General features: G+C 48.3%; 6 protein-coding genes and 1 long non-coding RNA gene across 9 annotated transcripts; 5 read left to right on the top strand and 2 right to left on the bottom strand.

The window, feature by feature from the left end:
- Positions 1-2,106: 2,106 nt before the first annotated feature.
- On the bottom strand, positions 2,107-6,637 carry HRH2 (histamine receptor H2). Its single transcript, XM_066329275.1, has 2 exons — positions 5,323-6,637; positions 2,107-2,220 (listed from the first exon to the last, which is right to left on the bottom strand). Exons 1-2 carry the CDS (start codon positions 6,441-6,443, stop codon positions 2,202-2,204), a joined length of 1,140 nt encoding a protein of 379 aa, XP_066185372.1. The 5' UTR covers positions 6,444-6,637; the 3' UTR covers positions 2,107-2,201.
- Positions 6,638-25,680: 19,043 nt separating this feature from the next.
- Positions 25,681-26,461, top strand: LOC136367549 (uncharacterized). The gene is made up of 2 exons (XR_010744700.1): positions 25,681-26,187; positions 26,299-26,461. It is a non-coding gene; the product is annotated as an uncharacterized lncRNA (long non-coding RNA).
- Positions 26,462-43,394: 16,933 nt separating this feature from the next.
- Positions 43,395-48,449, bottom strand: LOC136367548 (pancreatic secretory trypsin inhibitor-like). Its single transcript, XM_066329274.1, has 4 exons — positions 48,320-48,449; positions 46,846-46,886; positions 46,157-46,269; positions 43,395-43,547 (listed from the first exon to the last, which is right to left on the bottom strand). Exons 1-4 carry the CDS (start codon positions 48,372-48,374, stop codon positions 43,472-43,474), a joined length of 285 nt encoding a protein of 94 aa, XP_066185371.1. The 5' UTR covers positions 48,375-48,449; the 3' UTR covers positions 43,395-43,471.
- Positions 48,450-59,313: 10,864 nt separating this feature from the next.
- On the top strand, positions 59,314-99,975 carry LOC136367547 (serine protease inhibitor Kazal-type 5-like). 2 transcript variants are annotated; one of them, XM_066329272.1, is made up of 13 exons: positions 59,314-59,442; positions 86,460-86,587; positions 87,088-87,154; positions 88,721-88,848; positions 88,936-88,987; positions 91,313-91,443; positions 92,030-92,102; positions 92,596-92,657; positions 93,465-93,537; positions 95,839-95,966; positions 96,333-96,396; positions 99,313-99,365; positions 99,751-99,975. In XM_066329272.1, the coding sequence occupies exons 2-12, from the start codon at positions 86,568-86,570 to the stop codon at positions 99,316-99,318; spliced, it is 804 nt and encodes a 267-aa protein (XP_066185369.1). In that variant the 5' UTR covers positions 59,314-59,442; positions 86,460-86,567; the 3' UTR covers positions 99,319-99,365; positions 99,751-99,975. The 2 variants fall into 2 exon arrangements, with proteins under 2 accessions (XP_066185369.1, XP_066185370.1); XM_066329273.1 differs by lacking the exons at positions 95,839-95,966; positions 96,333-96,396.
- Positions 99,976-105,789: 5,814 nt separating this feature from the next.
- Positions 105,790-116,590, top strand: LOC136367552 (ovoinhibitor-like). 2 transcript variants are annotated; one of them, XM_066329279.1, is made up of 16 exons: positions 105,791-105,916; positions 106,706-106,725; positions 107,523-107,659; positions 107,835-107,895; positions 108,381-108,514; positions 108,953-109,010; positions 109,975-110,111; positions 110,493-110,553; positions 111,306-111,442; positions 111,926-111,986; positions 113,357-113,490; positions 113,578-113,638; positions 114,937-115,073; positions 115,399-115,459; positions 115,823-115,938; positions 116,402-116,590. In XM_066329279.1, the coding sequence occupies exons 1-16, from the start codon at positions 105,862-105,864 to the stop codon at positions 116,445-116,447; spliced, it is 1,416 nt and encodes a 471-aa protein (XP_066185376.1). In that variant the 5' UTR covers positions 105,791-105,861; the 3' UTR covers positions 116,448-116,590. The 2 variants fall into 2 exon arrangements, with proteins under 2 accessions (XP_066185377.1, XP_066185376.1); XM_066329280.1 differs by lacking the exons at positions 107,835-107,895; positions 108,381-108,514 and having other exon boundaries at positions 105,790-105,916.
- Positions 116,591-124,123: 7,533 nt separating this feature from the next.
- LOC136367306 (ovomucoid-like) lies at positions 124,124-133,986 on the top strand. Its single transcript, XM_066328825.1, is given in 9 exon segments — positions 124,124-124,194; positions 128,650-128,774; positions 129,771-129,790; positions 130,553-130,689; positions 131,210-131,267; positions 131,541-131,677; positions 132,194-132,254; positions 133,250-133,359; positions 133,843-133,986. Coding segments are annotated over 9 exon segments (765 nt in total). The 3' UTR covers positions 133,889-133,986.
- A 1,694-nt stretch (positions 133,987-135,680) lies between these two features.
- On the top strand, positions 135,681-137,849 carry LOC136367544 (ovomucoid-like). The gene is made up of 4 exons (XM_066329268.1): positions 135,681-135,808; positions 136,649-136,671; positions 137,104-137,228; positions 137,667-137,849. Exons 1-4 carry the CDS (start codon positions 135,754-135,756, stop codon positions 137,710-137,712), a joined length of 249 nt encoding a protein of 82 aa, XP_066185365.1. The 5' UTR covers positions 135,681-135,753; the 3' UTR covers positions 137,713-137,849.
- Positions 137,850-139,368: the final 1,519 nt, after the last annotated feature.

The raw sequence follows: 139,368 nt of genomic DNA, 5'->3' as shown, positions 1-139,368 counted from the left end.
CTCAGCCTGCCCCGCTGCCATGGGTCTGGAGAGGGCACTCCCATCCCAGCCCTGCCAAAGGGAATTCTTCCTGAGCCAGCTCCTCAGGCATCTCCCCCTGCTGGTGTGGAGCTTGATGCTGAAAGTGTCACTGCCCGCACAGGACAGGGGAGATGTTCTTCTGCAGCTCCTCTGAGGGCTCTTCTAGCACACCACCCTTCTGGGAAGAAACCTGGGTGGGCAGAGGCCTCTCCAGCAGTGTTTGGGGATGGAGCAAATGCCACGTGCCAGAGCAGGGATCCTGCAGGGGAACACAGAGGGTGATCAGTGGCTTTACAGGATGCAGATTGGTCCATTTCCCCCCCTCTCCACTGCTCCTCAGTGTAAAGACTGCTGCATCCAGCACCTGCTGTGCCTGGGAGGGACTGTGATGTGATGCTGTGAGGATGCTCTCGGCATCCCTGATTAAATGCTGAGTGCTGGCATTTGGGCAGAGCTGAGCAGGCTTGCATCACCCCAAGACCTATCACCCAACTCCCCCCTGAGCAGTATCACTTTGCTCTGTGGCTTTCTCTGCCTGTTCTTCCTGTCCCTCGGGCCAGCCAGCAGCAGCAGGGCTGAGTTGTCAGAGTTGTAGCCTGACAAAAGTTGATGTTCTGAAGCTGGCAGTGCTCTGCTCCTGGGTGCTGCTTCTCCCACGGCCCCTCTCCTTGCTGTGGGTCAGGGAATTTTTTGGTCATGGACTCCTTGGTTGGGAGTCCTGTACAAGGTGACATTTCCTGTCCCCACCCCCATGGTGCAGAGAGGAAATCTGTGGTCACATCAAGACCTCAGATCTGCAAACCTCTCCCCCAAACCTCTGCTTCATTCTGCTGATTAGATCAGCAGCCTCTCAGGGGGTGGCTGGCATTTTGCCTTCACCTCATGGAAACTACATGTGTCTTAGAACATATCACAGAGATGGAAAGTATGAAGCAGAAGAGCTGGAATGGGTGTCCCCTCTGCCCCTGCTGCTGGGCAGTGACAGCAGCAGAGTGACTCTGCCTTGTGCCTGCACTGCCGGGGGGGTGAGCACTGTGCCTGCCCTGGGGACCTTTGCTTTGTGGTTTCCAGACTGGAAACCACACTCTGCTCCTCCTGCAGGGCAGCAGTGATGCCTCCCCAAAGAGCAGCATCTGCAGCCTCCAAACCTCTGCTCCTCCTTCTGCTGATGGGCAATGGCATTTCCAGGGTGATTCACAGGGAGTACCCCTGAGAAGTGCAGGTTTATGTTGTGCCCCAGGGCAGGGGGTCCCTGTACTCCAGCTCTGTGTGTGGACAGACTGCACCAGCTCCTGTTATTGCTGTGATCTTGGCTAAGGTTAGAAACGCTCAGGGTGCAGCAGGGACAAAGTGTGCCCAGCTTCCAGCACGTGGGTGACTGTATTCCCCCCCCAGGGCAGAGTCAATACGGAGAGCCCAGGTTATCAGCATGCAGCATGGGAGGGGAGAGCATGTGGAGGTCAGGGTGACCTTGCCTGACTCTTCCCGAGAAGGGCTGCACAAAGTGGCTCTCTGGAGGCACATTGAGAGGCATCCCCATGCATGGCAGTCGTGGCCTCCAGCCCAGCACCACTTGGAGAGAGCAGCAATGCCTGATGCAGCAGCAGCTCTTCACCTCGGGAGCCCTGCCAGCATCTCCGCCAAAGCTGCTGGCAATTTATGTGGATGTAGGCTTGCATGAAAATGAAGCGTGCTGGAAATTCTTGGTCTGAATGCAGCTGCCTCTGCAGTGCATGAGGGACAGGCAGGATGCAGCATCTTCCAGGGCATTTCAGGCTGGTTCTATAATCTCAAAACTCCAGGGCAGCCACAGAGCGGGGGCCCAGCTTTGTGCACCTCCCCTGTGCTTAGGACTTGGTTGGAGAGCAACCAGTGCTGGATAAAGAGTGAGGATGCATCTCTGATGGTATCACTCTTTGTACCAGGTACCATCAGGAAGGGATGCCTGCACCAGGAAAAGTGCAGTGGGTGTCACAGCAGGGAGAGCTGCCTCTTCCCTCATTTTCACCCAGAGAGCCTGGCCTTGTACTCACCCTGCAGCTCTCGCCTCTGCTGTTGAGTCTCATGCCGAGGAAAGCTGAGGGTTGTCCTTTCAGCCTCACACACAGGATTTTGGGAGAGGGCAGCCAGGAGTTGAAGGCTGGGAGATGTGGGTCCTAGGGCCACGGGCTGGCTGGGGCTCACAGAAAAGCTCCAGTGCTGGAAAGGTTAAATTGCACATGAAGACAGAAAAAAGAGAAATTGAACAGATCAGCTGGGTTGATCCTGGCTTTGCTCTGTAAAGCACCAGGTAGTGTCTGCCTGAGCTGGCAGCTGGGGCAGGCTTGTTGTGACCAGGATAGTGATCCTTTCCAATGGGAACTGGCCTCTCCTCTGCCCATATATTGTGGCCATGGTCCTGTCCCAAGCTGCTCTAAGCACAGATGGCGTGCAAGAATGTGATTCACAGCCACTCACTCAGCTCCAGTATTCTCTGCCCCAGTACATCCCTGTTAGTGCTGATTGCTCCCTTGCACGGGATTTTAATCTCTGAACATTAGAGTCTGGTCTCAGAGCCTGCAGTCACGAGCATGCCAAGCACCAGCTCTCTTCAGAGGCCTGTCCCTCTGCACTGAAGCAGATTCCTGAGGTCCTTTGGTTTTTCTGTACTGGTTTTATGTGAATTGCCTTCCTCTCTGATGCCTGGTGGGGAAATGGGAGCAGCTGTCTTCCCCTTGCATCTCTGTTAGCCCTCTACTCTCTGCCCTACCTGGTCCTCACTGATGGAAACAACTTCCAGCCCCCAGCTGCTGTGGAGGTCCCATGGCTTTTGATTCCCTGCCCTACTCCTGACTGAGACTCTGAGTGAGCCCTGAGACTGGAGAACTGCCTGCAGCTCTCCAGTATTTCCACTCTTGTTTGTTAGTCTTTTCCCTATGCCTCATAACTGAAAAGAACATTGTTATTAAGGGCAATGGTTCAAAATTCCGCTTTCCCTTAAATGATCCCATGGAGTTTCTCGTAGCAGAGCTCTTCTGAGCTCTGGGTGTTCTTATCTGGGGGGTTATGAGTTTTTTGGAATGATTTATGTTGGTTTTTCCCTGTTAACATATTCAGGGCAGATGACTCAGAAAACTCTGCAGATAGGAAGAGGGGAGAGGGACCAGCTCAGTTTGTGCTAGAGGTGAAATTGGCCACCAGGTTTTTGGTGAACAGGTAAATCCTGTGCTCACCTGTCTTTGTGTGGTGTTAGCTGATGCTGATCATCTGCCAACAGCAGATCTTTATGTATCTGACTATGGAAAAAAGGGCTGGAAGTGGCCACATATGATCATTGGTGCATCACTGCTGTGAGGTGAGAGGGCTACAAAGAAAAGGAGAGAAAGTAACAGCAGGTGCTTGAGGTGCTAATCTGATTGTGAGCAAAAACCACAGTGGTGATGCTGGGTAGGATGTGTAGGGAGCTCTCTGGATTCAGAAAGGTCAAGAAACATCCCCTTGCTTAAGTGTTCCCTCTGGAGAACCAGGGGAAGAGTCTTTTCTACCCGGAAAAGCTGGGAGGGCGAAAGCCAGGAAATCAGTGACCCTGCCCTCTGCCTGAGGAACAGAAACCCATTTTTCTTCCCCTTTTATCTCCCTCCAAGTCATTATTGTCCCTTTGTGGTAAGTCAGCGTTTTGAGAAGACACTGATATTTATATTCTCTTCTCTCTTGGCTGTGCAGGGAAATCCTGACAGCCTGTTCCCCATCACCAGCTCTCCTGGTTCAGCTGCAGAGCTTCAGTGCATGAGCTCCTGGTTTGCCCAGGGGCTGCACTGCTGGGGGAGTAAACAGCATAGCTCTCTTTGTCTCTCTGTGTTTGCAGAAACACCCCCACCACCTTAGACACATATGTTTTTATATACAAGCTACAATTTACCAAACGCTAAAACTTTGGGCCCTTCACTAATTCCTTGGAAACAGAAAAAGGCAGCCCCAGGACCTGCATTCTTGTGTTCACACTAATCCATCCCTCTGGATCTCTTTTTCTGCCCCCCTCCCTTGGGTAAAGTCACATTGGTGCTCTGGGGGAGGCACGATGCTGGCTTAGCCTTTTGGATGGTTCTGAACTTTGGTTCACCTCCCTGAGTTCTCCTTTTGGTGGCTTAAGACTCTTTCTGGGGCAGGATCAAGGGCACGTGCTGCAAGAGCGCACGAGCGCGGCTTCTTTGCGGGCACGCTGGGAACAGGGAATCAAAGGAATCCTTATCTGTGGATGGAAAGTTTCTGGGCTACTTATCAGGCACTGCTTAGAGGTTAGATTAGTCTCAGGAGCAGCAGATTGACAGTCTGCCTCTCCGTTCTCCTTGTGCTTGGCTGAGTGAACACCTTGGAGTGAGGCGGTGAGAGGGTGGCACAGCCCTGTGGGGATGTGGGTGCCCAGGGAGAGGGCTGGGGAGACAGCCTGGCACAGAATTTGCCCACTTTGTTCCCATCCTGCTCCCTCACTGCACCCCTTGGTGGGGCTGACCCTCGTAACATGCTTGGGACGACACTGAGGGAATTTTTGGCTCTAACTTTACATGGGTAAAGTATGTATTTACATGTATTTCTAAAAATGTCTGCCGGCCTAATTTCCAGAGAAATGGAAATTTCTCTGCCCCTTTCCAGAGATGGGAATGGAACTTTCTGTTGGCTGAATTCACTGCTGATGCAAACTGATGGCTGAGGTGCTGAGGGTGCGTGGCTCGGATGGGAAGGGAAGTGGCTGAGCTGCTCTGCAGGGAGCTGGAACCCAGCTCTTGGCTCCTGCAGGGACTCCCAGCCTGGCTGCAGGTGCTCTGACTGTGCCTCAGGACTAACTCCCATTTCCGCCTCTGTGATAGGCCGTCACCTTTCCTGGCCTCTGAAGCTCTGCTCTGTGCCCAGAATTTTCTGTCTGTTCCCCACTGGGACATGGCTGATTTTGGGGAGCAGATCCCGCTGACATCTTCACCCCATTCTGTACAACAAATTCTGATGGCAACTGTTCCCATTACCCAGCCAAGCCAGGGGACATTTTGTGCTCCCTGTGAACAGTGGCAATTCCAAGGGAGGGCCAGCCATGTGGGAAGCTGGAATACCTGGAGTTGTGTTGCCAGCATGGAGGGGATGCAATCTGGGTTCCTGTGAGTGGTGATGAATTTCTGAGTAGCTGAATTCAGGAGTTGTCTGGGCAAGGATCTCCTGCTGGGGCATCAGACTGTTGCTTAGAAGTCCACGGACAATGTGGGGTCCCCAGCTCTGCCTTCCTCTCTGGGGACAGACCTATCATCAGAGTCCCCAGTGTAGGAAGGCTCTTACCTCTTGAGGGCTTCATCAGTGAGCAGGGTCCCATTCTCATTCCTCACCTCCAGTTTCAAGGGTTTGCCCTCCTGCCTGCCCTGGCCCTGCCTGCCCCTGGGCTGGGCCTTTTGGAGGGGAGGCAGGTCAGAGTTCCTGGGCTGTCCCGCCCTCCTGCAGCGCAGCAAGTGCTGGTACGCCACTCGGAAATCCCTGTTGAGCGTCCCGTAGAGGATGGGGTTCAGGGCTGAGTTGGCATAGCCCAGCCAGAGGACAATGGACATGGGTGTCCCTTTGACCTCGCTGTCCCCCTGCACGCCCCGGTACGTGAACACGGTGAAATAGGGGAACCAGCACACGACGAAGGCTCCCAGCACCACCGCCAGCGTCACGGTGGCTTTGTGCTCTTTCACCATGGGTGGCATGGGCGTGTTTCCCCACGTGTGGTTTATCCTCTTGGCTTGCTCCCTGGCTATCTTGAGTATCCGGTAGTAGGTGACGCACATGATGACCAGAGGGATGTAGAAGGTCAGCAAGGCGACAAATAACCCGTACGGGATGTTCACCGCCAGCGTGCACTCCTCGTTGCAGGTGGCGTTTGTGTTTTGCACTCCTGTCCCGTTGGTGTTCCAGCCCAGGTGGATGGGTAGGAAGGAGACCATCAGTGAAACTGTCCAAATGACCACCAAACCCACGGCCACCCGGGAGCGAGTGACCACCTGGCAGTAGCGGAGCGGGGTGGTGACAGCGAAGTAGCGGTCCAGGCTGATCATGAAGAGGTTGAGGATGGAGGCCGTGCACAGCATGACATCCAGGCTGATGTAGATGTTGCAGAAAATGCTGCCAAGGAGCCACTTCTTGGTGAGTTCATACAAAGCAGAGAATGGCAGCACCAGAAGCCCCAGCAGCAGGTCTGTGATGGCCAAGGAGACAATGATGTAGTTGGTCAAGCTGCGGAGCCGGCGGTCGCAGGTGACGGCCAGGCAGACGATGATGTTACCACAGAGAGTGACCAGGATGAGGATGACGAGGAAGAGCCCGACCACCACCTGCAGGTGGAATTCCATCGTTTTTTGAGAGCTTGTGTGGTTGTAACATGAATCCATGGTGTCACTGCAAGGATGGAGCAGTCCTGCTCTCATCAGCTCCAAAGCTGCTTCAAGTAAGCCCGTACCAGGCAGGCCTAGACCCCTTCCCAAAGTGACCCTTGTTCTACAGTGACCTTGGAGAACATTCCAGAGTCACTTTACATGTTCAGCCTTGTGTGCTGGGAATGACATGGCCTGGGGAAGATGTGGCACTGCAACTCGTTTGTGCCTGTTGGCCCCCTCTGAGAGCTCAGCTGCTGTGGCAGCTGCTGCTTGATCTTAACTGCTTCTTTTCCTTTCTTGTCTTCTCCTTTCCCCTGAGTGACCATTGGGTCAGGTCCTGTGGGCTCTCATGCCCTCTGCATGTTTGGTTGGTGACAGTGGTCAGCAGTACTCCAGCATGGACAGAGCTTTGCCACCTCCTGAGGACAACCTGCAAAAGAAAGTGCCTGGTGAGGTCCTGGCACAGATTTCCCAGAGAAGCTGGGGCTGCCCCACTCCTGGTAGTATTCAAGACCAGGCTGGATAAGGTTCTGAGCCACCTGGTCTAGTAGAAGGTGTCCTTGCCCTTGGCAGAGGGGTGGAATGAAATTTGTAAGATCCCTTCCAAGCTATTCTGTGATTCTATAAAAGCATCAAGTCAGATCTGCAGTGAGCAAAGACCTTTTGAGCTTCCCCTCAAGCCCCTCCAGAAGCAGGGTGTCTGTACCTCCCTGGCTGCTCCAGCCCACTTAAACCCAAATCAGAAAGTCTTGTGGCAGCCAGGTTCCTGTGTCCTTGCCAGCCGGGCTCCCCCAGCCCTAAGGGTGCCCATTCAGTGTAGGGATGTCGAGAGAGGGGCAGGGATTTTGAGATCATCATGTTCCTATAGGCTTACAGCAAAAGTGAGAATGAATAGGATATGAGGAAACGATTTTCCTGAGAAAGCAGTTCACATTCAATCCAGCAAAATTAGTCACAACTACGTAATTTCTGAATCTTGGCTGTGGCTGCCAATCTCATTAAACTTTGCCCTTGTATCTGTGCTTTGCAGCAGCCCAACACCTAGGGTTGGTCCCAGCCATCACAAATCACAGCAGCTCCTGCAGCTTGCATAGGAAATCCCCACTCTCCTCTAGGTCCTGGGAGGTAAGAGGAATATCCCTTAAAGACTTACTTTTTCTGGCTGTTTTCTCTCTGGATACAAATAGCAAAAAGCCACATTTTGCAAGGGAAGAAACAACAAAGCACACCGCTCTAACTTACAACTGAGCTGCTGTTTATGGTGATCTCCAAGACCCTTACACTACCAGATTCAAAGGGACTTTGGGTGCCTGATTGGAAGCAACATCCATATTGGGAAGATGCCTAAAGGGGGATCGAGGCAGTGCAGGGTCAGGAGGGAGGGCTGGGAATGGGTCAAAGTACTGAAATGACTTGCTGACCCTCATGGAGCTGCCTGTGTCCAAGCTGTGGTCTCCCATCTTTCCAGACGAGATGAGGGGTCTCCCCATCCTCCACAATGTGCTGGTGTGGGAGAGCTGTGCTGGTCCCCATGGGTGGTACATGACCCAGCTCTGCAGGCTCTCTGCACCCCAGGGAGCAGCAGTGAAGCCTCCCTGGTGGTGCCCAGGATAGTGCAGGAAGGTAGAGCTGGTTCGCTGCAGAGATGGAGGAATCAGAAGAAACTCCAGGAAAGGAAAAGGTCCAGCCTTGTCAGAGGACAAAAGTGAGATTTTAAAGTTAACCTCCCCCTGCAACAAGAAGATAACACTGTGGTGCAGGTTGAAATACTCTTCAGATGATTTATGCCTTTGATTCAAGTCTAAAGGCATGGGGGCCACGGTAGGGAGTGTGCCAGGGAGGCTGCATGAGTAAACAACCACTGATTGCCAGGAACCATACAGGGCAGAGACTGGGACTGGACCACTGAGATTAGAGGCAATTACCACAGCCCTGCTGCATCTAAAGGCATGGAAAGCAAACAACAAGCCATGAAACAGCCCATGGGAAGCCTTTTGCTGAGCAGAGCAAACTCATCGCCAGACAGGATGCCCTCTGAGTTTGGGTGCTGGGATTGAGGCTGTTGGGAGAGGGATGGGATGCTTTCAGCCGTGGCAGCAGTGTGTGGAGCAGTTCCTCACCTCCAGCTGCAGCACAGGCTCTTGCCATGGAAAGCTCTTTGTTCACTCACAAAAGGAGTGTGGAACAAGCTGAGCGCTGCCTGCCCACTGACGGCAGCGAGGAGAACAGGTTGTTCCCACAGAAGGGTATTTCCAAGTGAAAGGGATGTGTTTTCATTGCTCCCAACATGTGGAAATGGCAGATTAAATTATAGGGGGAGTAGCACACTTAGAAAATGCTGCGGGTGGATGGCAGCCTCCTACGTGGCTGCTTCACCACACACCAACAACCTGCTCCTGCCTCTGGCTCTTGCAGCTCACATGGGCTCTGGTGGTGGGACCCAGCTCTGGGCACATCAGCTCATTCAGCTTCTGCCACAGTGCCAGGGCAGCTCTCAGTGCAGCCCTGCACTGCAGATGTGCCCAGAAGGAGTTCTGCTTCTCACTGTTTTTCAGATTAGTTCAGGGCAAGGAATGGGCACCTGCACGGGGACAGAGGTGTCCCCATCCCTGCTGAGGAGTTCAGGTAGTGCTGGGGACTCTGTGGCTCAGTGTAGGCTGAACCACACATTGTTCCTCCCTGGAATAGGACAGGACCTCCCTCCTGTCAGCTCGGATTTGTGATGCTGCACCCCTAACTGTGGTGGAAGTGCAGGAGACTTTCCTGTATCCCTCAGCCAAGTTATCTCATGGAAACTCCCCCAGGAGAGCAGAGCCTCTGGATGTGGCTTTCCAGGAAAAGCAGACTGGAGGGCTGGTACAGAGGGGGGCTGTCAGCTCACTGCCATCAGGACACAGACCCCAGGATGATGTATCCAGCTCAGAGCTCTCTCCCGGAGCACTGGCTCTCTGTGGCTCCACATGTGCCTCTGGCTTTCTGCCCAGGTCACTCGCAGCCACCTTCAATACCTGTGTCCTCTGCTCCTGTTGTGTTTTGGCAGAGTGAGCTGATTTCCTCCTCGATGTACGAGTGGAGCAGCTGTTTCCCATGGCAGTCTTTCCAGCAACAGCCAGAATAAATGATACCTTTCCAGCCCTGTCTCACCAGGCAGCTTTTACATTTACCTGATTGTCCTCATTATCACAGCCTGGACCTGCTCCTGGTTTAAAATCACCCTCCTGACATTGAAGGAACCGGAGCAGGGCGTTGCTTCTGGGTCATCTTTCTCATGCCTTTTCCAGTGGCGCTGGTGTTCTGATTGACACTATCTCTGCTGTGAACACTTGTCAGGTTGCATTGGTTGGTGCACTCATCCTAGGGTTTCCTAAAAGTCAGATATTTTTCCTATGGTGTTTTCAGCTGCTTAGAGTAGCAATTTTTCCTTTTAGACCCTAAGCATGTGAGCTTGTGTGAGCCTGGTGCGTTTCTGTTAATCTTCAGATCCTCTGGTTCTTCTCCTCTAGTGTCTTGTCCAGTGCAGGACTTTCCCCAAGCTTCTCACCAGACCATTTCTCTTAAAGAAACCCTAATTTTCTGAGCCAAGATCACTAATGAAAGCCATTAAATAAAATTTACCTCTAGGCTGATCTTTAAGGAACTCTGTTAATAGCCTTCTCTGGTGCATTAATGATCCTTCCGCAGTAATATCCCATCGTCTCCCCATTATCCTCTTTGCCATTCTCATAGTAATTTCTGCTTTCTCTTGCCTGAACAGATATTTTCTGCTCTGTTGCAGTCCATGTTGCATTTGATGCACTGGGCTCCCCTTTAAAATGGCATTTATCTCCTCTGGGGAGGGGGCTGTGATTTATTCAGGGGAAATTCCTGTTGCATTTTACCTTTTTATTCCCCCTCCCTGTCTCTCAGCATCCTTTCCTCCAACATCATTAATTCCAGCACTTGGTGCACTTTTGCAGTAAGATTAATGGGATGCAGGGCCGGCTCAGGCAGGGAATACATCGGCTGCTCTCCCTTCCTGTGCTTCTACTTCTGGCATCACAGGTTTGTTTTGAACCTGTTAAAAGCTTGGCTACCTCGGCACCATGAGCAGACACAGGGGCAGAGAGGAGCACTCAGGAAGCGCCTGGATGTGGCAGCCTCTCTTTGGGAAGTATTTCCCACTTCTGGAAAGGACAGAGACTGTTAGGGGCTCAGAAGAAGTGCCACATGGAGCCTTTTAGCTCTGTCCTAGGCACAGGAGGGTTGTGCCCTTGCAGATCTGAAATGTTCCTCTGCGTCTCATGACAGCTTCTTTCTGAGAGAAGTGCTGGCAGAAGTCATTTAGGAGCAAAGTGCATTCCCTGGCCATGCAGAGCTCGCAGCAGAGCATCATGGCTTTTCCTAAAATTATATTCCACTCCTTCCTGAGATTAAACAGCTGGGCAAGCTGGGAGAGGCGTCTCAGCATGGGCAGAAGTGTGGAGGTTTCTTCTGGTCTGAGAGAGGACGCTTTGAAGTTTGATGGTGGGAATTGAAAAAACCCCAAGTTGGGAATGGGCTTCTTGAGTCCCTGGCAGGCCCATAAGCCAGATTCACAATGGGACAAGAGCAAAATTGTCAGAGGTAGGACTTGAAGGCAATGTGAGGGGACACTGGTGTCCTGCCTGGCTGCATCTCCAGACACTTCTGACCCTGTTCTTTGGGCTTTTCCAGAGCCTGGTGCTCTCTCTGCCCTATCCCAGTGTGGTGTCTGATACAAAGCAGCGATTATTGCCTCTGGCATGAGCAGAGGGGCTGGGGGGAGGCAGGACTGAATTCCTATCAATGCCACCAGCCCACCATCATGCTTCACCAGGAGGAAAGGAGCTATGTGGATTAGAAGCTGTTCAGGACCCCTGAAATCAGGAAACATGAAGAGGAACGGGGAAATGTGGAACCCAGCAGAGCAATCAGCATTTAGAAAGTTTGCTCGGCAAACAGCGTCCAGGAAAGGTGAAACTGAAAACAGAGGAGCGGGGCTCATGGGTGTGCTTGGAGCTGCCTGAGTTCCTGGGGTTCAGCCTCCTGCCGAAGCCGATTCTGGACTGTGCACCGCTGGGGATTGCCCATCCCTCCTGTGCTACAGCCCAGCCTGAGGAATCCTGCCCCAGACCATGCCCTGGGATGGGGCAGCAGCAGATCCCCACCAGCTCCAGGGTGTGCAGGGCTGGATGGAAGGGCTGGAGGGCTCCGAGAAAAGGCTCGGGAAGGTCGGTGAAGTCAGCAGCAGCCCCCGTGGGAGGCTGCTTGGGCAGAGAGGCTGCACACCACAGATGTGTGTCCTGGGCACACTGCACCCATGTCCTTCCTGAGCCTGATCGGAACCAGCTGTCCCCACCAGCAACAGCCAAAAAAGTCCCCAAACTGGCCTCCACTCCAGCCACCAAAAGATGCTGATGGCACCGGGCTCTCACAAAGTGACACTCCTTTGCTCTGACCCAGCCCGTCCCATTGCAAGATCCCACTCAGCAGGGAGCCACCAACCCTTCTGAACCTCACTTAAAAAGTATTTTACCGCCCTAACAACTCAGCAAGAAGTAAGGCAAAAGATTTACCTGAGAAAGGTGCTGCTTTTTCACAGCCCCTGAGCGTGCGGGAGACTTCAGTGGCTGCACTGACTCCAACTTTCCCCGGAGCGTGCGGCTCGGCTCTGGAGGCAGAAGCGTGTGCTGCGAGCGGCGGCTCCTCGGTCCCTCTCCTCTCTCCTCTCCTCCTCCCTTGCTCCCTCCCTCCTCTCGAACCAACCTCCCTCCCTGCTCTCGTACCAATACCCAGGCAGCGGTGACTGCAACATGAGTCAGACCTCGAGTGGGTGGGATCAGGGCTGTGAACTCAGACACCGAGGTTATCATCCGGCAAATTTGAAATGCTGAAAGTGAGCCCAGCTCCGAGCGCACGGCGTGTCGGGCTCCGCCGAGCCGTGCCTGGCACAGAGAGGGCGGTGGGATGCCTGCTGCCTCCCGCTGCTGCTTTCTGGAGTGATACCATCAGCTTCCTCACTCACGTGAAGTTTCGGGGTCCTTGCTGCTGGTTTGCCATGTGCTAAGGTTCCTGCCCTCCCTGCCGGCTCTCTTCTGCAGGCACACGCTTGTCAGGGAGCCCTGATGCTGTCACTCATTCCCAATTTTTGCCTTTGCAATCCATGTGAACGCCCTAGGAGCAAGCTGAGCCTGGAGTGGGATATCAGAGGTGGGTCAGGGAGGATGGTGGCTCTTGTGATGAGCTGGGGACAGATAAGGACGAAGGTGAGATGGCTGTAAAGTGGATGGAGGAAGCTGGAGCCCAGCCAGCTCTGGGGGACAGATGCACTCTTTGTGGAAGTGGACGCGGCAGGAAAAGCCTCCAGTGTTCCATCTTTCCCTCGAGGCTGCACTCACCTCTCCAGAAAGTTGTCTCCTTTGCGTGCAGTAGCAGAGAGGAACCACGCGAGATGACAAACAGGCAGTGACAGCCTTTCGTGTCTCTCAGATCTTTCATCTGTGGGTTTCAAAGCACTATGCAAATATCAGCTGCTGGGCCAGCTGCATGAGAAGCTGTTTCCCCTTTTAGCTCTCCCTCCTGAGCAGAGCAGATCCCGGGCTGGCAGCAGAACTGTAGCGAAGCTTGGCCACCCCCTGGCTCCGCAGGGCCAGGCCAGAGTAGGGAGCGATGCCCTGTGAAAAACCACCAGCTGCTTCCAAGTTCCCCATGCAAATAGCCAAGGATGGACTTCTGACCGTCTGGATGTGGCCCTGGGCACACTCCCTGCTGCTCCCCCGCCGGGCTGAGCTCCCCCAGTGCCCTGCACTGGGAATGGAGAGCACATCCCAGCCTGCCTCTGCCGAACGGGGATACCGGCGACACTGGCACACAGACCAAAATGCCTTTGATCTGTTTATCTCTGCAGACCAAAGCACAAATCTATCTTTAATAAGCTCACGATCTGCTGGAACCAGAGCGTTTTCCTGCTGATCAGCAGCCCTGTCATGTGTCTGGGCTAGCTGAGCCGTGGACTGGCTGCCAGATGCTTCTCTAGGGGCTGGGGTGTGCAGAGTGTGGACTCGGACAGGTCCCTCCTCACAAACAAGATTCAAATCTGCTCAGGAATGTCTGCATCAGCCAAAGTCTCTGAGGTGTTGATTTATTACAGGGGCCCTCGCTTGGCTCTGCTCTACAAGTGATCTTTCATCATAAAGTCTCAGGATGGGAAGCGTCGTGTAGGGACAAAATGCTCTGATTATTGGGGCAGGATTCTCTCTCCAGCCCCCTTGCACTTAATCCCTGTCAATAAAAGGCCCCTGCTGTCCATGGGGCAGGCTCTGAGTTCAGCATGTTCTATCTTCCCAAAGCCTCTGGAGAAATTTGAGGGTGCATTTTGGGATGCAGTGGTGGAGCGGCTTCAGACTTGCAGGGGCTTCTGGGTCACAGGGAAACCCATCACTTCTGCAAACCCTCGAGCACAGGGAGAGCCCCAAACCCTGACCCAGCAATGGCTGGATGACTGTGGAGCCTCTGAAGGGCCAAATGGGGTCATTTCCTCCATGTGAGTTCCCTGGAAGGGATGCGGCCTGCCTGGATTGTGCAAGAAGTGTGGGAAAGCAGCTGGATCTTGAGCTGCAAGGAGCTGTGTAGGGGCATGCCACCGTTCCTGGTGACATGGACTGCTGTGCTCTGTGCATCTGCACCCTGGGAAGTGGCAGATGTGGTACCTGCAGAGCCTGTGGCTGGAAAACATCACCATCAGCAAGCTCTGGAAAGGATGGGGGCATTGGATGCTTATCAGACCTAACGGCTGACCTGCCACAGAGTCACCTCGACCAGGTTGCATGGGGCAGGCAGCAGCCAGGGACACTCAGGAACTGGAATATTCCCTGACTGGGTTGTGTGGAGCCAAAGAGACAGTAATGAGTCAGGAAATGGCAAGAGGTCTCTGACATTCTGTGTGTAAGCAGCAGTTATTAAAGGCTACAGCAATGCTGGGAGATGGGAAAGTGCAAGAGAATTCAGAGAAAGTTTGGAACTCCAGTAATGTGAGATTTGGCAAAGACAAGAGCTCCTGAAAAGCCTCAGATGGTGATGATATGCCTAGAAGGTAGCAGCCTACCTGGGAAATCATATGTGGCAGCTCAGCTCTGAGAAGGGCTCAGAGGTGCAGCTCTGTGCTGCTCTCCCCAGCATGAGCTGGGTTTGAAAAAGCCAGAGGAGGAGGGGTAAGAGAGTAGAAAATACGTCGAAAACAAAGCAGCTGGATGCAGAGCAGCTCCTTGAGCAGTGCAAATGGAGAGGAGTTGGTGATGTGTCCCACTGGGTTTTAGAGATGTTTGTGGGGAATCTGGCAGAAGATTGTGGATTAGGAAACAGATTTGTGCTGAATTGTTTCCTCTGGAAAAATCAGAAGTAAAAAGCCATGGAAAGGTACTGACTCCACAACAGGCTGCTGAACTTCCTGGCTAGTAGACAGAGGCCAGTAACTTACTCAAATCATCTGAATACTTTTATTTCCAATAGATTATATATGCAGTCCAAATAAAGGATGGAGACCTCCTCAATGTGCTAATAAGGCTTTCTCCTTTTTTAAACATAGAATTTCCAGCTAAATCATGTCCTGGACAAAAGGATAAATAATGATAGATATCTTTGATATTCCCTGGCAGGGACCGTGGAAGCCAGAGCATACTCTTGGGAAATAGATATTACAGGGAAAGGACATGTTAAACATCTGCAATGCGTTTGGGGCTGTGCAAGGACTTGCTTCTGCCTGAAGGCTGGGCGGCTCCCCAGGGTGGTGGGAGACCCTTGCTGAGGTGGCTGAGCTCCAGTGCAACATCCTGCTTGCGTATGTATTTCTGGCATGCTGTTAATCCTGGCTATTCCAGGAATATCTCTGTCCAAAAGCACCTCTCCTGTACGGAGATGCATGGAATGGAAAAGAAGAAGCTCGGGCCTTTCCCACCCTTTTGTTTTCTGCAATGCTGATCCCAAGGATGCTTAGCAGGATCCCATCTGCTGTGATATAGTGTCAGACTATAGACATAGTCTGTGACATATATATTAAGCTTCTCTGTGTGCAGAGTGAGGATGATAGAGGTTTATTTCCAGGTTGTCGGTCTGTTTGTGTTATACAAAGCTCTCCAAGATCTAACGAGTACTAGAGAGTGCTGCTGGCTCCACACTACTACAGATCTCCTTCAGGGAGTTGAAGGCTCGTGTTTTCCAGGGCGTCCAGGGTCAAGGAGGGTCCTCCTCTCACTCAAATGGAGCTGTTCCTGGATTAGGCCATGCCAGGGAGGAGTGGACACTAGGAGTGGACAGGGGTTTTCATCTCTCTGATGCACTATAAAGAGAAAAAGGATCAGCTGAGGTCCATGGGAGGAGGTGACAGTCATTCCCTCCAAACCACAAAGATGTGAGGGGAGCAGGAGCTTTGGCAGAGTGTGTCCCACCCTTGGGTGCAAGAGGCTTTGCCTGGGAGGGAGAACTGGCTCTAGCTCCCACGAGTGGATCTTCATGGGTTTTTATCACCAATCCTGCTGAATGCAATTGTGCGCATCCTTGTTTTCCAGATAAATATTTAAACCTCCTCCAAACACCACTGAGGTTGTGCCCTGGGCAATAATTGAGGGTTAATTTGGGGTTGTGCAGAGCTGTTGCTCTCTGTGTGTGGAGGCTGAGCCGTGGTCCAGGAACAGGGTGGGACAATGGAATGCTCTACACTTCACCCCTGCTCAGACCCCTCCCAGCATTTCTGGTCCTCTGAGAGGAAGATCAGCCAATTTCTGAGGGAATGAGCTGTTTGGTTCCAATTTGGAGTCAGTTAAATCCCCTCTGTGTATGTTTGGGTGGTTTAGGAGCCCTCAGGGCTGGAAGGCAGCTCCTGCCCTGGTCACTTCACAGGGAAGGATTCCTTGCTGGAGCCCCAGGTGCTTCCAAAGCCTTTCCCAGCAAAGCTGGCAGGAGGCTGTGCTGCTGGGCACGGGGCAGGAATGAAAAGGATTAGCAAAACGCTCTCCTGCAGGGGGACTGCTGTGGGGCTGGCAAGGAGCACAGGGCTCTGGGCATGGACCTGGCTGCAGGCACTGCCCAGGCAGGCTGCTGGCCACCAGCTCCCACCCTGTGCAGGGACCCTACTGTGCCCCTGCCTGAGCTGCCAGAACAAGCAGATGGGGCACAAGGAGGCCCTGCAAGGACTGAGGCTGTAGGAGGACCATGAAGCCAGAGAAGTGCTGAGGTGCTCCCAGCATGAGATGAGGAGCTGGACACTGGTGTGGCTGCACAGCTCCAACAATGTGTTTGTCTGTGCCACCTCCATCTCCTATCCCACAGCTGGCAACTTTGTCAAGACCAGGGCTGTGTCTGTGGGATGCTGATCCCTGGTGCAAGTCAGGTAGGGCTGGGTTAAAGCACTAGAATCTCTCTGCCCTGAACCACAGTGTGAATGTCCTCTGCTGCAGGTGGGAATTCTCACAGTCCCAGGCTGGATTCCACCTGGCACCAGCCTCCCCCTTGTCTCCTGAGGACCTGGGGCATCTACCAGGGTGAGCAAAGCCAGCAATGCCCATTCTCTTCATGGAGTCTGAAAAGCTCCAGGGGTGAGGAAGAGGCCTGGAGAACACGTCCCCTGAGAAAAGACTGATGGGATTTTGATGGAACAGACGTCACAACCTGCTCATATTTCTTGTTTCACCACAGAGAAAGTGAGTAAGAGCTCCATACCCCTGAGAGGAGTAGCAGCCAGGGGCTGACAGTGCAAAATTTAGACTTAATCATCATAAGAATAGTCATGCACTAGAAGGGATTTCCTAAGAAAGTGCAGGTTGGACAAAGCCCCGAAGTCATCAGGGGGCTGGAGCACCTGGTGAGAGGCATGGCTGGCACCAGCCACCCTCATGTCCTTGCACTGCTTTCACATCTTCCATCTCCACCACCCCTGTACCAAGAGCTTCTAGGAACCATCAATGTGGGAATGGCTGCCGCTGCCCAGAGCAACAAATCTGCCGTCTAATAATAATCACCTATGGATGCCCCCCACCCCCCCAAAAAAAACCCAAAAAACACCACTAAAAAAACCAAAAACTGAAAAACAAACAACCAAAACCCCCACCCACACACACACAAAAAACCCCCACAAAAACCCCCACCACCAAACCAAAAAACACCACTAAAAAAAACCCCAAATCAAAAAAAAACCTCAAACAGACAAACCAACGAAACAAAGAATTAAAGCAGGCAGTGAAATGTGCCTGGAGCCTTCCCCTGAAAACCACAAGCTGAGGCTTGTGACAGGCACTTGGTGACAGCCCTGCTATACCCAGGATGGGCTCACCTTTGGACTTGTCCTGCCTCGTGCAGGAAGTGTGAGAGCCAGCATTGTGAGGCAACAAATTCTAAACTTTTTCCTTTTCTACCCTTTACACAACCTGGAATGAGGCCAAAAGCGTAGGGCAGGAATCTCTCTCCAGATAATTAATTATTACAAAGAGACAATTTGTTAAGCAAGAGAGGCTTTTAATTTGTAAGAGCTCATCTCTTCTTATTGTATCTTTTAAACTGAAGGAAGTAGCGTTGATCAAAATAGTCTGGAAATAGAAGATTTTAATTTAGAGGCTGTGTTCAATGTGCTGACAAAAATAGGAAACAGCTCTCTCAGAAGAGCACACTCCCCCTAAAACCCGGCTGGAGTGTGCAGGGCGTGCTCTAGAACTGCTCAGAAATGTTTCAGTGGGATTTAGCTGGACTTGCTGAGGAAAGGCAGGAGTGTCTCCCCCACTGATTTCTGCCCAGGGGCTGATGCCCTGCCTGCAGGGCTCCCACGGGTGCAGTGTGGGGTGTCCGAGGGGAGGCAGAGAATGGGGTTTGAGGGAACCCAAAGTGACCTTTGCAGCCTTGCAGGGGGGTGGGAAGACCCATTTAGTTTAGGTTATGGAGGGGATGGGACAAGGGATGGGGTTATTTCAAGGGCTCCTGGCCAGGAGGTCGAGCCAAGTCTTACATCCTGGAGAATCCTGCACTCCTCCTGTCCCAGGCGGTGTGTACCCCACAGTGGGACCCCAAACTGCAAGACAGATAGTGAAGAAAATGGAAGAGAGCCCCGATGGGCCTGGGAAAGGCTGTCCTTCCACATCCAGTGGTCTTCCAGCTCTGTGCAGGGATGGGATCACCCTGTGCGGGTGAGCCGGGGCTGCTGCAGTGCAGGAACCCGCCAGGGAACAGGGAATATTTTCCATTTAGCATCTTCCCATCAGAAAACATGAATTCTTCAAAGCTGCCAGTCTGTGCCAAGGAGGATAGGTTTTGACCAGTCTCCTTATTGCACTTGTTCTTTTGAAGTGTCTATGTTTAGAAATCTTTGTGAAGTCTCGCATTGACACTTCTCAAAGGAGAATGGTTTGGTTTTTGCTTTGAAACAACTTATTTAGAAATAAGTGCTCATCTGCAGCATAACAAGTAGGTAGGGCTGTAAAAAAAAGCTGGAAATGGGAAATGACCCTTTTTATCATTGCTCTGGACACCTTGTCTGCAAAATACATTGAGATTCCCAACTTTTTATCCCAATTCAAGCTGGGAATTACTCTCTTTTAAGTTTGTACATGGATGCCATTTCTTATCTAGTGGAAAAGCTGCATGAAACAGCCAGTAACAACTGGAAATTAAATGCTGTTTTCCGTAAAAGATGAAGGACTCTCCCCAAATGAGGCATTGCTCCCTGAAGACTGCCGGTCCGCCAAGAAGCAACTTGCTGTAAGGATTGTATCAGCTGCATGGAGGAGAGGAGCCAGCCTGTGGGCAATTCAGTTGGAAGCAGAATCGACTCTGCCTCAGTTTAGAAAATAATAATCTATAATGAAGTGAAGGCAAAGGAGAAAATGGGTAGAAATTGAGTTAGAGCCGTGGTTGTTGCAGTACTCCCCTGCGGCCCTCCACAAGCTGAGCCCCCGGATCCAACCTGCTTCCCATCCATCTCCAAAGCCTGGGCAGGCACCGGGAGGTGCAGGAGGGGGGCAGTTCATGCTGGGGGGCTGCCAACTCCTTGGAAAGAGGGTGATAAATTCGAAGGTAAATCACTGCAAATAAACAAAGCAGGGCTGCTGGGCTCTGCAGCAGGAGCCGGGGAGCGCTGGGAGCTGCCTTGTGCAGGCTCTGCAGGGCAGCAGTCGATTAGCATAGCTGATTAGGCACGTCGCAGGCTCCGCTCTCCGCTCAGCAGAGCTGCGCATTTTCCTAGAAATGTCTGGAAATCAGATGGCAAAGCCTGCAGTGGGAAGGCTGAAGAGTGCTTCGGTCATGACGGGCAGGAGAATTAGTCCTCACATGTGTGCCACAGGCAGGCAGGAGCTGAAGGGAATGAGATGTTCCTGAAGTATTTTTGGCTGGGACCAAAGCTGGTCACAAGTCGTGAAGCTGGGGTGTTTTCACAGTGATGCTTCAAGACTCCTGCTTATGAATCTCCATTTCCTTGGAACATCTCAGACCCATGAGTGCTGGGATCCCAGTCCTGCTCTGGGGCAAGATCATCCATAAAAATCTGCCCCAAGCTTTGCACCAGAGGCTGCCATAGCCCTGCCAGCCCAGGAGCTGATGCTGAGCTGCCACCAAGCCCATGGATTGGTCCCTGTTCCCCCACACTGTTGGGACAAAATGCCAAGGTGCTCCTGCAAACACTTTGCTGCAGTGAGGTAGATTAGGTCTCCATTCTTCTCATTTATGGAGGCTATATCTTATCAGCAGTATCTTATCAGGCTGGCGGGCACCCTTGGGGTAATGGAAAACAGTCTGGTAGCTCCAAGCTCCAGATCCTCCTTCCCTTGGACTTTGCTCTATGTCTGACATGTGGCATGGAACACCTTAATGGTCTGTAGTTGGGAGAGTGGCATTTTTCCCTCTCCTTAGCTGAGGTGCCGTGTTTTCTATTTTCCTTTCTCCAAGCTTGGTGAATGCTTCCATGGCAGGTTTCAGTGCCAAGTGTTGAGTGCTGGGGGACAGGAACCAGCTGTACCCATGCTGTGAGCTTGCTGCCCTCTGACTTCTTTTGGAGGGTTGTGACATTTCCATGTCCATCTCCTCTCTCCCATTTTTTTGTCAGCTGCACAATGACATGGTCTTAGATAGAGGATGCATTAGTTTTGGATCACACTCAGACTAACTTTAATCTATACCCCATCCTCTGTACACCAGCTCCATTTCCCCTCTCCATTTTTTTTTTTTTTACTCTGATCTATACAGCTAAACCTTCTCTTGTTATTTTTCTTGTCATCCTCTGCAAGAGCCAATTCAACCTGACCTTTGCCAATTCTCACTTTATGTTTTGGGCATTTCAAGACATGGGGGTAGGCTGCCTCATTCCTTTTCAGCACGATCCTTTTGCCCCATCCCTTGTCAGCTCTCTCTCTGTCCTTCTAAGTAGTTATTTCCTTGGCCAACACAAAAGCCCTTTCTGGACTTGAAATTCACAAGCCAGAGATCAAAGGTACAAAACCACTAAAGAAGACTTCAAGCCATCTCTGTGTACCAGTCCCCAGACTCAGCACCCACCTGGTTTTTTACTTAGAGAGGGACACATGGCAGAGTCCATCAGGAGGGCAGCCAGCAGCACAGCACTGGGCTGGACCAAGGCGCCTAGCAGCTGCACAGAGGTGGAAGACAGTCCATAAGAATGGAAAGTCCTTGCTCTTGAGGATTAAGAAGCGAAATGGTCTCTGTAGCTTATTTTTATCCAGAGGTCTTCTGTTCCTGGGTGCATCACCATGTCCTGAGTGATGTTCAGAGCTGCAGTTTGGCAGCTGTTCTACTCTGGTCCCTCCACAAGCTCTGCCCTGACCTGACATTGAAGGGAAATCGGAAGGAAACCTCCCTTTCCCATTTTTGTGCTTCTTCATTTCCAAGCTGGGAAATTGTGAAAATCAACTGCGCCCATCTTGCAGGGCAGAAAGAGAGCATGAGAGTTAAGCAGGATTTGGGGTTTATTGTTCCCAGAAGACTCATTAGGGAAGGTTTGGTAACGCAAGGCTGAAGGCATCTGGACAGAACAAGTTTTTAAATTTGGCCACATTCCTTAAAAAAAAAAAAAAAAAAAAAAAAAAAGAGATATGTAAATAGAAATACCAAAGCTCTTGTCCAAACACCGCTATGGTTTTGGGAAGGCCAGCCTACACAGTTTGTTACAGTCCCTCCTGTCCTTGGTGTCCTGGGAGAACCAGGACTGCAGAACTCCTCCAGTTCTCTCACTCCTGTGTTGGAGGCTAAATCCATCCTCACTCCAAAGGAGAGTTCTGCATGGGATAAGCTGAATCCCAGCCAGAAGACTTTGCAAGAAGAGCAAACAGTTGCTTCTTTCCTCCCATGTGCTGTGGTCCTTCTATGGCTTTGGGCATGGCCAGGGACAATTTTATTTTGGCCTGTATCACCTGTCTTTCTGCCCTGTGTCTCTGCCTATTCTCTCAGCTCACCACGCAGCTCTTGTCCTTCAGACTCCAGGTTAAAACAGCCTCAGGGTTGCGTGGGACCAAGCTGCACCCTGAGAAACCTTTTACTGGGGCCACTGTGATGTGATGGAGAAACTGGTCTTCAGCTGGTCCTCCTGGACCTGCTCTTCCTCCACCTCTGCTAGGAGAGGTGACATTCCTTGACACCTTTGACACTGCTGCCTGTGCATAAGCTCCTGTTCCCAGCCCTCTTCATGGGAACTGCTGCCTTTGACTCTTGCCCTGTGGCCGGGGCTGGTCTGACTTGACACAAGGATCCTGGAGCCAAAATCACTGGAGTGCAGCGGGGTAGGAGATGTGCTCCATCTGTCTGGGATCAGGAAACACATCCACAGAGGCCAAAGGCTGCTCCAGCAGACAGGAGTCTTTCCTGCCAACACAACTGTTTTTCCAAGGCGTAGCTGTTGCCAGAAATCTGTGGAGTCAAGACCTGCTATTTCTTTGCTTCTAAACAAAACAAGCCCCAGTTTGCTTTCTGCTGAGTAGAAAAGCTCTTGTCTCTGAGAATAAAATCAGGCAGAAAGAGAGCACATGCTTGTTTCCTCTCTCATTCAGTAATGATAAATTCAGGGAGAGGGGAATTACATTTCAGGATGTGGAAGAGGGGTACGTGACCTGGGCATGCTTTAATCTGCAAAGGAGAAGCCCCATCCATCCTTTCAAGGTGTTTTAAACACCTTTCCAACCTGATCATCCTTGGGAAGCAGTTGGGCTCATCCTCCCTCGTGCCTTAGGCTCTGGGAGCAGCATGCAGAGCTCGCTGCCTTTGCAGCTTAGCAGAACGATCATGCATAAAATCCCCAGGTAATTTACCCTGAGTGGGATCCTGTGATTTTCTGACATCCCTCGTAAACTGAAACCAACATAAAAAAGAAATGAATTCAGAGCTGCTAATTTGGAAGCTCATTTGGAATAACTCCTCACCAATGTGGTAAATGTTAGCGGGGAGCCCTGGTGATAAATAACAGTTGCTGAAACCCTGAATTGGCCATAAATTGGCACGAAGGAGTGGAATCCCCTGCGTGTGGCTCAGCTCAGGGAGTTACTCTACGCTACGCTCAGCCGTAGGTGAGGACAGGGGAAGTTTTAGCTGTGTGAGGTCGCAGTAGCAGATGTCCTGACATACATAAACTGGAGGATCATACGCATCCTCAAATGTCAGCTCTGCTTTACATCGTTTAGTGCTTCTGGGAGCTGCAGGGCTTTACACCCGTGGATTATCCGCCTCCCTTCTCTGCCGAGCGCTCGTTCATTTTAGCTGCTTGATGTAATTGTGTATAAACTGGGAAGATCCCAAAGGGATCATTACTTTTCTGCACAAACTGCTTTCTTTATTCACATTTCACATCTTCACCTGCAGGCATCCCTGAGACTGAGCAGCGCTTCCTTGCAGGGCAGGGTGTTCACGCAGGGCTGCAGCAGGCAGAGAGCTGCTGTGCCCACAGCTGGATGGGATGATGTGGTCTGATACCCAAAGCGGTGGGGGATCAAGATTTCCTCCTGGGATACCTTGCTTTCCATCCTGGAGGCTCGCCCTCCCCAGAATCTCAGTGAAGTTTGGTCCTGGGAAGGGGAATGTGGCATTTCCCCTCCAATATGCTCAGGGGGATCAGCAGAGGGGTCACGGATCAGGAGCACGGTAGCAGCTTTTCCATCCCATGAATTTAAGGCTGACTTGGTAGGGCTGCCAAAATCCACCTTCCAGCACCATGGCCTGATGTGTAACACCTGTGAGGCTGGAGGGTGTGCAGGGAAATGCTGATGGTGAGACCAAAGCATGGTCACAGGACCTCTCTGCTGAACATGACTATTTTTTTAGAAGCCATGAGTTTGAGAGGAAATCAGAGGGTTTTTTTGTCACCACATTTTATCTTCCAAAAGAACCCCTGCAGCCGCTGCTTGTAGGTGGCTGTGATGGCAGCAACACCTTTGTGGTGTGCAGTGTTTGCTCATCGAGAGGGGAGGTTGTGCTGGTAACATTTCAGGTTTTGTGGGGCAGGGTGGCCAAGGCATGGCTTGACAACCTCCTGCAGAGCTGGTGGTCCCATCAGCTGGGTTCCAGAGGCAGCTTCCATCAACACTTTCCTGAAAAGCATTTCAGAAGCAATTCCTTGCGGCCACAACCTTGGGAAGACTCATGTTTGTCTTTCAAAACCTTGTGACCACAGCAGTCGGTTCTCACACACTCTGGGAATGAGTCAGGGAAGACAGCTCAGTGTTTCAGGTACTGATGTGACACTCAACCCCTGGAGTTCAGACTTTCTGTTTGGTTTCCTACTTCAGCAGCACCTCTGACAGACCCATCTGCTGAGAGGGTAGAAACCTGCTTATATGTAGAGCAAATAGTTGTAAAGACTGTGAACTGTGGTAGCTACACCACAAAAACAAAGCGGCTTTTCCATCATGGGGGATGGAAGATTTTACCTGACTATACATGTGCTTGAGGAAGATATATGGGAGTTCAGTGTTTCCTTAAGTATGTTTTGAATTTCCCAAATGCTTTCATTTATTGTGGTGCTCTGATTATGTGTTTTTGGCCCTGCTGAAGCAGCCACTGCTAGCTGTGGTAAGCCCAGAGCTAAGATCCCTCTCTATAAATTTCCTCAACATTGAATGATTGCTGGTTTCTTCCTTCTGCTCCTTCCCAGGAAAAGGCTGTGATTTATAACATACATTTGTATATTTTTAAATGTCTCTTCTGTATGATAAACAGCCTTGAAATATGCTACTATAAGAAACTCCAGGGAGATTAGCCCTGCTTGAGACATGCAGCTTTTGGCTGCATGTCCTTTGAAAGGCATGACATGTTTAAGAAACACCTCATGTCAGACAAACTGTTTGTAGGCTGAAGACATCCAACAGCAGCCAGTGATGAATGTTTTGCGCAACTGAAGATGTAAATCTTATTTTAATCCTGTCCAACTCATGGCCAGCTTGTCCTGAGCTGGGCTCAGGGCTTGTGCTTTGTCTTCTGAGAGCATCTTGTCCCAATCCCCGGGGTGGGCGGCTGGCAATCCCTGGCTGTCTGAAGAGCAAAGGCAGAATGATGCTGTCAACTCAAAATGACTCAGTTGCCATAAATCAGAGCAGGAAACCTCTAGCTCAGAGAGATATCATGATGGAACGCATCTGACTGGGTGATCTTATTCCTGCCCTAAGCAGGGTGGGTTCCCCTTATCTGGGACCTTGGTTTCTATGTGATCAAAACAAGCTCTGAGCTGTAGCTGTGATTGAAACCAGCCTGGCCCTTCTGAACCCTTCTCTTCCTTGAGCTGGGGTTGGAGCGTGACTCTCCAAGCCAGAAGGCTGATGTCAGGACTGCTTCATGCAGCAAAGTCGGGTAAGGGCTAATAAACACCACTAAGAGCTTGCTAATAGCTCTAATTAGACTGCAGCTGATGCTTCCTAAGTGGTTCTTTCCTCCTCCGCCCCTTCCTTGCAGCTATTTCCTGGCGGAGTTTAGGAAGGTGAGGTGGATTAATGCTACTTTGGGAGACAGTCAAGATTCCCAGCTGCAAAATTACATTTTTCCTCTTTTATTTTTTTTTTAAAGTTTTTTTTAGGGGGTCTGGCACGGTTTCTCAGGGCAGCCGTTTGCTTCTAGGCTGAGCTGAGGTGTGGGTGATACATTTGTTGTAGTGTGGTGCTGGGAATATGCCTAATTTGGGAGTTTGATGGTTCAGAGGTAGAACGAAAATGCAGCTTTGATGAGTTCCTCACCCTTGCTGACAGGACCTTCCCTGGCTTTGAGAGGATCAGCGAGTTGCTTTCCAAAACACATGAGAAAGAGAAGGAGTTTTTGTTAAAAAAAATAAAAAGGAAAAAAAATGAAAGCTTTGCTGTAATCGTCGTTGTACATTTTGTTTGTTTCTCTCTTTGGTTGTTAGTATTTTTGCTTTTTTCACCTTGAGTACTTCCTGCAGTAATAGACACTCGACATCAAGTCTTTAGCTGTCTTGTGACAAGTGAGATTTTTAAACTGCTTGTTTTTTTTTAAATAGCCAAAGATGCTGAGCATGAAGTCTGTGCAGAGCAGGTGCTCAGGGGCCCATCAGTGTTCAAGATCTATTCCCTGGCTATTTGTCACTGTGGGGGCTGTGCACAGGAGCCCTGGGGTCCCCCTGGGACAGGTTTGGGGGTCCAATCACCGGTGGCACTCTGTGATGCTCCAGCCCTTTCTTTGGAGCATCCTATCCTGTGTTTCTCATCCCAGTTCTCTGCTTGCAGACACGGGGTCTCTCCTGTACACGAGCTGGCCTGAGCTGAAGAATCCCACAGCAGAGTCGTGGAAAACACCACTTGCCACAGCACAGAACGAGGTGGGTTGGGAAGTTTTGCAGAGACTGAGGCAGCAAAGCCACGGGGATCTGCTGTTCCCTCGGCTTCAGGATCCTAATTCTGGCTCTGTTCTCCTACACCTTCAATTACAGTTCCTATAACGCAGCTGAACAACCCGCTGTGCAACCTTCCTCCACAGGGATTCATGGGCATATTTTGAAAGCCTCTTTACTCCAAGCCCCCACAAAAAAAAAAAAAAAAAAAAAAAAAAAAAAAAAAAAAAAAAAAAAACCAAACCAAAAAAATCAAACCAAACATACTTTGGAATAAGATACTGGAGCAGATGACTTGGAAATGGCTCTTGCATAGTGCTGGCGTTGGATGCAGGCATATGTCCCCTGATTCTGGGGACTTGAAAGCAAGTAAGCACAGTGATTGTGGTAGTAGGTCTTCTCTCCTTCTTACAGAGATAAAAGCAAGGAGCAGACTGGATTTTTTGTGGGAGAGAGAGCTTTTTGAGAAATGCCCTCCTTGAAACCTCTTATGGAAATAAAACAAACATCTACAGCTGGGAAAACTAAAAAACTATCCCTCCCACAGCCCGGGACAGTCACTGCGAAATTGGGATTTGTTCTGTGTGTCTGGACATGAGGGGTGCAGTTTCCCTGTGGATCCTTCCTGGGAGAGGGAAACAGGGCATTACAGATTAAAAAAGAGCTCTTGTGGGCTGGCCACAGCATTTGCTTGTGTTTTTGGTGGGAGCTAAGCGTGGGGAACGTAGAGGAGGATAAAATGAGCAGCTGGTGGCTCAGTAATAAATTGAGAAAAAGGCTCAACATCTCCCTGGGGTGATGATTTTAAATGGGGTCTGTGTGTCTGAAGATCCAATGAGGGTTTGCAGAGAGAAGGATGTTTGTCCATCTGGGCTGACAGTGCTTTTGGGCAGGGATTCAGCCACATCTAGAACTAATGTGGGATAAAATTCTTTCTGCAGCTGTAGAGCTGTGACCTTTGGGGTCACTTCACTTTCTAGAGGAAAGCTGAATTCCTCCTTTGGGAATCAAGGAAAAACCATTCCTTGAAGCATGACCAAACTCTTGGCACATTCTCTGCTGGTCACAGCACTGCAGAATGCAGTGGAGATGAGTGCTCCTTATTCCCAATATCCCTTCCCAGCTGGGGATTCCCAAGTTCTCTTGGATGATGGTGGTTTTTGAGGATGTCAGAATCACGTGCAGCTCCTCAAATGCTGGCGTCTGTGCCTGGAAGAGTTGGGCTCTCAGGAATGCAGCAAGAGCTTTCCATGCTTCCTGGAAGTTGTGCTGGAAGGATGTGATTCCCAGCTTCCTGAGGAGGAGCAGAGCTCCCTGCTGATCCTCTGCACCCCAAGGCCTGTGCCAGGGAAATGAGTGTGCAGGTTCTGGCTGTGAAGTTTAGGCAGCCTCTTTCTGGCAGCCTCTGCCTGGATTTGGCAGGCTGGGGGACTTTGTGACATTTATTTCTTGTCTCTGGGAGTGTGGAGGAGTCTCTGATGTCCTGACCTTGTGCCATGCCTGCTGTGACATTGAGAAGGTGGCTTGTGCTCTGCTGGTCTGGAGCAAAGAACACTTCATTCTGCATTTCACACCAAACTGATGGGAGCATGATGAGAGAATTGCTGTGGTGGCTTCAGGTGGAACAAACCCACAAAGCAAATTGAGCAAGTCGAGGCACAAAAAGGGTAAAGCTTTTTAAATGGGAAAAAAAAGAGTCCTGGGTGTGCTGTGAGCCACATGCTGGCTCCTGAGGGTCTGGGCTTGTGCTGTCAGGAAAGACAAAGCTGCCAAGATCTTGCTTGGTTGTTTTGGGCTTTTTTGAGCCAGGTTCACATATCCTGAGAAAAGCAGAGTGTTGTATGCCATGGGCCAGATGCTGGTGGCACAAACTGGGAGGTGAATGGCTCTTGAACATGACTGGTAATGAAAAATCACATTTGAGAGCCTCTGTGGAGCTCTTCAGAAAAAATCAGAACAATTTAACTTGGCTCCCAAATGAGAATGCCACTGGCAAGGCTCTCCAGGCTGGCCAGCCCTGTGGGTGAGGGTGAGTTCTTTAGGGGAGACACTTCTCTGCCCCTTGATATACTTCTCTGCTGCTCTCCAGATGCTGGGTGTGATCCAGATGCAACCCTGGGTGTTTTCCCAGGCCTTTCTGCAGCTCTTTGTGGCTCCCCGGGCTCCCCTGTGTAGGAGGATCCTGGTGTGGAAGGAGAGGCACTTGCCCTGTGTGTTCACTGGCTGCAGTGCAGAGCTGGAATCCTCTCCCATTTTATCCCAGCAGCAACTGAGCCCAGGTTTCCTTCCCAAAGATCTCCATTCTCTTGCCTCCAGAGCTGCTCCTCTCAGCTTTTTTCCCCTTCTGCTGGAAAGCTGCACAGAGCAAAGTGCTGGTCCCTGACCGCTGCTTTGAGACCCTGCGAGGTTCTGGATGGGCATTTTGGGCCTTTCTGCCTTGGTTTTCTGGGGCTCTCAGATCGTCTGCCTTAAGGAAACTGTTAGAGGTGTAGAAATGGTCCTTTACCCAATTCCTTGCACAGCACAGAGACAACAAAGCCTGCTTGCTCCAGCTTCCCCTCTCAGCCTTTCAGGGAAGGTTTGAGAGCTTTGTCAGGGCATCCCGTCGTGGAGAATTTGGGGTTTTAATTGCGCCATCTGTTTTCCCTATCAGCTAATGTTTGCTTGAAGGCTCTTGAAATGCAAACAAACTGAACTGCACAAATTTGGAGCCGTGCACGCAAGTAAGGGCTGCAAGAACTGGGTTTAGGATTATCCCATTGTTCCACCTTCTTGGATGGAAGCTCATGAAGCGCTGTGCACACACAGTGAGAGTGCTCAAAGTGCTACCTCGTGTGTGCAGAGCACATTGAGGAGCCTCCTGAAGCATTTAGAAACAGAGCAGGCATGAGAATGGTGTTGTGGTGGAGCTGGAGCACTTTCTTGTATGAACTCTGGGAAGTCCAGGTGTGTTTGGTGTGAAAATGGCAGGAAATGTTCCATTTTCTACGTTCTTGGGATGTCCTTGAAAAGAAAATCCTGAACGTTTTTTGTTGATTCAAAAAAACTACTGTAATAAAGCTGGGATGGTTGTCTTTTTTTCCAGTGTTAAGTATTTTTATCTAGATTTAAGCTAAATATTTTATTTTATCAAATTGGTGAAATATATGGCAAAATACCCTTGAAATAGATCACCAACGGGGAAACATTTTTGAGCAATGAATTTCTGAAGAAGAAAATTAGGAATTTCAGGAAAAGTCATCGAAACTGAAGCATTTCTATAGAAAAATCTGTTTCACAAATCAGCTTTTCTTGTGGAAATCTGCACAGCTGGGGCAGCTCCTGGGAAGGGGTGTGTGAGGCAGGCAGAGAGATGCTTGAAAGGATCTGGATGCTTTCACTGACATATGTCAACTGAAGTGACAGAAATCCCAGCCCGAAATTTTATTCTTTTTGGAGATTTGGGGTAGCTTTTTGTGCGCATCCAGGAGACTGGAAAGAGCCAGAGAGCTGCAGCAGCCAAGTGCCCTGGGCTGGATGAATTTTCAACCATTGTTTAAATGTCACTTTGTCAAAATCCTTTTGGACATTTTGTTTGTAGATCAGATCCTGCCCTCACACAAGAAGGCTGGGAGCCTCCAGAGCTACTCTCAGCAGGGTCTGGTGTTACAGGTGATGTGTGTTTTGCCTGACACCAGCCAAGCCTGACTGATTATTTGGAGGGGAATTGGACGGCAGTGCAGAGAGACTGTTATTAAACTGGACACCTGTGGATCCTTCTCAGTGTGCCTATGTGCTACAAGCCCACACAGGTCTCCACAGTGTCTAATGCCAGCAGGAAATGTTGGTGTCACACTTTGGACTCGCACAGCATAATTATCATCTCACCCCTCCCTCTTACCTCAGTGTGATTTGCTGCCAGTGTTGTATTAGCAAAAAGGAGGGGGGAAAAACCCGTCATTTTTCCAGTGTACATACAGTAATAGAGATGTTTGTGTGGCAGTTGTGAGTGGCGTAATCTGGGTTGTTAGACAGCTTTAAGTGGGATTTGAAACAGGCAAAGATGCCAAAACAAATAGCAACGAGATAGATGGACTATTAGGCACAGCTTGTTTGAATTGCTCAGTTCAGGAAGAATTTACCTGGTTTGTGATGCACTGGCAGTACTAAATGAGAGGAAAAAAGGGGTATGGCCCTGGTGGGTTATGCCACCGAGGAATGAGGCAGCACCACAATTCAAGTGTTGCACCAGGCAAAGCCTTTGAAGCAGCTGTGTCTGCTCAGTGCTTCCTTGGCTGTTGGGCTTGGGCTTCACCCCGTTCCCCATGGAGAGAACTGTGCTCTGAGCCTGGAGCCCAGCCAGGTGCTCATTTCCCCATCCCTGGAGAAACAACCCAAAGGGTTGGTCATTACGCTTTTATCTTTGCTTGGCTGATTTTGATCTTTTTCTAGAGCAGGACCTTTGTCCTGATTTTTTCAGTCATTTTAATCCAAAGCTGGTGTGAGTATCCATCCACCCTTCAGTGCCAGCCTAGGCTACCACAGTCCCAGTCTCTCAGGGGACCTGCTCATTCCCAGTGACTGGTGTTTAGCGCTTGGGCCACTGGAGCTGAGATGCCATTCACACCTTCCAGGCCTGCAGATATACCATGCAAGCAGCTTTTATCAACAGCATCACATTTCTCACTTGAAATCCCAGTGTGAACCCCAGTGAGAGGACATGTGGCCATTGGGAGAGAGGCTACAGCAAAGCAGGCAGTCAGAGGCAGGTGATGCGTGGGAGGACACATCCTGCCAGTGAAGAAGGATATTTTGTATTCCAGCCAAAAGTGGCCCATCTTCGTGCCTCTTCTGCAAACAGAAGCCTCTTTCCTATCTCCAGCAATGACCTCTGCACATGTGACATTCAACAGAGAAAACCATAATTGCATAAACTAATGATTTCCAGAACAAGAGCTTTCCCAAGGCTATGTAAAAATGGCTGGTATTTGTCAGTGCCGGGCACACAAAGAAAACAGAAGTATCAGGGCCAGCTGGTTTACATATTTTTAAGTCAATCTGCTGCTGGTAAAGCTATAATTGACCAATCTCTGGCTTGGGAGCCCTGGCTGTGTGAGGCAGGGGCCTCTTTACAGCTATTGCTTGCCTCAACTTCCATCAGTCGACTGGAGGGGTTTTCTCTCACACTCTCTTTTTTATTTCTAGTTTTATTTCTGCCCCTGTAATTACTTGTTCACTTAATTCCTAAAGAGAAAAGAAGCAAACTCAAGCAACTTGGCTGAAAAGATGAAGGGCTGCTGCTATACAGGAGACAATCAGGAATTAATTTCTGACAGTCTTGCCTTGGTGCAGTCCAGACTTCATTAGAGCATTTGCAAAACTCCTCATGGCAGTCAGGCACGCAGCGGAATAATTTGTATCTCCCTATAGATTTTACTGGGATCTGCCTCTGGGTTTGGCTGGTCTCATTTAGGAATGTTTGTGTTGTTTGCTGCTGCACGGAGGGGACTCTCTGCTATCTTTTGCATAACAGAAGTGTGTGTGCATTCAGCAGGGCACACAGAAGCCCACTGGCTGAGGAGGTGCTGTGTCCTTGCGGTGGTTTGTAGGACGGATGGAGAAGCAGAGTGAGAAGATGACAGGACACTGCTCGTGGCCACGAAAGGATCTGAGCTTGTGTCTCTAGTGCAAAGAAAAGGGTCTTGGTCACAGAGGTGAATGGGTGGGGCTGGGCACGCACCCATCCTTACCTAAAACAGGCTGTGCATCCTCCCCCTGGACATCCACACCTGCCTCGTGTGTGTGATGTGGTGCTGCAACTTCTGAAGGACACTCAGAATTATGTGAGGTTTTCAAATCTTGATCAGCCAAATCAGTAAAAAAGCTGAAACCTGCAGTGCCTTTGGAGGGGTGGCAATTACCTGCAGGAAAACTCATTCTAGCCTTGCTAAATATAACAAAAAATACCCGTAACACAACAAGTGTCATGGGATGGAGAGGGTGGACAACTTATCTGATAAGCTGCTGGAAATGTGAATTTTGGCCCGGGTGCAAGCTGTGGTGTTAACCCCTTCAGGCACCTGCATGGTATCAGACATGGCATTAGTGTCACTTATGTGCGCGTAATTATGTACAGCAACTTCTTTCAAGTAGTTTGAGGCAATGAAATGACTGTAATTAGGCTGCCCTGTATGACATAAAGATAATAACAGTCCCCCAAACATGGAACACATTAAGCCAGAACCTTGAAACTAAGAAAAGTTTGAAGAATTCAAATGTTTTTTATGTGTTTTATGAAAACCAGAGGCCTAGTAGCCTCTTCCCGTGTGTGGTGTGACTCCCACGAGCCTGTTTGAGTTAAACCTCGCTCGTTCGCAGGGGTGCTGGGGTTCCAGATGTCCCCTCCTGTTGTCCCCTCACTTTGTAGTGATGCTGCAGCAGCCATACATCCCTGTGGGAAGCTGGCCCTGATAAAAGTTGGACAACTCTTGTTCAGATTGAGCTTTTCTGCGGAGGAAGAAGAAAAAAAAAGAAGCCACAGGGAAGCAGGACACTGCCTGTGGTGTGGTGTGGGAGCACACAAAGTGAAGGAACCCTGAAGCTCTTGCAGCAGCAAAGCCCAGCCGGCTGTTCTCCCTCCCGTGGAGCTCCACAGGAACTCTGATCCACGTGTGGCAGCCAGCCCAGGCTTTGGCAAGCCAGGGCTGCTGTGCTGGGTTTATTAGCAGGTTCCCATAGCACTGCCCTCCCCAGGCATCCTCTCCTCCCCTGCACATGCTGCCGGCTGACCTTCCGGAGCTGTTTGTTGTCTGGGAGAGGCTGCTGCGTATTTACGAGGAGCTTCGTTCCTATTTCAGCTCCCAGGCCCCCAGTGCAAACACCAACGTGAATCTTTCAGTAAACAGGCAGGCACTGGAGGGGAGGGAAGGATTAAAAACTCCGAATAATGACTGAAATGTCAGACATTTATTATTAAGCCGGTCCCGATGTTGACAGCTGAACATTCAATATTAAAAGCATCCTTGATCATAAAAGCCAAAGGCAAACCTGATTCTTAAACATCCCAGTTGTTCTTTTTTGACCTAGTTTTTGATGTCTTCAAGGAGGAAATAAAATTTTAGGGAATATTTACAGACATGACAAACGCAGGATTTCATCACGGCTGGTGACTTCACGGGTCTGCCTGGGGCAAGGACAGCAATTAAAGAGCAGGAGGGCAAACAAGTCTCACATTTCCCTGGCACAGAGGTATTGTCAATCTGGGAAGCTGAAGCGTGCACGTTAGGGCTGGAAGAGCGAGGAGTCACCAAGTCTCAGCGTGAGGCTTGGAGGAGCTCCGATGGCTTTCAGGATGTTAAAGGAGTAGTTACGAGCGAGGCTGAGGTTTGACAGGCTTTGCCAGGAGCTATAAAGGTGAAATGATCAGCGCTGTGTTGTGTGCCAGTGAAGCAGAAATGCCAAAGAACTGCTCTGAATAATGCATGGTCTTTGTGGGTCAAAGTCTCCTACGAGGAGGCTGGTGGAAAAGGCTTGATGGAACTCACCCCAAGCATCAGATTTCAGGTTTGGATTAGGGTAAGAATAGAAGACAACATTAGGAACAGGGAGAAGGAGAGAAAATCCAACCTAGCAGGAGATGGAAGGGAGGGAGAAAATTGTTTGCTGAAATCTGAGGCAAAACAGGAGAAGTGTGAGGCTCTTGCAATGTGTAAAAAGCTGCTGAAAAGAGGAAGAAAATGTTTTTTTTCCTCTGTGTATTTCTTGGTTAGGAGATGTCACGAGCCAAACCAGAAGGACACAGATGCTGGGAAATGGTTTCTTAGGGAAGTTGTAGACATTCCATTACTGGAAGCCTTCGAAAGAAAGTGGAAAACCTGATAGAGCTTTTAGCTCCTTAGGCTCCTTCAGGCTTTATTTTTATTAATTGGTGACATTACCATGAAGCTGGAGAGACGGCTAAGCTGTTGATGGCTTTTTGGAAGGGTTCAGCTTCAGAACTGCAGTCAGACACTGCCAGAACCAGCTCTGAGGGCAAAGCCTTGAGCTGAGACTACAGGCCTTGGTGGCTGAGTGTTGAGGAGAGAATGGAAGCTGTAAACACCAAAAGGCATCTCTTGATATTTAATTAGGATCCTCGTATGTTGTGGAAGTACACCAGACGCTTCACCCAGTTTTCCCGTGGCACAGACAGATTTGTCTGATTCCTAGGTTCAGGAGAGGTGGCAGAATGTGACCAAGACCTCCAGCCCAGCTGACATGATGCAGGTAGGTGTCTGGGCACAGTTATCCCCTTCTGTATGAGGCCACACAGAGGGGCATGTGACCCCTCTGCCAGGGAGCAGCTCCTTGCCAAGAGAATTCCTGCCTGGCTCTGCCACTGGGGATGTGATGCCCCTGAGTCCTTGGCCATGACCTTGAACAGCACAGAGGGTTACCAGGCCCGCAGATCCCCCAGCAGAACTACCCAAACAGCCTAATTTGATGCTGGACGTGGGGGATGTGGGAGGATCTGGGGGGATGGCATCTGTTTTGTGGCACTTCACATTTCCACACGTGTCTCATGTTCACAGTGCCTTCAGGAGCTGCACAACTCTCTTCTCTTGATGAAGGACATATTGTGCTGGGAGTACAGTGCTTGGCTGGATGGACCTTTGGGGCTAAACCAGCCATTCCTATATACTCATTTAAATTTCATTGATTTTTCTAAAGAATTATTTCTCCCTTGATAGTCTAGAAATAAAACCTCTTGCCCTGACTGGCTCAGCAACCCCATGATTTCTATCTATTGACAAGGTGGTTTTCACACTCTGTCTCAGCACGAGTAAGCTATTCTTCAACACACTCGATCAGAGGAAGAGAAAATTACATTTTATGTACCTCCTGCCGCTTCCTGTTACATCTGCCCCCTTGGATTTCCAGTGGCAGGTGTTTGTGCAGGATCCCATCTACAGGCTTAGAGTTACTCAGCACCAGGTTTTCACAGGAATATCTCCTCTTGATGTGGGCAATGCCCAATTAGGCACATTGCCAGGCTACAAGTTTGCAGTGATATTTTTAATTTTCCTCTGAGGTTTCTTTCTGGTCTCTGGCTTTATCTTTGCTGGAGCAAAACAGCTTGTGTGGCTACTCTTTGCGTGTCTGATTTGTGGCTTATTTCTCATGGTGCAGCCAAATGTGTGCAAGGCAAGGGGGGGACATGGAGTGGCACTGACCCTTTTGTGCAGAGCACATGTGTCAGGCTGAGGACCTGGAGTCAAGAGTTTGTTTGAAGGCTTCTCCAAACTCAAACCCTTTGAGCAGCAGCAGACAGAGAGTGTGAAAGGTGGTGCAGTGGCCCTGTGGTGTGTGACAGCAGGTTTTCATGGGTTACCCGGGGATAACGTGACAAAGGTGCTGTTTGCCAGTTCCCACTTTGGTAAGGACCTTTCTGGCCATTATATCTATATCTATATATCTATATATCTATATATCTATATATCTATATATCTATATATCTATATATCTAGATATCTAGATATCTAGATATCTATATCTATATATCTATCTATACATATATATATAATCTGAGGAAGACTTCATGGCTTTCAGAATTGCAGCCACACTGTTTCCAGCTGTGACTCTTGAAGACTTGGAACTCATCTCCTTTGCTTCAACTTCAGTGGGTTATCCCAGCAGTTTTTTGCATAAGCAAGCAAGAATCATGGGCTTAAAATAGGCACAAAATCCCGAAAGTGATGAACTGTGGCTCGTGAAGGCTGTACATGCCATGCCCCAATGAACAGGAACTTGTTTGCATGGGAAAGTGCTCCTGCTGTGGGGACTGCTTACTGAGGGAGACTTTGCTCTCATGGGCCTTATTTCTGAGAGTGGCAGTTCAAATATGCAACTTTAAATATATGTTTCCTTGTCCAGATGTCCTATTTAGGCCAAACCCTTTACTTTGCCTGTAAGAGAGCTGGAAAAGCCTGGACCTGCCTTTGAAGTCAATTAGCTGCCCCTAAGGCAGGATTTATCTTTAAAAGGAGTTGGATCAGGATAGGGAGCATGTCAATGCTGGAACCAGAAGATGTTTGTCTGCCCTAGTGCTTATAGAGGTGAATAGAACTTCTCTTAATAGCTTTTTGGGAAGTTATTTGTAACCAGATAGTCTCTTTCCTTTGCCAAGTGGTTGAGGTTATTTGTGGCTCTGGACTAAAAAGCAGCAGCAGAAACAATGGTGATCTCGTTATGACCAAATCAGTTTAGGCTTAATATTTCAGCTTTTTCTCAGAAAGACCTTGGCCTTGAACTTTCTCTTAGTTTATATACTCTACTTGCCTCTTGCACTGCCGGGCAGATGGGAAAACTCAGACATGTTAGTGATGGTTTCTGAGCACCAAAATTAGAAGATCCTGTTGAATGGGAGAAGCAGAGCTCAGGGCACTGGAGATGTCAGTGGCCAGAGAAGGGTTGGAGGGCAGAACTCTGGGGTTCTGTCCCATGCTGGTTTGATTTGGTTTGATTTAGGACACTGTAGCTGAGTCTGCATGGTTCCTGGAACCTCCCAGACAAGATGAATGTGATAAGAAAGTGTATGAATGTGTGTGCTGTTCCCTAAAACAACACTGGCAGGGCAAGACCCCTACTCCCCTCCTGCACTGTGTGGGTTCTGCTGTCAGGAGGAGGAGAGGAGCTCCTGGTGCAGATGTTTTCCTTCCTCGCCATGTTGCCACTGGCTGGTGTTGATGCAGGTGCATTCCTGAACCAGCCAGGAATTCCAGCAGAGACCACGAGAGCCACCACCAATAGCTCCATCCCCTTGGAAACGTGCACTGAACAATCCCTTTGGGTACCAAATCCCTGCATGCTTGTGGCCAGGAGTGGGCTGAGGAAAGAGAGAGAACTCCTGCCCAAGCCTTGGGAAGAGCCAGAAGCATTTCCAGCCCAGTAGCAGCTGCAGCAGTGCTGGTGCATCTCTCTGTGGTGCCTTGCTGGGGCCGGATCCAGAGCTCTGCCAAATCCACAGGTACTGGCACACTGAGTCAGGAGTCAGTGCCATCTCACTGCCATGTGCAATAACTCATTCCCTGCCTTTGGAAATTCCCAGCACGTGGCCATCAGTGCAAGGGCTGTGGGACACCTTTCTCTGCCCCAGCCTTACCTTGCCTAATGCTTCAGTCCTGCCTTGGCTCTTTCACCACCATGTTTCCGTCTCTGATGGACCCGACTTGAGACATCCTGGCTTATGCTTTCAGGTCCTGGAATCCTGCCTCTGGAGTCAAACACCATCTGCACCTGTGGGGGCATTAGTGGTGGGGACAGTGCCCCAGGGCATGTGATAGGGCAGGTAGGGAGGCTGCTGCTTCCCTTCTCCTTATGGATAATGACTCAGAAAAGAGGGCTGATAGGGGGTCACTGATTAATGCATCAGATCTCAGTCTGTGAGAGTGATGCCACCTGCAAGCTGGACACTTACACTGACCTAATGCCTTTGTGGCTTCAAGCCACATTGTACCATCTGCCAGCAAAGGAGAGCTTCCCAGCACCCCACCACGCAGGTGTGGGGGTGGATCACCACCTAAATCCATGCCAAGGTATGCCAGGAAGGATCTAGCCTTCTCTCAGAGGCCAGCAGCCTGTTTGGGTTAAACCTCACACGTGATTTTCTATTTGTGGCATCCCTTTGCAGCTAGAAAAGCGCTGAACTTATTGGAAAAAGTCTGCAATCCAGCCCTGCTGAGCCGTGCTACAACAGGTTATTGTTCTGGCATAGGTGAAGGGCAGGACCTTTGCCTGGGAGCTTTCCAGGAGCAGTGCTGCTTAGCTGGAAGGAAGCAGAACTTCTCAGCGTTGAATCCACCTGCGGTGCTAATGCCGACTGCAGCGCCGGGAGGTCTCCAACAGTGTGCAGAGCCTCAGGAATCCAGCTTCACGTGCCAGCACCATGCAGAGCTGGCACTTATAGCTCCTCCTGTCCTCACTCAAAGTGGAGTGTGCCTGATGAAAGATAAAGGCCAGAAAAGCAGTGTTGAAACACTGGCAGGGCTGCTCCGCTGCCTGCAGAACACTTTGGGTGTTCCCTGCTCCTGGAAGCTTACTGTCTTTTGATAGAGAGAAATACAAACTCTTGCTGTCATCTGACTTCTCTGTAACAGCTCAGAGACATTAGAAAGCAAAAGCTGAGATCTCACTTCAAATGTGCAGCTCCAGCTGTGGCTATTTGTGCCATGTCTGTGGTTATCAGGGTGGTTTCAGCCAGCCACTGAGAAGTGTCCACTCTCTTATTTAGCAATGATCCTGCTCCAGCCCCACTAAGCCCTGGGGACAGCCTCTCTGTATCGGTTCAGAGCCACTTCCAGCTCATTCCCATACATTTGCCAAGGACAGCTTTTCCCTACCTAGCCTGAGCTGTGGTTTAGATTAAAGGAAATTTGCAGTTTAAAAGCATCCTTCCATTTCAGTCAGACTTCTCCTTTGCAGAGCATTAACACTGTCATTTCCCACTCGGGTGGAACCAATTGGTATTTCCTTCGGTGGCCTCAAGCTTGGCAGCGTGACCCTCTGCCACAGCAGTGCTGCTGTGCTGGGCTGGCAGCTGCCTCTCCACCATGACAAAACTGTTTGCATTTGCTGGCACTCCTGACATCTCTCGTTGAGGCTGTCACAACAGCAGCAGCTGAAGTGGCTCTGTACCCATCAAGGAGAGCAGGCTCTGGATCTCTGCCCTGCCCTGGGCACTGTGGGACGCCTCTGTCTGCATCCTTTGCCAAAGGCCAGATCTGGGAGGTGGCAGGCAGAAGCATCATAGCACACAGGAGCCTTTCCAGCAGCAGATGGGCTCCCATGGGGTGTCTGCAAAGGGGGGTTCTGCTTGCCAGCCCACAAAAAGGAGTTTAATTCAGCTCCCCCCCAAGACAAGTCTCCTAGAACTGAACATGCCTCATGGAAAGTGCCCTCCAGCAGCTGCAGCAAATCCGAGGAAGGCTCTGCTTATTTCCAGACTGGAAAAACAAATCTGATGTCGAAAACGTGACTAAAATAGAAGCTTTCTAATCAGAGGAATGTTGGGGAAGGTTGCAGTAGGCAGAGGTGGTACCAAAGCTGCCTTTTCCAAGCAGGCCTGGACACAAAAATGTTTTGCAACTACCAAAAATTCAGGGCTTCTTCTCAGCTCGGGTCTTGCATTTCACTGAAGTCCCTCAGTCCAGTTCTAAACCTGAATTCACAGTATGCTGCCATGACATCATGAAGTCAAATGCCACTGGCAGTGGAAATAGATATTGCCTCCCAGGTGGGAGCTTCAGGAAAATGTTCCAGAAGGTGGAGGGGGAAGGGCTTCCCCAGCTGAATTTTACAAGAATTTTTACTGGCAGGAAACTCTCAATTTAAAGGAACATGTTTTCCTGATCGGAAAATGCTCCCCTGGGCCTTCTGTCCTTAGCTGTCTGGTTTCTGTCACTCTGGTGACATTTCTGAGGCTTGGCAGTTCCCAGGGCTGCTCTGGAGGTACAGAGACGCAACCCTGCTTTGAAAAGCTTCCACCAGAACAGCAAATCCCGGTGAAGGATTGCAGGAGAGATGCCCCTGGATGGCAGGAGGAGGATCAGGAAGGAAAGCATTGCCAGCCTTCAAAGCACCTGCTCCTCCCGAGGATGTGCTCCCAGGGCAAGCAGGCTGGGGCTGGGCTCTGTGGGTGTCCTGCTTTCTGCACAGCCCTGGCTAGCTCAGCCACTGAGGTTATTTCTGGAATTTCCCCCCTTTGTCATTAAATGACTTGTTTTTGTGAACAGCGCGGCACTGTGGCAGGAATTGCGGCACTAGGGCAGGAATCGCGTTGCTCTCAGCCTGAGCCTCCTCAGGGCAGTAAATGCCGAGCCCTTTCTACCATCCTTTGGGATTCTCTTTACCCACCATGTGCTCTTGGCCTTTCCGTTTTTGCCCTGGCTGAGCCCTCTGGGAGCAGCCAGAAGGGAAGGAGGAGGGGGGCTGATGGCTGAGCCCATCCTCTGATTTGGGAAATCTTGTTTTTCCCTCGCTGCATCATTCAAAACGTGTTCAGGGCTCCAAACACATGGCCAGAAGTGCTGCCCTGGGAAGGAGCCTGAAGAGCTGCAGCTTTTTAGACAAAGAAACCAAGAACTGAAGCTATTGCTCCTGTCACTCTCCCTTTTGCTCTGTCCCTGCCAGCTCACCAGCACTGGAAACAACATCATGGAGACAGGGAAGCAAGCTGGTGTCTCAGAAAAGTCAAGCTGGCTGCTGGCAGGACAGCTCCAGGCTCTGCTGGGGATCAGATGGCAGAGGAGCAGCTTGGATGAAGCATTCCCTTCCTCAGCTTCAGGGAAAAACTCCCATGGGGGCAGAAGACGAGCTTTTGACGATGAGTCTAAACTTTGCACCTGCACCTCAGATTTGCCCTTGATCAAACCAAAATTGAAATACGGACAGGAACCATTCCCTCCTGGAAACTTGCCACTGGTTCTGGCTGATGTGCCCTTGCTGTGCAGAGCTACAGAGTGGTCCCTGACCTGCTGCTTCCCATAATCTCCAGGCTGATATGGACCTTGCTGTGAAACGGATGTGGCTGACATTTAGCAGGAATGCCAGTTCTCATCAGAACAGTGCCTGGGGAGACGCAGGCTGCGCTCAGCCGTGTGGCTGACGAGACCTGCTGCTTTGCAGGCTCGGTCAGCACCTCACTTCATCAAAGAAATGCTCTTGGCTAACACTGGGTGATGTTTCCCAGAAATGGCATAGGCAGGAAAGATGTTTTGCTTGGCATAAACTGGCCTCGGTGCACTTTTCAGTGCTCTGCTGGGTAGGAGGAACCAGCTGGGATGAGTTTGGGGCTAAAGTGGGTTTAGCCATGCCACAAAATTCAAGAGCAATGAAAGAAGAGTAGGGAGGATTGGTGTCCCCTCCTGCCAGCCTCACTTGCAGAGATCTCCCTGGATAAAAGCTATGCTCCATTTCTCATGATGCAGCAGAATCAGCAATATCCCAGCTGTGGGAAGCATCTTTCCAGGATCCCCTGTGTGCAAAGATGTCAAGGCAATTCACAGTCCCAAACCTATTTGGGACTACCACCTTTAGTGCATTAATTTTACATGTGGGCAAAGTGAGTCGTTTTTCATCTCTCCCTCGACTGGAGACACTCTTTGGCAGATCTGAGAAGAGGAGCCTGTGCTTCCCCCCCTCCAGCTGCATCTGGCCGCATTTGAAATTTCAAACGAGCACTGGAGCTCTCTCAGCTGGATCATGCATATTTTTTTTGTGTGTGTGTGTTTGTTTCAGCCACTTCATAAAAAGAACTCATCTATCTGCCCACAGTGAAGCACAGGATTTCCTAAGAACAAAGCGCTGGGTTTGCCCCAGATATAACCACTCATTTACTGAAGGGCTATGAATCATAGGGAACCCCGCGAGGGTTCGATCCCCAACTCCAAATGCTTTGTCCCTGTTTTGGGCTGACTCACGACAGCCCTTTGGCACAAGCAGGGGAGTGCCCGGCTCTCCAGGGCGCAGCTGGCAGTGCTGTTCCAGCGCCAGGCAGACACACACACATCCCTCCAGGTCAGGGCACACCCGCCGGGGCCGCTCATCCTTGCAGCCTCTTGGGCTCAGCATCCCCGCAAACCTACCCATGGGTCCCGGGGAGTGAGGGACAGGGACGTGGCGAGGCTGAGTGCCTCGGCTACCCCACATCAGCGGTTTCCAGCCTCCCGGGCACGGCTGCCGGGAGCAGCATCACCCGCCCGCTGCGTGCCCGCGGGGCCAGCGCCGCTCCCCGCCGGCCGGCCGCGCATCCCCCGCCGCCTCCGCCAGCTGCGGGTCCAGCCGCGGGTCCAGCTGCAGAATCCAGCTGCGGGATCCAGCTGCAGAATCCAGCTGCGGGCTCGGCTCCGGCTGCCGGCCCGGCTGCGGCGGAGCAACAGCGGCCTCCAGTGCCGAAAGCTCCTCCCGCGCTCCGGCCGGGACCCGCCGCGCTCCGGCCCCGCGCGGAGCCGGGGATGCTTTAGACCTTCAGAGGGCATCTGCTCCAACCTCCCCCCTGCCGTGGGCAGGGACATCTTCAACGAGACCGAGTTGCTCAGAACTCCCTCCAGCCTGATCTTGAATGTTTCCAGGCATGGGGAATCCACAACTTCTTCGGGCAACCTATTGCGGTTTTTCTCCACCTTCATGGTAAAAAGCCTCCTTCCTAATATTTAACCTAACCCTGCCCTCCGTCAATTTGAAGCCATCCCCGCTTGCCCCGTCACTCCAAGCCCCTGTAAAAAGTCTCTCTTGGTGCCCCTTTAGACACCGGAAGGGGCTCTAAAGTCTCCCAGGAGCTTTCTCTTCTCCAGGCTGAACATTCCCAGCTCTCTCAGCCTGTCTCTGTAGCAGAAGTGATCCAGCCCTTGGAGCATCTTTGTGGCCTCCTCTGGACTTGCTCCAACAGTCCAAGTTTCTCTGATGTTGGGGACCCCAGAGCTGGATGCAGCACTGCAGGAGGGTCTCATCAGAGCAGAGGGGCTGAGTCCCCTCCCTCGCCCTGCTGCCCACTCTGTTTGGATGCAGCCCAGGGCCAGGCTGATTTCTGGGCTGTGAGTGCACATTGTTGGCTCATGCCCAGCCTCATCCACCAGCACCTTCAAGTCCTCCTTGGAAAGGTATCTCCCATCCTGCCAGGCCACAGCCCTCAGGCCAGGTCATCAGTACTAGCAGCAAAGGTCACTCAGGACAGTAGAGGGGAGGAAAAAACGAATTTTGCCTGGAAAAATGGAATCTTACAGGTTTTCTGAGGCTCTGGGTAGCTGTGATCTGCAGGACAAGCATGAGGCTGGTGACTCTTGGTGCACAGGGACCATGTCATGGGGCACTGGCATATGGACAAGGCTGGAGATGGGTCAGCATGGAGATGACTTGTTGGGTTCTTTCTCCTGGCCAAAGCTCTGGAGCAAGGGCTTTAGTCCCCTGTCTTTAGCAAATTCAGTAGCTAAAAAATCTATCGCTTGAACACTGGAAGTCTAGGAAAGGAAAAAAAAATTCTTGATGCAAAAATAGAGCCTCCCTGTTATGCCAGAGCCTGGCTCTCTCCTTGGGCACATCCCAGCCTTCTCCCTGGGGCTCTGTCAGTAATTTGCTCACAGCCCTTTATGGGCATCACCAGAACAAACCTTATTTTTCAGGAAGGTGCCCTAAGTGTTGTGGAAGGGGATTGCTGTGTGTGTAAGAAATCCCAGCACAAGGAATGGCGATGCTTCCATTTTATTGGGGGTTTGAGCGGGTGAGGGGACAGCTCTGTGCTCTCATCTGGACTGGCTGTGCCTCAGTTTACAGCAGAGTTGACACGGGGAGTTCTGCACATTCCTCTGTTCTTGATGCGCACGTGGCCATTTCTTTGCCTGGAAGAGAGGTTAAAAATGCTGGGGGGCTGCCTTTGGGTCCCTGAGACACAGCAGAGCCTGGCTCAAAGAGCAAAGGCAGAAAGAAAGGAAAATACTGCTTAAATCATCATCTAAGTGTTATTCACAGCAAGCAAGGCCACATACTCTTGACAGGGAGTTCAGGGTTACCATGGACATGTGTTAATTAATTCCAATAAGCTCAAGAGTGCTTTCTGACACCTCCTGGCAGGATAATTCACCTCCGTGCTGCAGGACAGCACTGAGATACCTCTAATGCCTGTCTGACCGCAGACAATAAAGGTTATGAATTTGTATTGTAGGTTTTTAGAAACAAAAGACCGCCACGGTGTCTCATTTGGGTTTGGCCTGCTCCCAGCCTCCCCTCCTGATTGCTTCTGCAGCAAAAGTGAGGAAAATATTAAAAAGGTGCCTTTAAAAGGTGCCTATTTTCTTCTTTTTGCCCAATAGTGGACCTAATTCCTCTGAATTGTTCCATTTTCACACGGAATCATGATGTTCTCCTCTTTGGAAAGACAGATCCATTTCTCAGGGGCATTAGAGAAGTGCTGGTAAAATGATCTGCGTTTTGCAAAAGGCATTTTGCATGCTGGTCACAGTGAAGTGACCAGAGGCGACAAGTGAGACACTGCTGCTGCAGGGACCCGCCAGATGCTCTCCGTAGTTATTCCCAGACTCTTCACAGGCTTCCAGCTCTTGTCAGGCCAGTTGCACACACAAAACTGCAAATGACACTTCATCCTCCCTCTCGGCTGACTTTTCCCCACGGACCAAGGCTTTATAGATGAGGACACTCCGTTTATCTCTCCCCCAAGACATTTGGCACCAGGCAGCTTCAGAGTCCTGATGCCCAGCCCAGAGGGCCCTGGCCAGGAGACCAAAAGGCTGTTCCTAACCTCAGAATTCCATCACTTGGGAACAGAACAGGGGAGCTGCAAGGCTTGGGGCTGTGACCCGCAGAAGCAGCACATTTCCAGTGTCAGCTGCTTGCAGCTTGCACAAACAAGGCATTTTAAGAATTCTGGGAATGGAGCACCTGTCACCACAAGGCGGATGTGGCACCAGCTCCTTATCCATCCCGTCCCTCCTCTGACTCCTGGCCAGCTCTGAATACACCACCAGCTCAGTCTCACTCTTTCTGGTACCTCAATCTCCCTTCTTGTGAGCACTGGATTCTCCCATCCCCTCTGAAGCTGCTCTGGGGAGCATCCTGGATGCCACACTGCACAGCTGACTGCGGAGCCTTCCTCGCTCGCTTTACCCCGCTCTTGGTCCGTGGCCAAAGCCCTAATGATGTTGTGTCTGATGAACCTCCCACCCCCATCTGTTGCACAATACAGGGACAGCTGGTGCTGGGCTGCTGGCTTCCAGCAGGGTCATTACTGCCCTGCCAGGCCGTGCCGGGTCATTAACTGTGGTGCCTTTGCTGAGGAGATCCCACTCAGCCTCTCTCTGCCTGACTGCATCATACTCAGCCTTGAAAGGTGAACCAGCATTTGAGCAGGCCAGGGAGAAGAATACGTGGCAACAGCCTGGGTTAATGAAGCAAAGAGGGGACAACCCAACTGACAATATTTATCCAGGTTCTTTTTTTTTTTTTTCCTGGTGATCTGGATGCTGTTCCTTGTTCCTGCAGAGCTAGCGGGGAGGCGATGCTCCTGAAAGCCGAATTTGGCTCCACAAGCCCACTCATCCAGAGACAGAAAAGCTGGACTTTGAGCTTCTGCTACAAATGTGTCTGCTGATGGCAGATGGGCCTGTGAGCCTGATCACCAAAAATCCCTGCCTACACCAGGTGAAGTCAAGGGTGAAGCTCCCAGAGCCCTGCAGATTGGGGCATCTGGCTCCAGATAAGACTCAATCTTCCCAAAAGAGATTTTTGAACCACTTAATAGCATTGAGTTGGAAGTAATTCCTTCACTCGTCTGACACAGAGTGCTTCCAATGTATAAATATATTTTAAATTACCTAGGGCCCAAGCCAGATGAAATGTATCAAGTCTTGCCAGAGACACCCTTAGCATTTGGACCTGGCCTTCTGCTAGAACAGTGCAATCTGGCACCAGCACAGATTAAATATAAAACTCATTCTTAAAAATACCCAGAGCAAATTGTATCCTTTCATATGCAGAGAAGACAGCAGAGCTCAGCTATAAATTTCTGAGTGAAAAAACATAGTTTTTTTCCTTCAGCCACCACACATCTGAGGTCATCTGGAAAAATATTCTTCAGCCCTCGCGCTAGATCTGGGCAGCCTTCGAGGACTTTGCCATTTGTCTGAGATCCTGGCTGCCTGCCAGCTCTCTGCTGCTGCTTGGCAGCTGCAGGTATGGGGAGATTTTTGTTTGTGGGCAGCGTGTGTGCTGCGAGCCACACACAACGCGCCCATTCCCTCAGCTGGAGCCCACATGCTCAGAGCAGCGGGCGCAGCATCTGTGCAGGAGGCCAGATCCGTGCCAGATGTGCTGGGCTCGCTGCCCAAGCTCCACCCAGCTGCATGCAAACAGCTTTCTTTCTAGGAAATCCCAGATCTGTGTGGTAGCCCTCATCTGTGCGGCATCCAGGCTTGTGGCAGTTTCAGATACTCACAGGTTGTGAAGGCACAACAGGCACTCGTTGCTGTACAGGAGGTCATCCGTGCCACAGATGGGGTCAAACTCCCTTGTACACCCTCTTCTCAGGTTGAAAGTCTCACAAGATGGCTGGAGGCACAAAAGGTTAATTTTGAAAATGTTAAGCCTGTTCTCAATTTGCCAAAGGAGCTTTGCTCTCCCAGAGAGGTGCACATTTTGTCTATCTCCATAACCCAATCCTCAGAGCTCTGCTATGAGCTCAGGAACACTGGGACCATCTGCCACCATGTCCCTTGGCCAGCTGAACTCCACCTGGCACTGCTGCACACCCTTAGGAGTAGCAGTGTAAATAGAGCTCCATGGGCACTGCCTGAGCATGTTCTTCCCAGTTTTTATTTTTATGCCACAGCAATACCTGTCCTCACACTTGCAAGCCAGAGACTAAGGGGATTTCTGTCTTTCTTGACAGGTAACAGAAATATTTAGCTTTTTAGGAACTTTTCCTTCAGCGTTTGGGGAAAATGCAGTGGAAAACCAGTATCATCACTGGAATTTTGCTGTGGCACAGCAGGAGGAAGGGGGTTCCCAGGCCCTGGCATCTTTGGGCTGTCAACCCACTCTGCCTCACTGTATTTAGCAATGATGGCTCCCCAGTGTATGGGTTAGTGCTGTCTGACTTGTGCTACATAAAAGAGGAGACTTTACCTCTGTTCCTCTGAAAGCAGCTGCATCCACCTCGGCATTTCCTAGAGAAAAAGGAGATAGAGAGAGAGACACACCTTAGTACCCATCACTCAGGCTGGTTTCAACGGGGACGGAATAAAAGACAGTTTAGGCTGAGGACTGTATGTCTTCACTCAAACACCTTTGTCCCAGAAAATAATTTCTTCCCTTGGATCTCCCACATTTCTCAGCCGGATCCCTCCCTGCTGTGTCACCCCTGGAAGAGACACTGTAATGGTGCAGGGCCCTGCCAAGGCAAAGTGCACTTCTGGAGATGTCACTTGCCACTTGTCAGGGAGCAGAGGTGGCGTTTGTCCTGTCTTACCACATGTTCATGAGTAACTGAGAAACTCCTGCTGACACTGGACAGGTGCTGGAGTAAATCCAGGGCGATTTTTCAACTGTTACTTAGTTTTTACCACAAGCAAGCAGAGCAAAAGACGAGTTGTTGAAAGTCTCTAGTAGAAGGAGCCCCTGAGGTCTCACATCAAAGCTGGTGGGATCAAACCATGGCTTTGGTGGACTTCCCCATGGAGAAGCTGGCCTTGAGCTAGCAGCTGGGTGGAACATGGGTGGAACAAGCAGTGGGTGTGTTTTGAAAAACAACCTGAATTGTTTTGGCAAAAGGCAGAACTGAGAAGAAGATCCTGGTCCTGGGGTGCTTTTATAAACACAGAAGTCATCTACATGGAGGATTTATACCACATCTGTATTAATAACCAGCACAGCCTAGGTGCAGTGAAATATTTTGGTGCTGAGGAGCTGGTAGCCACACTATTTAATATTTCAAGGATTTTGCTTTGGGCTAGCACTGGTCCAGACCCAGGAGCTGCAGCTCACTACGTGCTCAGTTTATCTGAAATGAGCCCAGATTTTGTGCTCAGACAGCCCTGCAATGGCAGCCTCTGTGCAGTAAACAGGATGACAGAGGACCTGCTTCAGAAGCACCCTCCATTTGGAAGGAGCCCACTAAAGCAGGACCTGAGGAGCAGCAACAGCTCATGTTCTCATCCCTCTGCACCATATGGGATTTTGAAAACACAGTTGGCTTAAACATTGGCTTTGGTAGTGAGAGCTGCATTTTCCCTTGCATAGATTCATTTCCTGTCTTCTTGGATTTGCTTTTTTAAAACCAGAATAGCACCTATTCACTCTGAAAGGATCACACTGTCCTAGAAATCACCAGTTACAGGACAAATCCTACCCCTGAAGAGCATCAGCCCAGAAGGTCTGTTCATTTTTGGGAGCAAGTGCACCCTTTCAAAGCCTTTGTTTTAGGTTTGCTCACAGACAGGTACAGGTTTAATGCACATTGGCCATTGCAGCATTCCCTGCCCAGGGCCACAGCAAGGTCCCTGCAGCAGCTGGTCAATTCCCACACTCACCTTCCCATGTGGCAGACCTGAGACCTTTAGCAAGGAGAGGAAATAGCTCCTAAGCAAGTTGTTAGACTCACCTTGGTAGAAGCAGAGTGCCAGGGAGAGGAGCAGGAAAACACCAGCTACCTTCATGGTCAAGGCGATGTTTTACTGAGCACAGCGGAGAGAAACTGGGACACTCCTCCGTGCCTCAGAGATCCTGTCTCTGGCAGTCTGCTGGGACTTTTATACCTTTCCCCATTCCTGGCACCACACCACACAGCCAGCTCCACCCTGCAGTCCTGTGGTGACAACATTCAAAGTACGGGACAACACCAGGTGGCAACTGGCTCATTGGTGGGCGCAAGGATGAAAGCCTCTCCCAAGCCAATGGAGGTAACAATCCTTATCTCCAGCAAGGGCTGGGGCCCTGTCCCAGGTGTGGGGTCAGCCCTGGGTCTGCACTCCAAGCTGTGATAAAGCAACGTCGTACAAAGAACCAAGATTGGAGAACTGGGCAGGACAGTGAGGGAAATAGATTAACTGTGGCTTTGATTAATGACCCTGCTGCTGCCACTTGCAGGGTGAAGCTCTCTGGTGAAGCCACCTCTGGGTGAAGATGGCTTTGATCCACAGGCACCTTTCCTGCTGTGATCCACAGAGCAGAGCTGGGATGCTGCAGCTCCCCTTCCCTCCCCTGGCAGGCAGGAATGGGAGCAAGGATTGCTCCTGGAGAGCAGAGCTTGCCTGTGCCTTGGGCTGGCTGGTGGCTGCATATTCAGTGCTGCTGTTTTGACTGCACATCTCTGATTGCAGACAGCAGCTGAAATGAGCTGCTGGGTCAGACACTGCTCCCTTCCCCTCTCCCTGCCTGCAGCTGGGATAAACCCTGGGGATTTCCTGCAGTTACACCACCAATGGTGCATTGCAGAGAGTGCATCGGTCCCTCGGGGATTAGAAGGATTAATTAATGTTTCTAAAGCCCTTTGATATCTCAGCCATAAATCACTGGAGAAGTGCAAAGCAAATTATTACTAATGGGGGCTTATGACTCAAAGACAGATTTTTAATTAGCTGAACAGGAAAAAGTCAATGCCAAGAGCAATCCAAGGAGCTGTTTGAGAGGGAGAAATCTCAGCTCCATTGGCAGCTGCTCCATTGTCCAAGGGATACCCCATTCCCAGAGTGGCTCTGGAGGGTGCTTTCCCCTGCCACAAACATCTCTTTTGATTTTGTTTCAGTGGTCATGGGGAGACTCCTCCCTCTTGACAAGGTTTCCTTCTGCTCTCCTTGGGCTGACCTGCAACATGAGGCAGAAACAACTGCTCCTAGCGGCATCTGTTATTTTGTAATTCAGAGAGTAAAGCTGGCTTTGGGTATGACCTGCTCTCAGGAGCTGTTAGTGCACATTTGAGCACAGACAACAATCCTTTAGTGGCCTGGCACAATGGTTTAGGTGGTGTTATCACACTCTGAGGAGCAAGGGAGGGAGGGATGATAATTTTTTATAGCTGAAAGACATTCATCTCAGTCCAACACTGTCCCCTGTTATTTTTCCTCTTCAAACTAAGACATGTAAATAGAGCAATGCTGAAAAGAGTTTCTCTGATTACCCATGTTTGGGGCGTGCCCACTCCTGGTAAAACACATTTTTTCAGTTTAGAGATCCTTACTGTAGCCAGGAAATGTGATAGTTTGGATTGTCCAGGAACAGCAACATTTTTCCTCAGATTCCTTGGAAACATCCAGGCACATTTCCAGACTTGAGTTTGATGGGTAAATCCTCACTGTTTATGCTCTGCAGGTGGCAACTGTGTTGGCTCCTGGGACATTTTGAGTGTGTGTAATGCCACGGTTTTCTTCTTCCTCTAGAAGTCAGAGGTATCAAAGCACAGGCAGGCTGCTGACCTTCCCCTGCCTACTGGACACTTCTCTTTTCATCCTCTTACTGCTTAGGCTCCTGATAGCTTTGCACTGGCTGATTTTCATGTTCCCAGCCGCTCCCAGAGCTGGATGAGATTAAGTACTTTGCTACTGAGGAAGGTTGAAGAAACTCCAGATTATGCAGTGCAATGGGCTGAACTTAATTATTCCACAACGAATTGAGCCAAACCAACAGACTCAAGGGCAGTTGCCTCTGCCAACAGAAGATTCCAGCATAGGCTGCAGCTGAACAGCAGGCACACTTGGGTTTTAATGCAGTTTCTTTCACCATTAGCAAATGCTCTTCCTTTCCGAGCATCTCCACTGACAGCTGTGTCTTTATGAGATGCCTTGAAAAACAGGGGATTTCAGGGCTCCTCTCTCCTGATTGACAACAATTCAATATTCTCCAGGAAAATCAAACAGAAATGCTTGGGGCTCATTTGACTGGAGAGGAAGTAAAAAGAGCTGCAAACTGCTACTGCGCTGGGTGCTCCTGGTGCCGTCCTCGGCAGTGTGGGCTTTCTCAGGATGTGTCACCTTGTCAGAGCAGCGTGTTCCTCCAAACACATCAGCTGGAGGAGTAGAGAGAAATGAGTCAGGTGGCTCTGCCAGCCATGCTGTGTGACTTGCTGAGCCTGTGGTGGAGAAATGGGGGGGGACAGGCGGGTCCCAAAGCTGGTGCTGCCATGGGATGGTGTCCCCTCGGCCACCTTGTTGGGTGGTGGCCACCACCCATGATGTAGGACACAGGATCTCTGCAGTTGCTGATGGTGTCTCCTCCTGGATGCTGGGAGCACTTGGAGAGAGAATTGTTGCTACACAAGGCACGAGGGGAAGGGGCAGTGGGTAAGGAGGCAAGCTGAGCTGCCAGGTCTGCCTCCAGGTGGACCAGCAGGAAGAGGTGATTCTCCTTCTGCAGGATGAATTTCTGTATTGTCTTTTGGCTGAACCTGAGTGTTTTCAAATTACATTCATTTCAGTAGTAAATATTGCAAAAGGATAAAAAAATTACATTGCAGAGGAATTAAAAATCTGGGAAACTACCTATTTCCTTGTGATGGTGCCTTCATGAACGGCTGGAGGATCACTTGTAACCAGGGCTGGAATTTGGTTTTTTTTGGTGGAGACTTGATGTACAAAGAGAAAGCCACCAGTGGCCCCAGGAAATCAACAGTCACCAGTCAAAAGCATTCAAAGATCACAAGCCAGGCCCAGATGATCATGAATCAGAGCTTAGAAGTCACAAATGGTTCTTAAGCCTCTTCCAAATAATGGCATTTCCCAACAAGCTCATTTGGGGTGGTTCACATTTTTCAGCCCTCTCCTGAACCAGAGAGAGAATGGGCTAAAGCAGCAGCAGGGCTCCTCGTGCAGTCCCAACCAAGGGACCAAGGAATGACTGTGTGACCAAGACCTGCACCATGGCCCTGTGCTGGTGGCATCCCTGAGCTTGGCCCCTTGGTGAAGGTTGTGGGGACCTCCCTTAGGATTCATGGACAGGCACCAGAGGCTCCTCAGTGCTCAGGATCTCAGCAAGGCAGTTGGAGACTTTGCTGCTGCCCTGCAATGGGTAGGATGAGTGAAATTTGGAGAAAGGCTGATGCAAATGTGGAACCTAGAGGTGTCACAAAAGCCAGTTCCCAAGATGCTCAAAGCTCTTTTGGGTCCAAAATACTGCTTGTGTTGGATTTAAAAGCTAAAAATGCCTAAATTTGTGTTACCTGCCAGGCCTGGATCTTGCAGGTGTAGCCAAGACCTTGCCCACAGTATCCAAGGTGGTTTAGAAAGGTATGTGAGACCTTTTGCATCAGCAAGGTGAGAGCAGTGTGCAGCCATCAGCTGCTCCTCTATCCAGGGAATACTGCTCAAACACTGATTTTTCCTGCAGAAACACTCCCCCCCGCCCCCCAAACCCTAATTTGGTTGGTAGTGATTTTTGTCTTGGATTCTTTCCCATTTAATGCTGAGATAGCTATTCTGTTGCTCTGGGTGCATGGAAGATATTGAACATTCTGACAGTTTAGGAAAAGGGATCCTGTGAGTAGCTGCTGAGAAAGCACCACATATTTTCTCCAGCTGCAGGAGAATCTCTGGAGCCCAGGAGCAGCGTATCAATTTGTTTTCTCTTCTGTTCTGGAAATCTTGGACTTGGGACCTCTGGTTTCTGGGGAGGGGGCTGGGCATAGCTACAGGATGATATTACCAAATCATCATTTCTACTTTTACTACTGTTTGTTATCCTTCAGCAAGGGCAGCGTGTCCATGAGAGAGACCTTTGGAAATCTGCAGGCATCGGCAGCTTTGCCTGAGAATGGATACTGCTGACAGCAGCGTCTAAAGACAAAGACATCACATAAATCATAGCTTGTTGGGCTGTTCAGAGGAGACCGTGACTGGATGCCAATCAAATGCTTCCCGAGGAGGATGAACGTGCTGGGGACAGGCTCTGTGTTTGTCAGGATTACTGGCCAACATTGGCTGGGGTGGAGTTCCCAGCCTGGTGTGGAAGTTCTCAGCACAGCTCCTGGCCTGTTTGCCTCTGCTCTACCACCTCTCAGTGACCCCAAACTCCACTGGCTCAGCCCATGGAAACCTTTCCCTCCTCTGCCATGAATTACTGGGTGATGGCATGTGCCTGCTGGGAATAACTCTGGACTGTGGTCAGCTCTGGTGACCTTGGGGCTCTGTCCCTTGCAGGTGGGACCCTGGGTCAGCGCAGGGGGTGCCAGCTCCTGAACAGGCTTTACTCCCTTTCTCCCCTGATCTCTCATGCCCCTCTCCTTGGCTCTCTTGCAGGATCTCCATTGGATGTAGAGGCAGTGAGAGCACTTGGAGAGAGAATCGATCCCTCAGGAGCCGAAACATGGAGCTCTGCTTTTCTCGTTTTCCCTGGCATTACTGAAGGAAAAAAAAAAAAAAAAAGATCATTTTTCCCACTCCTACAGAAAATGCCAAAAGCAAAGTATTCCTTCATAAAATTGCTTCTTTATTAAATCCTATCTGCCTCCCGCCTCCACATCCGACTGCCCCTGCGGCTGCCGGAGAGATCCAGGGCAGAGTGATTAAGCACTGCGGCTGATAATTGGGCAAACACAGATTTCAATCTCCTCCAGCAAATCACTCCCCCTTTCTCCAACTCGAAGCAGCACCCTGTGCCCACTCCCTCTTCCATGGAGCTTAACAAGATAGGAAGCATATGGTCCCTGTCGTTTTGGGGTCACAGGCTCGGGGGATGATCCAGTCTAATCTGTCCTTCTGCTCGGCTCAGGCAGCTCTGTCTCTGCTCCCAAGGACCACCTGTCCCTTGTCCAGGGCTAGATCTCACTCTGAAATGTGTCTGAGGTAACTTAAGAGCTCTGGTATAAGCCACTCTTGATAAAGATCCTGGATCTCTAGTGCCTGGTCCTGTTTGCATAAAAGACCTTGTCTGCCTGCAGCTATTGTCCACTGCCCAGGGAAGCTGTGGCTGGCCCATCCCTGGAAGTGTTCCAGGCCAGGCTGGACAGGCTTTGGAGCAGCCTGGGATAGGGTAAAGTGTCCCTGTCCATGGTAGAGGGATGGACTGGATGATCTTTAGGGCCCCTTCCAACTCAAACCATTCTGTCCTTCTCTGACTGTTGCCCTTTCCCTCAGGAGAGTTTCAGGTGATGACGCCTGAAATTGGCTCTTTAGAAAGTTGGCTGCAGTCCAGGTGAGCTCTGGGTACATTGTCCAGGCTCCAGAGCTGGTGTGAGGAGGTGAAGGATTGGCAGGACATGGGGAGAAGACAGAGCCAAAGCCCTGCCAGACTGAAACAGCAAAAGGGTGGGAGATGGCAGAGACAGGCTGCAGGAAGGGTTATCCCAACGGGACAGGAGGAAAAAAACACTCACCATGAGGGTGGACAAACACTGCTGCTGGACCAAAAAAAAGGCTGTGGAGTCTTTATACTTGCAGAGGCTCATAACACAACTGAAAGAACTGATATTTTCCACAAAAGCTGTCAGAAACCAGCAGAGAAACACCAGCCCCTCTGTAGTCCTTGGCTAACCCACTGTCTGCAGGACCAGGAGATTTTTTTTAGTGGAGGTCTGAAATACACGATATTTTCACATTTTCCTCTGATTCCTGGAAAACGTTTTGTCAAAGCTTTTGTCAAGCTTCTGTAATATTTTCCATCACTTTGTAAGCCAATTGATCAACAAGACCAAATATACTGCAAATGACTTTCATCACAATCCCAGAAATATATGGCATTTTTAGCTACTCCTGTGAGTTCCATTGGCAGGACTAATGGCTATTGATACATGATTTTCTCTCAGAACTGGCCCAGAAATAGGGGAAAAAAGTATTTTACTTCTGATTTCAATGAAACATATGGTTAGAGGATGCTGAAGCTCTCTGGTCCAGCTCACTGTGCCATTTTGGACAAATAAGAGGAGATGAGGTTTTTCCAGCTTTCAACATATTTAGCTCCATAGGAAAAAAAAATGCCTATTAAAAAAACTAGAAAGGTGGGGGTAGGAAGAGAAAACTAATGCGAATTATGAAATCAGGCTTTAATTTCTGACAACATTTCTTCTTCCTGTGATCTATAGACAGATTTTAAAATGAGCAGTGGGCTTTTTCACAGACTGATAGAAAAGAGATTTTGGGAGGAAAGGGAAGACAAGTAGCAGACACGAGGCAGAGCTGGGGATAACATTGCTGGACTCCAAAGCTCAGCAGAGATTGGAAACACCGAGCCTATTCCCAGGGATGGTTTTTCCTCAGAGCTGTGCTGCCACGAGGCACTGTGAGATCCATGCCATTTCACTAGTCCATTCATAAATGTGCACTTCACTCTTGGCCCAGCTCTTTCCCTACCAGCACCTCGTGTTGCTTTAATCACTGGTGCTGGTTAATCGCCGCTCTCCGGCTGGGGAAATCGATACTCCCTGACCCCTCTGTGCGTCAGCATGTTCACACCTGTCCCAGCCCAATCTCCCCAAAGCTGATAAATGATGGCCAAACACCGCTGATAAACTTTAGCCAACAGCTATTGACCCCTGCCTCGGCCTGAGATTAGATACAGCCCAATTAACGCTTGCTCCTTCTCCTAATGACTCCTCAAGCTCAGAGGCACTGGGCTGAAAGTTTCCTGCAGCTAAAAACAGGGGCACTGAGATGTTTGGATGGCTGGTGGTTGACGTTTAGTGTCCCCACAAAAATCCTGTGTTTTGAGTGCCAAGGGCTGCTCCCAGGACACAGATACAGGATGTTGAAGGAAGAACACTGGCTATAAGAGCATCAGCACCTGCAGCCCTGCCGTGAAAAGCAACGCTGTGGGAATTGTTGGCAGTTCTCTGTGCTTTCAGCCTCGGTCAATGGCCTTGATTAAAGAAGGAGTTTGTCTTTGATTTAGGGAGCCTTTGAACATAGTGGCTAAACATTTCTTTTCCATCAAGGGTTCCCTTTGATTTCTGCATGTAGTCAGCTCCCTATATCCCTTGGTGAGTTTTGCACTTGAATTGCTTCCCTAATAAATGTGACATTATTTTTGATGCCTTGTACGTTTCCAGGCTGATTGTGAGAGTGAGGTGCTTTGCAGCGAAGGCAGTGTCTTCAGCCCATCAGGGATATGAGGAGCAGTCCTTTTGCTCTGGTAACAGAGATGAAAAAAATCCACTGCTGAACCTCCTTTTCCCCAAGCAGCTTTTAAATTGGGTTTTTTCCTTCTACAAGAGGAAGTGGCTGCCAAAGCCCATGGCTGCTGCCTGCAGTATGCTTTTCCTTCTTATCCTTATTCATCCCTGCCAAGATCCTCTTTTCTTCATTCCTCCCCATTTTCTGAGCTTCTGAAAACCCCTGGCTCACAGTTTCAAGCCTCACTTACCAAGAAACTTGGTTTTCCAGTTATAAAAAGAGCCAAGGTTCTCATGTTATGCCGTGGTTTCTGTAGGAAATACTTGGGGATGTTGCATCTTGTATTTTTTCCCTCTGTGTATTTTGGAAGAAAGAATCTAGCCTGCTTCCAAGCTCAAGGCAGCCTCGCAGTGCCTGCACTTGGGGCAGCTCTCTTCCAGTGCTGAGGTGTTTGCCAGGAGCAGATGGTGAGGGGTGTGCTGGAGGCAGCTGATGATGCTGCATCTGCCTGTTTAGCTGAGACATCCCTGAGCTTTGTGCTTTGCTGTTGCTGTGCTCAGGATGAACCACAGGGCTGCTGGTGGCCAGGTTACTGCTCTCCGTGAGGATCCTCCAGGATTACACCCAGGGAGATCAGACACTCCTGGCAAGGGGCTGGACAGACACAAGTGCAGCTCCCCATGGAGCAAGAGAGGGAGGGGGCATAAGCGCCCTTGTCCCTGAGCCCAAATTCCTCTCTGTGTGCCCTCACTGCTGGGGCTCACACCCAGAGACCTCTCCCCATTCATCTCCATTAAGGTGCTGACATGGATCAGGCACAAACGCAGCTGACATGAGTCCCTTTTACTCCAGGGACTGCAGTTCCACCTTCTGGGACCCATTTTTGCACATTTTGTGCCCTGCTGACATTCATGTCCTTTCACTGGATCTGGCATTTTGGTGGTTAGGAGCAGCCTTTCTCACTGGATCCAGGCTCTGCCATTCCCAGGATTCTATAAATTCAGCTTTCAGCCATACAGAGCCCTGGGATTTTTATGGACGTGGAACAAAGATGCATAAATGATAATTAAAACCTCTACAGAAACATTCAGTTACGGCCAGAAGCATAAGTCATAAATAATTATCATGATGGCCAGCTTTGCATTATGATGATGTATTTTTATTACTAGAACTAATGTTATGAGACTGAGAAAGTCAGCACTGGACTGGGGAAGTAAAACACTTGGAGGAGATCTCTGGATTGTTCCTGAGAACAGGGCAGTGGACTAAATGACCCTGTGCTTTCAGGGATATTGCTTTTATGCTGTTCCATTATATTAATATTTAAATGGGGCGTTAAAACATTGATGACAAGTAAGAGCTTTACTGCCTGTGCATTATTGGGATGTAGGTCTTGCTCTGTCTGGAGCTTCAGGATTGCCCACACACGTGGACCAAGGAGCCCGTGGTGCTTTACCACATTAAGTGCACTTAACACCACCTCTGTGTGTTCCCTGATGAAATGCACAGGAAGCATTTTCAAACAAAATTGTTGTCTGACATTCCTCAGACTTGCAAAGGTGAGTTTGGGGCAGGTGAGGCCAGACAAACCTTGGAGGGAGCTGGGATCCAGGTGAGAGGCTCCCTGATCTCCCACACACCCGGGCCCAGCCTGTCAAGGGGTCACCCCTCGCCCACCCTTCTGACACCAGTCACCCACAGAGCCCTTCCGACAGCACCACCAACACGGGTAACCTTGTGCCAGGTGTCACAACATCTCCCTGATGTCACCCCAGTTCCCAGGAGCTGCATGAGGAGCTCTGCCCCTGCTTTAGTCCATTCTCTCTTCGGAAGGCGGCTGGAAAACGCGAACCACTCCAAACGAGCCTGTTGGTAAATGACATTATTTTGGAGAGGCTTAAGAACCATTTGTGGTTTCTAAGCTGTGATTCATGATCATCTGGGTCTGGTTTGTGATCTTTGAATGCTTTTGACTGGTGACTCTGTTGCAAACTTCCCGGGGGCACTGGTGGAGCTTGTTGCTTCTTGCCACTCTCCGGACTTCAAAATACTCAAGGCTCTGACAAAAGTAAATCCTAGCTCTCATCTGAGGGCTCAGGCAGCTTTTTGCCATTCAGATCCCACCCTGGCTGGAGAGGAACTGCAGGCATCAACCTCAGTGTGTCCCACAGTCCCACTCTATCCCATTTTCCATTTTACTGGGTGGCTGCTGCACGCAGCATCCCACTGGGAAGAGCCCACTGCTGCTGCTCTGCCCCTCCAGGGAGAGGAGCCCCTGGTGAACCCATCCCATTTTGTCCAATATTTCACTCACAGGTGGCACAGCAGGGAGAGGGCACTGAGGACACCAGCATTGGAACTGGGAGGCTCCAGCTCCCACCAAGCCACGTAGAGCCCCTTTCCTGGGTCTGTAGGAAATATTCAGCCAGAGATCCCTGGTTTCTGCTTGGAGATGATGTATGGACTGGTGAATTCAGCAAATTGTGGGACCAGTGGCTGAAAGGAGCCTGTGACAGAGTGGGGAAGGCTTGTCACTTGACAGCATCTTAGGATGTGGGTCACGTTTCCACTTCTTAGAGAAGAAATTAGAATAAAAGATTTGGTGCCCCCCCACCTCCGGAAGAACAGCTGCTAAAGGCTGGTAATGTTGAAAGCCCTCAATTAGGAAGAACACTAAGGAACTACACAGGAAGCCAGAAAGCTGCTCTGTAGCTAAAATAACTTCTGTGAGGTGCTGTGATAACAGAGTGAGACCGGAGGATAAATTGCCAGAGTGACAGTGCCTTCCTGCCTTCAAGGATGGGCCCTGCTGTGGGAAGGGTCAGGACTCTGCCAGGGAGTGGGAATGTCCCCGTGTGCTGTAACTGGGACTGATCCTTTTGGCAGAACCTCTTTGCACAGCAGGGTCAGGCTGTCAGGAGCAAATCCTACAGAGAAGAAAAACCAAAGGGAACTTCAGCATCACATCCAAGTGCTCTACTCTTTCCCACACATGCTGCGAAACTGGGTGGTGTTTTTTGGGTTTTTTTTTTTTTTTTTTTTTTTTTTTTTTTTTTTTTTTTTTTTTTTTAATACAGGCATGGAAAAAGAGAGTGACTTCAGGGTGGTTCGTTCAGACCCTACAACTGGTGTTCAGGAGAAGCTGAGCTCTTCCAGGTGCAAAGAGTGGGGCTGAGTAGGCTGGAAGGGAATTGACTGCGTCTGGGCCAAATTCTGATCAGAGGGAGTGGGGAGGAGGAGGAGAGGACTTTCAGGAAGACAACCAATTTTTCTCCTTGGAAATAAAAAGCTTCTGACATCACCTGCTGCTTATCTTGTTGCAGTGACATCTAGTTTCTTTCCAGGACTAAAGAGCACAACCCCGACTCCAATAGAAGCTTAATTGCTATTAATCCTGTTAATTGAATTTGGTTCTCCTGTGCCACTTTAGCACTCTGACTGAAGGAAGGAAATTGAACACAGGGAGACTGGGAAACAAGCTCAGCTGACCTAAGGCATGTGGCTCCTCCTGATATCATAAATATGTGCCCCCTGCACGTTTAGGGGGAGGCTGGATGGTTTGGAGAGCTAGCAATGGGGTGGCCTTGGGAAGTGCCTTGTGTGCTGCACCAGCAAGAAGTGGATCCTGGCATAATTGGTTGTGAGGCATCTGCAGGCTGAATGTAAGTTCTTGAATTAAGTTGATTTTCAGGTAATAATGAGACTTGGGGTAGTAGGGGACTAAGCATACTCTCAGGGATTGGCCTGCTTTTGTAGGGCTTTATTTGAAATCCAGAGTGTGATTTATGATAACTTATTTGGTTTCAAAACTGAGTGTGTAGGGGGGGTGGGGTGGCGTGTGTCAACAAAATTGATTTTTTTCTAGATGGTTCCTGTCCAGAATGGACCTTTCTGGGGTGGTTCAGAGGGACAAGGTTTCATGTCAGAGCTGTCTCTGCATCTGCCCCTGGGCAGAGAGGAGTTTGTCGTGTGCCAGCTTTGTGGGCAGCCCTGCTGTGCTGGTTCTTGCAGAGGTTTCTGTGCCCAACTTCTCCAGCAGGAGAACCAGAGTGGGCTCTCGAGAAACACTTCATTCTTATTTAGATTTGGTATATTCTGCTTAAGGAAAGGTTTATGAGAAGGGATGTTTTAGGCAATGAGTTCCATTCCCTTTTATTTATGTAGCTTTTCTCTCTAGCTTGAACTTTGTTTTGTAAACTGGTTTAAGTATCTGTCCTAGTGAATCCTTGGGTCTTTCACGTCTCAGTTATGACAAAGGTTAATGTACTGTTGGTCAAGATCTTGGAGGCCAGTTAATGGAAAAGCAAAACTGGGCTTGAGAAGGGCTTGGCAAGTAGATTTCTTGGGGAGGGGGATTCCATCTTCCAATGACTTTTATCAAAAAGAAGAGCAAGGTAAATGTTTAAAAGTTAGAGAACATGCTAGAGAGTCCACCCATCTGTTAAGAAGCTCCTTGTGGTGAATGTTAAGGGTCTGCTGAGTCCCTGAGGGCCCAAAGTCCTGCTGAGCTTGGTGGCTTTGCTTCATAGTTTGATTCTGGTCTGAGCCAAGCTGCAAAAGTTGCCTGGAGGAGTTCATAGGAGATTTGTGAGGGTGTTGCATCCTTGTGGGGTCAAGGTAAACCCCATAACTGTTATTTAAGGTGTTTTGGGTTTGTGGGTATGTCATGTAATTGCAGTATCCAAATGCACAACTAATCGTGGTGTTTGAACAGGGTGGGGTGGTCTCCCTGCTCAATTCCAGGGTGTTTCTAAGCAGCTTGGGCTCCTCCTCATGCCCTAAAAAGGTGGTGAGAGGCTCAGGACTGGAAGAGATGATGTCAATGCTCAAGGAAGATACACAAAATCAGGGTTTTCAGTGGAGAAGGAAAACAAAGCACGGTCATAAATTGTTTCTTGTCCTATCCCAGGGCTGGTATCTGCCTTTTCCTTCTTTCCTTGGTGAACAATATCAGCCTGTGACGTCAAATCCCATGGTATGCTGAAGGTCCTGGACAAACAGTGGATCACCCAGCAGCTCAGTGTCTGTCCCACACACCCACATGGAGAGAGGGAAGGGTCTGATGAGAAAACAAGAACATTAGACAGAAAAACAGCTGCTTTTTGGGGTCTGGCTTGCGTGGGGGCTGTGACTGACGAGCTGGGTGGTTGCTTGGGGACCCGAGTGGGAGGGATGGGACAGGGACCAGGTGACAGCAGGTGGCACTGTGTGCTGTGAGCCAGCCCCGCACTGTCCCTGCTCCTTGGGGCGCTCCTGTGGGAGCAGCACTGGGGCAGCCACAGCTCTGCTGTCCCTCCCTGGGGCCCCGTGTGCAGCCCGTGCTGGAGGCACAGACGTGACACCCTCTGTGTGAGGTGGGCAAATCTCCCTTTTTAAGGTGCTACTGTGATTCGAGGTCTGTGCAAAGCAATAAATTCAAGGCATGCTCTGAATACCTGTTTAGAACAGTACGTATAGTGATTCTTGATGCTAAGAAAAGCCTTCCCTCGGGATGGTACTTCTATTCCAGATCCAGAAAGGCTTCTACCCCCGCTGCCTCTAATAACTGCAGTTAGAGAATTGCATTTCATCTGCCTGAAATTCTCCTGCCACTTAAGCGAGACGCTGGACTGATTTCAGTTCTTTCCAGTATTGATCTGGAGTTGCAGAGCTTTGTTTAAAGGTTGCCCCTCTCCATCCAAAAAGGCTTTGGGATTCCTACATCTTCACAGGGTTTAGAACCGAGGTTTGGAACCTCGGGGTGAGTGGTAATGAGCAATTGTCAGCAGTCGGTGCTGAGCCACAGCCATTGGAAATGATGAGAAGAATGAACCTGGAAACCCTGCAGCTGTGGGTTTCCCCTGCCACCGGGGCAGCAGAGGAGCAGGAGTCCCACCCCTGGGTCAGCGGTGTTGCAAAAGCGGAGAGACTTCCTCTCACACGCTCTGAGGAACCCTGGGGACAGAAATTGCTGCTGAAGTGAAAGGGAGCAGCATCCCAGCCCTGCCTGGCCCATCCCACCGTGTCACGGGAAGAGCAGGAGCACTCCTGGGGCTCAGGCGGTCCCTTCTCCCCAGCCAGCAGCAACATTCCTGAAAAGGTTTTAATAAATGCAGCTGTCAGTGATGGTGGGCTCTGGCCTTCAACCTCTGCACAGCCTCTCCTGGCTCAGGGCTCTTGGGATCAGGGTGTTTCCTCTCCTTCTCCTGAGCACTCCGGGATGCTGGGGCAGGGAGAAGTGCTCATGGGCTTGTGTCTTTAACAACTAAAGAGTCATTTCAGGCAATAAAACAGGCTTTTTTGCCGGTTGCAGCTCAGAGGGACACAGTGGAGCTGCTGAACGTGGGTGCTGTGCTCTTTTGTTGGCAGTGTTTGAGTGAATCCTGGCAGATGCAGAGGATGGCTGGGGAGGGAGCACCACTCCCAATGACAGTGTCCCATCCTGAGTGAGCTGCCACCACGCTCTTATTTGGATTAGTTGTATTCTGGTTAAGGAAAGGTTTTTGCGAAGGGATATTTTGGGCAATGAGTTCATTCCCTCTTATTATCAGTGTGACCTCTGCTGACTTCCTGCAGTCTCCCAGCTGAAGGCCAGCTCCCTTTCCAGCTCTCTGTCTGTACCAATGCCTCAGAGGTTTGGAGGGTTCCCTAAACCAAGCTTTTCCTGAGCTGGAGGAAATAAGTGCAATTTAAAGTGCAGAATGAGCTGGGATGTTCTGCCCCAGTTTTTAGCAGAAGCTAAGCACTGCCAGCAGCTCATGCCGTGTTTTGGCTGTTTCTCTACCTGTGGTCACATCAAAGTTTGTCCCCTCACTCTGGAACTGTCCGTGTTGAGCTTTGTTTTATATTGCAAGATGTTGGACTTTTTCTGGCTTATTAGAACCACTTGCTGTGTGTGTCCCTGGCTCTCCAGCTGGTCCTGGTTGCTGTGTCAGTGGCCTCCTCTGTCTGTCTTGTCTCAGATAATTTTTCTTCCAGGTCATTGACTCGTGATGAACAGAAAAATGCTCCAAAAGCTGAATCATATGGGGCGTGGAGAAAACCAAAGTTCCTTGATTTAGGTGCTGTGATTCCTGCAGCATTTTCTGTCTGAGGTGCACCTGTCCATTCCTCTGATGGCCCCAGCCTGGGGCTGGGAGTCAGGTGCAGACAGCTTTGGGAGAGGCACTTAGCTCTCCCCTTCTCATTGATGGGGAAACAGATAAAGATGCTCACCTCCTTTGGAGGGCAGTGAGAGGATTAATTGGTTAATGCTTGTGAAGTGCTTTGAAGTTGAAATAGGGCAGATTGGTGCTAACCTGGATTGCAAAAGCTCCGATGTGTCATATGGAGGTAAAGGTTGTGCTGAGGAGGCATTGAAAGCCTTAAAATCCCTGTCCTTCAGGTCTCAAGCATCTCTCAGACTGATCTGGTCAAAAACAGGGTTTAGGGACAATGAAAATTGCAACAGAGTCCTTTCCCTCCCCATGAGCCCTGGGCCAGCCTTCAGCCCTGCTCACAGGGCCATGGAATGGTGGGGTATGGACCAGCCACACATCCTGCCAGGCCCTGGGACAGGGCTGTGTGGCAAGAAGGGCTGGCACGTTTTGTGATGAGTGAAATCTGGTTCCGGGTTCAGCACTGGGGAAACCAGAGCGGAGTGGGGTTGGGCAAGACGGGCTTCTCCCGGGGAGGAGCATGGGAACCAGCGCGCCCAAAGCAAGAATGTGTTTGGTGACCTGGGTGTCAGCCACGGCGGGTGGGGGTGGCTGTGCTGGGGCTGTGTTTAGCCTGGGTGTGTGTCCACCCACTGCTGGTTGCTCAACAGGCTGGAGGAGGCCATGCTCACTCGGCTGCTCGTGGTGCCTGAAGGGGGATGAGCCTGGTGAGGATTCCCAGGTGCAATGGGATGGCCCAGGGAAGAGGGAGCTTCCATGGGGTGGCCAATGCTCTGGGTTTGGGGCAGAGTGCTCCTGGGGTTTGTGTGTCAGCCTGCAACACAAGCCCTCTGCATTGTCCATGTACTGCAGAGCATCCACAGTGGGAGTCAAAACCCACTTTATTTTTCCCTGGAGTGGTGGACAGAGCAAGGCTTTATCCTGCAGTATAAGCAGTGACAGGAGCCAGCAGCAGAGCTGGCTGTGACACGTGGTGCTGTCCTGAATGAGACCAGACTTGAAACTTTCTTTCTGGAAGGACAAATACTGTGCAGGCGGGTCAGCATTTACCTGCCACCTCTTATGGACCCTTTGGTCCACCTCCCATGGCACAAAGCTGCTGGGAGGCTGCTGGGAGTAGAACTGTACAAGTCAGGCCTCTGCCATCCCATTTTTCTGCTGTTCATGGTCTCTAGTAAGCAGACCACCTCCACACTCGTCCTGGCTTGGTGCCACTCATGATTCAGGGAGAAGTGGAGGTGGTGCTGGCCTTGGGGTGAGGAAGGTTGTGGTGGCAGCAAATGTGGAGGCAGAGTGAGCAGTGAGCTGTGGGTGAGTCTGGCTCCAGACCAGCAGCAGGAGCTGTACCTGGTATGGGTTGGTCATTTGTGTGCATCTACATTAGCTTCAGCAAAGATTCTTGGTATGAGGGATCCCCTTGCTCTGTACCTCATGGGATTGGCTTTCCCAAGGTTTGAGGCCAGCACGTGCTGCTGGGATGAGTGAAATTGTAAATCTCTAAAGCGCATTTGGAATAAAGCGAGGGAAGAGCAGACCCAGAGCCCCAGTGGCACCCAGAGCTGAGCTGCAGCCCCACACAACCTGTGAGCAGCCTGGGCTTTGGCAAGCAGATGAAAGGATTTGAGTGGGAGGGGATGAACAACCTCCTAGGGAGGAGCTGGCTGCGTGGGGCAAGGTGGAGTCTGCAGGTATCTTTCACTTTCTTTGGCTCCTCCTGGGACTGTGAGCCAAGAGGCAGTGCCTGGTCCTTCCAGGGAGTCTCCTGCTGTCCCTTCCAGCCTGGCAGGGCAGGTGGGACCACTCTGCCTGTGGCATGTGTGTGCTTATTGGTTGCCCATGGTGGCTCTGCCCCATTCCTTTCCCCTGGGAAGGATCAAACTGCTGCTGCAGCCTCATCATCCAAATGCCTTCAAGTGGGGAGGAGCCTGGGGACCTGTTTTACAAGGGTCAAACAGATGTAAATAGCTTTTCTACAAAGATTTCTGCTCCATTTCCCCCATCCCAAACGCTCTAACAGCCCCTGAGGAGGTTTCTCTTTGCTTTGGTTACTGCACCCCGCTGACTACTCAGCCCACACAGCCAGTTTTGGGCTCTCCAAGGTTTCTTGAAGAAAGCAGCCAAATGTTTGTTTTGTGGACACCCTCATAATGCATATGGGTTTTCCAAGGAACAGCCGAAGGCAGGGGGGAGGGAGGAACCAAGAGGAACTCTTCATCTGGGTTGACTCATGAATCTTGCTTCAGCTGGGTTTATTATTCATCATGTTCCCATTGCTGCCTGGGGCCTGCTGAGCTCCATGCTCAAGAAAGGGATTTTTTTTTTTTCCTGCTTAAACCACATCACTGAAGTGCTGCTGAGCACTTGTTTGCTGTTGCCATAAGTGCCTTCACTCCAAAGCTCTGGGACAAGGCAGGAGATAACTAACTTCTTCCTCCTTTTCTGTAGAAAAGGGTTTTGTTCCTGGACAGCCCTACACCACCCAGCCTGAGGAAGTTTTCCTTCCAGCAGAGAAATTGTCATGCTAAGTTAAATGGCATGCAAATTTGATGGTCTCATTTGTGTGTTTTTGTAACAACTGCTGCAAGCAAAGAGTAAGACAGGGAGGTTGAATTTTGCCTGCAACTCCTCTTGTCCTGAGCATTGGTTGGATGAAGGATGATTAAAGGCAAAACTAGTCTTGTTTGAAAATGAGGATTTCCCATGGAATGACAGCTCTCCTTTCTAGTGCTGTTCTCTTCTGTAAGTGTGCTCATTTGTGTGGGCACTGGGTTCCCTGTGTAGCCCCCAGACCCACCTTCTCTGCAGGTCCTTGGTGCCAGGGACAGCAGTGCTGGCCAAGGAGATGCTGCCATTAAGGCAGGCCCACTATACTTAGAGAAAATCACCAGAACCACTCACTACTTGGGCGTTATTTTTGGTATTGGAAGTTCCTGTGGAAGCAAAATCCAGTGATGTGCTAATCCTGGGAGAAGTGAACCCTCTGAGATGATGCTCTCAGGGAGGGTGGGCAGGAGGAGGAAGGATTTAAGGCCTCCAGGGAAGCAGTGACCCCTGATCTGCTGTTGTGAAGCTGAACTATGAGAATTACACTTTTTGGCCTGGGAATTCCTCTCATACTGAAAGCTTGCTGTTACAGAAACCATGATGAATGAAGAGGGATGAAACGCAGCTGCAGCTGGGCAAAATGGCAGCAAATTGAGCTCTCCCAAACCTTGAGCTCTCGTCATAGAGCTCAGCAGATGAGTGTGAAAAGATGGTGGGGACAGTGAACTGGATCCCAGCTGCAGCTCCAGGTAGAGAAAAGAGCACCTTACCATAACCACTGGCTCGTTTGGTGGCCACTGGCAAATCTCTCCTTTTCCTGTATACAGGATACTTTTCCCGTATCCCAGCTGATAAAAAACAGACACTACTCCAGGTCAGCCTCTTCAGGCCACATTCAGTTGATGTAAAGCCCCTGGGAATTGATGGCCTGGTACCCAAATGCCACATCTTTGTGTTCCCTGATGGAAGAGCAGCACCAGGGGCTCTGGTGGGTGCAGTTTGGTGGGAAGCTGAGCAGGCAGCACCTCCCCAGCCAGACCTTATTGTGGCAAGGATAGCTTAATTCTTGAGGTAAGTCCTAAACCAGAAGGAAGACAGAGATAAAACCATGCTTTGGGGGGATGTGAGATCCTGGGCTAGGACAGAGCAGCCTCCTGACAAAGGACAAGCTGCTTGTTTTCCTGCCACTAAAATCCTTATCCCCTGCTTGCTGAGTTGTCTACAACACAAATGACCCAGTTTGAATGGACTACTTAAATCTTTGAGCTACGCTGATGAAACATTATATATATATATATATCTTAGACCATGCAAAGCATCTTTTCATTTAAGCTCACTTAATTTGAGGAGTGCTGGGGTTAAAAGTGAAAAACGAAACTCATGATAGAGAAGCCAAGTTCACGGATGTCCTGAAGTTATTCAAGCATCTTGAGAGTTCTTTATCCAGGGCAGGGGCAAGACTTTCCCACATCCCTTTGTTTCTTGTGAGTTTTTTGTGCTTTTGAGAGCTGTCTTTAGTCTTAGCTTATTAATCCTGTCTGGTGCAGTGGTGCCACAGGGAGCCACAGCCGCTGGCGTGAGGAGCTCTCAGCCTAATTTGAAACAAGATGTAACAAGGGAACACAACCTGGAGTGGGAGGCGGAGGGTGTAATGAGATCCCAGGTTTGATAGCCTCTGTGTTGCTCAATGGGATATGCTTGGGCACCTTGTTTGCAAACTGGGGTCCCTTTTGTAAGTTTTGGGGAAAAACATCAACCTGAAAGTCAAGATTTATTTGTGGAGAGTATGTTGGTTCCAGCTGTGCCTGAACTATTGATTTTAACTCCTAAAACATTCTCACAAGTGATTGATGAGGTAGTAATTTTGGAAATGGATTAGCCCAGTAGAGGTGTGGGGGGGTTTTGGGTTATTTTTTTCACACAAAGGGTTCAGCAGTGCTGCCTGTGGAGAAAAGTTACAAAAAGAGAAGAACTTCAGAGAGGGTTGGTGCTGTTGAAGCAGTAACACCAGATGATACGAAACTGAGCAAGAGCAGCCAAGTAGGGAACTACAGCTCTGGGGAAATTTAAAAGGTGAGGAGGGCAATGCACTGGTTTTAATGGGAACATGGGGAGTTATTAAAGGAAGGATGAGGGATCAGCAAGGATGGAGCTCATCAGCTGCCTTTAAAATGTAGGATGTGGGAAAACTGGGGGAAATGTGCTGGCATCTCTCCTAGGCTGCTCTGATTTATTTTTAAATGAGGAATCTATCATTGTGAGATGCAAAGACATACAGCAGCTGTTCTCTGTGCAGGGATGTGAAAGTCCTTGGACATCCTGGGAGCCAAGTGAAAGTGAATCTTCCCTCACTCTCTGTTCCTCCAGAGTAAAAGTTGATCAGCCCCTCCCTGCCAAAAGTGAAGTGCCAAGTGTTTCCCCTTGATTTATTCCTTTTATGATTAGCTTCCCTCTGCCCTTGCAGCTTAATCTGGTTCAAAATGTCTGCAGTTACCCTGGTACTGGGGATTTGGCCCTGGGATTGGTGACTCATGTAGTTCCTCAGCCCAAGGCAGCCAGCCAAAGGACCTTGTTTGCTTGGCCTGTGTTAATCTGGGAGCAGGGGTGGCTTTGGGAGCTGGGCTCTCTGTTACATGAGCTTCTTTGAGCTTCTTCAACTCCCAAAGCATCTAAAGGTAGAAGTGAAACTGCAGGGGGAGGAGGACTAAAGGGTCCTTTGTTAGAAGAACTGGCACATGGGGATGTGATGGGCTTTGGGGTCAGATCTGAGTATTTCTTCCCAACCTTGGGGTAAGGGTGAGGCTGGAGCTCAGGAAAAAAAAAGCTAAGTGTGTGGTTGTTGGTTGGCTACAAAGAGAAGGGGCTTTGTGGGGAAAAGAGACCATTGTTGGCTCTGCTTTGGCTCCGAAGTTCTGGTCCATCAGCAGCTCCTGTGCATGTCAGGGTTCAGCTCTCCCAGGCACCAGGCAAAGGGATTATTTCTACCACACATAAAAAGATTGCAGAGTTTGGCATCTGCTTTGAGGTTCTCGCTGCCAGGCTCAGTAAAGAGGCTTAGGAGTGCTCGAACCAGAGAAATAAATCTGCTGCACCTCTTATCAAAAAAAAAAAAAAAAAAAAAAAAAAAAAAAAAAAAAAAAAAAAAAAAAAAAAAAAAAAAAAAAAAAAAAAAAAAGATAGTAGTCTTCAAAGGAAGAAGAAGACTAGAAGAGTCTTTGTTTTGCAGCCTACTTATGTGTCCGGCCTGACTGATTCTCACCCTTTGCACCGGTGTGGAACACAAATAGGGCTGATATGTCTAGGAATAGATTTGGCGAGTGGGTGGGACACCTCGGCTGCTGGGGAGGCTCTTCAAAGAGGGAAGGCTGTCTCCAGCTGGGCTGCTGCCCAGGGGCAGGGCTGCGGCTCACCAGCATTGCACGCGGCTGCCGGAGGGGGATTTTTATGGAGCAACCGTGGTAATTAGCAAGCCACAAGTTTTTCCACGTACCAAACATTGTCGAGGACAGTAATTCAGCTCTGTGCTTGTTATTGTAGTGAGTGTCGGGCAGGAGTGTCCTGGGAATTTGTCGCATCCCGAGGTGGGGGGGGGAGCCCATCAAAGTGTCCTGGAGTTGCTGATGTTGGCTTGCCACCCTGAAACAAAGGGCTGATGAAACAGTATTAGCCAAGCTGGTCGCTAATGAGGGCAAAAGAACATCTGGAGTCAGGTTTTGTTTATAGCTCTTTGTTTTGTCATTGTTAGGGAGACAGAAGAGGAAGTGTCACTCACAGTATAAATCATGACATTCAAACAAAGGGCTGACATCTGGGTGTGATTTTGGATTTCATGTCCTTGGAATCTCCTGAGGTTTAAAGCCCAAAATTTTAGCCTAAGATGCTGGCGATCCACCCTGTGTTCAAAAGATTAATGTCACTTCAGGACAGGGACAAAGAGAAAGTCTAGAACTCTAGACCAGAGCTGGCATGTGCTGAGACCTGAAAATGCTCAACTCTGAGAGCTGGCCCCAGCTTGGAATAACTTGGAACAACCCAGTACCTGGGTCCATGGTTGGCTGTGGATGTTGAGGGGAACAAACAGGGCAAGCACAAAGTAAATCCTCCTGTGATAAAGTTTCATGGGGCTCAGGGACCTGTCAGCCAGAGGCTGCATCTCCATCATCATGTTTAATAGCCACTGATGGACCTGTCCATGAATTTGTTTAATTGGCTTTTGACTCTCTTGATGTGTTTGGCATCCACAACATCCTGGGGTGATGAGTTCCACAATGCAATTACTTATGGGAAGGGTGAAAAAAAAAAAAACAACCTTCCCTTTGTTTGTTTAAACCTACTATATGATAATTTATTTAGTATCCATTAATTCTAGTGCTGTGAGTAATCCTGAAGAGCAGCTCCTCTTTATTTTCTGTGGGTTCCTCCTGATTTTGTGGACTGTCATGAGCATATTCCCTCTATAGCCTGTTTTCCACTGTGGGAGTTGTTGTGAGTTTAGACAAAAGCCCTTCCCATTTCTGCTGCTCCCTGTGGCCAGGAGAAGTGTTCCTTGTGCCCTGTGAGCACCTCCCTAAATCCCTATTGATGATGATGATGATGAGGAAGGCCACAGTGCCACAACTGGACAGACTCAGCAATCATAAGGCAGCATGACAGAAATAATTTGTTTTATCCTCTCCATGTTTCCTAACAGTTCCTATCAGGTGCTAAACCTTCCTGATTGCTCCTCAGTAATGATGTGACATTTATTTGTGACCTTACTCAGAGAACTCCTTAATACAGCCCTGACAGTGATGGTTACTGTGGAGCTGTAATGTGCAGGTAGAGCACAGCAAGCTTTACTCCCCTCTCTCCATTTTTCAGCACTGAAATCCATGTCTGCCACGTTCTTGTCCAGCCACTGTGTCTTGAGTGACTTGTAGTTTTCTCTCAGTTGACTTGAAGCTTTGAACTCTCTTGAATCGTTCAATTTGTCGCTTTGCTAATTGCCTTTTCATAGTCATTTACAAAAAGCTGAGCTGCAGAGATGCCTGTCAGGTCTCACCTCCACCAGGAGAGCTGACCTCTTATTACTGCTTCCATTTTTAACCATTTTTAACTCAAAGAAACTCTTCCTTTACTTGATGGCACCTTGTATTCTTGTAACTGGCTCATTAGAAAGAGAAGATCATCGTGTCAAGCAGTGCAGCTCTTACCCACGCTTTGGGGGACTCAGGTGGACTGATGAGGCAGGACTTGTCTCCCTGCGATGAGTCTTCCCCAGTCTGTCACTTCTCTCTGTGTGCTCTGTTAACTCTGTTTCTGTGAGCTCTCCTCCCTTTCCCCCAAAATGAACTATGAAGCCTGAGCTGGGTGATTGCACATTTGAGCACCTCCAGTGCTGCTGAGGGGGGGATTTAATCCCTGACTGTGGTTCTGTGTTATCAGGATTTATCAGCTTATTATGAATGAGTTAATTTAGCTTTTCTACTCCGCTGTTATCTTCCTTGGAGGCTCCCTTAGCCCTGTGATCAAGGACTCCTCAATGTGTTCTGTTATTAGTGCTGTGGCTTGGAAAATTCTTCTCAGTCTTTGGAGAATTTTGGCACAGTTGCAGACTTTAGATTTTAGTCTTGGATTTTACATTTTTGCTATTTGGACAGTGCTTCTCCTTAGTCTCATTTTACTGTTAATTGTCTCACTTTAGGAGCACTAGCTTTTATTCAGATGGTTGTTTTTTTTTCCCTTAAGCAAGACGCGTTTACTCTAATGACTTCTTCAAATGGTCTTCCCACCTCCTGGGTGTGTTTTTCCTTAAGAGCTTTTTTCTTTTTGATTTTCTTTGAATAAGTGCCTGTGTGTTTAGGCAGTACTCTCTTCAAGCTTAGCTTACAGTAGCAGGATTTCAAGGCTGCCCTCAAGATTTGTCAGTTTTAAGGTGCAGAGAGCCCTTGGCCATACACTTGAAATCAAATCCGCTGGTTCCTGGGTGCTGCTCAGGATGTGCTGAAGAGGCTCTTGTGTCAGAGGTCATAAATTACTGCTGGAGGGAGCAGTAACTTTCCATTTTAAATGTAAACATGTTCCCTCCTGTCAGTGATCCCATCTGTACAGGGAGAGACATCTCCTGTTTGTGTTTGTCTCTGCTCATACCCATCACAGCCTCACTCGTCTCCCTTAAGGTTTTGCTGTTGTTGGCCTGTTCAGGGTGGGTGGAGGATGGAATAACTCTAACACTATAATGTCAGGGCATGGGGCTGCAATCCTAACAGCATCAACTATTTGTTGATACAGTTATCTTGGTCGAGCTCTTTGATAAGCTTTCTTTAATGCCCAGCTCCTTTGATGCTCAGCTCCTCCCCCTGCACAGCCTACTCTCATTCCTGTTTGATTTGTACCCACTCATTACCATGTTCTGCTGCTTATCTTCCCCCCCCCTCACCAGGTTTCCAAGGTGTTGGTTATGTTAATAGCCCCATCTGAAACCAGGGCACTGCAGTTCACTCACCTGGCCCTTTACACTTGCCTGGATAGAAATGCACAAAATGCACACACGGTGTCCTGTCCTGTCCCCTCTCTGCAGCACAAAATGCACACACGGTGTCCTGTTCCCTCTCTGCAGCCCTGACAGGGCTGTCAGCTGGGCCTGCAGCCTGCTGTTTCCCCCCTGACTGTTTTTGGCTTCTCTCCTATCCTTTTCTTCAAGGATACTAAATTTTCATGACTTCTCCACTGGAGGCTGCATTTTCCCAAGCCACATGTCTTGTCAAACTGCTGGCTTTCCCACAATATTTAGTTTAAAAGACCTTCTTTATGTGCTAGTAGCCTTGGTCTGTTTTCATTTGGATTTAATATTTGTATCTCTACTGTAGGCTCCTACCTATTCAAGCCTGTCCTCAGGGTACTACACTCTGCACCTTGGGGTGAACCTGGATTTCATTACAGGGCACTTGGGGAAGCATTTCTGAGCAGTTCATTGAGTTGGTCCTGGCCTTGAGCTGAATGTTGCCTTCAAGATCGTTCTCTCCATCCTGCAGTGGTGGTGACCCCACAGACCTCACCAGGAGCTGTTCCCCAGCTCCGAGAAGTGAGAGGTGAGAGATCACCTCATCAGCATTCAGCACACAGCTGATGTTTTGGGCCTCAGCTGTCTGTTCCCGTTGCACTGAGTAGGATGTTTGGGAAAGGCCTTTGGATGCCCATTAAATGGGGAAAGACTGAGTAAATTATTCCCTTGGACAGTGACATAATCACGTGTAAATACTTAGACTTCTTTCTTTTTATACGATTTCTCTTTTCAAGGGTGTTGCATTTTGAGGGGTCCTCCCACAAACCTCCAACAAGAAGCTGCAGTGTTGTCTCCCATCCCTGAGCAGGACTTCAAAGTTTGTCCCTTTGCTTAGTGAAAGGTGAATTCATGTCCTGTTACTTAGGGATTCAAAATCCTCTCCATTATATTCTTGACACAAATTCATGATCCCTTGTGTAGAATGTGCTGTCATTTCTGTGTATTTCCACTAAATCATGTAGTCTAAGCATCCCACACAAGGCTGAAACAGCCCCATAGAATGAAGGTGTTTATTTTTGTGTGTGTCTGGGATGTTGCAGTGATTTGCAGTCGCTGTTGCAGTGATTTGCATCATTTAAGTGAGGTATTTTGGGTTTATGTGAAATGTGGAATGTAGTAAAGCTCAAGAATGAAGCAAAACATCTTATTTTGCCTGAAAAAAAATTTAGCTCCCTTCTAGTCTTTGGGTTTTTCTGGTAATTTTTTTTTTCCTGGAACTGATAATGATCAGAAAGTGAATCTTAGCACCACTATAATCATGGTGCAGTGTATACATGTTTGCTTAGGCGAAAATAGTGGAACAGAGGTTGCCCAGGCTTTTTTGTAAGTATGAGAGACTTATTATTTGTTTGTTATTCATTAAATCTCCAGCCTGAAGATATGCTAATTATCTTAGATGTCAGTCTAATCTGCAAGAGGGCATCTTCAAAAGCATGTGGGAAAAGGGTACATGCATATGGTATTTTTTTGATTCATTATTTGATGCCATACTTTGAAAACAAATAATAAATTCCATTTAACTCCTTGCTTTTGTAAACCTGGTGATGGGCACTGCACTTAGTGTGGGTTTTAAAGCTGCAGCCAGAGGATTCTTAGAATTAGTTCTTGTCTTGCTCAAAGCAGTGGTTGTTTTTATTATTCCTTTTTGAACCTTCTCTTTCAGCTTGTTCATTTCTTTGGTGCTGCCCAGGGAAAGTGCAGTTCTTTAAAAGATAACCAAACCCAACCAAACTTCAGTAATTATATTATTACACAGCTGATGGAAATTGCTTTTCTTTGTGGCTACTTACAAATCATGGAATTGCTGTCCAGAGATCCCCAGACTGACTTTTGGAGCGGAAAACCACTGGATAAAATGGTCTTGGCACAGCATCCAAGCTAGACTGAAGACAGACTGAAGATCTGAGGGTGACACGGGGTGCCCTGGGCAGAGCCAGGCACCGTTAAATGGTCACCCCTTGTTTCCAGCCTGGCATCACCTTTGGATCCTGTTATTCCTCTGCCAGACGGAGGAGCCCATTAGCTGTGATAGGCCAATCAAACAGCTCCTAATTGATCCAGTGATGTGGTTACTGGTGATGACAAGCAGATGAACTTGATGACCCAGGAGGTCCTTTCCACTTGTGTGCTCTGTGGAGGCAGCCTGGTGCTAATCCCAGGTGAATCACAGGAGTTTCTGTCCTACACCTTTGGGACCAGGCTCTGTGGCACCTCCAGCTGTGCTTGGCAAGGCACAGTGTGTCCCCTGAAGTCCCCACTCCAGCCAACAGCACGTGGACTAAACGTGTTCACAGTGGGTACAGGACAAATACAGCATTTGGGCCCTGAGTGTTGTTTGCTGTGTCGAATCCTCAGCCAGTGATAGGAGGACAGACCTGGACAGGCAGAAATTCTGCCAAGGATGAACCCCTCTGCAGTGAAGGCAGCTGGATGGTAGGACAGGCAGCAGCAGGGATTAAGTGAACGTGCAACAGATTTAGAAAAGAAAAGGGCTCTGCAAATATAGGAGACGTACCTCACTACAAGGCAAGACTGAAGAAAATGAAGAGTGAGTTGGGGAATTCCTGAGGCAGCAGCTTGGTCTGTGCTCCCCAGCCCCAGGGCTGTCTGTCACTAGCTCAGTGCTGCAAAGGGGAGGTCTCTTTTTCTTTTTTCTCTTTGTTCACAGTGTATGTGGAGTGTGCTCCCATTTGTACAGATGTGCTCATGTGCAACAGCTGGTGTGTGGCATCCTCAGCTCCCTAAAAAGCTACAAATACAGGCTTTATGCAAATTTCCTCTATCTTATTCAGAAGGCTCTGTTCCTGCAGCTGGAGTGTTGGATTATGGCTTTATTTTCAGTTGGGAAGCAAAGGGTAAATGCAATCCCATCCCTGGAAGGGACCACAGACTGGCAGATTGCAATGGTCCACCAGGAAAGACTATTCAGTGGTTCTTGTAGCATAATGGACAAACACCTGGAATATGTTCAGCCAAAGCATTAGATGCTTTGGAACAAAGTGAACATCAAAAGGAGCTGATGTTATTTGAAATTTTATTGGTTTGCCCCTTCTGCCAGGCACTAACTTGGTGATGAAAAGGGCTGGACCATGATCTAGATGTTAATTAAAAAATATTTAAATAGCTCTGATTTAGGTCTTTCCTGTCCTCGTTTCAGACCTGGGATGCTGTTGCCTGCCATGTGCCACTCCTGGTAGCCAATTTCTGAATCAGTCAGTGCTGGGGGACGTGTTGATTCCCACTGGTCATCAGTCATTTGTTAGCCGATCTCCACCATTATCCTGGTGATTTGGCTGCAGTGGGAAACGGGATGTTTGTTGGGTTGCATATGGGGACTACTGTGCTGTGGGGAATTGTTTTTAAATGCAAGCAAAAAGCCACAGGTAGTAAAATGTAACCATGTAAACCTCGGGACTTCCCAGGGTGAGCACATTCCTGCTGCAGGGATAAGAGCTCTGTGTCACCAGTGTCATGTTTGCGTGCAGGGGAAGCTGTCCTGGGTGGAATCTGCCATGGTGTCCTTGTGCTGCTGCCAGAAAAGGGCCTGGCAAACACTCCCTCATGAGCACAGGGATTATTCTTTCAGCAGCGAGTGCACCAGCTGAAATTCGGGGACAAACCTACAGGAATTTGGTGACTGCAGACACGTCCTCTGCAGTGTTTGACCACAGCACAGGGGAGCAGATTCCAAGTTCATGTTTGCATGATGTTTTGATGTGTGAGGGAGGACTGAATGGGGATGCTTTAAGAGCAGTAGACCTCGAGCTACTCCCCAAAATACTGATGCATTTCTGGTGATTTCTCTCTGCAGCATCAAGGGCTGTGCCATTATCTTTGATAAGGCTGAAATGTTCCTTCAGCAGCCAGAGTGATGCTACTGAATGCACTGATGCTGTTTGGCAAAAAAGCCTCCCATCCACAAAAAATGTGTTTAAAGCTTTTTACATCTTGTGTAAAGGAACAACTGTCTCCTTTCCTACATACTGCTGCATCATCAGCACACTGGAGGAAGGTTGTACAGTGACTGAAAAGTGATGGTTTTGGGTGCCTTGAACAGATTCTCCAGCTTCCAAATTAAAAATAGGGTGTTTGGACCAAATGCAAATATTTATTAGTTGTATGCTCTCCCCTAAATTTGGGGTATATGGAAGGAGACCCAGATCATCATAGAAACCATCCGTCATGGCTTGGATTGGAAAGGACCTTAAATATAATCCAGTTCTACCCCTCTGCCATGGTCAGGGACATCTTCCACTCTCCCAGGTGGCTCCAAGCGCTGTCCAACCTGGCCTTGGACACTTCCAGGAATGAGGCAGCCACAGCTTCTCTGGGCACCCTGTGCCAGTGTCTTGCCACGCTTGTAGTTTCTTGCTAATATCTAACCCAAACCTACCCTGTTCCAGTGTAAAGCCATTCCTCCTTTGTCCTGTCACTGCATGCCCTTGTAAAAAGCCTCTCTCTGGTTTTCTTATAGCTCTGCTTTAGGTACTGGAAAATCTAATGTATGGAAAATCCATCCTTCTCATGCAAACATATTCAACTTTCAGTTGCTGTCTCTTCTCTCTCTCTCTCTCTCTCTCTTTTTTTTTTTTTTTTTTTTTTTTTTTCTGTGAGAAAATTCTTCTCTGGAAACTCTCCTTTTTGGCTGGTGGTTCCAGTCACAATCCATGGCAGCAGATGCCTCAAGTAATGACACTGTGGTTTTTCTATTACATACAGGTTCTGAAATGCTTTATTCTCAGTTACCTTCTACAGGGCAAGGAAATTTGGGACCTCATCTTGCTGTGGGCTCTGCTGGAGGAGTAGCTGGAGCTTTGGGGGATGCCTTGGGTGGCTCAAGGCACCCGAGCTGTGGGATGGGGCAGAGATCAGAGTTTCACAGCGCAATTAGGAGAGCGAGGCGTGGTGATACTTTAATCTGAGAGCAACCACCACCCACACGGGGCATGTTTTTGGCCTCCTGCTGTCACTGCAGCCATGGGTACTGGCACTTAGGGCCACCACACCCCTCGGCCAATTCCGGCACTGTGGAGCCTTTGCCGCGGATAAAACATAAATAATAATTTTGCAGAGGGGAAAACACTGTGTTCTGGTGGCTTGCTGCTCAGGTAGAGGTGGGTGGGCATCGGGGTTGTTGGGGGGCATGGAAGGCTCAACCCTCGCTGATGGGAGCAGGTTGTTGGTACCACTCACTGGAGCAGCACTTAGAGGGTCCAGTGGCTGCCCAGGATGGGGCAGAGTCACACAGATGGAATCCTCAGTGCTCTCCAGGCACTCCCCTCACTGCCCACAGGAAAATGATCTCAGGACAGATTTGGGTTTTTTTTTTCCTTCCTCTGTTGAAATTCTGCTGTTTCAGTAGCCTAGTGACAGTCATTGTCTTTCATTTCCATGTGTGAGCTGAATCCAGAGTCAGAAGAATTTCTACTTTGTTCCCAAACAATAGGGCTGTGCTGTTCTACACGATGGCTCTGGCTCTCCAGCCGGTGTGCTGTGTGCTGTGGTCCCGCCTGGTGCTCAGCAGAGGCTGCAGGATACCCACAGCGGATCCTAGCAGTTGTGCAACGCTACACACGGAGCAAAACTCCTTTCTAACCCCTGCAGGCGATCAGTTTCCACCCTGAATGATGAGATTTTGATTACCCTTATCTAAGCTGCAAATACTGTAAGGGAGGTGAAATCAGCTGGCTCTGGGCAGGACTATCACAGCACACATCTTGGTGGCCTTCGGATGCTCCAAGTGCTCGGCAGCTCCAGGGGATGTCGTGGTGCTTGGCCATGGGAAGTCCTTTCAGTGTGCAGCTGTTGCTTGCTGAGGCCTTGTAGATCAAACCCCAGCTCCTGCCATCTCCAGCCTCTCGATTTTCAATGAGCAAAAACCGCCCAGGAGAGTGTTGACAGCAGGAATGGCAGCTGCTTCCTCAGAGTCGGCAGGGAGAGCCTGCTGCCTCAATGCTGGATCTCCCTCGGAATGCAGAGAGCAGTTCCAGCATCCCCAGCCCCACATGGCATCAGTTGCAGCTTCGCCCTCCCAGCCAGTGCTGTTTCCCAGGGCAGCTTTATTCTTCTGTGAACAAAAGCTGTTGAGCTGCAGGGAAGCTCCTGGCTGGAAGGTGGGTCCTTTCCACAGCCAGACTGAGGGGTGGACTGAGACTGGATTGTGTGCTGAACACTCAGATGCATCTCTCCTCTGGTTTCTTCTGTCTTATATTTCACATCTAGAAGAAAAGTACATTAACAAAAAAAAAAAAATTAAATCCAGCTTTAAGCCAGAGCTGCTTGTACTCCTCAGCCTGATTGGAGGGAAGGAGAATTGATAAGTTAATCAGTTTTCAAGGTCAGGAGAGATCAATAGGACCAGTCAGCCTGGTGTGCTGTGCAAATCAGACCCCAGACACAGCAGTGAACCAAGCCTGCCTGGGAGATAGCTGAGTTGTTTTGCCTCGTGGGAGGATCTCTCACACTGCAGGGATGAGCTCCAATATAAGACCAGCGATGAATAGACCGAATTAGGTGTGACCCAGAGGATAATGCAGCATTCTGCATCTTAATGTATCCATCTGTGAAATGCAAATAATAATAGGGGAACCCTGTAGGGATTCATTAGTCCTTTGAAGATGGCATGTGTTACATGCTATTATTGTGATCTTCCGAAGTTGGCCTCATCCCTGCCTTTTGGATCTACACCTCTCACTGTTGCTCACTTCCTGATTCATTTCCCCCTCCTCCCTGGCACTGTCAAGCCAAACCAGCAGTGGCAGAGGCCTGTCCAGGCCAGTCAGCCACATGTCATGGTGGCTCATGGCCTGGGAAGGGTTGTAAAGATGAGGCTCATGCTCTGGTTTCCAGCACAGGGGGCTGGAAGTTGCTGCCATGGCATTGCAGATGTGACCAGGATACCCAGGAGCTTTCTGTGCTGGAGGTTGTCCAAGGGGCATGTGGTCACTGAATAACCCAAGATGCTTTTTGTGACTTTTAGATCAGAGTTAAAAAGGTGAGTTTGGGTGGGAAAGGAAATCTGGTGACAGGGAAGGGTGTGACTCATGAGACCAGTGTCCAGAGGAGGTTGCAGCAGATGCTGCATTTAGGGAAAATTGTTAAACGCTCTCAGTGCACAGAGATTTGCAAAGCAATTACTCCAAATCAGGTTTATCCACTTTGTCTCCTTTCGGTAGAATAAGTTCACTTGACACAGATTATTTCTTTTTCCTCTTTTTGAGTGTTTTTTTTATTCTTCAGTAAAGACTTGCTGTGCTCTAGATGTGTTTCTGAAATGCATTTTACTGAGGCTTCATGGCTGGATAGTATTCACGGTGCGCTTGACTCTCAGAAGTGGATGAAATTGGGAAATTCCCATCATTCCTGTCCTGGCCTCAAACAATTCCTCCTCCTTGGTGAGCTGCCAGAGTAGGAGTTGTGCTCCAGGACAAAGGGAGTTAACTGCAGCATCTTCAGGGATGCACCCAGCAGCTGGGCTGCACACCCAACACCACGCTGGGAGCTCAGCAGCCTCTGGGTAAAGGATTTTACTGTCTGAAATAAGTCTGACCTTACTGTGTCAGACTGCTGGAGCTCTGCTTTGGCTCAGAAAATGTTCCTGGCTGAAGGGAAGGGACTGTGGTGGCCTTGGGTACCTGCAGTGGCAGTGGGGATTGAAGGAGGACCAAGACTTGTTTCCCTGGAGATCTGGGCAGCAGCCACTGAGGATACAAATGGGATCTCTGGGACCATGTGGCTATTGCAGCCCAGAAACTCAAAGTCACCTCCATCAGCTTGGGGTTCACTGGCTTCTTGGCTGCTCAGCGCCTGGAGTTTGGTCTTGGAAGGGCAGGCAAAGCTTTGTCCAGCCTCATAAACCTTGTTCTTACATGGGATGTGTGGATGAGGAACCTCCTAAGCTCTGCCGAGATGGGTGAGACTTGTAGCTCCTCTTGCAGCAGAATCTAGCCCAGGATGGGTGCATAAATGAGTATCTTGGACAGGAAACCACCCTGTGCCTCTGGAGTCCCTCTTTTTGGAATGCCTCACTCTGGAGTTACAATAGGGTAGGTTTGGGTTGGGTATTAGGAAAAAAAATCTTCTCTGTGAGGGTGCTGAGGCAGAGGTTGTCCAGAGAAGCTGTGGCTGCCCCTGGATCCCTGCAGATGTCCAAGGCCAGGGTGGACTGGGTTTGGAGCAACCTGGTCTGGTGGGTGGTGTCTCAGCCCATGGCAGGGGTTTGGAATGAGATGATCTTTAAGGTCTCTTTCAACCCAAACCATTCTGTGGTTCTATGAACTCATGAAACTGCTGAAGTTGAAAGCTCTGGATTCAGTTTGGGCAGTGAAGCAAAACACCATTTACTCTATGCTTCCTTTGTTGAATATGCCAAACAACTCTGTCTCTTCCCTTTTCTCCCTGAGGATCTCTGGATTGGAGAGGGACATAGTGGTCAGCTGGAAAAGAAAGCTGTTTCAGTATTTTATAGAAATTAGGTGCTGAGAAGTGGTGCTGATGGGGCTCCTCAGAAGAAGAGAGATGGTGGGAGGTAAAAATTGCATCAATCAGGACAGAAAAGTACATCTGTGGTGGGAATATAGTCATGTCTGTAGTTTTATGAGGGCAAATGGTGCTGTGAAAGAGACTGGCAATGCTGCCAGGGAAAGAGTGGGTGAAACATGGGCTGCAGATCCTCATCAGGGCTTTTTGTCTCTGTGTGGTGGCTTTGGAGGCCTGACCCAAAACACTGCCTTGCTCTGGGGTGAGAACGGGACAACACAGCTCATGTCCTCAAGCATTCAGGGCAACTTCAGAGCTGCTTGGGCTGGAGGCTGGTGTTCAAACAGTGAAGAGCTACCAAAGCACAGATGGCTTAAAAATCCCACAAACCCAACAAAAAAAAAAAAAAAATCCCCAAACAAACCCTCCCTCCACTGCCTTAAAAAACCCCAAAAAACCCCAAACCGAAACACCCTAAAAAACCCCAAACCAACCAACACTCCCACCATCACCATCCCATCCAATTACGCTGCCAGGAAGCTTTTCTCTGGTAAAAATATCCCTAAATGATGCTAAACCCATTAGGAAGGAGGTGATCCTGCCTGCAAAACAGTGCCATGTCTCTAATGGGAAGAAATACAACTTCCTGAGTGGACAAGGCATCTCAATTATTTTTCTCTCTCCGTAGATATATTTCTGTGCAGGCACAGGCTGTGAGGGAATGAAATATGGGAATAAAAAAAAAAAAAAAGGGGAGAATGGCCATAGGAAAAGGAGTGTGATGTTTATCACTAATTAGGGTATGACTCATTTGGCTGCCTATTGGACTGCCTTCCCATTCTCCTCGGGGCCCTGGGGAGGGGAGAGGTGAATGCCCACTGTGGTGTGGCCCAGCTTGCTGCCTGCAGCAGATTGTCCCCAGCCTTTTGGGTTCTCAGCTGCCTAGGGGTTCCCTAAATTTCACGTTATGCTTCTATTTTCTCCTGCGTTTTCCTAGTTACTCCTTCGTGATTATTTTTATCCTGATTCCTGTTTTCATAGCAGAATGTGGTGAAAAATAGATCCAGTCGAGAGCTGTCCTACCAGGCACAGCATCATTATGTGCTGTTTACTTTTCCAAATCTTTAACAGAGACATGAACAAAAGATACCTTTGCAATGTCTCTTCTTGCCCTCATCTGCTTTCCTCAGTGGCATTTTGCTCTCCAGCAGTTTGGTGTATATTTGTAAATTAAGATTAGCTAGGTGCTGTGCTAAAAATACATTAATAAAGCATCGGGATCATCTCTCTTCCAGATCCAATCCTGTGGGATATAAATTCCTATGGGAATTAATGGGCTGTCTGGAATCCAGTGCAGGATTGAGACTTCATGGTGCAGATGGATCAATAGGGAGTAAATCGATCAATACAGGCAATCAAGTGAGTCAGGCAAGGTTTATGCTTAATGCACTCCTGCTGTCATCCCTCATTGTGCCTGGGTTTGTGTAACTCAACTGCACACAAGCAAATCCTCCAAACCACGTGGCTTTGCTGGGTCCTCTCCATCCCTTCACATTTCATACCATTGCTGGGGTTTCCTTAGGAGGTTTTAGTTGTGCAGTAGTGATTAGGCTGGGAATCCTTTTTATTTTTCTTCTCCCTCTTGAGTTTTGTTACTGAACATGGGTCTGGTTTGGGTATCAAGGTGCGTTTGGGCCGTTCTGAGCTTCTTCCACTTGTTGGTGTGGGTGTGATTGGTGGACAGGGGGCTGCAGTGGTGGGAATATGGGAGAAATGGGGTGGTCACAAGGCCAGCGTGGGGTCAGGACCTGTCTCTCCCTCTCCTTTTCCTTGTCACCCTGCACTGCCAGGCTGGGAGCTGCTCTCACCTGGCCAGTCCAACCTGATTTGGCACTCACTCTGCTTCCTTTAGGAATAGGGCAGTCAGCCAGCTGTCTAAAATCAGGGAATTGTTTCATTTTTCTGTAGGAATAGAACTTTTGGAGGAAAAGAAAATTTTAAGAACAAAACCATTTTTAAAAATGCGCTTCCCCTTCCCAAACCCTCCCACCTCATGGCTGACTCATGGGCAGACACTTCAGTAACAAACAGCATATTTTGTTTTTTGTCCTTCAGATACATTTCCAAGCTCTAACCACTTTTAAACTACTTTATACTTATTTTTTTTTCTCTCTTCCAGTTCTCCCAAGGATTTACTGACACATGCTCTGTCAGCTTAGTTTTCCTCTCTTCCTGTTGGCCTCCCCTCCAATTCCACGCCCAAATACACATACAGAAATTATCTCATGATTCAGGACAATACACAGCTCTTCAGATCTGCCACGAACCATCTGCATGGCCTTGGGCAGTTTGCTACTGTATTGCAAACTCTCCACTGTGAACCTGCATGTGATTTCATCCTGAAAAGAAATGTTAGGCGTGACCACACTCCAAGTTAGAGCTGTGCTGGCTTGGCTTTGGCTCCAGTTGTGAACACGAGCAACTGTTCTGATCTGAGAAACGTGTGGCAGCAATTTATTACAAGGATTTATACTGAGCTCTACTGGCCAGGCACATATGTCATGCAGAAGAATGCTTTCCTCCTCAGGTGGTGCTGATCTGCCTCTCTGCACAGCCACAGCCTGTGCTTGAGCCCCTCATTGCTCTGGTCTGCTTGACTGACTCATTTATCCACCCCGTTCAAACCTTGCAAATGACTTTTCTCTCCAAGTTCTTCTCTTTTCACTGGAGACAAGGCGCATAGCTTCTTCCCACGTAAATCACATTCCAAAACTTTGATGTCATCTTTATTTTCCTCTCTCGAGACTCCTGAGAAACCCTGCACAGGATGATTACTTTCATCTTATCTCTTCTTTGGGAAAGACCAGAGCAGGGCTGCTTTGCTGGACCCTTTAGCATCAATTACAACACACCTCAAAGAGCAGCATCTGTAATGGTCTGCCAGGTCCCACCTGGGCTGCAGAAAGGCTTTCACTAATAACATTGCAGTTTTTTTTTTCTTTTTTTTTTTTTCTGAAGACAACAGGGAGAAACTGGGAAAGGATGATGATTTGGCAGTATTATCATTAACACGGCTTCTATGAGAACTGTAGCATCAAACCCAAAGAATTTCAACAAAGCCTCAATCTTGATGTTTTTTAATGTTTCCTGAATGTTTACCCTTTAAGGTTCACACTGAGGTGCTTTAATAAAAGCAGACTGACTTCCAGAGGTTTGAGTGACCTGGCCTTCCTGTTGTCTCTTCTGCAGCTAAGTTATTAAAATAAAACCTTTTCAGCAATTTTGTTGAGATTTGAAAGGATATTTGTGGTGTGATGGCTGGAGTCCGGCTGTCTTAAGAACCACCCTGAAGATGGCAAGAATCCCTCTGGCTGTGTGGGGGATCTGAAGTGATCTATTTATAATTTTCTTACCTTGATAAAACGCAGGGAGTGACTCAAATACGTCTCATCCTTATGGAAATTAATTGTGTTAATGGGATCATTAGAGTTTAGAGTAGTGTGGACCAACTGGTTTTTGAAGGTAATGATGGTTCTTGGGGAGGTTGTGTCATAAGGAAGGCGGAGACCCTGGTCATCTATATATATGTGATCAGCCCTGAGCCCTTTCTTTGGGTTTCATTGAGCAATGCTCTAGTAGAGTCAACGTAGGCAAACAGCTGCCACCACCCTCACCATGAAAATAGAAGGTGCCTCGGTGGTCCTTGCTCTGGCATTTTTCTGCTTCTTCTCAGGTTAGTAACTTGTGATGTTCTCTGTGCTGGAATCTGGGACTGGCAGAGGACGCAGCCTGGGAGTGCCCATAAAGAGAGAGAGGATTAGAGAGCCCTTGTTTTTTAAAAAGCATGATGGTGTAGCAGACAACCACCATTATTATATTTTTTTTTTGCTGTGCTGCATGTATTGGTTTGATGTAACATGTCTTGTTAGCTGCTCTTTCTTTTTCATGTGGAAATATGAATGTTTTATTGGTAGATGAAAGCATCTATTTTAAATAGAATTAACAGTTTAAAAAAAAATCAAAAAAGCCAAACTCCCATTTGTCTAAGTGGAAGACTACCAATTTCCAACCAGACTGAATTCTTCCATGAAAAGCCCAACTTTGAACGAAGAATGTAATACAATTTTTGGTAAATTCAGAAGAAAATGGTAATGTCTTGTCAACACTTGCTAAGGAAGGCATTTTCACATGGCTGCAGTAATTTGGCTACAATAGATAGACTTCAGCAGGAGTTAGGTTTGAAGCAACGGTCTTTCAATTTCCTGCTGGTTTCTATTGAAAAAAGCACTAATGGAAGATTTCTTGACCGTTCCTTACAATGCCACTGATGATGCAAAGGAGGATGAAACATATTATACCAGCTTTAAGTGGCTTAGTAAAAAAGAAATGGGTATCAGCTACTCACCTGCTGACTCATTATTAATTTGACAATTTGTGTGAAGTACTGCAAATGGAATGGGCCTTGAAAAGGAATCTGTCATTTTGGACAAACAACAATGGCCTAGCTCTGGTATCCCAATTTTATGGGGGGGTGAAGAATGCCAAAAATATTTGAGTGAGTTGGATGCAACTAGCAAGCCAAGAGTATAGAATAATGTTACTGAACCATCCTTGGAACTTGGATTTTAAGCCTGAGAAAAGTAACACAGTGAAGGAGGGTACAAAGACACACACAAAAAAGTGGATGTGATTTTGCATTTGAATGACAAAAAGTGCAATGTTCCAGAAAGGACTGGGCATTAGAGAATTTCTATCAGTGTGAAATAATGCATTGGATTAGCTTTTATCAAGAGGCATTTGGGTGGATTAGGAAAAGTGCATCAAGTATTTTAATTAAATGCTTTTGCTTAAAAATTTCCCTTCAAATATTTTTGTATGGTTTCATTGTTCCTTTTTCTGTCGCAGATGTTGCCAGTCAAGCTTCGATTAAGGCGAGTCCAACCTCTTCTATTCTGATTCTCCCTTTGTTTTGCCCACTTACACTGCTCAATGCATGCTCTGAGCAAAGTCCGTTTAGATGCACTATACTTAGATATTATAATGCTTTTTCAGTGGTGGAAAAAACAGTGAATGTCTCCATATTTAGAGACAACACTTAGGTAATACGGCAATGGCTCCAGCTGACAGTGTGTGTTTGGTGCATGATGCTGAGAATGTATCCAAACAGCTCTGGGCTGGAAATCTCATGAAGTGATGTTAGAAATGGCATGAATTATATTTTTAATGGTATTTTGGAATATAACTTCTGATCCAGCAGAAACCCCTGCTTCTGATAACTCCTGAGTTTCATAATTAAAAGAATTAAGGCAAGTCCTTTGAGCCTCAGAAAATAATTTGATTCAATGACTTAGAAGTCAGTTCCATTCATGTTTTAATCAAGCAAGCTTGTCTCCTTGGTAAAGATCCTTTCGGGAAACACAGTAGCCAAAAATAACTAAACGGTTCATTGCTTCTCCCTGGTCTGCAGCTCAGTTACCCAGCAGAAGATGCAATGGGCTGCTGCAACACTGCACAAAATTACTGCTCTGCTTCCTGAGAGGGTTGTGCTTTTCTGTGCTTGTCTTGCACGTGAATCACTCTTCAGGCACTCTGGCCCGTTCTTTTCTCTTGCATCCCTCTGGCACTTCCAGGGCTGTATTCCCTGCTCTTGGCTAACTTTATAACGTGCAGTCCTCTGCTGTAGCGGGTAGCAATTTGCAGCTGTATGTAAATTAAATGCGTTCCCTAAATACATATATATTCCCTTCCCTATGATTAATGGTTCTTGCAATGGGTTTTGAACTTTCTCGTTGTCTTTTCTGCCTCGGGAGCCGTGAGCAAGGCTCTGGGTGCAGCCTGTGCCACGTGTGGTGTGTGGCCAGGGATGGGCAGGAGGAGCGTGGTTTGTGCGAGCACACTGGTGCTGCTGAGAGCCTGCAGCACACCCAAAAAAGATGCAGTGTGAACAAACAGTTCTCAGGATCCTTCTGGGAGCCTCCACTGATTGCCCTCCTCTGTGCTTTTCAGAAGGAATGCAGGAAGTTCTGGTCACTTCTGCGCAGCGGGAAGTTTTCCTGTCCCACCACCAGGGAGCCCTTCAGCAGCCCAAATAACAAAGGAGACCTCAACAAGTGCATGATGTGCCAAAGGCTGCTGTGAGTATCAGCTGCCTGCTGGCTCCAGTGGCAGCCCTGCCCACCCACAGCAGGTCCTCTCCCTGCCAACTCTCAGGAGGCTCCATGCTGTAAACGTGTTGTCCCTGGCCAGCCAGACCAGTTTGTAGTTCTTCAGCAAACCTGTGAACCCAGTAGGTCTCCCCAGCTCATCACATGGTGGAGACTCACCACAGAGCGTGAGGAATAAATGCAGAGTGAAAATTTACACAGGTTAATTTCTTGTTTCCGTAGATGGTGTTTCTTAGCATGGAGAGAGCTGGATATTAGGCAGGGGGAAAGGGTGGCACAGTGCCCCCAGTGCAGAGATGTTAAACACCCTGGATGTGTGTCTGGGAGCTGAGCCCTGCTGCTGGTCTGTGCTGCTGCCTTGTGCAATGGGGAGGTGGGGTTGGCCAGGCTGGCCTTTAATCACTCCCTATTTTGGCGTTGTGTCCGAGCACCGCACGCTGCCCCGTCACTCACACCTCCCTTTCTTGCAGGGAAAGAAACTCAGAAAACAAAGGGAGTGGTGGAGAGGCGAACAGGAATGTGAACTCCTTGGGAAAGGTGAGGTGAAGCATCGCTGCCGAAGCCAGTTTTATAGGCGATGGCATCTGGTCTGCTGCCTCTGACCCGCTGCTCAGGGCACTTCCTCGTCTGCAGCGTGGGAAAGGGCCCTGCAGTGGGAGCAGGGCAAACGTGCCCAGCCTTGGGAAGAGTGTCAGCCTTTGGGCCACCCACCAGCATAAAAGAAACCAAAACTCCTGGCGCCTCCTCCCAGGCAGTCACTCCTCCGGTGTGTGCCTGACCCAGAGCCCTGGCCGAGGAGGATGCCTGCCTGTTTATAAGGCACACCATTGGCATCTGGCAAATATTTAATAGCAAGGTTGGCGCATGTGAGCTCTGACGAGGGCAGGGTGTGGGAACAGGCCGGCTCTAATTGTCCCTTGTTTATCTTGTTGATGCACCTGGCTGGTTTCTTTTACCCATAGCTGTTTTTCTAGATAGCAGGTCTTTATGTGGAGGGAGCTGTCCTTTTAGCCTTGGGTTTTTATTCTAGATGGGAACGAATTGGTTTCCATCAGATAGTGTTGGTTGTGGTGATTGATTTATTTATTTTTTACATCTGGTTAAGCAAGGTAGCTTTCTAGCTCTTGTGTGTCTGGACAAATTAAAGGCTTTGTAAGGCATAGCTGTCCTAAGGGAGATCTTTTTTTTTTAGATATCTGACTTGCCAAAGTGTGGTCCAGAAGGCAGAAGGACAGTTTTACAGCATCAGGAAGAGACCTACACTGAATTTCTTTGTTAAGCCATAGATTTTCTGTCTGGCTTTTGGCAAGTAATTTTCTAGGCTTGACTTCCCCATCTGCAGAGCTGGGATAAGCTATCAAGCCATCTCCTCTACATGGTATGAGAGGAAAAAATGTATTACAGATCACATAACAGATAAGGTTGTAAGTGCTGCATAAATGAACCTGAAGACCTCACATATTCTATGTGTTTCTTATGCTCCAAACTTGCCCTGAAAGTTATAGGAAAGCTGTTCAGAGGAAAGTAAAGGCCAGGCTGGAATGCTTAAGCAGGCTTTGCTACAGAAGCCTTTTGTGAAATAGAGTGCTTTGGTTCAATTAACACATACCGTCGTGTTAAGTGGAAGGTAAAAACACCCACCTCTTACTCTCCTGTGCCTGGCAATAGGTGGTATTCAAGGATTATATTTTCTTTATGCCTGCAGCTTCATTTTTTTATTGTGCATGGATTTTAAAATTCTTTAATTTTAGTAGCGCGTTCTGTCACGAGGGATGGGAAAACTGACTTTCTCATTTAAAATTCACTGAAACTGTGGATTTTATACTTAGAGCAGAGCTTAGGTCCTTCGGGCAGGCTCTTGCATGTGTTATCTATTAGAAATAGCAACAAGGTTACCCTGGATTTGAAAGATCTGCTCATCTAAACATACGGATTTATTTGTTTTATGCTGCATGTTATGGTTTTCCACCGAGTTACGCCTCAAGGAAGCAGAATAACATTTGAAATGTAATTTGCTGGGTGGATAATCCTTTGTGGATTTGTGGGAGATGTGCCTCTCTGTCAGCATATCCGTGTCAACCCCTGCTTTTGGCATTTGCACAGGATGAGTGTCGGGAGTTTCGGGATCTGTTCAAGAGGGGGAAACTTTCCTGCACCAGGGAGAACGACCCAGTCCGGGATGCCTCTGGGAAGCAGCACAGCAATAAGTGCATCATGTGTGCAGAGAAGTTGTGAGTAAAGGAAAAGGAGTGTGGGGAAACCTCTGCTCCTCCCTGGAGCACCCCAGTATTCATTTTCTCATCTCTCTTCTCTTCCAGCAAAAGGGAGAATGAGCGGAAGTTATCTAAAAACAGACAAGGAAAAGATAAGGTGAGATTAAAGCATTAGGCAGGTCAGTATGGAGCTTTATTGGATTTTCACCCAAGACAGAGAAAAGGGAATGTTATTCTATTCCAGTGCTCCTTCTCCTCTGCCTTAATTTTGAGATCCACTTTCCTCATGCTCTTTATTTCTTATTCATGCTCTTGAATCCCTCAAGTGAACAACTTGTGCCTGAATATTATGGTCTGTGCCACTGACCTGTGGATCTAGGGACAGGCAAATCCTGACAGAGCAGGAAGCCAGGTGTGCTGTGCTGTCCCAAATTTCAGCTCACAGGTGGAGAGGTCAGTTCTGCTGAAGCTGCTAATTAGGTGGAAAAGAAAAAATGTGAGAAAGGCCCTAAATCTGAACTCTGCACAGCTTAAGAGATCATTGTGTTCTGGGAGATGCCAGCCCTGCAGTATCTCCAGGCCTGTGGCTGAGTTTTAGCCTTTTTTTTTTGTTGTTGGAAACTTTGTTCTCATGGAGCTGTGATTTGCCCTCTTGTCCCTGGCATGTTGCAGCCACCATGTCACTGTGCACTGATGCTTTGCTGGCAAAAGCAGCCCAGTAAAGGGGAAAATAGTTGGTTTCCACCACTTTCCTCTTGATTTTTGCCATGGTAGGGACTGGTGTGGCCCCCTTAAGCTTCAGTCTTGGGAATAATCCTGTTTTAGTGCTTTTTCTAATGACTTTGGCACCAAAAAATAGAAGTGTGAGTAAAATTTGCTGATGGCGAAGCTGAGAGGCAGTCTCAGCAAAGGAGGATCAGCAGATCACTCAAGACTAATTGGATAGTGCTGAGGCCTGGAGTAATAGAAACAAGATAAAATGCAATGGCAGTGCAAGATCACACAGTCAGTGATTAACAAGAATTCCTACTCGTGGGCTAGAAGTGACAAAGGATAAGAAAGCCCCGCATTTATTAGCGGGTCAGGGATGTGACAAGCCATGAAAAAGGCAAATGTATGACTCGGATGTGCTCGGTGAGATTTTTGTAGCAGAGGTCAGGCCTGGACAGGGCTCCAGAAATGCTACCTCAAAGAGAAAACGTTTGAGAAGCTCCTAAGGGGAGGCAGATCTGTCTGCAGAGGATTGGGCTGCTGAGCTGGGCTGGTCCCAGGGAACAAGGAGAGATTTCCCATGCTTGTTGGGAAGGCAAAGCATTGCCTGAACTCTGTGCAAGGGTGTGAGCTGGTGGTGGGGAGAAGCAGTGAGGCTCCTGGGGAGCCCCTCTGGAGTGGATGCAACACTTATTTCTGATGAGACACTTATTTCTGATGGGACAATGCTTTATGGCTGTTGGCACAGCAGGAGAGGCTCCTCCAGGGCCAGATCATCTCTGCTACCAGTGACTAAAGTGGCACTAGGGAAATGTGGAACTTTGTGCTCAGAGTGGTTTGCCAGCATTAACCTCGTGGGAAAGCTGAGGAGCTGGAGGCTGGAGTGCCCTGGATGGGGTGCAGAACAACACTGGGGAAACCTTCCCCTGGCAGAGAGGATGAAGTGTTGTAAACTTCTGAGCAAAGCAAAGGGTGAGGCCAGTGACCTGCCAAGGACCTTCAGCAAACTAGCAAAAATGTGCACAAAATGGGCAAAAAATTGTGTTAAAAACCTGCTTTTAAAAAGAAAAGGGCAAGTGGAAGTCTCTTCCTTATCCTTTGTACTCACTATTTGGAACTGCCCATTGCAGTGTGTGAAATAGCTGAAATTAGGGGGACTGAATGTTTCCATCTGTGTTACATAACAGGGGCAGGTTAACACAGTTTCTGTACAGCAGTTTTGAACAAGGCACAAATTAATCATCCACTCTCCAAACAACCTTCCTGTGCTCGTGGGCTATCAAGTGTGTTCGCATTGTGCTTTTATGTTTTAACTGCTGCTTCTTGATTGACACGTCCCAAAGTGTGGCTGGTTGGGAGGATCCTATGCGCTTTGTGAAGAAAATTATCTCGAGGTACAATCTGGGAAGAGGCTGTAGCTGTGTATTAAGGATGTTGGGAGAAAAGGGAGTGACTTCATTGCTGTATCGGTCACATCACTGGCATGCTTCGGATAGCCCAGCCAGGAGAATAATAATTACTGGGACCATACTAGAAAACTCCCAACACGTGTTGTGAGGGCAGAAGGACCCGGAATTTTTCTGACTCATCCCTCTGTTTGTATGCTAAGTGGTTGGTACTGCACGCCCTCTTCTCTCACCCCCACCCAAGCTCTCCTGTGATGCATTTGTGATGGTTCCACGCTCTCCCGGAGGGAAACCCCAGGTTTCTAAGGATCTGATCAATCAGGCAAGGAGACCAGAGTGCCCTTAACCTTGCCCTCCTTCCTTAGGATGACTGCAGCGAGTTTCGCTCCCAGTTTGAAGCTGGTGGGCGCCTGTCCTGCACGAGGGAGAACGCCCCTGTCCGGGATGCCTCTGGCAAGCAGCACACCAACAAATGTCTCATGTGTGCTGACAAGCTGTGAGTACCCTTTCTTCTGAGCAGTGACAGCAAAGAGGGAAACCCTTGGCTGCAAAAGTGCAGCTTCTGCCTGTGAAGCTGCATCTGGGCAATGTCTGGGAGAGTCTTGACTCCCAGTGGCCCTCTACAAGATGCTCTGGCAGTAAGGCTCCTCTTCCCCCTTCCCTTTCAGCACTAAGGGCCCAAGAGCAGGTGAGAAGCAGTGTGGAGTAGAGGAGGAGAAGCAAGGTTGATAGAGAGCAGCCCCTTTCCCAGGGGACTGTTGGGCACGGGCAGCTCCTGAGGAGTTCCCCACATGTGTACTTTGCCTTCCAGATGCTCTCTCTCTCTACTCCCATAGAGCATATGCAGAAGCAGACCTGATATGAAAGCAGCCACCTGGAACCAGGATGTAGCATACAGTGGGAATGGTGAGGAGAAAGGGAGAAGCCTTAGGGGGTTGGAATTAGGAACAGGACCACCAGGAACAGGGACTGTGGATGGGAAGGTGGTACCTAGTGGCATGACACTTACAGGGCAGCCCTAGGTGCTGGTGGCACTCACACCACCATAACACTCCATTTTTTCTCCTCTTCCTTTCTTTCAGGAAAAAGGAAGCTCAAAGAGGGGGTGGAACTGTCCAGCGCAACAAATTGCCTGCTTCAGAGAGGCCAAACCAGGTGAGATGTAGCTCAGAGCCTGTGCAGAAACCAAAATGGGTCTGGTGAGAGTCGGTGGGTTCTGGATGGCCAGGGACTGCCTGGGGTCAGCCTGGGGTGATCAAGGTGTTTAGGATTCTGTAGGCAACTAATCATGGGGGAGAAGCTGGTTGTATTGCAAAGCCTTCCTCATTTGTGGGATAGACCTGGATGTGAGAACACAAACTTGGACCTGTTTGGACCTGACAGAGCAGCCCCTCTCACTTTCCCAGTGATGTGATGCTATGTGAGAGATCAAGGGCAGGTTCAGACTCCCCACGATTCTGTAAACCCTTGGATGATAACATTTGGTGGGTACGGAGTGCATCAAACCTGCTACTTTAGGAACAGCCCTTTAATTCTTTGGGTCTGGGAGGATGATGGGACAGGGCAGGAGCTGCTTTAGCTTTGCTGCTTCCCTAGTTGCACAGAAGTTGTTTCTGTGGTTGTTGAGTGTGTCCTATCCCTTCTGCAGAAGAACTGTGGTGGTTCACGGCAGGGTGTGAACGAGAGGCGTCCCTCCTCATCAGGCAGAGGGTGAGTTCAGCAGCCTGGCCCCACACCCACCACCACTCCTGGCATTGATTTCTGCCCCCTTCTATGTATCTGTATTTTTTAGGCGTGGTTAGGAGATTATTTGGTGCAAGAATGGTTTGACAGCACAGGAGCAGAGCAGTATGGGGTGGAGCAGTGCACGTTGTGCTCTTTGGTGCTCACTACAGCACTTCCCACTGGCTGAGCTGGTGATGGGGAAGAGACACATACTGGGGCACGTCTCTCATGCAGCTCTTGCTCCATTTTGGCCTTGAGGGTTGTGTAGGAAGCACCAGTGATTGCTGTGCTCAGAATCCCTCTCAGGACATTCTGTCCGGCAAAATCTGCCTCCTGGCAGTGCACACATGTGCCTGGCCCTGGCTCAAAGGCAGTGCCTGGTGCACCATGTGCTTTCTGGGCACTGGTTAGGCAGGAGCTGTTTGTTTTATCGCTGTTGGCCCTGAGCAGGACTCAGCTGCTGCTTTTTCTGAGGCACGCTGAGATTTCTTGCCTTTGATTGGTGCAATTGGTTCATGTCCCCCTTCCATCAAGTGCTGCCAGCAGACACAGGGGCGCAGAGCCCTGGGGAGGTGGTGCACTCTGAGCACACAGCAAGGCCATGTCCTGCTGTTGGCTGCCTCCCTTTCAGCATGAGGCTTCTCTCCCTCTCCTCCCCTGTGGGTGGGTGGATGCCATAGTGCAAACGGCCCTCTGAGATCTGTGGGGCTCTGCGGGGAGGGTGGGTTTGCACTCTGCTCCCCCAGTTTGGAAGGAGATGGTGACGAACTGTACCTCTGCTCTCTCTGCCAGCCCACAGGGTCAGCGTGGCAGGAACTGCAACCGGCCCCCCGGCCGCAAGTCACAGAGCACAGACACCAGCGAGGTAATGATGGTGAATCCCCCTCCTGCCCCTCGGGTGGCAGCAGTGTGGGCAGAAATGGAGACTTCTCCCATGGGGTGCTCCTCTGCTGGTGCTGAGCCACCCCAGCTCCTTTCCCAGCAGCTCCTTTCCCAGCAGCTTTTTCTGTTCTTGCTGTAAGCCTGAAGCTTTTCACTTGGCCTCGTGTCCTTGGAAGGGTTTGAATGAGTGAAAGTATCTGTAGCCTGCTGAAAGCCCCTGTATCACCTGGCATGGAAATAGAGGGAAGGGCTTGGCTCCTCGTGGAAGTCCCCCAGCTGTGGGGATGTGGATCTGGAGCTCAGGTTGGAATTCTGCCCCACATGTAGCCAAAGCAGGGTAAAGAGTGCTCCCTCCCCATGCTGAGATAAAGGCTGTGGTCAGAGCAGGGTGGTGGAGATGACCAGGGGATGAGGACAAGTTTGGCAGAAGGGAGAAGTGCTAAAGGGGGAAACACTGAGTGGTAGATGACAACTGTGCATGGAATAATGTAGGAGGAAGGTGGGGGTGTTTGCTCTCCCTTCTCATGAGAAGAAAATGGAATAGTTCCAATGAAGCTAAAAGTGGAAAATGTGAATTAATAAGAGAAAATAAGTTACCGTAAAAAGGGTGACTAAACTGTGGATCTCGCTATCACAGGGTGTTGTCTAGAGGTAGGATGGTTAAAAAAAATACCTGATGTTTTAATTCCTCCAGAATTTTCATGCAGTAATTTAAATAGCATTTTGGAAGAGATAGGAAATGTATTTCTATGGGTTTGGAGGGATTTTACTACCAACTGCCTTAACTCTCTCTGAAGCCTCTGCCACTGACCGCTTCGAGAAAAGGGATATTCGAGTCAAAAACCTAATAGATAGTTCAGGTACTGCAATTTTGATGCGTTCCAGAAGGAAGCATTAGGTGTAACAAGGCCAGTGTGCTTCAGGGCTTAGTGGTATTTCCTGGTAGCACTGGAGGGGGAGTGGATGCCGATGAGCCTGCCAGACCAGAGCTGATTCAGGGAGAAGGTCTGCTCCTTTCCTCTTTCCAGGGCCACCTGCGTGTCTTGTCACAGACTATTCCCAGGGATAAAGGAGTGGTGGCACGGGCTGCTGGCACCTGTTGCTGTGTGGGGCTGCTGGTGGGGTGGCCTTCTGCCCCGGGTTTGGTGCAGGCAGCAGTGTCTGGTGCGTAGGAAGGCATCCAGCAGAGGATTGCAAAGGTCAGCATTGTCTGCTCTCACGTCACTGATAATTACCCAGATGAGGGAGGAAGCAACACATTATGGAAATTAGCAAGTGACGTTTAACCAGCAGGTACTATCACAGCACCCCAACATCACCAAAAACTCCCCCTGTGAAGGAGCATGAGATGCTGCTTCCTGCTGCTGATAAACCATCATTTTTTGTGCTAAATGCTGCACCTCCAGGTGGAGGGGGAAGTGGAATGTTCTCCCAGACCCATTGCACCATTTACAGCCCTCGCAGCACATTTTTCAGCTCTGGGGAAAGGGGTTGGGGAACCCATTAGCCACTTCTTCGGTTCTTTTTCTCGGTTCCTGGAGCTGCGGTGGGGCTGAGGAAGGGGCTGTCCGTGCCAGGGAACAGGGCTGTGCTATCCCTGACCTCTGCTGTTGGAAATCTGCTATGACTGTGCAAACAACCCGCTCCGCTCCGCTCGCAGGGTGCGAGAGGCTTTTTGGGGGGGATCCCTAAAAACTCGTTCCTTGTTCCGTCAACGCGCGTGTGTACGTGTGTGTGTGTGTGCCGGCTGTGCCACGTGTGTTTTGTAGGGAAAACTGTGCCTAAATGTTCCCGTTGCCGTGCTCGGGAGGAAGCAGGAGGGCACCCCTCATTAGTCATAGCTGCTGGTGCCTCTCGGCGCGGTGGGCGTCAGGAGCGCTGCGTGCCGCACCGCCCGCGGGCAGCGCCAGCCTGCTCCAGGCGCAATTCCTCAGTTTTGGCCCATGGCTTTCGTCTCAGTCCTTGGAGAGAAAATGGTGTCAGCATGCTGATAAGGAAGGCTAGGTACAGAGTAAAAGGTTTTTGTCTTGATGCAGTTGGAGATGAGAAAACCTTGCGCTGGGTTGTAGCGTTGGGGTGGATCAGGAGGGCTCGGTCCCCCAAGGCTTGGCTGACTGGTCCGACAAGAGACACGATGTCTTTCCAAATCTGGCCTGGCTGGATGTGATACAGGACAGAGTGGCCCCATGCGAGGCTTGGCTTGTGTGAGCACCTTCAGGTCATGCATGTGAAGGAGGGTCTTGCCAGTGAACGGTCACCAAATGTGATTTCTTTCTCTCTTCAGCTGGACTGTGATCGAATTCTGCATGGGGTAAAGGGTGGAAGGATTTTCTGCAGCGAATCCTCACAACCAATCTGTGGCACTGATGGGAAAACATACAAAAATGAATGTGACTTGTGTTCAGCTGCCATGTGAGTAGGCGGAGAGATTTCAGTAATACAGGGCCATCCACCATTCCCGAGTGTCTTTTGCAGAAGAGTGTTTGTTTTGATACATCATGACTCACTATCAAGTGTGTCCTTGGTGCTTTGCTGTTAAGCAAACATAGATCAAAATGCCTGAGATTAATCTGATGACAGCTAATTAAGATACACAAGTTGCCAGGGTCCCCTATTCCCTCTCCGCCCAATCATGAGATTGTTTGGGGAGTAATAAATGCCGTCACATTGGAAGTAGCATCAAAGCTTTAAGGAGCCCACAGAGGACTGTCGTGCCGGCGGCTGAGAGCTGTGGTATTGCAAGTGAATAATAAGCAATGTCTTGTCCTCCCTGTGCAGGAGAGCTTCAAACTTCATCACGGTAAACTATCGAGGCGAGTGCCGAGAGCCTGCCCCTGAAGTGGTAAGCGGCGAACCACAGCTGGGCTGCCAAACATCAATCTCTGCCTTTCCCCCAGTGGAAATTCCCTGTTGGCACCTTTTCAGCCCGTGGTGACCTGATCCAGGCAGCCACAGTAGGGAGTGAGGAATGAGGAGTGGCTGGCGCTCACCAGCTGCCCACTGTGCCCTTCAGCAGGAGCTGGGTGTCCACGGTTTGACCTCGCTGGCAGGTTAACAGAGTTAGCTTGCTCCTTCAGGTAACAGGGGGCTAATTAAAGCCATGCTCTCCAGCTGCCCTTCAGCCACATCGGTTGGAAGGGAAGAGAGGTATTGAAACTCCTATTTCTATTTTTTTTTTTTTCCTGGAGTGGAATGATGTCAAGAGGTGAAGAAAAGAAAGTGACTCTTGGTTGTGTGTAGCATCCCACTTTGCTCCAAGTGCATGCTGGAGAGGCAGCCCGGCCTCTGCACCCGTGACAGGATCATTAGAGCCCCAGGAATGGATGCTCATGGTCCAGATGTTTAAATACAGGTTGAGACTTGGATTTAATGCTTAACCTGGGCATAGTCTCCCTGTTTTGCCTAGGCTATGTGGTAGGAGTGTGGTGTGACTGGGAAAACAGCTGGCTTTCTTCCTGGGACTTTGATGGAGCTAGAAAGACCAGAACTGTATAAACCATAAAGGCCTTGTTCCCTAAATAATACCCAGGGAGATGGTTGGGAAATTAAGATTATTCTCTAGGTGGCACACTTTCAGGAAAGGTCTTGAGCCTTGACATCTTGTGCAATCCCACAGAACAGATGAGTTAAACATTTCTTAGCTGTGCTTTGTCTTTCTACCAATGGAAGCTGGACAGCCTCCAGCTCTTGGATTTGCAGCCAGTTTGTGACTCTCTGCACGGGATGTCCTGTAGCACCTGGGGAGGACTGTCCTTGTTGGCAGGAACTCTTGAGAAACTGAATCCTCATCCCCAGGGAAACAGATTGGTTCCCGTTCTAAACCCGTAGAGAATCCAAATATTGAACCTACCAAAGTGATTTCTGGGAAGTTTTGAGTGGGAATATTGGCTTCTGAGTGTGGCTGTGGTATCCATATGTTTGTAGGCACAGTGGGATGTGGGGTATGAGAGAACCATCATTCCACAGTGTCATTCCATGCCTTCCTCTGCTCCATGCCAGGACACCAACAGATCCCCTAAGCACAGTAAACCTGCTTTCTTTCCCCCTCTCCTCTAAAACAGCAGAGTGCTCTAAACTTTGCTTAAACTCAAAGAAATTGCAATGCAGAGAAATAATTTTGCCAGTGACAGTGCTGGAGGCCTCTGTGTCTCAGGCTTTAGGGAGATGGAGCTGCTGTTGGCCTGTGGGCACAGGGAGATGAGGCACTACATGAGTCTGTTAGTGACTGTGTCCAAGACAGAACGAGACTGGATACACCGTGGCAACTGAAAAATAGGGAGGATTCCCAAAAACCTGCTTGGTCTGGAATTCCTCACTGAGCCATTACAGCTCTCAAACCCTTGCAATAAGAGAGGGATGCCACTTACTGAAAGTCAGAGAGCTTGCAGCTGTGTTAAGTATTCCAAGGAGAGATGGATGCAATTAAAAGTCAAAGTGATGAGCTTCTTTTTCTTGAGGCAATGAAAGCCCCCCCCCCCCCCACAATGATTTGTTCTTTATGTTTATTAAGTCACCTGAAGAATTGGCCTGGAAATTTATGGGAGCTTATAAACAATGTACAGAGCAATGTTATTTTCAGCACTGAAATTCATGCTCACTTGCAGCATAATGAATTTTTCTTTCTGCTGAAGATTTAGGCACTCAATATATGCTACTAAAACCTGGAGGAAAGCAGCTCCAACAGTGCTTTTGGCATCAGAGATGCGTTTAGAGAATTGCAATGTGCAGAATGTGAAATGCTTTGGAGGAAGATAAGAAATTGTTACCCAGAAACTGTAATACTTCCTTGAGTTGTATTTTTAAATTACCCTTGGATAGTGCTGGGTTGCCTGAGGGAAATGTATGTTAGAGCTGCCTCATCCCTTTGCAGCCCAGTGCCTGCATCCACTCCTGCCTGCAAAGCTCCAGGTGTTCCTGGTGGCTCTGGTGAGCTGGTGGCCATCAGGGGAGGATGCTTGTGGGAAGGTTTGAGAGAGATCCGACATGAAAGGGTGTACCTGGGCATGCCCAGGGTGGAAAACCTTGCAGCAGAGAGAGCCCTGTCCCCACTGGTCAGTACTGGGTCTCGCCACCTTCCCTGGGAGGTCTCTGCCATAACTGAATTCCTTTCATCCTGTTCTGCTTTACTGATGATAAATATAGGCCAGCATCGTGGGATAAGATATCTTTTTTTCAGTAAGTTAACTGGCTGGTAGGTCCTGCAGGGCTGTGTCACATGGATGAATTGATTGTGGCTCTTTCCAGCACATTTGCCTTTTAATGCTGCGTATCTTGGAGTTCCTTTTACTTGTTCAAAGGTTTTTCACACTAATTACCTGGGCTGTAGTCACCAGCCAGCCCACGCTGGTCAATAGATCAGGGGGGAAAAAAGGGGTTATCCAGTTTCTCCTTTTCTTTTTAAACCTGTTTCTCAACAAACAGATAACTCCCAGGTTTGCAATGGGCAAGTCCCAGTTCCCTCACAATGCTCTCTGTTTTGCCACGCTGCTTTTAAAGGTAGTGAAAGGAGGGAAAGAAGAAAAGCAGGACCTTTCCCAGATTAGAAAATAGGTGTGGAAAGCACCTAGCTTGAGGCTGAAATAAGTCTTGTTTTCCTCAGCTGGCAGTGGCCCAACCTGCCTGCCCTTGTGCCAGGCTCTGCTGCACTTGTCTCATGTGGCACTGAGCTGGCCTGAGGGGCTGTCACACCGATACCAGTGTCACACAGAAGTGGTCCAGCTTGAGGATGGGCTTATTTTTTTTTGCTCTTCCTTTCCAGGAGTAATGGAGTTCAGACTGCCAGCAAACACCAAGGATCAGCTGTGACCGAAGGTATGGAGGCTGAGCCCTGCTTGGCCAACCTGTCCTTTGGAGGTTGTGTCCAACCTTGTCCACACAAGGTGCAGGGCCAGCACAGAGGGTTCTGCAGACTTTTCTTCTCTCACTGCAGCCTTATGATGATGGAGTTGAGCCTGTGGGGACATAAAATAGTGGTCTCTGCCCACTCCTTTCCCTTGGCTCTGTTTTTACAGCCAAGCTGCTCCTGCAGAGCAGGGAGGATGCTGGCAGAGCAGTCCCCCATCAGAGGGAGGCAGGAATGGCCTAGAGCCCGTGCAGAGCGTGGGAGCATCACAGCTTTAAGGCTTCCTTGTGGTCCTTTTCTGTCCTTTGCCTTCTGGGACTACAGTAATGAACTGTCTGCCCTTTGTCTCTGCAGATCAAGCAAAGGAAGCGTCGATGTCGAGCATCAGGGGAGCTGCCGAGCCCCCAGGACTGCCAGAGCTGCCTTCATCCCCCTCTGCAGCACACGGGGCCTGTCCTTGCTCAGGTGGAGGGCAAAGGGCTGTGGGGACTCAGTGGTGCCTTCCCAGGTGTGCCCCAGTCCCTGCTGCCTCGCTGTGTCTTACCGTGCTTCTCCAATAAAGATAACTCCTCAGCTTCATGTCACTTCTCTTCACTCAGCCTCCTCAGGGCAGGGACACACGAGTCCCCACTCTGGCTTTGCACCACGTGCTCCTCAGGCAATGAGCACCCTGAGGTGCACCAGCTGCTGTAAATACCTGGTGAAGATGTTGGACTCAAGGAGGAAGAGTATGGTCTGGGGTTTTGTGAGGAGGGGTCAGGGGTCAGGTTCTTTCTGGCTCATTATGTGGTCTTGGGTCAATCACTTCACTGCCCTATCAGCCCTTTTCTCTGGCCTGTAAAATTAACATTAAATGATACTTACCTACCTCAGAGGGTTGTTGGAGATTTGTTTGGTTTACCTACAGAGAAAAATTTGGAAGCCTACAGAGAAAAATTGGTTTTAAAGCACCCTGTGTCTTGGGCTGGCAGTTTAGAGGATGCACTAGGTGTCCTCTTCCAGGCTTCTCATGTGGTGTGCTGGAAAATCCAGACCACAGTTTGGAGCAATGCTGGGAAGTCGATACACGTTGAGTGGTGATGTTAGGAGATGCGCTGAGCCCAGAAAGGTCTCTGGGATCTGGAGGTGTGAATTTGGCCAGTGTTTCTTGCTGTGAGAGGGCAGAAGCACTGAATGCACCCTCAAGGCAGAGCAGGAAGCTCAGCCATTGTGGTGGCCTGTGGACCATCTGCTCCTGGGTCACTCTCTGCCTTGGCCTGAACTTCCCTGCAGGCTTAGGTCAGTGCCTGTCTCAGGAACCATCTCCTGCATGGACAGAAGGATCCTTCCTTTGGGGCTCTGGTGCTGGGGCAGATGGAGAAGTGACGAGTTCCATGGTATGGAATGGTTTAAGCTTTTTAAGGAGAAGTGTTGTTTTGAGATGTAACTGACCTACAGGTTATTCTAATTCCTTTACATTTTGAAACTGTGTTCACATGGAGCCAGATCTCTGAGCCAAGGGTTTCCCTGTTCTTTTGGGGTCAGTGGATCTGGAGCTGGGGTGGGGTTTGCAGAACAGAACTCACTGATGGTGAGTTAATGGAAATCTGCTGGTGGTTTGCACGTACTTCCTGTACTCTCTTCTATAGCAGTTACTTAAAGCAAATAGGTTCTTTATTTGTATAAACTTTATTGCAGGACATTTCCAGAAGACCTTGAATGAACATTTGCAGTGTTTGAGTCCATTTTAGCTGTGACCTTATCTGTAAACACTTTTCTCTTGCAGATAAGGTTGAAGTGACTTTCAGGTTTTGACAGGATTTTACCTAATACCAATTAATTTCACTCCCACCAAAGACGTAGAATTCTTTTAATTAAGTTATCAAATCCTCCATTTCTACTGCAGTTAATGAGAATTGATTTTAAACTGTCAAAATGCTTACGCATGCATCATGTTTTATTGCAGCTGATAATAATAAAAATTGACTTTATTATCAGCAGACTCTGCCATAAGTGGTTGTTAATAGTTTGTGTGCTTATTTTTAACATGAGCAAACACTATGATTTAGAAACGAATCATGACTGCCTTTTTCTACATGGAAAATCCCTTCACCAAGCAGAGTCATGTAGGGTGAGAGTCATCAGTTTGGGGCTGGTTTGCTGTTTTGGGGGATGCAGATTTTGTCTTCGAGCAGAGATGAAACAAGTACATCCTTGAATGTTATTTATGCAACCTGAGAGTGATGAATGTCAGACAGTAAAAATGTTCTCTGATGATGTCTGCTCACTGATTCCAGCTAACACCATGTGCGGGGACATCTACATGATTTTATAAAAGCAGTGCACAATTTGTGGCTTAAAATAAATTCCTGCAAATGAAAATCAGTGCACTTCAAAGCTACTATGATTTGTAGTGATTTCAGGTATTTAAGTTTTCAAATAATGACCCCTAAAACCTTCATTAACTGTGCTTGAAAAGCAATAAACTGATGAAGACTGCCCCAGTAGCCTCTTCTGTCAGTATTTGAGCACCTTCTAAATTTCTCCTGCTGCCAGCAGAAATTACCATCCACAAAAATCGCAGCTGGTGATAAGGGATCATTAATCAGATTCCAAGCCCATCTGCTGAGGAGGCACAGGACAGGGACTTTGCTAAAGCTGCCTGTGCTGCTGTTAGCAGCAGGGCTGGCTCCATCCTGCTCTTGCTTTTTCAACTCCCTTTTGCAGGTTGTTCCGAGGTCTGGCTGGTGAGGAACGTCCCTAGTGGCACAGCAGAGCCCCAGAGGGATGCCACCCGTTGATACTCCTGGGGAGAAGGAGGCAAAGGCTCGTGAGGTGCTGGAGATTTACCACTTTTTGTTTTGTGTTTGCTTGTGGTTGCCCTTTGTGTTCCCCTTTAAAATGGTAACGAGGCCAAGGCAATCCTCTATGAAAACTGGAAAGGTACCAGCGCTCTGGGGACTCTTTGGTTTGCTGTAAATTACTCTTTATTAAGGGTGTTGCTTGCCAATAACCACAGACCCCATGTGATTCACAGCAGTTCCTGAGGTTTTGCAGAACTGGCATTATGAACTGACACTTTGGTCTCCAGCCTCTCAATGCCGCTGGGTTTTGAGCTAAAATGCCCTCTGCAGGGACCTTCAGTGTCTTAGTACTTTTTCCTTCTTTTTTTCATAGAAAGTGCCAGGAAATCGTGCAACTCCTCAGGACATACAAGTGCTGCTCTTGGTCGAGACTGAGGACTGTTGACTCTGGCAGATGCCGCAGGAGACTTTGAACTCCCTGTGGTGTTTTTCAGTCCTCTGTCCATTTGGAGCCGGGGAGCTTTGCCCAGCAGCTCCAGACACACTGAGGGACAGCCCTGGCATGGCTCCATGTTGTGCTCTGCCCAGGGCACCTTTTGCAGGCTGCCACAGCAGACAGTGCTGGAAATCTTGCAGTTAGGGACATTTGTTCCTTTAAGAACTTGGTGAATTGTGACATGGAGAGCTTGATGCTGTTTGTGCAGGGAAGCTTCTCTGGCTCTGCTGCAGAGCTCTCTTTTCTGGCTCTCACTGCCTCCCTGTGATGCTCAGTCCCACCACACAACTTCTGCTATGGGTACCTGGGGATTTCAGTGTTATTTGTCTTGATTATCACAATTTCTGCTCCATGGCCCATCTGCTTTTACCTTGGGGACTCATGAATGGGACTCTCTCTTTCCTCTCTTTAGGGCTTCTGTTTGGCAGCTGTTAGAACATCTGTCTTCCCCTGCAAGGCTCTCCCTACTACAGGGAGCTCTTCTCCAGGCAATTTCCTTGGGATCTCCCTGCTCTATTCTGCTGCAAGATTTCTCCTGCTGCCTATTTCTTCCTCTGGAACTGCAACACAAAAACTTACAATGCTTTCCTCTGCATGAAGGGTGAGTAACTCCACTCAAGTTGTTCACTAAAAACAAGATGCAACTGCTTGAAAATTAGAAATCCAGACCCTTGATGTAGAAGGTCCCAAAAGCAACAGCTCAGCGCTGGGTGTAGTAACAACCACCCCTGTGGTTTGAGGTTGGGAAGCATGGACAATTTCTACATATATTTCTGACAAAACAAATGAGTTGGCTTTGTTGCCTTCTTGCCTCAAAGGGGTTATTTCCTTTCTTGGCCCGTGCCAGTGAGGTTCTGCAGAGATGGAGACAGATGATTCACAGCTGGGATCAGAGGTAACCTGGAGAGGCAGCAGAAGAAAGGGGTGGAGTGCTCATGTCCGGGGCTGCTCAGCCAGGTGGGATTTGCAGCGAAGGAAAATAAACAGGTAGATGTCAACACAACATCATTGCAAGTGGGAGTTGCACAAGCAGAAGGGTGTAAACATAACCAAAGGTCTCCCTGTCCAACGTGGGTGGAATGTGCTGCAGCTGCCTCTCTGCTCCTGAAAGGCTCTGTCCTGAGGGACAAGTTCCTGGTGGAAAAAGCTTTGCTGAGCTACTCTGTGAAGCAGGCAGCTCGCTGGTAGGGTCCCAGCATGGATCTTTCTCATGCACAGGGCAGGAGTGCAAAGCTGAGCTCTGTGTGCCTCAGCTGACACAGGGGACAGCAGACACCTGCTGTAGCTGCAGTGTTTTCTACATCTCAGCTCCTTCTCTGGATCCTTGACAGGTGTTTGATCTTCTGTCCCTTTACTCTGTCTCCCATTGCAAACTACCCCCCACATTTAATAGCTTGGTTGGAAGAGAATTACTTTGCTCTTGACAGAACGTGCTGAGTCAATCCACTTTAACTGCAGATTTGGTTTGCAAATAATATCTCCTTTCCGATAGGGTTCAGGTGTCATCGCTGTGGACATTGGCAGGAATTTGCTTGACCATGACAGCTTTTACAGAGCCTGGCAATTAAGTTGTCAGGAATCATTTTCTACTGCCAGGAAGCATTAATGGATCCTGGCCTTGGCTGGAATAAGCCCTGGGAGATGGATATTGTAATCGGGATGGGAAGGGGTCCTTGTAGACAAGGTCTGCATCGATCCAAAGGTCTGGAGTCCTGGACATTTGGTGGAACTGAGATAAGGGAAAGGTCAGGAAACACAGGGCAGAACATCGAGGGGAAGGAATGAAAATGAGGAATATGAACAGGGACATGATCCCTCATGTCCCTAATGTAGGAGAAAACGTTGGTATTTGGAGAGGCTTTAGTTTTGCAGATGCACACTGCAAAGTACTAATATTAGCAGAGCTCCTGGATATAAAAGCAAATATTTTTCCACTAGGTAATTCCTAAAATTGTGTTGTTGTGGATTTGCTTTTCAAGTGAGAAAGATGTTGGAAATGTCCTTCTCTTAGAAAATAAAACTCTGATGATTCAACACAAGCTCGCTCTGTTTAAATTATGTCAAAAAATAGATCTGCAAGCAAGGATTTTGATTACCAAATACAGAATTTGAAAAATGAAAAGTTAATGTGAGATTTGGAGAATTTAGGATCCCAACTGAGAAGCCTACAATTGAGATTAATCCAAGGAATTGCCAAAACTTTCCTTACATAAAGGACAAAAAAATGCTCAGGGCCAATCTAAGTTCCATTACCTGAATAGTGGGCAAACCTTAAGGAGATATTTGGAGAAAACTAAAGATATAAAGCGTAAAGAGATAACGTACACAGTGAGTTTTCAGGAAGCAAACCGTGCGTGGGCTAATACCAATCTTTGTAAAGTTGGCTGACTTCCTAGGTAAAGGAAGTACAGTACATCTAGTCTGTGCAGACATTAAAGGCATTTGGCCTGCTGCCCTGGGGGATGGTGTCACTTAGGCTCAGTGAGGTGGGTCAGGGACTGGCCATAAGGGAGGTGGTAGCAAATGAGCAGAAGGTGCCCATGAGAGTTATCAGTGAACAGCCAGAAAAGATGAATTTTTATGACCAAACTTAGTATTTTTTTGCTCCTTGCTGTATTATAGGAAAAGTTGGCAAGTACAGCAGAGCACTGCTGAGTTTTTTAAGCAGGAGAAGAGCAGGATTCCTCCTGCAGAGCACAGGGTGACCTTCTGGGCTCAAACTGGGCTGAAATACAGCAGTGAAGAGTACAAAATCATGCTCTGAGGGGGCAGTTAAATAACTGGGGGTTTGGCTATCAGTTGGCAGCTCAGTTGAAAATTACAGATGAGGAGAAAGTCCTAATTGCATTTAGGTAGGCACAGGGGAGATGTGAGCCTCTGATGAGGGGCAGCCCGGGGCTGGGCAGAGTGTGCAGGAGGAGAGGGGTCCTGGCACTGTCCTCACTCACCCCAAGCCACACAAAATCCCCTTCTTGGCCCACACACTAGTATCAATCATTAGCCAGCTATCCAGAGCTGGGTAAACACGTTTTTGGCTCTGGATGGTGATGACAGGCTGGGAGCGTTACCTAATGAGGTGGGACCACTCGATAGCGTGGGGTGCTATATATTCCTGCTCCTCCCTGCAATCTTCCTCTCCCGCACAGAGAGGAGGCAGGCTGCACTGCAGGGGTGTCCCTGGCTGCCATGAAGGTGACAGGAGTTTTGGTGAGGGCAGCTCTTGCCCTTTGCTGCTGCTTGGGTGAGTATTCACTGGGGTGCTGCAAAGATCGATCTGGCTGAGTCAAGAGTTGAGGTCTCATTTCAGTAAAAGCCTTTGGGTCTTGCAACATGGAGGAGAACCTTGCTCCATGAAGAACTAGCCTTCCTGACAGAGCACAGCAAAGAAATTAGGTTTCTAAACCTCGAAGATTGAGATTTCAAGAAGCATCATTCAGCTGTTGTCGTCTTGGTTTGGAGGAGCAGTTCTAGTGCAGGGTAGGGGCTCTCACGTGGCAGTCCTGTGTATTAAGGCAAAATAAAACTCTAAAAAAATGGCATTATTACCCATGTGAGCAATATAAATGCAAACTTTAGCCTCTAGTATTCCTCTGGGAGTTTGCTGTGCTACTTCTGGTACCTGAGAATGATGTATTTGGAAATGGACAATGCCAGTGGCGATAATTATCTCAAACATGCATGTCCAAACTTTTAAAAGTCAAACGTAAAAGTCTTCTAAAAGAGGTTAAAATCCAAGAGTATAGAATTGAAAGTAGCTGTATCACTTGTAACATTTTAGGGGTGGATAAATATATGTGCTTTCAAAAGGTTTATCTCTCCTTAGAAATGCAATGAACCTTTATTTAGTAACTTTTAATACATCCAATGGCCATTTACTGGAATAATGTAAAACTCCACATTTTCCTAAGGAAAATAAATTACTGTTGACTAATCACTGAATTAACTCATTTCATGAAAATATTTACGTATGTGTTCTCTGCATGTTAATAACTTGGGGATTTTTTTCTGTCTCCATTTTTTTTTCTTTCAGGTACTGCCTTTGGAGTTCAGGTGAGTTACAGATCTATTTACCATGTTCTATTCAGGCTTCTGGTAAAGTAGAAAAAAGTACGTAGCTACCCAATGGGTTAAATCTAATGAAATCTTTGCTGCTAAAATAATATTTGCCAGTGCATGGTTGAACGACATTCCCAATTTCACGAGAAAGTAAAAGCTCCCCATTTTTTGCAATATTTTTGGTTCATTAAATAAAATGAAAAAACAAGAAGTAATTGTACACTCTTATTATATTAACTCTTAGACATAATTTAGTTACTCCCAGCCAAAGGCAGTAGCTTGCCTCCTCGTGAGGAAAACTGTCTTAGGATGACACGCTCGGAAACATCAAACGCCGTGACTCTGATAATTGCTTCCATACAGCAAGGCGCAAAGAATCCCTTGCATAATTTTCTATACCTATACCACAGAGAGAAAACCAGCAGGGCCTGAGCTGTGGATTTGTCTGCAGGTTCCTCCCACGCAGCTACGAGCCTCTCGGAACTCTCGGGAGTGCAGCACGATCTGGAAGGATCCGCTGCGGAGCCGAGGGGCTCCCAATTACCCCTGCCTTCATTAGGCACTGTCTCACCCACAGCCCTCCTGCCTCCCTGCAGCCTGGCAGGAGTGCATAATCAGAAACTTCTGTGGGGAAGATTCCCTCCTCCTGGCTGCCTGAGCAGATTCCCAATAACGCCTCTGATTTGCCTCCCAGCAGCGGCTGCAGGCGCGGTGGCGGTGGTGGGAGGATGCTGGGGGTTTCATTCCCTGAGGGAGCCAAAATCAGGGCTGATTCTGGGCTGCTTCCACAGCTTGATTGCAGCCAGTACTCCGGTGGCATCACCAAGGATGGGAGGTCCTGGGTAGCTTGCCCAAGGGACTTGAAACCAGTGTGTGGCACTGATGGCAACACGTACAGCAACGACTGTGGGATCTGCCTCTACAACGCGTGAGTCTTGCTGGGAACCCCACACAGCCCTCGGGGCTCCAGGCAGGGGTGGCAGCTTTGTCCCCCAGGGATGAGGAGCATGTGCCTTTGCAGCTGGGTGACAGCACCACCAAGCCTTGAGGTGATGCTATTCCGTGATCCTTGACTCAGGTCTGCTTTCTTCCCTTTCTTCCAGGGAAAACGGTGCCAGCGTGGAGAAGGAGCACGATGGAGAATGTGACCCCAAGCCTATCGTGGTAAGATAAAGTCTGTGATGGGGACAACTCAGACACCATGCAGGAGTGGGATGGAATGTGCACAGCTGGTCTGCACAGCCCAAAATAAAAAATAAAATCTGGTGATAACCAAGGCTGAGAGGATTTTTAAAGGTTATCTGATACACTATGTTATTTTCTACTTCAAACCTGTCTAATTGGGAATAAAATAAAAATAATACATTGGCTGAAGGTTGGATCTCACCACCTGGATACCTCCAGCAGGATCCTATGAAGAACCTCTCGAAACACAAATCACAGTCTTCCTAATATCCTTTTTTTTTTTTTTTTTCCACTGGGAGAGAATTCCCACAGAATTTCTGGCTTCTACTTCTGATAGTGAAGTTTGTTTGATGCTGGATTTGTCCCCAAAGGCCGAGGGAGAGGGAGAAGACTATGTAAGAGTGTTATATCTTTATATTTAAAAAGTGGGTTGTTTTTTTTCTCTATTCCTGCTATTTTCACAGGTTGATTGCAGTAATTACCGTCGAGCTGTAGTAGATGATCACGTCATTGTAGCATGCCCAAGGATAATGAAACCAGTCTGTGGCTCAGACAGCTTCACTTATGACAATGACTGTGGGATCTGTGCCTACAATGCGTAAGTCTTGTGCATGGAATGTCCTTCTGGATAATCAGAAACTCGAGGCTCTCAGAAACACTTGTGTAAAACACCAGTTTCAAGGCAGGTGTCTCTGTATGTCTCCTTGCTGCTGGCTTCTTGTGATTATTATGCCAACTTGAGGTTTTTTCCCCCATTTTTTTTGTCTCTGCTCATGAAGGGAATGACAAAAAGAACCACAGCAGAGACATGAGCAGATCAAAGTGTTGCTTGTAACATCTAATTACTCCTAACACTTAATTCCCATGGGAGATGAGAGCGCTATAAGCTGCCATGTGTAGGGCACATTCAGAGAATCCAGGCAATTGTAATGTCCCGTGGGGAGGGTGAGGACCCTGGTTTGTTGTTCCAGTGCCTGCAGTGTCATGGGGGAAATTATTCTCAATGCTCCCTAAGTGAAGTTTTTCTTTCTTTCAGAGAACATGACACCAACGTTACCAAAATACATGAAGGGCCCTGCAAGGAATCTGTTGCTGTAAGTGCAATAGAAGTCAAAAATCCACCCCTTAGGGCTGCTAATAAAATCCTGAGGACCTCACATATTTTGCTAGGAAGCTGCAAGAGGTCCATAGAATGAAGTGTACAAGGGTCCCAGTCCATTATTTGCTTTTCTGCATGGTGGGGGTGAATTTGGCATCCTCCCTGCTCCAGAGAGGTCACCCCATGCTTACCACATCAAACTGAGGAAAGGGGAAGGAGATGGATAGGGGATGAGGAGCTGACTTGTGTCCCCAGGAGAAGGTGGAGGGGCAGAAGATTCCTCTTGCCAACATGTTGTGCAGGTTGGGAGTTTTCTCTCTGGAGCCCACAAGTGTCTCCACCCTCAGCAGCAGGGATTCAAATCTCCCATCCTGGTTGTATTCACAGATGTAGTGAGACTCGTAAGAGCACTAACCATAAATATTTATAGAGCACAGTTTATTGTATCTTTGTCTGAGGCCAGCAGCTTGATGCCTCAGAAGGAGAAGCTTCTGTATTTCAGTGCTAAAATTCTGGGAGGTAGGGAGTCCATTCTCCAACAGATAGATAACCATTCCTTCCTGTCCTTTCAAGTCCTGTACTGAACTAGAGGGAATCTGAAGTAATCACAGAGCTGGAAAAGTGTGGAGGAAACCAACACAAACCAAAACAGTATTATTCTGATTTACAGTTGTTGAAAAATGTTTCTTGCCAAATTCAAGATTTGTTTTTCTAATGAGACGAGGCTGAAAATTTTGTACATCTTCTTGCGCCTGAAGGATCTCTTCTCTAAGATAGTCCTTTTTCTTGACTCCTGGAGAACTGGGATAATATTCAGAAATATAATTTCTGATTGGAAATTTAGCTTCAGGGTAACAGGGCTTTGTCCTGTTACAGAAACTTTTGAACAAAAAGCTTTTGAATCAATTTTTCTGCCATAGCAAGGGCTTCTCCAGAGCAATTTATCCTTATTTTGCCAGGTTGACTGCAGCAGGTACCGGACACAAACCACCAAAGATGGAAAAACCTTTGTAGCCTGTGCCAGAGACCTGAATCCAGTTTGTGGCACAGATGGCACCACGTACAGCAACGAGTGTGAGATCTGTGCCCACAACATGTGAGTGCCATGCCCAGAGTGCTCCTCCTCAGTGCCCAGCAGTGCTGAGAACTCTCCTGCTGCATTTCTGCTCCTGCCTATTTTTCAAGTCTCTTAAAAATGGGAGGGCTTTGGTATTATCTTGGTTTTTATTTTTCTGGTGCCTTCTGTGTGCTCATCTAGAGTCATGAGGCATCTCCTTGGATGTGGGCTGGGCAGAGGAGGGAACAATTCAGAATATTTCTTTAAATTGCATGTTATGAGAAGATGGGATGAGCTTGGTAATGAGTAAAGTAGCAATTGTGGACACTTCTTAAAGAGTCTGAAGCCATGGTTTGCGTCATTTTGCACATGACTTTGACCAAGAGGTTAAACATTTATTTTATTGTTTCCTTCTTCCAGGGAAAAAAGGACTCATGTTGGCAAAAGGCACAGTGGACAATGCAGAGAGAAGACTGCTGAGGTAAGTATTCAATACAAGGCTTACTCCTCTTAGCTGCATCAACTGAAGAGTTCCCTGAGGTGACATCTGCTCTGAGAGTCAGCTGGCCTGAGGCCTGGCTTTCTCCACTCATCTATTAAGTCTCATCAGCTCCTTGTGTTGAGGATGCCTACAAGCCTCCCCTGTCCTGAGGCAGGTGTTCTCTGGGCTCCCCTTGCCCAACAGCTCTGGAAGATGGGCTGGATGAGAGCTGTGCACAGAGATCTTATGATGAATTCACACCTACAGCAGCCTTTGGGGTGGGGACAGATTCTGAAATGTGGAGCACATCTGAAGTTTTGACTGGAACGTATCAGCTGCTGTGTAGGACATGCTAGCAGACAAATGTGAAAGTTGTTCAGTTTGGGCTTTGATCTTGGATGATACCCTTCAAATGCAAAGTCCAAGTTCTTTCACTGCACAATTAAAAAGGGGCCATGTTTTGTATTTTTTTTTCTTTCTTTTCTGACATATCTTGTAGTTGGGACTGACCAAGGTGCTTAAGCCAGAGATTTGGCACCTCACCCACTGTGTAGTGCTGTGCAGTTCCTCCTGTGTGAGAGGGGGTTCAGGCAGAGCTCACTCAGCCTGGTTTAGTAAGAACAGAGCTGTAGCTGTGCTGTTGTCTCAGCATCCCAGCATTAGAGACATGGCAGGAAGTTATGATGGAATTGGTTTTTTTTTATTGAGAAGAAAGTCTTCCTCAGGTTTGCTGCTGCTGCTTTTTTTTGTAGCTTGACTGCAGTAAATTCCCAGCCAGAAAGGTGAAGGGTGGCAAAGACCTGGTCCGGTGCCCCAGGATCCTGCACCCAGTGTGTGGCACAGACGGGTTCACTTATGACAACGACTGCAGCATCTGTGCCCACAACGTGTAAGTATTGTACACAGGACTCTCTTTTGGAGTGGCAAGCCAGGGTTAGTGCTCCAGGTGGCTTTTATTTTGGTGTTAACTTATCTGTGTTCCTCTTTCAACCTCCCCTGAAGCCCTTGTCACCTGGATTTTGTTCCCTGATGCTCTTTTTGCTCTTTGGGGGAGTGTGGGAGAGCCAGCTCTCACCCTGAGCACTCTCTGAGGGCTATGGTATTTGGGCAGGGGAAAGAGTGGATGGGACTGTGGTATTTGGGCAGGGAAAAGAGTGAATAGAGCTGTTAAACAGCACACAATGAGGAGACCTGGCTGGTCTATTACCACTTAGAATTACATTTTCTAATGACAGGGAGAAGCTGGTTTATGAGGCAATCAGGTGCCTCCTTTATCATATATAATGGTTATGGGTTTGGTTTGCTTTCTGTGGCACCTGGGTGTCCCAGGGCTCAGGTGCTGAACGTGCTGACCTTAACCTCTCCCTTTCAGACAACAAGGGACTGATGTCAAGAAAAGCCACGATGGAAGATGCAAGGAGGAAAGCACTCCTGTAAGTGTTCTTTTAGCTGTAAAATAAGCACCATCTACTCCCTCTGTGGTCTCCAAGAAGACCCTGGCTGGGCTCAGTGCACCCAGGGATGGGTGGAAGGTTGTGCACAGGGCTCATGCTGATGCTGTGCTTCTCCTCAGCTGCTCACAGCTGCCACTACAGGTGGGAAAGAGAGGATGGGGACAGGCCAGGACTTCAGAAACAAAATGTCCCAGTACTGCCAATCTCTGCACAGAAATCATCAGAGGCAGCCCAAGAACCATGCAGCCCATTTTAGCACAGTAGGAGAGGAGGCAGAAGTCTGTGTTAGATGTCTGAGTATTTATTCAGTGCTAGGATTTCCATTGCACTAGACAGGCAGGTTAAAAAAATCCTTATACTCTGGTCAGCCAGGACAAATCTGCTCTCAGGTATGAGTACAGAAATAGCTTTATTATCCTGCACAGCAACAATATCTCCTGATAATATCTCAACACATTTATTCTGCTTATGCAGAGCAGCTCTGAAGCACCAAAAATAATTTCATGCATCCTGAGGGACTGCAATATATTTTCTATAGAAAAGGCACATTGTTAAAATGTGGTCTTTGCTTTAATTTGTTCTTGGACCACATGGGAAATATGGATAATAAGAGACACTGCACTGGGGAGACTGTGCAAAATGACAGTGAAGTGTCAATGATGCTTAGCTAATGTAGACTGATTTCCAATAGGTGTTTCTCTATTGATCCTCAAATATTTAAACCATTAGATTCTATATATTTAAAATATTTTTGCAACAGAGGCTTGAGCAAAGAGTTCTTGCTGCTCTTGGAAATGCTGAAACAGAATCTTGGATATAGTAGACTCTGTCAAGCTGCACTCAATGTCAAACGCTTTAGATCAGATTCCTCAGGCTGAGTTAGGGGATGTTCAGTTTAGAAATTAGGGGAAAAAATCTTCAGTGAAAGTCTTGTCAGTAATTGGAATAGGCTGACCAGAGGATTGGTGGAGTCATTATTCCTTGGAGTTGTTCAAAGGGCGTGTGGATGTGGCACTTGTGGATTTGGTTTGGTGGTGAACATGAGGGCTCTGGGTCAATGGTTGGGTCTGATGATTTTAGAGGTCTTTTCCAATCTTTATGATTTATTTTATGAATGCTGGATTTAAAACTTGTGTATGTTCTACTCTAGGAAAATAATCTCTTTTACCAGCTGTTCCCTCTGCTAGCAGAAAATATCGAGCTACAATCACATAATTAATTCCTAACGCAAGCCTAAACTTCAGGAACCCTCTGATTTTCCCCTGACAAAGACCTCTAAAATCTAGAGGACCAGAGTGGGCAGGCTGCAGGTGGGACACTGAGCCAGCACTGCTGTTTTCTCTGCCCAGGTTGACTGCAGCACGTACCTGAGCGGGGCCAAATCCGGAGAGGCCATCGGGGCTTGTCCCTTCATCCTGCGCGAGATCTGCGGCACCGACGGGGTCACCTACAGCAACGACTGTGCCCTGTGTGCCCACAACATGTGAGCCCTGCAGGTCACCCACCCTGAGACCCCCACAGGGTTGTCTGACGGGCATGTTTAACCCGTTTTTAACTCCTTCTCTTCCAGCGAATATGGAACCCAGGTTGCCAAGAAGCACGACGGAAGGTGTGTAGAAGAAGCTCCCCAGGTAAGTCACACCTGAAGGAAGAGTTTGAGCAAGGTGCCAACTGCACAAGCTGAGCAAATGCTGGGTGGTTTGGGTGGTGTGGCCTCCACGGGGGTCACACTTGTGCTGCCCTTCCTTCTGTGGGGGAATGTCGCTCTCCCATCAGCAGGAACACTGTGCACTTTCTGCACACAGTCAGGGAAGGAAAGAGGAGAGGACAGGTGAGGACTGAGTTATGAGACAGGTAGATGATAAATGATTCAAGGCTTTACACAGAGAATCTTTTTCCCACAGCACTCTGTCATAGCTGCTGCAGGAACTCAGCAGAATGTTTTGGCAATATGGGCAGGGGATGCAGAGGCCCAGAGAACCCGATGTTTTCTCAGTGTTTGTGTTTTACAAAAAGACGTTCTGCAAAGATTAGAAAATTGCCTGTGTTTTGAATGCTGATACCTAAGCTATCACGGGATTCAAACCCACCTATGGCTTTTTTTTTTTTTTTTTTTTTGGTAAATGCAGTGTAATCTAACATATAGCAACATTAATGGTGTAAAAATACCAGATTGACTATATTTGGCCAGTTCTAAACCATTTACCCTCAGTGGGGAATAGAAGAACAAAGCCAACTCATTAGCATGTGTTTGAAAGAGTCAACATCCCGAGTCAGATATTTCATTTCTATACAAACAAACAATGAAATGTCATTCCTTTGTTTCCTGAGTACGCTCTGTGCCCGGGCTGGGTGAGATACATAAATCAGGAAAGAAGAGTTCACACTGGAGAAACTGGGAGTGCTAAAACACAAGGCCAGCTCCTCAGCTGACGTAAATCAGCTTCCACTGCTGTCAGTCCTGCTGGCAGCTCTCAACACTCGGAATCGTCCCATTGCAACAAAAGATCTGTCAGCACATCTCCCCTCCATTCTTGTGGACCATGAAAAACACCTTGGTCACAGCCAGCCCCCTTGCAGAAAGCCCATAAATCGTGCCATTTTGATTTACAGATTATTTCTGAGCTGCCTTTTGTAATATCCTGGTGGGTACAGTAAGGTATAGGGGCATGGTGATAAATGCAGAGCTCAATGAGTAATGTCTACCTTCCAGCCTTGATTCAGTCTTCTCCAGGGAAGGCTGTGAAAGGAAATTGCTGGTTTTCCATGAAGAACGAGTTAATATATAACCACGATTTGTCATCTGGCAGATCCTTTCAGGGTCTGGCTTAGGCAGATTTAGGCAGAGGCGTAAGCAGGGGGGATGTGTTGGGGCTCCCTTGCACAGAGCAGATCCCGTGGCAGAGCCTTTGCTGCCCTTGTTTTCCAGCTGAACTGCAGCCAGTTCCACAGAACCACGCTGAAGGATGGCAGGGAGCTGGTGGCCTGCTCCATGATCTACGACCCCGTGTGCGGCACCGACGGCGTCACCTACGCCAGCGAGTGCACCCTGTGTGCCCACAACATGTGAGTGCTCCTCTTCCTCCCGGGCCATTCACAGCTTGGCTCTGTGGGAGCCAGGTTGTCTGCAAGGGCTCTCTCTGAAACCTTGTGCTGAAGGAATTCTGTCTGTCTGCCCCCATTTTTCCTGCTTGGTGTTGGACACGGGTGTTTAACCCCACAGAGGAGGTGCACCAGCTGGGGGCAGGGTCTGGTCTGTAAGGGCATGTTTTTGTTAGTGCTGGGCAGGGTGGCCTGGAAATGTCTGTGACTCCGTGGGAGTGAGGTTTGTTGTTGCTCTCTGGCTGTAAGAGGGAAGGTTGTGGTTAATAACAATCTCTCCTTCCTCCAGGGAGCATCGCACCAACCTTGGCAAGAGAAAGAACGGACCCTGTGAAGAGGATATTACAAGAGTGAGTGGGAAAGGATGGGAATGAAGAGTGAAGTTCAGTGTCTGTTACACTCGTGGGGGGACTCTTCTGCTCTGGGCTATAAATCAGGAGGTGGTGGTGTGCACGCCTGAGGAGACCCCTTGGGAATTTCACACTGCTCATAAAACAGCCAACATCCATCCCACTGCTCTGTACTAAAGCAGGAAGAGATGTGGCAGTGAGAAAACTGTACAAGACCACATCTGCTGTCAGGAGGACCCTTGGAGCTGGTTATGATGATGTTACAGCCAGTGTCATTTCTCAGTGGGGTGTTATCCCTGTTGCTGGGGGGTGTCACAATTTGCTCTCAGGCAGAGGGACTCAATCTCTACCTTCTGTGTGCAGGCTCTTTGCAAGGACTTCAAAGAAGTCTCTCCTATTTGCACCATGGAATACATGCCCCACTGTGGCTCTGATGGCCAAACCTACAGCAACAGATGTGCTTTCTGCAACGCCTACCTGTACGTATAGGAGTGAAACCTTTCCTTTCATGATCAGTTCCTGTACCTGCTGTGAATGCAGGCCTGTCTCATCATGCCTTTTTGGCTAGCTGCTTGTGGCATATACTGGACAATTCTAGGTTTTTTGCATTGTAAGAGAAAATGAGAAGGGGCCATTTCTGTGATCTGTACTTGGCCTCATGTTTATCAGCTTTAGAAGTATTTTATTGATTTTCAGCAGCACACAATGTGTTCCACAAGCTCACAAGGGCATGTGGAAATTACTTCACCAAACCAACTGGATTGTACCCAGTCAATGAAACCATTCATCTTTCCTTAGATGAGGATAATGAGAGGGAGTATTTGGGTGTTTGAGACTGTTTTTTATCTCCAGTCTAATCTAAGCCAAGCCAATGCTTGGGCCAGTGAAATGAGGAAAGGGGCATCAGCCATGTCTCATTCTCCTCTCTCCTTTTCTCACCAGGGAAAGCAGGACAACTCTCAACATCATGAGCTTGGCTGAATGCTAACTCTGTGCTGGACTTCAGCCCAGGAAGACAAACTCCTTTCCATGTGACTTCCCATGGGCTGACCTTCCCGAGTAACATCCCTTCAGTCTGCCTCATTTCCTTAGCTCCTGAAACATTTGTTCAATAAATGACTTGGCAACATTCTTCTGTCTCAATGCCACATCTCTTCCCTTTTGCCCCATCTCTTCTTTGTCATGGTACTTCGAGTGGTGGTTGTCTATTTTCCTATTGGTGTTCTCCACTACCAACAAAAGTGGATAAAATTTTCTGGCCATGCGTCAAGTGCTATCCCTGCTCTGATGAGGGCCTGTCTCCCCTTGGAGCTCTCAGTCCTTTCCTTACTCCTCAGAGTCATCCTATCAGTGTTAATCTTATCAAACCATGTGTGACCTGGCCACAGAGTCCCTCTTTACAGTCAGTGCAAGGAGACATTTACCTCCACAGCATGGTCCAGCTCCTCCATGGGGAAATGCCAAGGATGCAGGTAGTGATTTGCTCTCAAGAAGAGCAGTTTTTTGCTTGGGCTAGAGAGAGAAATTGGCTGGCTGGGCAAGAGGTGCCCTGTCCTCATTCCCACTGCCTGTGGAGCCTGTCCCATGGCAGGGGCAGCAGTTGCTGCCAGGAAAGAGGATCCCAGCCTACCTCCACTGAATTTGTCCACAATGTCAAGTGCAGTTAAGTATGTAATCTACAGGAGGGGAATCTCAAGCTCCATTCAAGATCACAGACAGCAAAAGTGTCCACTCATGAAATATCTGAATTTATTAATGCAACAGAATATCTCCAGGACTAGGGGGCAGGGATCCTCTGTGAGGTGGGGGACAGCCCTGGGTGCATCACTGAGCTGCTTTCTAAAGTCATTCAGGAAGGAAAAAGATGCAGAGGTTCACCTGTGACCAGTTTTACTCAAATATATAACAAGTCATAGGAAAGAAATTCTGCCTGATAGTAATTTTGCCTATTTTTGAGGCCAAGTTGCTCAGGACCTGGTGATATAATTATAAATTTATTATAAAATTGTCATTTTGGTGGTTTGTATGGATGGCAGGGAAGCAAGGGGACCTTGGGGCTGCCCTTCAGCTGTTGGCTGTGCCACTGCCACTGCCTCCGCATGAGGTCACCAAAGCTATTGCAAGTCTGATATTTCAGGGATTCTTCTGGACTACAGTTGGTGCCTCCCTGATTCAATGTCCCATTGTAGTTCGCCACAGAATAACACAATTATTTGGATCGGTTTGGAAAGTCACTCTTTGAATTGTCAGGCTAGAAGAATAGGCTGAAGGCAAATGTTCCTGACTTGGAGGTATTGGGGGTATTGTACCAGGGAATGAGGCCATAGTACCTCTGTGCCATTAGTGTCCGTTTTCAGGATGATTTGTAACTAACAATGGCTTATTGTACTGTTCTTGGGTCTGTGTCCTAAAGTAAACGTTCTTTTGGTTTATATAACCTTTTTGCCATTTTCTGCTCAGGTGTTTCTGCAGAACATGCTGTTTTACTCTTGTTTAAGTGTTACTTGGTTATCCTCAGGGATAAGACCTGAATAATTTTTTTTTTTCTTGTGGACTTTGGCAGCCTTTCACTTGGACTGTGCTCTGACTGCTGGCGTTTGCAAACCTTTGCAGTAAAGCTGTCAAGAGCCAACTCAATGGCATTATCTTGGCACAGCCAAAGCCTCCTCTGTGGAGCACATTGTCTGGTGACACCAAAGGCAAACAAGGATTCAAGGAGGCACGAAGTTTAGATTAACTCAGAGGCATCCAAGGAAGCAGCCAGAGGGGTTAGAGGACAGAGGTTTCCATGCAGGACTCACCAGTAGGTTTCATGTTGAAGTACATAATGGAATAAATCACTAAAACTGGGCCATGAAATGGGAAAAGCCTGACATTGGAGTTTAAATATCCCCCAGGCTCAAGGGGTGTTTTATGAAGCAATATAACTATAAAAATAGGGCAGCCTTCTCAGGGACAGCGTGGTTTTCTGTGCCTTGGAGTTGTTTTTCAGCTGTTCCACGTTTACTTACTGACTGTGTGTTACTTGGATGATTTCTTTCCGCTTTGTATTGGAAATGGCCTCAAGTTGCATCAGGGGAGCTTTAGATCAGATGTTGGGAAAAAAAAAATCGTGGAAAGGGTTGTCAAGCACTGGAAGAGGCTGCTCACGGAAGTGGTTGAGTCACTGACCCTAGAGAGATTTAAAAGATGTATAGATGTGGTGCTTCAGGACATGGTTTAGTGGTGGCCTTGGCAGTGGCAATGTTTGCACTTTATGATCTTAAAGGTCTTTTCCAACCTAAACAATTCTATGATGAGGAGGCAACGACCAGGCAAAGACAAGCACATTCAAGAAGGAACGCTGAAATGTTGTGGCTTAGGAGAGAGGTAGAACAATACCAGGCTTCGAGTGCCACTAAGAGAATGGAAAGGTGGTTTCAAGGCACAGTGGACTGAGCTGGTGCCTGCTTGGGCACAGACAGAGGGAGGGAGAGATGGATGGATGGATGCTACTGTGGTGAGAAACAGCAAGAGGTGACAAAAGAGTTAAAGTTGGAAGAGATCACTGGACAGCATCTAGTCCATCCTCCCCAGTCAACAAGTCCCCAAGCACCTTCGGAGCTCAGTGCTTGCCAAACTGCAGACAGCAGCCATCTCTGTGTGGGTGACAGATGCTTTAGTGCTGCTCAGCCTGCTCCATCCCTGCTCAGGTGCTGCAGAGTCCTGGGGCTTCTTACTCACCTTGAGCTGCCTGAGCAGCTTCAAAACAGTCAGGTTTGTCTTAAAAACCATTCCAGAGTCATGCTGGGAAAGCTTGGTTTTTAACTTGGAAAGAGGCACTGAAAGGATCAGATGCAAGCACGGACTTAGTCCTGCTTTGATGCACTCTTATTTTTGCACTCTTGCCATGAACAGAAGCGGCCTTACATCCTCAGTCAAGGATGGAGTGAAGGAAAAAAATGACTTTGCAGTGCCTGCTGTGGCTGCAGCATGAGGCATCTCAAATGTAGTGCTGAAATGCAGCTGGTGCCACTCCAGGAGCTGCCTGGCAGCCGCAGCCCTGGGCTCTGGGGAGCAGGGATGGAGCTGCCAAGGCTGGAGCAACTTTGACGTGTTTCACACTGATGACGATCCAGCCTCAGGATTTGTGACCTGTAAATGTACCAGAACATATCACAGAGGCAGTGCTTTAAAAATATAAATGTCCTCTCTCTTTCCTTGTTTGTCTGACTTATCTTCGTGGCATTATCAATGTTTTCTGAGTCTACAGTCATTTTTCTTGCAACACAAAGAGGGGGAAGAATGAGGCGAATCATTTAAATTTTGATTGATAAGTGGAATGTAGAAAACAATACTTACTCTTTTCATATGGAGCTGGGAATTTTTTTTCACCTTTTATCAGCACTCACACATCTGCAACTTGAAAAAAAACCCCACGACTTTTCCTTGAGCATGGCTGTACCTAAACTTCATTCAAACCCTTTATCTAAAAATCTGTGCCTTTCAAAATTATGTCTGCTGATAATTTGCCTCGGTTTAGCTATTTTTTCATATGCTGCATTTGTTAGTGAGGCATGTGGATGGGCTCAGACACTCTGTCACTCTCTTGAGGGATGCTGGAGAGTGACAAGGCTCATCCCACTGATTTTTAAATATTCATTTCAGAAGAATATTTAAATTATTTTTAAAGCATTTTTATAACCATATGTTCCTCAAAAAAAAAAAAAAAGAAAAAAAAAGAAATCCAGAAATAATTATTCAAACTCATTGTATCAATTGCACCATCCTATTTAACTGACGGTTGGCAAAGAAAATAGTTTGGGAACTTGAAAAAATTTCCTTGGACCTCTGTATTAAAAGAAATATATATCCCTGGTATGTGCCCATTTCATCCATCAATATGTTCACACTCAGACATGTTCATTCTCTTGTTGTAATTTAATGTTTGATACAGTTTTATTTGATTCTTTGCCATGCCCTGGGCTCTGGTTGTGTGCTCTCTGCGGATCAGCGAGTAGAGAGGCAAAAAGCAGAGAGCAGCAGTGGAAGGAGCCTGTCTCCAGCTGGCAGACATCCACACAGCCCAGGAGGGGTTTCCAGATTTTCACCAGCTGAGGTGAGGCCCCATGATTTTAAACATAACATGAAACTGCAAAGAGTGAGTGTTCACACAGCGTGCTGCTTCCTGCCTATTTTTCACGCGTAGAAGTAAAACGTTAACTTTGTTCAAGCCCCGTGAAAGACAAGGAATATTTGGATGTATTTCTTTGAGCTCTTTCTCACTGTTCCCTTTAAAGCTGGGCTGTAGCCCATGCCCCAGGCCATTGCTGAGGATGGCCAGTCAGGGCCCCCTGACCAAGTGCTGGAGCAGATCTATGGCACAGATGGTTCCACTTACACCAGTGAATGTGGGATCTGTGCCTATAAAGTGTCATTCTGATGGAAAGAACATGCTTCCTGAGTGACAGTTCCCTAGCCCCTGGCCTCTCCCTGTGCTTTTCCAATTTATCCTCCTTTTCTCCCTCTCCACTTGCTGTTTGTGCTTGGGGGTAAATCACGAAGATTTAGCAGGGAAAAGAAAATAGCTGAAGAAAGTATCCGGAGTGGAAATTCAAATGATGCAGCACATTCAGATGGGAGAAGTTTGTTGACTGATAGGTTTATAATAGTCAGAGACAGTAAACCCACTTCATTGTTGGTGGTTAACTCAGATGAACTCTCCTTCACTTGCATCATTTGGGAGTTTTATGGACATTCCCAGCACTTGTGTCCCTTTGGGAAAACGGCCATGCCGAGTCTCTAATGGCAGACTTTCTCTTCTTCAGAGATCGTGGGGCACTCAGGGCCTTGGGAGCAGCAGTCATCCCAGTGACTAAGGAGGAAGGCAAAAGAAGAAGCAGCCTGAACTCCCATTGCTGTCTGTGGCAGCATCCCAAAGAGTGTCAGCCGGCTGCTGAGCAGGCAGCGCAGGATTGGACGTAAGTGATGCATATACCTTCTGTTGACATTTTATTTGGCAGTGATTTAACACAAGCTTTCTAATATTGCTGTTCTCCACAGGCTGCATTCCAAAGTAGGAAGGGAAGGATGGCAAAATGATGCAAAATATGAGACAAGTAGGAGAAATATTTCTTTGCTATGGAAGCATTCACAAACAACCTCCACTGACAGCAGCAGAAAGTGCAGAATAACTCGATTCAAGACCAGAAAAGGAGGCACACAGAACCCTTGCAGAGATCAGTGCATTCAGTTCTCCTGAGATAAGAATGTTTTGTCAGATTGCAAATGGGGCAGTGCCCAAAACAGGGTATGTAGGGGCCCAATGACCACACATAACATAGCAGTTGTCATGCATGTATAACTTACTGAGTAAACACCTGGGTTCCTTTGCTACTGCAATAGTTCAGAGAGGGTAGAATTCCTGCTGTCTACCTCAGTGTTACCATAAAATGGTAAAATCCTGTAATTTGGCATCGTGTTCCTTTCTGTCAGCACCCACTGTGCTTCACCCATGTCCAGATGCAAACAATCAGCCAGTGGTCTCATTAAAGCTCAGCTCTGCAGAATAAATGAAATCGTTGCCCTTTCTTTTGATGTTAATAATGAAGATGTGTTCAGTGGTTATGATGCTAATAGTTCTTCAGCTATGGAAATTCTTTCCATCCAGTTCAGCCTCTCCCAGCCAAGTGTTCAAGCTATAGCACCATGATATATCCTGTATCTCACTCTCTCCTCCCTGCTGTTCCCACCAGGAAGAGCAGTGAACTTTCATTCTTAGCCAAGTACACCTCTCTCATGTTGCTGCTTTATTTACAAGATCATTCTTTAAAACCAACCCTCATTCATATCCCAGGGGTTCCTGGTTTTATTCCCATACAGGAAAGCAAGCACCTTCACTTGTCTTTTGCAAACATTGTTCCTCATATGCATTTTTGCCTGTTTGTTGGTTGATAAGGTGAGACCTGGGAGCATGTTTTTTGTTTGGTGCTCTGCTTGCTTCTGTTCTGCATCACCTCATCCTGTGGTTTCACATGGAAAAAAAGGGTTTGCATAGGATGTGATCCCCCAATTTTTCTTGGGGCAGAGTGATGCCTGCAGGTAACAGTGGCACTCCTGGCTGCTTCCTCCCATACGGGATTTGTGCAGGAGGACATACCTTTGAAATGTTCATCAAACTTAACCCCCCCTTTACAACATTTCCTCTGCTACATGTCACTATCTGTGACTTCTTCACCCCTGGTTCCCCCAAGTTGAGCAGAGCCTCAGCTGTTCTGAGCTGACATGAAGCAAATCTCAGATCTGGACCCAAAGGGCTGTGGAGTTACAGACTCATGGATGATTGCAGACCTGGTGCTGGTCCAAAAGCCCTGAGTCCAAGGCTCTGGCCATTTACCCACGGAAAATCTGCCTTGGTTACCTACTGCTCCATAGAGAGCTCAGGAAAGTCACTCCTTCTGGACTCTGATCAAGAGCATGAAAGGAAACTGTAGCTCGTTTACACCAGACCTGCCCAAACCCCAACTTGTACCTTACTTACCAAGAGGAAGGAGATGTAAACATTGAAGGTTAATTACCCTCTTGTCAGGAACACTTTGTGATCTATAGACATATCTGTCAATCGCACAAAACAGACCTGAGGGGAGCGAGCACTGACGGCATGGCCCCGTGATAAATTAATGAGACTTGGCAGCTCGGTGTGAAGAGATGATCCCTGTGCTTCATGTGAGACAATAACCTGGCTCCCCAGCCAGCCTGGCCACGGATTTTGTGCTGCAGTCACATCCGGGCTGGTGATCCCTGTGTCAACAAACTCTGCAATGCAGCTGTCCAGGGATCAAACCATCTTCCTTGAGGCCTTCGCTTTCCTCTCTGCTGCTCAACGTGCAGCAAAGGCTCATCCCAACCACACTAGACCACTTTTCCCAGCCCTGCCCGCCAGTCAGTTAAAATATCTTACTTCTGCTCTCAGCCTCTCTTGGCAGTGACACTCCTTGGTGGGTCACAGAGCTGCCTGGGATCCGAGGGACACAGCCCCAGTGTCCCCGCTGTGTGCTATTCTGGTGATGTGAGTGCTGCTGCACAACTGGTAGTTGGAAAATGTGTTCAACTATTCCCCTGGTTTATATAACCTCAAAGCAATTTGCTTTCATAGCTGAACATGCTTATTCGTTCTATTTTAACTGTGCATTGAGCTATAAATAATGTCTCATTGCAGATAAGAATCTATTGAATTTCTTGGGTTTTTTTTCTACCTTTGGAAGATTCTCTCCTGAGGGAGACTTTCCCAGCCCCAGCAGTGAAGGTGCCTGGTTGGCTTTGTCCTGCCAGGCATCCCTGAATGGTGTCAATCCCAGGTCAGCTGCCACTTCCCTGCAGCCACCTCCTCGTTGTTCCTGCCTGGGCTGTGGCAAAGATGAGACCAGTGCTCAGTGATGCAGAGCTGAGATCACTGAAGTGTTAGGGAAACTGATTAAAGCAGTGGTTTGCTGTTCCTCTGATCAGCTGCAGGTTAATACCTCGGTGTTACCTTCAGCCCACCTTCCCTGCAGCACGTTCACTTCAAAGAGCAATAACCCGGGTCAGTGTCCAGCCAAATCGTGTTGGTTGCTGCCTCCTTCTTCTGATGTTCATTGTAGCATTTTCCTGCTTCCTCATGAGTAACTCCTGCCTTCTTCCAGAGCAATGGAGCCCTGACCTGAGGCCCTTATCATCCCCAAACTTCTCAGAGCTGGAGCACAGCACGGGCTGGGGAGGTGAGGGAGGGAGATGTGTCCTCAGAGCTGCTGCTGCTGCTGAGACCCACATCTGGTCCAGGCTGCAGCACAGCAGGGAAGTGGATGGTATTTTGGCAGCTGATTTTCTGCGGTGCAGATAACTTTTCTGGATGCTGATGCTCTTCTGGAGAAGGGTTGTGGTGGTAAAGTGCTGGGCTCCTGCACAAGTGGAGAGACTTTGCAGTCATTGAGAGCAAATAATGTCCTAAAGTTTGAATGGTTTGAAATAATGTCCTAAAATCTGGTGTGGTTTTGTTTTAAAAATGATTACAATCCACTCTTTCTGTTGTACATGTTAGTGGTCACCCTTTGTGAAAATATTCTGGGAGCTCTTTGGAGAGCTTACCTGTGAGCCTTTAGTAAAGGCTCTAGGAAAAATTCTGAGAATTCTCCTGGGTCAGAGAGAAATAGTATGGGGTTTTTTATTAATAACTGCTATCGGTAAGAGAGAGAATTATATAAGTACAATATAAATAAAATAATTCAAGTTGTAAGAGCTCTCCAGAGGTCTCTGGCTCAAACCCTGATCAAAGCAAAGTCAAAGGCAGGTCAGGGTGCCCAAGGCCTTTCTTTTTCAGTTGGGTTCTCAATAGCACTGAGGAAGGACATGCATGGCCTCTCTGCTTTCTGTCCTCATGGCAGGGAATAATTCCTCACATTCATTCAGAATTTAATCCTTTTGCCATACAGCTTAGTGAAGACTGGCTCTGCCTTATCTCTAACCCCATCAGGGAGCTGCAGACAGCAATGTGATCCCAGTAGCCATTCTGTTCTCCAGGATCTATTCCCAGCTCCTTCAGCTTTCCTGGAATGCCCTGTGCCCCTGTGCCTGGGCAGCCTGCCTGCCTCTGCTGGACTCGTTCCTCTGTGTCAACATCTGCCCTTGTAGTGAGGCCAAATACATTTAATTCATTGCACAAGTAATGTGAAACCATGTTAGCCCTCAGCTGCAGGGTACAAAGTTCTGCTCATGGTCTTATTAGCTCAGGAAAACATCCACCAGGCATTACCTGGATCAAGTTCTATTTAATAAGTTCATAAACACATGGATATGTTTTGATAGCGAGGTGTTTTAATCATATCAGTGACTTTGTTTGCTTTATTGCTCAGTTCATATGAGGCCTTCAAGCACTGGGTAAGAGGCAGAGCTTCCATTTGTGCTGTATTGGTTTCTCCAGGCATGTGGCTCAGTGCAAACAGTTATTTGCCACACTGTGGCCAAAAGAGAGTCAGAGATGAAAACTGCAGCCTGAATTGTGTTTAGCAGGCATTTTGGAGTGATTAGAAACATTTTCATGAAAGAGCTACAACTAATCAGTATTTCCCAATTTTCCAGCAGTTATTTGTTAATTAAATAATGTGACAAACCCCAGGAGTGTTTAGAAAAGTGTATTAAATGATTTGTCCATCATTTATCGATGTGTTATTTATGCTGTGCTATTTCTTAGCATGTGTGCTAAGAAAACTCTCCAACCTCAGTTTTGATTCTTTCAGGGAATATGAAATAGATACTGAAAAAAAACCTGTAATGGGAAATGTAAACCAAGAAATTACATGAGTAAGACAGAGAGGCAGTTGTATAATGGCCAAATCGTGCCCTGTGTCAGCACAGAGACCTTGGGTGCTCAGGACCACAGCAGGCAGCACCTGAGGTGTGGCACTGCCTTTGCTTATCTGTGGATTACAGAATCATAGAATTTTTGGGGTTGGAAGAGACCTTAAAAATCATTTTGGTCCAACCCCTCTGCCACAGGCAGGGACATCTTCCACTCTCCCAGGTTGCTCCAATCCCTGTCCAGCCTGGCCTTGGACACCCTCTGGGATGAGGCAGCCACAGCTCCTCCGGGTAACCTGTGCCAGGACCTCCCACCAAAAAATTTCTCCCTAATGCTTAATCTAAGCCTACCCTCCTTCTGCTTAAAGCCTTTTCATCCCCCCTTGTCCTATCAGTCCATGCTCTTGTCCAAAGTCCATCTCCAGCTCTCTTGTAGGATCTCTGCCCTTGTGCTGGCTGCTGCACACAGAGGATTTTCCTTCAGCCAAATGGTCATTAGCCATATGCTGCATCTGACTTTGAGGATTAGAAGACCATAATGAAGTGGATTACAGCAGATCAGTGGCAGGATTGCAGACCAAATCCTCTTTCTGACTGTTCTTCCAGGCATAGCTAAGGACTGAGGGACCTGTTCTACAGCATGAGCTTAGCCAGCTGTGGGATTTTTCCATGCTGTTATCAGAGGCAGGATGATCTGGAGCTGTAACCCGGGGTGGGGAGGCTCTGGATGCTGAATGGCTGCAGGCTGTGCAAATGTCTGAAACCTGGGGATTTCTGGGTGTCACTTTTGTGGCTTGCCAAGGGGGTACCTGGGTGGCTCAGGTGTTCCCCAGTCACCATTTCATTGTTGCAGACTTGAGTCTCCCTGAAGTGTCTGTAGGTGAGAGAGAGAAGGAAAGGATCTGCTGGACATCAGACAGACATTGTGGTGGTCAGAGAAAATCTGAGTTGCCTGGGGCCAGTGCCAGACCTAGTGCTGATCCCAGCAGTTGAAGTGGAAAGTTTTCTGTGGTGTAACACGTGCGAGACTTTGGCAGGAAGGTGCTCTCCACTCATCAGGAGAGGTTGGTCTTGCCCAAAGGACAGCACTGTCCAGGGCAGGGAGAAGCATGCAGGCACCAGGCAGGAGGAAACCTGTCAAAAGCTGCCAGGTTGGGGCTATGAAGGCTGGTGAGGATGGTTTGGAGAGGCCTTGGCTGGAGGAAGCGGTGGCAAAGTCCATATTTAATTCATATTTAACCCTCCAACTCTGCAGAGCCTGCACAGGTAAAAGCAACAACTGTGACACATAAGGAGCAGCTTCAGTAAGTCCTGCACATGCTCAGGGAAAAGTGTTTGGCTTCCAGAGATGCTGTTCACCAGACACATCAGGGCAATATATCCTGAAGATGTGCCAAATCTGTCTGAAATATTCATGCATGTTCCCTGTAATTTATAGAAACAATCACAGCAGCATAATTATTTCAATGCTTCTCCCTGTGAAGAATCTCATCTCTTGGAGGTAAAAATGTGACCTGCATATCCACACAGCCATGCTGTGGCCTTCTGGGTGTGCCAGGAGAGAGGATTCTATGCACCACTTAAGGATCAAAATATACCCTTTAGACTACTGTGGTGGATCAGACAACAACACATTTGCTTGGGGTGAATTTTAATTATTTCAGATGAAATTCATTTGTCTAATGGGCAGTGCCTTGTTCATTAAAGACAGCACCTATAAAGCACCTATTAATCTGCTTCCAGGATTCTGGAGTCTACCTTAAACACAATGCTTAGCACCCAAGACCCCCCCCCCCCCCAGAAAAAAAACCCCAAAACCCCAAGTATCCTTGAACTATTTTGAACCTGTGAAAGGGAAGAGGAACAGGTTGCAGGGAGAACTCACTCCTGCAAAATTACAGCTATTAAAACAGCAGAGGTGCAGACCGGCTCCTAGGCAGGAGCAATTTGGAGACGACACAAAGGCTGATGGTGTGAGACAGACAGGGAAATGGGGACAGATTCTATATTTTAAGTATCATTTTCTAAAATATCTGCAAGAGGAAAGGACCTACTGTACTTTCAGGCATAGCTGGTGCAATGTAAATAGGTTCCCAAACCTTCAGTGTCTTTTGTTCTTCAGATGGCTTGGCGGAACACTCTGAATCGTGTGTTTAACTGGGACTAGGTCTGTAAATAAGTGCTCCCTGTTGCTAAGGTTCAAGTGACATTTTTAGTGGCATTTGACAGATTTTTAACCTGCTTTCAAGTCTTCTACTGAGCTCTTCTATACCCAGGCAGTGAAACTGTCAAGAAGCCTTGGCTTTATTCGAACTGGTGCTAAATACCTTTGGATTCACAGGTTAGACACAGTCCTGCCAGACTTGCCTGACGAAGCTGAGCTGGTGCTGCTGATGGCAAAGCCACACCTGACCTGTGTTTGTACCTAGAGGTGATTGTCTGGGAATTTGGGTAGAAAAACCCACCCCAAACCAGAAAGGAAAGCAGAGAATCAGCCTGGTCTGCAGACAGGCTGGTACTGCATCCTGCACAAGCTGCTCCCTGATGGGAGATGTTGCCCTGCAAGAGACAAATTTGGGCCCTGCTCTTTACTCTCCTCAATATTTTGTGCTCCTTACATTTCCACTAGAATCCCAAAGAGGTTTCTTTTGTCCAAAAGTCCATTTGTTTGCTTTTGACCACTCAGAACGTGTGATACTTGCCTTGATCTATTAACCAGGTGTCCAGCCAAAATCAATTGCCGAGCAGACGCAGACCATTACCTGAAAAGTCAAGACCTCCATAAATATTACCGGCCTCATTGTGCTGGTGACAGATTCTGCAGGTTGTTTTATGTTACACTTGAACAGTTTAGACGTTGCATTTGTATATATTTGCAGCCAGCCCTGGAGGGACCATCTCGTGAGCAGAGTGGGAGCAGGCAGCCTGCAGACTCCAGACCCCTTCACCATGACCACGGCAGGGCTTTTGGTGCTCTTCTCCTTCGTGCTCTGCAGCATCCCAGGTGAGTGACTCTGCAGGTGTCTGAGTCCTGGCTGTCTTTAAAAGCATAAGGCAGAGGATTTGAGGAGAGAAAATCTCCTTCAGAGGGCTCTGCTGCCTCAGCTGGCATGGTGTAGGTTGCAGGAGTGTGTTTCAGGGCAGTTCTCAATGGCACGCTGCTGTAGCTGGTTGTTTGTCATAAATATAGGTAACAGCAAGTGGAGTTCTGTGCTGGCAACTCGTGCTGTTACACTTTGTACACTGATGTTCTCAAACCATTACACTGCTTAGACTTGTACAATTACAGCAAATGGATGAATGCTTGAAATAAGGCCATAAGAAGGGGGTCAGACCTCTAGTAACTAGTAAGGAAAATATTGTAATGGCACAAGCAAATTCTCTGCAAGACCCTGGCAAATTTCCTGCAATGCTCTTTCTGCTAATGGAACAACATTATGAGATGAAAACAAGCCAGACTCTGATGTTCTCACTGCACATTCACAACTGATGAAATTACAAAGCCAAAGACATTTTTTTTTTTACACTCGCCTTCTTTCAAATGCATATTTCTGACAACAGATGCTGTATGTATTTGCTTATCCTGTAGGTGACTATTTGCATTTGTCTGTGTTGATTCAGGTGTATTTTCAGATATGTAACAGCAGCGCTTTAGGGTCAGAACGGATATGTAAAAAGATAAGGAAGGAAAAGCTCTTCTGTTTTCAATTAATAAGTTTACATATCTTAGAACAAAAAAAAGAACAAAGCTTTTCAAAAAGGTGTTTCATCACAGCCAGCAATAAGCAATGCTATTTTACTTATCAACATAGAGAAAAAAAAATCATAGTTTATTTAGTTCAAAAACCAATCATGCATAGTTTATTTAGTTCAAAAAACAATCACTGGAAATCATTCAGCTTGGTTCGCACACAGGAATTTTATATCCATATTTCCAGCTTTAATTGAGGTCTTATCATGTTGGCTTGGATTCATACTTTCTGCCTCTTTTCTTTTCCAGATACTGCCTTTGGGATTGAGGTAAGTGGAAGATTTCTTTCTGTCACTTTTCTCAGGTATGTGGCCTGGTAAAGACATAACCAAAGGAATGGGAAAAAACTCCAGCCTGTAGATGCTCAGCTGTTTTTCACCTAAGTGTGACACTTGGGTCATTGTAATCAGATTCTACAGTGTAAAATATTAAATTATACTGCCCCTGCTGTACATCTATGCTGTATGCTAATAATAATTTAGTAGTAATGACACAAAGTTTGGATTAATTAATTTTTTATCAGCTTTAGACTGGTCTAAGCTTTAAGCTGGAAATATATAGCTGGCTCTAAACTGAAGCAATAGACTGGTATCAGAGCCTACCTGAGGGCAACCTACTGAAAGGCTAAAATAACTCTGAGCTCATCCAGCTTCCTCACAAGTCAGTTAGTCTTGGTCCTCTGAAAAAAGCATGGCCAGTGTATTAAGAATGAAAAAGTAAAATCAGAAGTGCAGTGGAAGGTCCACAGGAATAGAACTAGGGACCAATGGAGAGCCTTTATAAAATCACGTCAAGGAGCATGAAAGACCACCACTGGTTTATCCCATTCATGGAGCTGCATGGTTATAGCTCTTCCCTCCTCCTCCTCTTCTCCTGCTCTGTGGGGACATCTCTGCAGGAGGGATTCACCAGTTACCTGATGGACCCACAGCAGACGTTTGTGCTGTGACAGTGAGAACAGCGTCCCACGCAAAATGAGAGTCGTGAATGTCACAGATCCTCTCACCCCACTGCTGTGATTCCTCTGGCAGGTGGACTGCAGCACATACCCCAACACCACCAACGAGGAGGGCAGAGAGGTGCTGGTCTGCAGCGAGGCCGTCAGCCCCATCTGCGGCTCCGACGGCGTCACCTACGGCAACGAGTGCCTGCTCTGTGCCTACAACGTGTATGTACTGCCTGGGGACAGCCTGGGGACAGCCTGGGGACAGCCTGGGGACCTCAGGCAGCACAGCTCAGAGCTCCTGGCAGCACCACTGCTCAGCAATCAGGGCTCTGTCACACGTCACCTGTGTCAATTCCCTCAAAATGAGCTTGGGTATCGCGGCACAGCGCTCGGGCAGAGCTTTGGTCACCGCGTCTTTCTTTTGCTTGTGTAATTTATTCAGGTTTTTTCCTTCTCTGTCTCAAGGAGCGGTCAGGTGATGGCTCTGAGAGCACATCTCATCACAGCAAAAGGATTGGAGATGTTCTGCTCAGGGCTGCCCAAAACAGTCCTAAAGCTTCCCAGGGCTTTACATCCCTGCGAGCTACTCAACTGGTTAGGGACGGTGGCACTACCTTCTCAAATACAGATGTTTAAAAGCCTGATTGAGAAAGAGTCAGTCTGCCCTTGCATTAATTCTAGCACCTAGGATGTAGCAAGACATCTTTGCAGAACTTCCTAATATTTGTCTTTCGCTCTGCAGAGAATATGGAACCAATGTCAGCAAAGACCACGATGGAGAATGCAAGGAAACTGCCCCTGTAAGTTAAACCAAGGGCAAAACAAGGGATGTGTCCTGCTTCTGAGTGGCCAAAGGTGCTTATTGGAATAATTCTAACCCTAAACAAGACTACAGATGAGCTGTCTGAATCTTGCACTGGTCACCTGCAAGTGAACTGTTATCATGGTGACTCACAGAAAAGCTTTTCTCCTGCCGTGGTGCTGTCCTGTGTGGCCAGGCAGACACACTCACCAGATCCATTTGTGTGCTGTAAGCAAGGCCTTCACCAGGGCTTTGTCTGTTCCCTCACCAGGTGGATTGCAGCAGGTACCCCAACACAACCAGTGAGGAGGGCAAAGTGGTGCTGCTCTGCAACAAAGACCTCAGCCCCGTGTGTGGGACCAACTGGGTCACCTACGACAATGAGTGCCAGCTCTGTGCCCGGAACCTGTGAGTACTGAGGGGCTGCTGCTCCTGGAACTGCTCTTTTGGAGAGCAGGACTTCTACCAAGGCCTTTTCTGTGAGGTGCTTGGGCTTTGACCCTCCTCTTTTCCTCCTGACTAAACCTTGTTTTCCTCTGTGATTAGAAGGAAAGCTGTGCCTTTGGTCCAGACAGAGAAGTAGAGGGCTGGGTGGGGATCTCACACAGGATGCTTCTCTTAACTAAATTAGAAGGGTCTGTGTGGCAGATGCTGCCTTGCAGAGGATGACTGACCCAGGGAGCATTGACACTGTCACAAAGCCTGTCTCCTCATCCACCCTGACCCCTGTCCTCACATCTTCTTATAAACCAGCTCTATGACAGGCAGTGACACCAGCTGAGCTGGTCCCTGGAGCCACAAACTAAGCTGGATGTCTCCTGTATCCCAAACGTGCCTGAGGCTGCTCAGCATTCCTGGGTGATGGGGTTCAGCAGAACAGGTTGCCTGTAGAGCTCCCTAATGCAGCTCTCTTCCCCTCCCCAGGGAGGCTGGAACCAGCATTGCCAAGAAGACTGATGGTGAATGTAAGAAGGAAATTGCCACAGTAAGTGAATTGGGTGATCAGGGGCTGGGGTTTGGTCCTGCTGCTGTTGGGGAAGCACTGCCAGTGTCTGCAGCAGCCCCCAGACCAACAGTGTCCTGCAGAAGTGAAACAGCTACTGTGCTGCAGAATGGGAGAAATTTTGCTTTCTCCACACGTAATAAATGTTATTCATGTGAATGCCAGGGAAGGAGCAGGTGACTGCTCAGGGAGGGATGAGTAAAAGAGTAGTAGAAATAATCCCCCAGGGCAGAACTGTAAATAAGAACAGAGAATGGCTTTGGGGCCAGGCCAGTGGTCCATCTAGCCCATGGCAACTTGGTGCAGAGCCTGCTGTTGGCAGGGGCTGTGAGCATTGTGCAGGACAGAGAATACAGAATGTAGAGTGACTTCTACTCTTCCAACCTCCAGTTTTCAGGTGGAGGACCTCAGCTAGATGTGATTTCTGTGCAGTCAGTAAACCCTGATAGATTTCTCCTCCATTACTCAGCCTCTTCCTGCACCCAGACACATTTTCAGCCCTACAATGCTCCTCAGCAAGTGTAGCATCCATTGCTCCAGGAAGGAAAATCCCACTCTTGCAGTATCCAGCTTTGTCACGATCTTCCAGTTTTAAGACTCCAGGAGGGATAATGGACCTTTATGGAGGATCAGCACTCCATTTCTCCAGATACAAGTGTTTTTCCATTTAATTTCCTGGCCAGCTTGGGAACACAAAGCACGGCACCTTCACTGAGTGAACAGCTGCTGCTTGGAAATGCTGTGACCAGGTTATGATATACATCTCTTCAAACAGGAAATTATGATCCATTTTTATATTATTAAATTCTCCTGGCATAGGAGAAACCGACACCTCAGTTCATATCAGATGTGCAAGGACGTTAATTACTTTGGGTAAGATTGGTATCATTAGCACTGCAGCTCCAGCTCAGGGTTCAAGCCCTTGTGCTACTGACTCCTTCAAATCAGACTCTTACATTTTTATTTATTTTTTGCAGGTTGACTGCAGTGACTACCCCAAACCTGTCTGCTCACCTGACTACATGCCTGTCTGTGCCTCTGACAACTCAACATACAGCAATAAGTGTACCTTCTGCAACGCAGTCGTGTATGTACAAATATGAGTGACACTCGTGTTATCTGTGGGCACAAGTTTGCACAGTTATTGCTTTTTTCTTTGCTGGATATTGTCGATTAGGGATTTGGGGCAGGAGGGAATGCCAGCCACCGTGTCAAGCATTCATTTATTTTTTTCATTAGAGCATAAAAAAAGCTACGGCTGCTTTGTCAGTGTGAATGGTTTGAAGGCCGTTTAACCTTAATGGAATTTTTCTTGCACATTGCAAAGGAAATGAAATTCCTTTCCTTTTGAAATTCTGCTATTTTTTTCCCACACATATTTTCAGCCTTAAGAATGGGTTAAATTGTTTCACCCACCTCTTAATAATCAAATAGCAAATGGGGTTATGAGTCTGCAAGTTCCTTGTCTCTGGGGCAGGATCCCATCTGACACCATCTCTAGGAGCCATGAAAAAGATTATAGCAGGCAGGACTCTGTGTTTAATTCATTCTTTCCTCTCCTTGCTTTCAGGGATAGCAATGGGACTATCACTTTAAGCCATTTTGGAAAATGCTGAGTATCAGTGCCGAGAGAATTCACCACAGGATCCCCACTGGCAAATCCCAGCTAAAGATCTCACCTCAGTTCATCTCACCCCCTGGGGAACTCAGCTCACTCCTGATTTTCTTTCTCAATAAACTAAATCAGCAACATTTCCCTGTCTCCTTTCATGTGTTGCCTCATGAAACATTTTCTTGATTTGTTGAATCATGATGATACCAGGCAGAATAGGTTACGTGCTCAAAGCTCTGGGATAGAACAAGAACAACATCTTGCTCCACTCCCTCTCGTAAAAGGCAGAAAATGAAACGCAGATGCTCAAAGCCCAGAGCTGTGTGTCTTTGCACATAAATGACAGTGCCCCTGCATTAGTGCCCAGATCCTTCAGATGTTTGACACTGTAAAGGGCTGAAGTGGAGACACAGGAGTGTCTCTCCTGGTGCATTTTCCCTGTGCAAGCATCAGCAAAACCTGCTCTCACGTTGGTGTCACTGCCCAGAGCTGAGCCCTGGCTCTGTCCTCACCTCGAGTGTTGCTCTCTCTCAAGGGCACTCTGTTGGCAAAGCCCGTGTTTTCCAGACACATGCATTGTCCCTGTCTATTTGTCCAAGTCCTCCAACTGACTGATTACCAGATTTTTCTCATCTTGGAGTCGTCCTCTAACACCCTTCAAGTGTTTTAAGATAAATGCCTTCCTAGGTGTGGTGCCTACTCCTGCCTACTTGTCTTCTCTCACTCTTCAATTACACAATGTTCTTTGCCAGCCCAAGGAGTATTTCAGCAGTGTTTCAAAACCCAAGGACAAAGTATCCTTCTGTTTCTTGAGAGTGTGACCTGTCATTGGTGCATTGTGCATGAAATTTATTTTGCCTTTGTCTTCTGTTTGAGTATTGAATTGGGTTGTGGGGGGTTTTTTTGGAGGGTTTTTGGTTTTTTTTGATCCACACAAGAGAGGCATAAATAAATTTGGCTTATCCCTTCTAAAATGTAGTATCTCCCACATGCATTTCTTCTGGGAATCAGAGGGAGAGGGGAGCTTGTTCTCCTTGATGGAGGTTGTCCCAAAAAGCAATGCTTTTGTGGTAAAACAAAGGATTTATGTAGAGATGGTCAAATGGATGAAACAAAGATTTCCAGATTGGGTTCAACTTTTCTAGGATCCACGCTAGGGTCTCAAATCATTTTGTCATCACCATACTAAAAGTCTATTACTGCAAAGCTAATGGCTTTTAGGGGAAATAACAATTGTAAATTATTTTTTGCATAGTCCCATAAAAGTTTCTCCATCCCTTGTCATTTCCCAGGACTCCTTTCAGTCTCTTGCTTGCCTTCCCCCTTCACTGTTTTCCTCCTTTCACTGCAACTTAGTGATGTTTTACTCGGGTAAGCACAAAAATAAAAGGAGAGCCTTTCTGCTACAGAAGCATTTCATTCAATGTTTTTCCAGTGAAAAAGCACTGCACAAAAATAGGCACGGATAGGTGAGTGCAGAGAAAATCTGAGAGCAGTTTGTACAGTGGCTCTTTTGCCTGCAGGAGTTTTCTGTGGTCCTTCAGAGGGAAACTGTCCTATATTTCACTTAAAATTACAACGCTGAGGGTGTATCTCACACATCTAAACTCCTCGTGACTCCCTTTGATGAAGAAACATCATTCTTGGCGTACAGCACAGCTTACCTCTGTTGGGATTGCCACGGAGACAAAAGGCTGGAAATGTTGCTCCAGGATAAGGGTGGATAAGGCAAATATGAACATGCACAAACACACACACACCCAGGGGTGCAGGCTTACATATAAGTGGGGTTGCCACCTGAGGACAGAATCGAGGTTGTGTTTCCAGAGAAAAAGTCAAACTCTGCTGCTCACAGCTCATCCAGCCACCATGAAGACCATGGGGGTGTTGCTGCTGCTGTCTCTGGCTCTCTTCTGCATCTCAGGTGAGTGGCTCCACTGCCTCGTGCTCTGCCTTGGAGTAAGCACTGGCTGTCTTTAAAACCACAAAAAAAAAACATCCTCAGACTGGAAAGAGCTCCATTCTGCAAGGACTTATTTACTCCTAGAAAGATAGTGTTGAAAAGACTTGACATCAGAGACTATCACTTATGGGGTAATATTTTAGCAACAGAACTGAGTGGGTAAGAACAACTGTGGGAACAGCTCTACTCTCAGTGCTAGTTTATGCATAATGAAAGAAGTGACATGTACGTGGTGCAACCCGGAGACTCAGACAACCAGTATTTAACCTCTGAAATGTTGCAGGAACACAAATAATTTTACTGAATGAAAGCGAACATTTCTTGTAGTCATCCTGAGCTGAGGTGCAGTTTGAGAGCCTGAACTGCTGTAGAAGCTTTATTAATTCACCTCTCACTAAATACTATTCTTGTTTAAGAATAATATTGGCAGTGCATGTAAGATGCTGCCTCTGTGTATTTGTCAGCTTTATGTCCTTGTTTACCTCAATAATTTGCCTCACTTTGGGTTCATGTCCTGCTCCATCCTTTGAACCATGGAAAATGCCTTTCTCTTCTTTAATTTATAAGCCTTTTTCCATTTTACTGTAACCCTCATTAAAAACAACCTTACAGAATCAACATACAGTATGGCACAACATTTTGCCTGAAATTCCTTTTGTCTGAGAAAAATTTGCTAACACGCAGGGACTTGGAAGATATGTATTCAGGGCAAGCATTCTCAGATTCTAACAGAATCCATGGATTGCATTTGTAACGTATTTCATTTTTTTCTTTTTTTTTTTTTTTTCTTTTTTTTTTTAGTTCCAGCTACTGATGCGCAGCAGGTAAGGGACAGATTTTTCTATTCCCCATCCTTTCTTTCCTTAAAGCAGTTTCTGTATAAATCTTTACTAATCACATCATGATGGAGCCTTTCAGAATCCTGAGACACCCAGCTGCCTGAGCAATATTTGCCACAGATATTATCGGGTGAAATTGCCATTTTCATCTGGTGATCGTTTCGACAAGTAGGGCAGTATTCAGCTCGTGTCCAAGTTGTTGTCAAAGTTACTGCAGCATCATTTACAGCAGTTACACAGGCTCTGCATGGCTGGAGGCAACTCTCCACTGCATCCTGCCCTGTCCCTGGGCTTTTCCTCAGCATCTGCTCCTTGCCAATAAGGGGACAGCTTGAGGAGTGTGCAGGGCCTCCTAATGTCACCTTTCTCACCCGGCTTTGGTTGAGAACTCTTTTTTTTGTGTGTGTGTCAATACAGGCTGCATCCCTGTACTGCAGGAACCAGAGGACCGTCAGGAATTTTTGTACCATGGAGTTCATGCCCCACTGCGGGTCTGATGGTGTCACATACTCCAACAAATGCATGTTCTGCAATGCATACCTGTACGTATGGAATAAATCTCTTCACCTACTAAGTGATGAACTTACTTAGCTTAAACTGGCTAATCAGTCTTGGAGACTGGTTGGAGAAGTAAAGTTGCTTTATTTTGTTTTTTTTTTTGTTGTCTCACGAGCAAGGGTAATTTTTTTTTTAGTGGGAAGTTTTGCTGGGAACTCCTTTCTTTCAGATATAAAGAGAGAACAGAGCATTCCCCATTTTCCTCTAAAGTGATTTGCAAAAGAGGTTTCTCTCAGCAAACAAAGCCTGCTTCCTACAGACTATTTGGTCTTCTAAATTAAGATTTTTTTCTTGTCTTTATATGGCAGTAATAAAAGGAAATATATGGAATAGAGTTCAGAAATCCCTCTGTGGTGTAGAGGGACAGACCAACAGTGAAAACCCAGATATTGTCTCTGAGGTACTGATTGCTTTCTCTGCAGGAGAAGCCGTGGAGGTCTTCGCTTGAGATCTCTTAATGCATGTTAAGCTCTCGACAAGATTCAGCTGAGAAAGAGCATCCCTCCCTGCAATGTTCCCCATGGCAGATGACTTCCTAAACCCTTGATCTGACCCTTGAAACCTCTTATCAATCCTGAAACCTCTGCTAATAATAAAAAAAAGGACCAGCACTTATGTCTTGCTTTAGTCTCATTTTGGTTGTATATAACATGTTGCATGATCACACCACTGCAACAATCCTGGGGTGTGGGAATTAATGGGCAAACGGCAGGGAAAGGGAGAATGGTGTTGTGATCTACAAAAACATCAAACACAAAGGCCATGGGCAGCTTTTGTGGGCACCCACCTTCATCCAGCCTTCCAAAAGAAAACCGGGGCTGGAGATGCTGGTGCTCCTGTCCATTTACTGCTCTGAGGGAATCTCAGACACTCTGCCTGGGTGAGAGGAGCTCCCTCCTTCCCCAGCCTCTGCTGTCCAGCACCTGCAGCCTCACCCAGCCTTACTCTGTGTAGCCTGGCAGCACAAAGAGGTCCCAGGCACACCTAAACGTGAACATAACTAGGACAGTCCCAAGATTGTTGTAATTGGGGTTTCCTGGCGCTGTTCTGCCACACAGAAAGGGTCTTGCTGGCACAATGATCTGCTCATCCCTGTTTCAGTTTCCAGGGTTATCCCTGATTTCTTACACCTACAAGAGAACACGTGCAGAAGGTCACATTCCAAGCTGCCTCCACCTCGCGAGCAGAGTTGAAAACCCACCTCTAGGTGAGGGAAGGCCTTTTGCAATCTGCTTTGCTCCCCAGAGCAATGTCACAGGGTGCATTCTCTGAGCAGGCAGATCCCTGTCTGCCCACGTTGGTTCACTGCTGAGGGGCATTGCAGAAAACCAGTGGGCAGCCAGTGCTAACAGACCCGGTGTCCAGAGGATGCTGGCAACCATTGCCACAGCCCATCTGGGCACCTCACCCATCACTTGGCTGCTGGTTGAAGGTAATTACGTTGACTGTCGCTTGTAGAGGATCCTTTGAGATTCTCCGGCCTCTGGAAATCTCGGCTGATGAAAGGAAGGGCTCAGAGTCATGGTGTTAATTTATTATTCATTAACAGCGAGGCGCTGCCAGTGCCGCGTGCCGTAGAGGCAGCAGTCTCACAGTCAAATAGTTAATGATCTTAAGTGACAATGTGTCACTTCCCAGAGACTGCAGAGAGCAGCTCTCTAAAAGGAGACAATTTATTTCCAAAAGACATGACTCTCTGCAACCATTTAGTGCCAAGTCCCTTCCCAGGGCTGGGATGTCCCTCCTGGGAGAGGGAACTCTGTGTGCAGGAAGGCTTTTCAGTGTCAGATGTGATTTCTGGGGACCAAGATAAATTGAGGCTCTGGGAGGTAGTGCGGAGGATGTGGGGCACATTCAGTCTCCTTCTTCTCCCCCTCTGCTGAGTCTGGGAGTCAGGGTAAGAGAGGACCACCTCCAGCAGTTATTTTTTGGCTTGGGCAGCAGCTCCAGATCGTGCTGGAGATCCCCGCGATGCTCAGAGGGCCTCTTGCAGGGGCACGTCTGCTAAACAGGAATCTCCAGCAGGCAATTAGGGGGAAACTGTGAGCAGAAATGATAAATCCTCTGTGATGCAGAGTGAGCAGAATTGCTCAGGAGTCACCAAGGGCAGAGCAGGACCCCAGC

This window comes from Sylvia atricapilla, chromosome 14, assembly GCF_009819655.1.
Source record: "Sylvia atricapilla isolate bSylAtr1 chromosome 14, bSylAtr1.pri, whole genome shotgun sequence".
Classification (NCBI taxonomy): Eukaryota; Metazoa; Chordata; class Aves; order Passeriformes; family Sylviidae; genus Sylvia; species Sylvia atricapilla.
The sequence above is the reverse complement of the archived record's forward strand: the minus strand, read 5'-3'. Positions and strand labels throughout refer to the sequence as shown.

Coding starts and splice junctions, on each gene's coding strand:
- LOC136367552 (XM_066329279.1), top strand. CDS start 105,862: ATGAAGGTGACAGGAGTTTTGGTGAGGGCAGCTCTTGCCCTTTGCTGC. Junction 111,987..113,356: donor GCAAGGAGGAAAGCACTCCT/GTAAGTGTTCTT, acceptor TTCTCTGCCCAG/GTTGACTGCAGCACGTACCT. Junction 115,939..116,401: donor GCTTTCTGCAACGCCTACCT/GTACGTATAGGA, acceptor TTTTCTCACCAG/GGAAAGCAGGACAACTCTCA.
- LOC136367544 (XM_066329268.1), top strand. CDS start 135,754: ATGAAGACCATGGGGGTGTTGCTGCTGCTGTCTCTGGCTCTCTTCTGC. Junction 136,672..137,103: donor CAGCTACTGATGCGCAGCAG/GTAAGGGACAGA, acceptor GTGTCAATACAG/GCTGCATCCCTGTACTGCAG. Junction 137,229..137,666: donor ATGTTCTGCAATGCATACCT/GTACGTATGGAA, acceptor CTTTCTCTGCAG/GAGAAGCCGTGGAGGTCTTC.
- LOC136367547 (XM_066329272.1), top strand. CDS start 86,568: ATGATGTGCCAAAGGCTGCT. Junction 88,849..88,935: donor ATCATGTGTGCAGAGAAGTT/GTGAGTAAAGGA, acceptor CTTCTCTTCCAG/CAAAAGGGAGAATGAGCGGA. Junction 92,658..93,464: donor CCCTCCTCATCAGGCAGAGG/GTGAGTTCAGCA, acceptor TCTCTCTGCCAG/CCCACAGGGTCAGCGTGGCA.
- LOC136367548 (XM_066329274.1), bottom strand. CDS start 48,374: ATGAAGGTAGCTGGTGTTTTCCTGCTCCTCTCCCTGGCACTCTGCTTC. Junction 46,270..46,845: donor CTGCTTTCAGAGGAACAGAG/GTAAAGTCTCCT, acceptor TTGTGCCTCCAG/CCATCTTGTGAGACTTTCAA. Junction 43,548..46,156: donor CTGTTGTGCCTTCACAACCT/GTGAGTATCTGA, acceptor CCTCTCTTCCAG/GCAAAGAAATGGCCACGTGC.
- HRH2 (XM_066329275.1), bottom strand. CDS start 6,443: ATGAGAGCAGGACTGCTCCATCCTTGCAGTGACACCATGGATTCATGT.